The 142,836-nt window shown below is 50.9% G+C and overlaps 1 protein-coding gene and 1 long non-coding RNA gene across 7 annotated transcripts; one reads left to right on the forward strand and one right to left on the reverse strand.

The window, feature by feature from the left end:
- Window positions 1-57,655: 57,655 nt before the first annotated feature.
- Window positions 57,656-117,795, reverse strand: BCOR (BCL6 corepressor). Of its 6 annotated transcripts, none has more exons than XM_077781668.1 (15): window positions 117,091-117,792; window positions 98,324-98,453; window positions 96,751-96,829; window positions 93,015-95,843; window positions 92,265-92,318; window positions 91,608-91,791; window positions 81,750-82,031; window positions 80,997-81,248; window positions 74,945-75,273; window positions 74,374-74,619; window positions 68,407-68,573; window positions 61,538-61,683; window positions 60,312-60,389; window positions 59,949-60,099; window positions 57,656-58,785 (listed from the first exon to the last, which is right to left on the reverse strand). In XM_077781668.1, exons 2-15 carry the CDS (start codon window positions 98,407-98,409, stop codon window positions 58,491-58,493), a joined length of 5,178 nt encoding a protein of 1,725 aa, XP_077637794.1. In that variant the 5' UTR covers window positions 98,410-98,453; window positions 117,091-117,792; the 3' UTR covers window positions 57,656-58,490. The 6 variants fall into 6 exon arrangements, with proteins under 6 accessions (XP_077637794.1, XP_021408724.2, XP_077637792.1 ...); XM_021553049.3 differs by having other exon boundaries at window positions 80,997-81,350; XM_077781666.1 differs by having other exon boundaries at window positions 80,997-81,350; window positions 117,692-117,748.
- A 12,062-nt stretch (window positions 117,796-129,857) lies between these two features.
- Window positions 129,858-132,125, forward strand: LOC116184811 (uncharacterized). Its single transcript, XR_004149491.2, has 2 exons — window positions 129,858-129,932; window positions 131,689-132,125. It is a non-coding gene; the product is annotated as an uncharacterized LOC116184811 (long non-coding RNA).
- Window positions 132,126-142,836: the final 10,711 nt, after the last annotated feature.

Below are 142,836 nucleotides of genomic sequence, written 5' to 3' on the forward strand. Positions count from 1 at the left end.
AACAGTTCAGCGAAGCTTCTCACGTCAACTCAGGTTAGAGCCTCCAACATGGTCTGGAAGGCAAATTAGAGAGCCATGAATGGTGATGCTGTTGCTGACCTTCAGAATGGCCTCAGTTGTCCCACTGCATCTTCACTGGGATAGAAGGAAAGAGAAATGAACCCCAGTGCAGTGTCATGAAGATGCATGTCAAGTGTTATAACTGCAAGTCCTCTTAGCTGCCTGGAAAAATTATTTCAAAACTTTATCTGAGAGAAGAGCTGGTTTTACTGGCAAATGAGCAGAGAAAATGAGTGTAGAAACTGCCCTTCTAGCAGGAAAGACAGCAGATCTTCAGACTGTGAAGTCTGTGGGTGTTTGTGTGTGTATGTGTGCAGCAGGGGAAGAAGCAATAATTTACTGCTTTCCAAAAAGCAGCAGATGGATCTAACTCCCTTGATATTGGAAGCATTTGGTCCTGGAGCTGTTGATTTGACTCAGCTGTCTCCTTTCAGGACTCTGTGAGATGCTACAGCCAGAACTCCCCCTGGGTGTAGCTCTGGAGAAGAAGTGAGGCTCAGTGTCTGAGGATCTGGGGCTCTCCACTAGCCAAGGCTTCAGTGCCTCTTCCCTAGGAAGGCTCAAAGAGAAGCTACCAAACCGCCTTAAGAAGTCAGCCCATTAAAAAAAAAAAAAAGGATCTGGATTCTCACAAGCCTTTTAAAACCAGACACATCCTGAACCATGACAGGCTCCAGAAAGCAGATATATGACGTTCACTCAGGTACGGAAATTTGTCTAATGAAACTCCTGTTGTTGCCTTCATGTTACAACACCTTTAATTTCTCTTTTCCTCTGTGGTTTTATCTTCTCCTGGGCACAAGGTGCTGCCAAGTCCCAGGTGCTCTGCCATTAGGATTGCATCATTTTGATGGCAACACCCTTGCTCTGATAAACCAGACACTGAAGGCCCTCCTGTGCCCTTCAGAAAAACATGTAGTAGACCTCTGTTAGCTGGAAACTGAAATGGGAGAGTCTGAAAAGAAAGGATGTGTGGCCCTAGCTAAGATAACAGACAGACTGTCCAGGGCAGTTTGGTGACCTCATTAGCTTTGAAGAGCTGAGCAGGTGGGAAATAGCACAGAGTTTTGAGTTCATCTTTGTGACCATCTCCTTCCTCACTCAATCCTCATGTTGCCTTGCCTGGCTCTCACAGGCAGAGCAGAGCAGGCAGCTGTATTTCTTTGGCAGCACTGAAATTTTCATCCAGAGTGGCCTGTTGGGTCAACAGTAATTCCACCTTTGCCAGTGCCCTCTCCTGCTGTGTGCAGCCTGGGATGGAGGTGGGGAAACCCAGACCCAGCTCTGCCATGATCTGTGCAGCTGCAGCCAGCCACAGACTGCTGCTGCTGCTTGGGAGGAAGGAAAAATGGCACAGCCACTCTTCCTCAGCATCTTTGTGTGTAGCCTGTAATCCTCCACACATGTTCCACCAGGCAAATTGTCAAAGCAGAGCCATGAGTGTCAGCAAAGACTCCAGCATCCTTGGGTGATAATGTTCTGTTGTTTTCACAGTCTCTACTCCAGCCAAGTTAACAAAAGAAGGCAGAAAGCAGTCCAAAAGTGAGCACAAGAGAAACACATAAATCAGAGGGTACATATGGATTCTCTCTTGCCCAGATCTGCTGCAGCCAACAGACTGTAGTGAATACAGTGCCCCTTCACTACTGCCATTCCCCAAGAAGTCTCTTTACTTAAAATCCTCCCAACACCATTTCCCCCCACCCCGGCAACAGCAGGACCCTCCTTCTTCTCTGTCACAGTCTCTTGATGCCAACTATGACCAGTGACAAAAAGGCTGGGACATAACCCCACCACTGAGACCTGCTTCAGCCAGGGTGAGGCATCCACATGCCAACCCTGCAAGTTCAGCTGGGGCAGTTGGAGGGGTTGTATTAAAGCAGGCAGCTGCACATGGTCCATGGGACCTCTCCTCTGATGGTCCCTGACTCTGCCACGTTGATGGCAGGAGTGGCTGATGTGCCTGGTCTCTGCTGCAGCATCTCACAGCCAAGGTGCTAAACTGTGCTGGAGTGAAAGAAACAGCTACAACTGTTTCTCACAGGTGCTCACCTGCAGAGGTGATCCCTTCCAGCAACACATCCAGGTATGAACTCTTAGAAATCATCCCAGTGTGAACTGGCAGGGCTTTGGGAGTTAGAGCCCTTGAAGTGAGCCTGACCAGCCCTACACAGGCTGGCTAGTTGTGAGATGGCCTCCAGCAGAGCTGCCACAGCCTTCCTGCCATGGAAGTGTCCTGGGAAGAGAGGTTGTCACCATGTGATTGGGAGCTCCTCATGGCATGTCACATCTTTCATCCCTCTGAAAAACCTGAGCATGACGGGGGAAAGCACAGGGACAGTGCCTAGCTGACCCCTTCTGGCACTCCCCAAACATAAATATTTATTGATACCATAATAAAGAGAGCCAAAAAGGAGCAGATCCTGAGAAACAGTGCGAGGCTACCTGCCAACCAAACCTTAGCAGCAGCAACAATAACCATGGTACAAGTAGAAATTATCAAAGACAACTTGGGAGGAAACCACAAGAAATGGCAGTTGAGCCTTATTAGTGCCATAAATCATAGAACTGGTTTCAGTTCCTGCAGCTCCTCACACGCCGTGTGACGCTGTCTCTTGCACAGCAAGCAATAGGGGTCTGCACAGCCTGGAGGCACAAAACAAAGCAGGCGGGGAAAGCACTGCTTTTTACCAAAGTAATTCTTAATTTAATTGTAAATCAAAGGCAGGGGGGTTCTGTCGCTGTCTGTGAGGGGATCAAGCGCAGGGAGAGATGTGTGAGGAGGGAGAAACGTGGACTTTCTAGGATTTGGAAACTTCCCTAAGTGCATGTTGCAGGCAGGCATCCTTGGAAGGCTATCTGGTTGCTTGTTTATTTATTTATCTGAAGATTTGCCAACTCTGTGCTCTTTGTGTGTCTGGCTGTCTTTAAGCCCATTGTACATCCTGAGCTTTTTTCCTCCAGGGGTGATTTTGGCAATGTAAGCCATGATATTTCATTCCTCCTCTGACTCTCGTCTGAAGTGAAGGGAGCAGAGGGAAAGGTTAGCCCACCTCATCTCTAACTTCAACAATCTTTGAAGCTTCTTCAGGCACATGAACATTTTTTTTTACTTGGGACCCTCCATCCCCACCCACTGATGTGTATCACTGATTATCCTTCTTTTCCTGCCTAGAAAATTCATTCTATACTGAATTCTCTGAGCAGAATTTTAGACTCACTAATAAGCATTGTTATCATACAGTAATCTACCTTGCTCAGGGAAGCAATGAACCTAGGAATTAATAATAATGCTTATTTATTTTAGTATAATTTACAAGCCAGCAATGGCTCAGCATGGTAAGGGACCAAACATGGAGACAAATATGGTCTCTAGACAAATGCTTTTGCCCTAGAAATACCCACCACTAGGGAAAATTCAGGCTCCCAGGAGTAGCTCCAGAGCCTTCAAAGGAAGTCCCCAACCCAGAGTGAAATCCCAAGCATTAGATTTTGGTTTTGAAGCACACCTAAACCACAGCACCCTGATCATTATGTGATTTCTCATGCACTACAGCATCAGAAACAAGACTAGTAAAGACATAAGCCTGGCAGATAGCACAGTGTGGAGCAGCAAAACAAATTACAGACTCAGATGCTCTGAGAAGTTTAAAGGAGGAATAAGTGAAGTTCTATGTCTTAGTGGGTGTGCTTTAAGTTTGAAGTATTGATTATGTTCTCCTGGTCAGCAAATAGGTAAAGAATCACACAAGTCCAATTGCTTTTGTTCTCCAAAACCAGTCCTTAACCATCTCACATGAAACACAGTAAAAGTTTTCACACTCTCAGAGCTCAGACTACATTAAGGAATTGTGTCCACTCATTAGGACAGGAAGCCAAACAGGAAGGTGAAGTCTGATTACAAGGCACCCATGCAGGCATTGCAATATACTCTAGCTTGCTTGTGTCCTCTACAAGTCTGAAATGCCTAATATAAGTAAGAAACTACTGCTAGAAAAATGGTAACTATGAGACAGTACTTTTTTCTTGCCTTGTGTTACTTCTCTGCATCAGCATTGAGCCTTTGGGACAGATTCTCCCAACAAAAGTGAGCTGTGCTTTGCAATAGCAAAGAGGAAAATGCTGTCAAGCCACCACGCAAGCCCTGTTTGGCCCTTGATGTAACCACCACAGCTACAGACATCTCCAAAAGGCTAAAGCAACCCACTCTTCCAGTCAGACAGGGAAAATGTAGATTCTGCCCTGCCAGCAGAGGGAAAGGCAGGGCCCAGATGGACACTTTGCAGACCCCAGGTGCCGCGGTGGGGCAGGAGCAGAGGCAGGTTGTTCACACTCCTGAGTGTGAAGCACCCAGCAGCAACTGGCTCATCTAGAAACACTTCTCTGCATTCACCCAGCTGCAGGAGGTGGCTGGGGCTGTAGCCTTGTGCTGTACTCTTGTGTGAGGCCAGGGAGAGACAGGTTTGCAACCTGGCCCTGGTAGGGAACCACAACTGACATTAAGGCTTGGTGGTCACAGGCTATGCCAACCCCTGCCAGAGGAAGCTGTCCTGGCCTCCCTTGCCTCCTGCCACTAGTTCTCACCCTGAGATCATCTTTCTCTTTGGCTTCAGGAGAACTGATCCCTCACAAACATTTTTATTGGTGAATTTTAATGCAGGCTAATTCCTTCACTCAGGTCACTGTGTCACTCATGTGCTTTCGCATCCAGCAAGAGATCACTGGGAAGCAAGATCAGCAGGAGTGTTTTCTTTTGCTTCCTATAGCAACTTCTTATTGCCACCAAAACTCTGGGGGGTTGTTTGGGTTTTTAAAGGGGATCTCTCAATTATAGGACACACCATTCAAGCTCTGTCTCTCTGCTTATGGCCCAAACACATACAGAGTGACCTTGTCTTCTTAAGTAAGAAAAACTCAAGTGAGCTTTTGTCACAGACATGGACCAACTACATGTTTCTGTGTTGTGGACAACCTAACAAAACTTTTAGAGCATATTTTATGAGTTCCACAGTCATCTTGGGAACACACCTCATGTTGACTCTGGTGGCCTGACAAATTTCTAGGTGTAAAGCTAATCTCTCCCATTGTCAGAGATCCAAGACAGCCTGAACTTCTTGCACTTATATTTTAGGACAGCCTACTGAAGGCACTGAAGCATTTTGTGTGCAGCTGCTCTGCTGGTGACTGGCAAAGCAAAGAGCAATAGGACACTTGGCTTTGTTCTGACTCAGTCTGGTTGATATTTTTCTGTGTGCAGCTACTGCTTTCAGTAGCAGTAGCTATATATGCTTTAAATGAGTGTGAAGCTCAGGCTGATGAATCACTATCTTGGTCAGGGAACAGGTGCTTGTGCAGCTTCTGAAATAAACACATCACACCAAGGAGTTACCTGAAAGCACATCACTTCCATCTCATTAACAAGATCATGAGGCCCCAAAAATTATCTGTTTCTTTCAACATCATCTTCTGATCCCTCCATTACTGAGCCAGAAGCCTGGAGGCAGCACTGTGCCAAGCCAGCTGCCAAGCAGCAAGGACATTCCAGCAGACTGAGCATCCAGGAGTTGTACATGGCTTTGCAGAGATCAGGGAATCAGAGCAGAGAGCCACTGCAAGAAGCTGCTTCTTCTGACCTGCCATGCTGCACAGCACGGGAAGTCTCCCTCCAGGATGGAGGAAGCTGTTCCTTTTCCTCCCACACAACACTGCCACGTGCCATGCCTCTGGGGGGTTGGTATGTCACTCATCACACAACCTTTTCAGTCTGCCAAAGCTTGCATCACATCTATGAGGATGAGTCAGAGCACAGGAAGTGAGGACAGACACATACATGTGCAAGAAGAGGGGTTTGACCCTCTTAGATAGCATGGCTGCTGTAAAGGAAGGGTTCAGGTGTAATATCCAGTAGCTCTAGACCAAGCAGATATTTGATTCATAATCCCAGCATATCTTCCATTCTCCAGGCAGTACAAGGAAAATATTCACTGCACTAAGGATTTTTTTAAACAATTCAATTGTAGGAGTCTTCAGGAATAACAAACTTTGGGGCCTTCCTCCTCAGTCTCGTCAGTACAAATAGAAAGGACAGAATGCTTTATTTAACAGAGCACTAAGGGTCTGGGATCCTGGGTTTGTAGCAGTGATGCTGGCTAGGAGAATGGCATATCACTGACACATTCAGGACTCCTATTTCCCATCTCATAATATGCACTGTTTGACTAGGGATGTGAAATGCCTGAGATGGAGCCTATTTATGTGTGATGTCAGTCATCCTGCCAGATCCCAACAAAACTGATATCAACATCAGGCTGAGATACTGAAATCGGAAATGGCCTTAACACGTGATGGTGAGCATGGTCTGCCTTGTCTTGATAATGCTTCTGTCTCTGCTAGCTGCCTTCACTGCCCACAGCCTTTGCCTTCTGCTGGAACTCTCATCCACTCAGGCTGTCCCTGACTCCTCTGTGCCATTCTGACCCAACTTCCTACTTTAACCCAACTGCCAGACCCCATTCCTGCTGTCCTGGCCCCTTCCATCACTGCATTCCCTTCTGAAGTGTAACCAGACTCCAGATTTTGACACAGCTCTGTTACAAGGACCCAGCATCTGACTAGACCCTCCAAACAGCTTTAGCTTCCCACCCTCTCATTACTTGGAGCTGTTATGAATACAACAGATGATCAGATGTGCCCAGGGAAACAGCTGGGGTAAGCACAGGGATAGAAAAGCTAACTTAGGAGAAAAGGCACCGAGAAAGAAAAACAGTGAACCACACTTTCAAGTTTTGCCAGCATAGCAAAGAGTGTGGGAACAAATTACAACATCAGTGAGATACCTCTGGCAATGAAAGCCCCAGTTTCTTTAGGAAACTGGTGTAAGTTATACCAGCAAAAGCTGCATCTCCAGTAGGAGCTTGTCAGAAAATCCTTCCCAGGGTAGGCAGATCCAGCAATATTAAAAGGCAATAATATAGCCCAGCTGTAGGAAGCCTGTTTTCATGGGGAGAAATATTTTCCTGTGACAAGACTCAAGCAGTTAAGCTCCAGAGAGCTTCACAGTACAGGCAGAAGCTTTGTACATTTCTATATGAATATGTATTTAATTATGACTCCAGTGCAGAACACATTTACATAAATAAAGAGGAGAAATAAAAAGCAGGAGAGGAGGGAGGGGAAAGGTCTATTTTTCACCTGTCTCCACTGGTAGCAGCCCTGACTCCTCACCATTCTAGGGAAGACACGGAGCTGTGCTTGGACATTACAGCCTGCCCATCTGCTCCCAGCAGGAAGAATCAGCCTCCTCAGCCCCATGGGTCTTGCTTAGGGATTATTAGACATGGAACTATGGTCAGATAAGCACAAACCAGTATGACAAAGAGACATAATATGTTGAAGAGCAGCAGAAGAAGAGACTGGTTGCTGGGGGATTTTGTGAAGCCATCTGCAGAACCCCAGGCCTTGAGAAGGAGAAAAGTGAGCCACAGGAAACCCTCTGTCCCCACATTTTCCAAACATTTACATTGGAGGAATCAGCTTTCAGGCCATCAGAGCTTTCTGACTGTAAGTATCTGCCACAGGCTGTCTGAGGGGAAAGCAGGGCTCTCTCCCTGATCCCAGCCCTCCAACACTGATGCCAGTGCAGCCCCAACTCAACACCCTTCTACACCTGCTGCCCTTCAGGGACCTGCCCTTCCACAGTAGTTTCCCTCTGGTAAATTAACCCTCCACCTTTTTAGCTATCCATGGGCAAGGGAGACAGCACACATCTCTGTCTCAGGTCTCCTTCCCCCTCACTGGGACACACAATGAGAGTCCTTCCCACAACAAGAGTGCTTCATGCTGCCAAATGATGCTGAGTAAAAGAACAGATGAACAAGAATGGTGATGCAGGAGAAGGAAAGCTTTGCCTGAAGACAAACAGAAAGCTGCCCCTTCCTCTGCCCCTCAGCTCTGCAGGACTGACTTGTCACATACACACTGATGGCTTGTAGTCCATCAGCTTTCTGAAATAAATAAATCATGTCCTTTGCAGACGACAGCACAGGGCTCCTTCTGCTGAAACTGTCCTGACTGCTCTGGACCAAAAATAAAAACTTCCCTTTTATTATTATTCCTTGAAGCAAGGCCTTTAACAAGAGGTCAATTATTCTCCTGTTTCTGTACCAACACTCTCACATGCCCATCCTCAGCTGAGTTCAGAGTGACATCCCCAAGGATATGATGAACTTGCAAAAAGTGTGATACTGTTTGATCTTTCATTACTGTGCTTAAGAAATGCACTCTGGGGGAAATATAAATGTGACTCGCTGACAGAAATCCCTCCCCTTTGTTTGCACTGAAGGTGTTTTGCAGTGCAGCAAGAGCAGCAGCTGAATTCCACCTCAGCACCAAAAGGCTGAGCTGAACCAGCTGTGCCTGGTTTGTTTCTAGGAAGAACCTCCACTTGAAACTCAGCTCAGAGCAGGCACAACCCAGATATCTCTTTCAATGCATGTCTCCTCAGCACCCCATCTACTGTGAAGGGGAGCTCTTACCAGTGAACTTGTCAGGGTTAATATTGCAAGAACTTTTTTTTTTTTTTTTTTAAATCCATACTGTAGACGGGGTAGAAAGTTTTAGGCTCTTGTGGTCAAGGCTGGCTGATCCTGGTAGCTATATTCAGGGCTGCCTCAACAAGTGCAGAACTGTTTAATTATTGACAAAGTAAAAAGTCCTCTAACCGAGCTACGCTTCATTTTAGTAAGAAAAAACAACTCTATCCAGCCTGGCTGTGCTTGAAAGTTTTTCTTCTTTTTATTTTTAACATCAGCACACATGAAGAAAATATAAGGCCCAGCCCAAACGGTAGCAATGAGTGCTTAATATTCTTTTTGCATAACCCTAACAAATCAGTGCATAATTTAAAAATGTCACTGCACATCTGTGTTTGGTGTGTGGTGCTGCAAAGTGAGGCAGGAGAAGGGTGAATGTGAAGAGTAGAGACCCTGTAAGCTATTTACCTCTCTGCTGAATAATTTCCCTGGCACTTGCTGCAGAGCAGGGACAAACCCTGAACTCCTGCACGGGCAGGACAGTGGCACTGCTCTGGAGGAAGGCTCCAGACCCTGCTGCAGCACTTGGCCTCTGAGGAAGCACTGCCACCAGGAGCTGGTGAAGCTGCCCATAACCTTTCTGCTTCTGCTGCAGATAAAATCTGAGGGCTCTTGTCTTTCTGCGGGTTTGCAACAGTAAGAGCTAAGCTCTGCAGTGAAGTGTTCTCAGAATTAATCTTCTAATCCTTCTTTTGGTGGCAAAAGAGAAGCTCCAGGTTTTTTTTCCAGAAAATCTACCGCATTTATTGCTTTAATGAGGAAGCATGGGGTCTCCTCCCTCCATACATGGCCAGATGACAATTCACAGCCCTTCAAGCAGCACTTCCAAAGACCACAACTGACTTTGGATGAGACCTGGCTGGCCTGAGAAGACAGGAGCAGAGCCTCTGAGAAGGCAGTTGTTTTTGTGCTGAGTCCCTCGGGGCTTCCCCAGCTGCTCCCATGAGCAACCTGACTGCTGCTGTTCCAGGCACTGAAAAAAACCACTCCATGGTTGAACAGAAAGTACCATCCTCTCACAGTGACAGGCCACCATGTTCCTTTCAAAATGTGAGCAGTGAGACATTCTGGAGGAACATGTACTGCTTGTGCTGTCCAGCTCTAGAGATAAATAGAGGACAAGTCTCCATGGCTGCCAGTCTGGCACCTTTTGTGGGTAATAAAATATGCTTAACGCTTTTCAAGCTTTTCTACAAATAATCAGAACTGTTTGTCACTATGCTGAAGGAATTAGGGGTTTTAGACACTGCTGGAATGATCAAATAGAGGCCTTTCTTTCAGAAAGGCATGAAATTTAGCCGAAGAGCAGGGTTTGTGAGTGTTCTGCTGGGCAGACAAAGTACCAGGACAAACTAGCAGGGACAAAGGCAGGCTCTCCAAAAGGGTGGATTTCCCTAGGGCGTGTAGGACCACAAAACACGGTGAGCTTGAGCAGGGTGACTGCTCCTAATGCTGTCCATGTCTCTGAGTGGGATGAAGGGGACAGAGAAGACACATTCTTGTGAGCCAGTCACCCTCTGGGACATGTAGGAGGGTTGTTACCACTCCCACGGCGACATGCAAGAAAGGAGAGGACTGAGGGCCAGCCTGGAAAGAGACAATAATTCTTGGGGGAAGGAGGCAAAGAGACATAAAGGAGAAGGTGCTGCAGGAGCTGTTGTAGAATGGACTGAGCAATGCTGAGGAAATAGATCTGTGAGTTGTCAGCACAAAAACAATCACTGAAGTGGGCAGCAGGATAGAGCTATCCTGAGGACAAAGTGAGGAGTGGGGAGAGGGATTAAGGCAATGTCCTAAGGAAGTCTGAGAGTAGGGAGGAGAAAAGCATGTGAAGAAGACAATGCAAGGACACCTGGAGAGGTAGGATGAAAACCAGGAGCACGAAAGGCTCCGGAGCACCTCAGGAAGGGAGCTTTTCAATAAAGGAGAAATGATTCACATCAAAGGCAGGCAACAGACTGGGAAGGAGGTTTCAGAGTGTGCCAGGAATAACAACTGTGCCTCAGCTCGTGTTGTGTTCCCTCTCCGCCTGCAGCACCGTACTCTTCACATTTCATCTGCAAACTCTTCAGGGCAGGGACCTGGTCTTCCTCCCTGTCTAGTAGTTCAAGAAATCATTTCCATTTGTACCAAGAATATTAACTGGACAATGTGCACATGTGCTTTAGCATGCAAGAGGTGATATACCCCGATATAGCTGCTGTTGATTTGCTCACTGTACTTTGCTCAAATCCCTGCATCAGATCCCTGTGCTCCTTCACCTCTGTTGAAATTAGGAGGCTGTATCAGGGAAGAAAAGCACACATCATGGGAGGGAAAAGGCCATTGTTTTGGCTTCTGTTTTTTTCATTTCCCTGCATCACCCCCATATAAACATTCAGCCTTAAACACACATACAATGCACTTGTAATTTTGCAGACCCTGAATACCTCTCTTGGCTCACCTTTGCTCTCCTGCTGCCCCAGAAAGCCCCATTTACATGATGACTGCTTGCCTCCAACACCTGCCATTCACCTCAACTTGCAATGGCAACTTGCAACTCCCAATTCTTCCAGCCCCATTTATGTAGGAAGAGCTGTGTTCAACCCAGAGAGTTTTTAAATTTATTCTTAAATGTTTATGCTGTAGTTAGCAGTGATCCAGGAAGGAATTTAAGTGTCTCTTTGTGTCTCTCTAGCTCCAGTGGCACTCAAAGCATGTACATAAGGGCTTTGCTAAATGGGAGTAAGCCTTAATGCACACTTAATCACCTTGCAGTCTGGCCCCAAATGTTTGCCTATATTGCAGTGATCAAACTCTTGTCTCTTGATTTCCTGTCTGCACTACAGGGATGAGGTGTGATGGAGACTCCACTGGTCTGACCTTGGGTATGCTGAATAACTCATGACTGGCAAAACTGTGCATTGATTTCAGTTGGATTTTATGAGGCATGGAGCTGGAAAGACTTGATTTTTTTTCTCCCTCCTCATTATATGGCAATGACTAGCCTAGCTATGGCTCCTCATCTTGCATTCAATATTTTCCATGATGGATGCCAAGTACTTTCTTTTGTTCCTAGTGTCCTGGTTTTTAACTTCTTTTATTTGTTGACCCTGTGTATCTTCTAAAGTAGAAGTAACCCCCTCTGGAAGTTCAGTGGCTATGAGACTACCTTACAGATCCATGGACTGTCAAGCCTGGCTCCTGCAAAGGCTTTGTCTGCTTCCAGTTTGAAGTGACACTAATGACAACCAGTATGTGAAAAGCAATGTTTGGATGTACACTGGACAAAGTCCCTGTAAACCAAAACTCCTTATCATTTTTTCTTTTCTTTTCAAGTGGATCTATTCTCTGCTCTCAATAAATTCAAATTTTATTGGTACTGTCGGAATCTGTGGTATTGATGATTCCGAGATTGTAGAAAGTCTCTTTCTGCCCCGCTGCCAAAGCAGAAGCCATAATTGGTCTGTGCTGGTTTCCAGGTTGTTTATTCTGTTTATCTCTAACATGTTCTGCTGCCCTGCCCAGCTCTGTCCTGCAGGGCAGTGTGTGGGGCTCTGCCCTCAGTGGGATGTTACAAACATTAAATACCAGAAACTCCCTGGGCTGGATTTACAATAACGTGCCAATATCTGTCACCTATGTTGGACAGTGTGTCCCCAGCCTAAACCAATAGAAAAATGCCAACACCACAGTGAGACATGGAGGGCATGAAGAAGGAGAAAAAGGACAAGACACACCCAATTTCCTCCATCTTGTCCCCTTTGAACCCCTAATCTAGAATCCTAAAATTTTATTTTTGCACCCATGCCACACTTGATTATTACTTATATCAAGCACTCAGGGCTTATCATTCATCCTGTATGATTGAAAACTCTTTTCCATGGACAGAGATCACAGACAGTGTCTCTGGGGGCTCTGTACAGGGGGGTTCCTGACCCCCTGCCAGGGTCCCAGACCTTCCAGGGCAGCCAGAGGGAAGCCCTGGATTCCCACATAGTACAGATTTTCTGCAATGGAGCACTGCCTTGATAACCATTTAGTATGTAGACTAGGAAGCCATTTATAGCAAGCAACAAAGAGGAAAAAGATTACTACCTTTTAATCTTTCATTTATTCTGCGGGTAGCTAATAATTACTTAGACATTATGGCCAGTTACTATTAATTGCTAAGTTTCACAAAGCACTCTTTCTATAGCCTTTAAAAACAGTAAAGGAAATGACGTATCTAATAGAAAAAAGTAATTTCTGAGGGTAAAGTCACAGAAATCCTACACCAGATGGTAAAGGTTTCTAGGTACCTGCTGCTTACTAAAACCAGTGAAAAGTAGACGATTCTTGCCCTTCCTAATCTAGATCCTCATGACTACACCACTTACTGTTGAGTGGTATAATGGTAGGAACCTGAGATGAAATTAAAGCCTCCATCAAGGGGGCATAAAATATTTCTCTTTAGTTGTTTTTAAACCAGAATTTCAGGACAGGCCTTCTCTTCCCATTGCTGCGGTGTTAATCAAAGCTGTATTTTCAGCTCTGATAACAGTAGGAAAAAAAAAAAAAAAAGAAGGGGAAAAAAAAGTGTGGCAAACCAGCTGTGATTTACTTGCTAGGTATCAAAAGCCATGGAATAAACCGCAGAACATCTGTATCTTCAGCTGTCATTTCAGGGAGCAACCCTCTCCTTCTGCCAGCCAGCAAGAGGGGCCACAACAGCAAACTGGTGTGTACTGGAGCTGGACTGGAACAAGAGATGGTGCCCAAGCCACCCAGGCTGTTCCTGGCTCTGCTACAGGCTGGGTGAGCACGAGTGAGCTGCTCACAGCAGCAGCAGGGCCCGAAGGCTCTGCAGGCACAAATCACCTGTGTTACACCCTGTCAGGGGTTGGTTGGCTGTGGGTTTTCATTGCAGGTGGTGCCCGGTCTCCTGTGTGCTCTGCAGGTTTAGCTTGAGCAGGCTGGGCATGCAGGTCAGTCCAGAAAAACTCAGACCTGCTGGTCTTCCAGGTAAGCTGCAAAATCTGCCCCTTATCCTTGGCTTTCAGCGAGGGAGGGGAAATGCAAAAGTAGTGCATTGCAGGAGGAAAAGGGCTGCTGGGTGAGAGCTTTATGTCATTGTCTCTTTTAATTTCACCATCACTAGCTATGTCAGACAGTTTAAATATGAGCAATGGTGTTGCTCGGTGTTGTCAAGGGCATGCAGAGCCCCAGCCCAGTATCTAAATGAAATCCTCTGAAAAATGACTAAACGGGATTAGCACGGCCTGAGTGCAGATCCAACACACCTGCATGCCCATGAATCATCCACAGCCACGGGCAGAGGCCCCCACCAAAAACAGCAGAAAAAACTGGTGTTGGCAGAGCAGGACCCAGCCCTTTCTCCACACAGAGCACTGACTGTAGCTCCTTGAGAGGGCGGACACAGCCCAGGAAAGGTGTTCCCACCTCTTCCAGACAGCTGAGCAAGCTGGGGAGCGTGGCAGGGATGGTGTGGGCAGGGGCTGACCCTGCATCTCTCCCTGCTGCTGCAGCCCTGGCTGGGGCTGGCTGCAGGGGCTCTGGGGGCTCCTCGGTGAGCCTCAAAGCAATCCCGTGGTGTGGATGAAATCCCTCTCTGCGTGGATGAAATCCCTCTCTGTGACAGCACCTGGAGGCCAAAGAGGAAGGAGAGGGATTCTCTCAAGCTCATGGTCCTGCTGCAGCAGAGATCTGGTGTCACAGGCAGAGCTGCTCATGAGGAGAGAGGTCTCCTCAGGGGAGGGCCCCGAATTCTGCCATTTGTTTCCCTTTTCAACCTGACAGGGCAGAGACGGATTCTATTGAGCTGCTGAGCAACTCCTGAGGCCTGTCTACTCACCAAGGCTTTTCTGAGCACGTGGGTTGAGAGGTTTATTGGATCGGGGGTTAATTTAGTATCCATTTTTCACAGCATGTCCATTCGTATTAGCCTGCCCTTGCAGTCTGCTTCCCTCCCTGCCACCCCTGGGCAGTGGAGGGACAGAGGGGACAGAGTGCCCTGTTCTCTGGCTGGTCACCTCTGGTGGGTTCCCAGGATCACAGCACTCCTGGGACATGGGCAGGAGTGTGGGGCTGGGTCACCTTATGGCACCACAGCTGCCTTTTTTCAGGGTGGGAGGAAAAAGACCCCAACAAAATCTGTCAGCCCACACCCCAAATGCCCCTCTGCTGCCTTGCACAGATCCTCCCAGCAGAGACAATGTGAGAGAACCCACACCTTGCAGCCAGGAGGCACGGGAACATGCCTCTCCTGCTAGCTTCTGAGGACAACACACAAGCAGGAGACAGGAAGGTCCCTGACAGAGCTACTCCAAGCTTTGGGTACACCAGGTTTTCCTGCAGGAAAGCTTTCATGGCTGCACACCTCCTTCTTTAGACAATGGTCCCTTGAAGCAGCACCCTGTTGCACCTGCCCACCTCAGACTGGGACTAGAAGCCCAGCCCTTGGAATGTGGTGAGGATTCCCCACAGCTACCTGTGATCCATAGCTCATCTAGAGATGTCACTTGGAGGGAACATCAAGGATGACAAGGAGAGCTTCTGCCACTATACAGCAGCAAAAAAGGCTAAGCAGAAAAATGCAGGCCCATTGCTGAAGAGGGAAAGTGATTTAATTGCATGGACACAGAGAAGGCTGAGGTAATCAATGCTTTCTCTAGATCAGTCTCCATCAACGAGGGCTTTCAGGGCTCTGGGCATGGAGGAAAACTACCAGCAAGAAGAGTGGTAATGACTCAGGGATTGCCTGAGACATCTCTTCAAGTCCATGAGACTCAACAGTTGCGTCCAAGAGTTCCACAAGAGTTGGCCCATGTCCTTGCACCATCACTCTCCAACATTTTCCAAAGACTCTGGAGGTCCAAAGATTTCCCTGGCAACTAAAGGCAAACATGACAGCCCTTCCATACCTACAGAAAGGGAACTGGGAACCTCACTGGTCTGTATGGCAGGCAATAACACTCCAAACTTGACACACCATGAAACAAGAGAGATCAGATTAGATGCAAAGGTGGGAAAATATTGCCATGAGGACAGTCCAGCAGTGGAGCAGGCACTCCAGGAGGCTCTGCAGGCTCCATCCTGGGAGGTTTCAATCCCCAGCCTGACACAGCCCTGAGCAGCCTGATCTGGTCTGGAGGTGACCTTGCTCTGAGCCTCTCAGGGTCATGCCCAGCCTAAATTATGCTATGTTCCCATGCTGAGTTGAATTGGATAGAAATGGTAGAAAATTAAACATACAGAAATATAATCCTACTGTTGGCACAAATAACCCAAATTCTCCAGACTGCTATCATCCTCTGTTCTGACTTATGCAGGAATACAAACTAGCTCTGATCTATCCTAAATGCCCTTTTGCCAGTCTGAAGGCTTGGGGCTGCTACTACGAAGAAGAGAGTCAGATGTGTACAAAGCAAGTGCAAAGGCTGGGGAAACAGTCACCATTATCTCCACTCCTTTTCCAGCTCTCTTTCTCTCCTCTCCCTCTCTCATTGCTCCTACAGTAAATACCCAAACATGAAAACAAGCCCCCAGGACTCAGAGGCTCTCTGTCCCACATCTCCCTGTCCCCTCCACTCCCTAAACCTAGAGTGACTTATGCCAGAGTCTCCTGGGGGTAACATCAGTGCCCTCCAACAACTGCAAGTTGAACAGCCTAATGATATTAAAGCTCCTTTCACCCTCCCTCCTAGCTGAGGGTAACTCAGTGAGCCATCAGGAACAGCAACCTCATCATGGGCAGAGAGATGGCCAGAGAAATGATTTTGAGGGAAGGCTACAGTAACCTCAAGCTTAGAAAAGATGCTTGAACTCCCCTTTTAAGTGGTCATGGAAGCTATTTTCATCTTCAGCTGCTGCAGATTTGTTCCTGGGATGGTGGCTGCACCGAGTGGCTGACACAGACCTGAGAATCAATCAAAAGTAATTGAAACAGAAGAGGCTCAGCAATCAACCTATTAGGTTGCTGGAGCCAGAAAAATGCTGCTATGAGGAGCCAGAGAAAGGGGAACCAACTTTCCTTCTGAAAACTTAATGTGAGGAAGAAGCTTCGGATGCGCCGTCTTTTCTTACAAGAAGAATGAAAATCTGTGGAATTCTCTTTCTATGTAGTTTTATCCCATTTCATAGGAAGGGGGGAAAGGAAAGAAACTATTAAATCTTTATCTGTAAAAAAAATGCCATCTCATTCTCTTTTCTTTTCCTCATTCCCCCCCTCCATATGCAATAAAATGATTCTTTGCTCTCAGTTGTTGTCTGCTGTGGCAGCAGTTGGAATGAGCTTTGTTTTTCTTCACTTCACTGCTCCTCACTGGAGGACTTCTCTGGCTGCAGCAACCTATTAAACTGGTTGCTGGCTGTCATGGTCTCTTCTGTCAGAGTGGGAGCTGCTGCCAGAGTCCAGTTATTTCCAAATGCCTGCATGAATCGGCTCCTGAAAGGCCAGACCTTGGAGACGCCGACAAGAGCATGAGCTGAAGTGTTAGGGGGTTGCCAACCTCCAGTAATTAACAGCATACACCCTTCCACTATCCCTCACCCAGATTTCACAACCTTCTGGCAGGTGCCCCAGGGGGATTTGCAGCAGTGAGCTTAAATATTTCATCTAAATCATTAGAGCAAAAAAGAAAAATTAAACGTGATCTTTAAAAAGGATGAGGAAATCTTAACCGCTTGCTTTCTTGATAAGACACAAGCGAAGAGAAAATGTAGTAGCTAGAGTTCAAATTTGGAAAGGACTGCTGTGTATGCTGGTGAGCAATTCCTCACCTGGCTTCTCAGAGATGAAGTCTGAGCGGCCACCCAGTCCTCTCTCCCCCACAGGTATCGCTCTGAGGTGCATTACTTTGCTTACAGAGGATGTACTGACTTGACCCTGATACCAGAGACTCTTGTTGACTCTGAATTCTGCACAACACATCTCTGGTCAGATGCAGTTATGAAAGACAATAACCCCTGCTACTGTCTGGATGAGCCCTCCCCCCACTCCAATCTCTAATTACTCAAGGACAAAACAAAGTTTCTCCGTTCTGCCTCACCTAGAAAATACAGCAGGGCAGGGAACAGGGCAAAGGTTTAATATTATGATTGAGGCTGGAATGGGAGCAAACCAGTTGACCAAGGGGATTTGGCTTCGGTTCTGGGGTGACTGGAGTGCTTGTTCTCACAAAGGAAAGGCTGAGTGCACCGTGTCCTACGTGATCCTGGCAGTCCCCTACTCCAGGGACTTTTTCTGTGGAGGGGACACTCACAACAGTGAGGTTTGATCAGGGCAGCTCTACCTGACATAGGTTTTATAGAATCAGAGGGAAATAGGTCCTGGGCTCTACAGAGCAGCACTCCAAGTTTTACCCGTACTTACTGTTCTCTGAGGGTACCACTAAAAATGTCTGGGCAAAGTGCATGTTTGGAGACCTTAGCAATTCACACCTGCACCCAGACAGTGCCTGAGCTACAGTATAAATACTGACCAGATTCACCATCCAGCACAATTTATGTGAGGGATGTGCTCTCCCTGCGGGCTTAAGCAATAACACTCCAAACACACCTTCAGAAAGACTATTGCTTTCATGAAAGGTTTTCATGAAATACAGGGGTGAGGGAAGTGGGTATGAGAAATTAGAGGCTGAAATTGTGTCCTAACACTGCTAAGAGGGAAAAAAATCAATTTTTTTCCCACTAACCCCCTATAGCAGTACTTGATCCAGTATTACCCTCCTCCCAGGGATCAAAGATGATGGTGCCATGCAGGAGTAATGCTGGAGTAATACAGGAGCTTATAACTGCAGAAGAGCTGTGACCTAAAGCAAACCTCCCCTGCAGATGCTGAGTCATCAGAAATGTGATGCCCTCCCGCCATTCTCTAAGAACAGCATCTGAAAAGAGAGAGGGGTGATTAGACCAGGGTTTGGAGCTGGAACAATCCAAATTCTGATGCTGGCTCTGATATGTCCCTCACATGAACCTGGGGAGTGGTTAATAGGACTCAGATGTTCAGAGGTTCTTAACATCTGTCACTCAAAACCCCTCAAATGCACCATGGGTACTTGAATCCTCCAAAAAAACATTATGTTTGACCTTCTGAACACAGGCAGAAGAGGAATTAAGGTTAGCATTTGTAATGTGCTTCTCAGAAGAAAACAGACTGAGTACTACTTTTAATTCTCCATTACTTTATGCAGTAGAAAGCAAGAAGATATAAAAAATGAACAGCAGGATTGGACTGGTTATTAGTATTGGGAGTGTTGTTGGGTCACTTCTGGGTTTTTATGGGTACTTCTATCAAATAAATGGGTGGATTATATGCACCGTGAAGAAATAATTCTGGACAGGTGATGTTTGTTCCATAAAAGGGACACTCTCAAAGGACATGCAAAGCCCTCTAAACTTCCCAGGATTAGCACTGAGTGACCTAATATCTCCTCCCACCACTGGTGCCTAACACTTTAGAGAAATTTATGCACAGAATGTGACAACTTGTCATGAAATGCTCAACTTCATCTATCCCATTTTCCTGTAGAGTTCTCTGCATAATATATAAACAGAGGGGGGTGGGGGAAATCTCTCTGAAAGCTCCTGCCAACTCACATCTATTTCATTCTTTTCTTTTGAAAAGAAACCTATTCCAGATGGTTTATCATTAGAACTTTTTTTTAATCTCTGACGTTATGAAAAAACAGGAAAGACAAGAAATCTGTGTGGTCAGTTCTAGCACAGCCTGGAAGGCCTCCTGAAAATCTGTCACACTGAACCTGGGGCTGGGGATACGTGGTCACTGCAGGGACCAGTGGGCTGCCCCAGGTCAATAGAACTGGGTATTGCTGACAGGGCAGCATTTGGGCCAGCCTGTGATTGGGCAATGTGTTTCCCTGTCCTCAAATATCTCCCTCTTCCCAGGGCTTGGGTACCCACTGTACCACAGTACATGCTCAGATTGATGCCAGAAATGTCATTCCTGCTGTGACCTGGGCAAGATGTTCTGCGTTCATGTGGAGGCTCCCGTGGCACCCTGCAATCAGTGCAGGGCACAGGAGCTGCAGCATCTCCCCCTGAGCTGCACGCCCTCCTGGGTGTCAGGACTGCAGCTGGGCAGGCAGCCAGCTCGCTGAGGGATGTTTGAAGCAAGGCCTCTGAGACAAACCTCTGCTTTCAATAAAGTGCCACAGGATTTTTAATGCCCATGCAGAGCAGGCAGCTGTTACCCAAAGGACATTCTCCACCCTAAAATTACATGGAAATTATTTGCCTCTGAAGCTATGTTTAGCCTACAGAGATTCAAACATATAATTCTAGGATATCTAGTTATTTGATTAAAATGCTAATATAGCCACCTCACAGCTAATGCTGCCAACCAACCGGCCTCCCTAGGGCAGCGCTGTGTGTTTGCTTTTCGTGTCTCTCTCTAAGCCAGAGTCTCACCCTAAATCAGGCTGCTCTAAGCCCAGGGGTTCAGCCTCCCCAGCACAGTGACTCAGAAATACAGCCAGCTCAAAGCTGGAGAGGATGCACAGAGATTTGTCCACTGCCTCATTCCAAGCAGTTTCCCTCTCCTGCCAGGAGCTGCCAGGCAGCAGCAGTGGTGGAAGGTTCCTGGGGAAGGTGTGCATGCTGAGGAGTTGCACCCCTTCTACTGAGAAACCAATTTTTTTTTTTTTAAGAGGAGCAGCTAAATAAGTGAATGGGAACCACAAACTTTTCTTAATTGCCTTTTGCTCACTGTCACTACAAGGACTGGGAATTGTGCCGTCAACATTTTCCCTGTGAATAAAAGCTCCCATTTTATCCAAAATTACCTCTGTCCAACTTGATTTAAAATTTCTAGTTTGTCAAGGTTAATTATTTCCACTGAAAATCCAGGTGCCAAGATGCTCAAAACCAATATCATGTACAAAGGAGCTCACTGCACATCATTTTAAGCCCCTGCTATGAACAAACATCCCTTCATCCTACATCCTTTTCCCACCTCAGGGTCTCAGTAAAGCACTATGCCACAGCAGTACTACCTGATTTTTTGATAAATAGACCTAGGTCCTTCTCCTAACGATTTCTGGGGTTTGTAAAAGCTGCTATTCATTTTGCTGAGAGGGCACAGAAAGGATGACCATCCTGACAGTGCCAGTCCTAATGATCCAGCCTGAGTGCTGGGACTAAGCACAAGGCCAGGGATGCTCTGCATTTCACTGTCCATGTCAGTATAAGCTGCCTCATTGCTGGCTCCACAGGAATCAGGAGAGAGTCTGAGGGGGCACTTCTTTCAGAGGAACAAGGAGGGGAAGGATGAGTGTACATGCCTGATTAGTTACAGGCAATTAAACATGTCTAGCTTCCCCTTGCCTCTCATCCCTAACCTCCAGCCACTGGAACAGAAATCCAGAACGGCCATCTCCTGATGCATGATCCCTGTATCCCTTTGCCTTTATAACATGGTGCCTGCACTCTTTCAGCCCCTGGGCATCAAAACATTTGCACACAGGCAAGCGAAATGGCTCGGGCTGTCAGAGTGAGACCACCCTTCCCTGCAGGGGATCATAGGGCAACACCCTCTAACACAGCTCCTGGGGCTGCCATTGCTCACCTTGAACCAGAGCAGAGGCAGCTTTCAGGGAAACTGGATTGCAAGAAACTTATGTCACCCTCTGGTTTGCAGGCCCTTGGGTTTCCCTGGCTTCACACAGGTTTGACCCAGGGTGTTCCCTTACAGAAACACTCTGTCTCCATTTAATTCTAAAACTGCTTTTGCTCCAGCACCTGTCCTCCCTGCCAATCTTCATGACCAAGAGCAGCATAGTCTAAGGGTTTTCTCAGAAAATCACTGCTCTCCTAGGTAGGGAAGGATCAGACTATTTGTCCTCTTCCTCCTGTCCTCCCCCTGGGACTGCCACGAGCCCCCTAGGACCCCATCAGCCCTTCTGTCACAGGGTTTCTACTACTGTGGCTGATTTCTCCAACAGAAGTCCCAGCAGGGCTGGGTATCATCCTCACCCACGCTCCCCATCCTGCTTCTTCTGCCACTTCTGCCTCCAGGGAACAGGCTCTAGACTGCTCCTGCCAGCAAGGAACACAGCCTCTTGCTGTTTAAGGAAAGAGGTGGGTGGGGAGAGAATCCCTCGAGCTAAGTGGGGAGGCACAATCTGCAGTCAGAACTCCAAAAGCTCTTCCTCCCCAGTATGCTCATCCCTGTCAGGCCACAGCCAAGGCCTTCTTTTGAGAGAGAGCTGGGGAGGCCAGTGCTTATTTCATGACAGCCTGTACCTCTTCCAAGTAGGGTACAGACACATGGATGGAAAATACAGAAAAAAGAAGTGCATAGGATGAGTCTCACTACAGCATGTAACTGTGTTTAAACATGATCACCACCAAAACACCAGTATGACTGAACAAATCTTGGTTTTAGGTGCAGGCAAGAGCAAATTGGGATCAATTTTCACCTCTGTGCTGCTAAGTCTCATAATTTTACTGAGGACCTTGTGATACCCAATACTCTTTTAAGCCTGTGTTCCAAGAAATGGGTATACAAGAATGACACCTTAAGCTCTTTTCCAGATACACTTCTTTGTGTCTTCTTGTCTCTCTCATCAATTCCTGATTTTGTGAACCTTAATGTTCCAAAGACTAGAGGGACACCCTCTTCCTCACCAGGGTTTTTTATCTCATGACCCAGGGAGCAGCTGGACTTCAGATTTTATATTGGTTGGACTCAGCAATACTATAAGCACAGTAATTCAAATACAGACCACAGGTAAATTACCAAAAGGTCTTTTGCTTTCTGACTGACCCAAAATCCATGTCTGATGTTCTGTCAAAAAACACAGCAAACACAGTTGTGTTCAGATGTCAGAAAATACCAAACTTAAGGCAGACCTTAACACACAGAAGAGTTAAGAAGATGAAAGCATCCTTACCTTTTTCTAAGGTCTGTCTTCATTGCCAGCACCTCACAGCATAGCCCAGGTGTACCTCATGCAGCCCAAACCTTCTGTCCTGCTCTCCCTACATGAATTTTTAGTAATAAAAGTTACTTTTACTCAGAATCAAACTGAGTTTTATACCCAGTTATACCCTGTCAATCCAAAGAATCAGCTCACTCTCTAACTATGAGCATGGGGAACATTAGGAATTATTTCCATAAAAGGGTACTGGGCTGGTATTTGATACAGGGATCAGAGTAGAGGACGTGGTCTAGATTTGACCAAGACAGAATTTAAAAGTGGTCTGGATAAATGGACTTTCACCATAGAGTAGACAGGGTTAGAGGTCAGCCTTTGCAGAGAAAGAACAAAAGAGTACTGATCCAACTAGGTAATTTCTGCAAAAAGCAGACTTATTTATCAAAAACTGAATTGATCTAGCTTGCACAACATTAAAGCCAAAGAATAAATAATAAACAGAACCTCCATTTGTCACATAGTAAAAAGAACAAAAGTGCACAACTGGGAAAATGTAATTTGGAGAAAAGTCCAATACGGAAAAAAATAAGGCAGAGTTGTAGTAGCAAAATAAAACCAACCTGTGATTTATTAGCAACTATTGTGTGCTCTGTGCCATATTTCTTTATTCAAATAAAACCCTGTTCAGATTCCTCTGAGGTGACTTTTCAGCAACATTTAGCACATTGCAGGGCAGGGCCTGAGGGTCACGAGTTCAAGAAAGGACTTGTGCTCCTCTATCCTCCAGCCACCTGATCTGAGCTATAGACATGACTTTCCTCAGCTGTGGTGATGCTGCTGGTGGGAAGGAATCATCTGCCCTGTGCATTAATGTCTCCTGTAAATTATCTTAGGAACAAGACTGATATAGCTACAGACTGAAGCAGCATTTCAGTTGTCCTAGGCTGGGGAGAAGCTACAGCTGACAAGAAGAAATGGAAAGGAGGAAGGAAGAGAGAAAAATGTAATTTCGGAGAGCTCAGTATGAAAATTTTGACTGCATTATTTGAGGCCAGACAGCAATAAAGCACAAACTTGTTGGAATAGCTTACTCCCCTCTGGCTTCAAGCAATGCAGGAAGGATCTGCTGTTAGGTCTCCCAGTGCCACTTTTCCCCTCCCCTGTTTTATTATTAACCTCCTGCATTTTCTCTGCCTTTAACAGTAAATTGCCTTCCAATCAGCGTGGCGTGACAAGGCTGAGCAGAGGCAGCCAGAGCCCGTGCAGTGCCAGGCCAGGCGGGCAGTGACCACTCCTGTTCACAGCACTGACACCTCCGTGTTATTTCTCCTACCTCTCCTGACCCCTCGAGATCAGGGGGCCCTGACCATAATGCTCAAGCAGTGAAAAAACACAAATCCTGCTGGACTTGCAGCTGGGGGAGAAACAACCTCAGGAGCTGGGAAAGGAGCTGTCAGCCTTCATTATTAATATCCAGCTGTTAATATTTAATGTCATAAAACCGCATCTCCCTCCGCAGCCTAGTCATCAGACATGCAGGGGTCACAGCAGCCAAAATCCTTTAGACAGACAATTCAATGTCCCTGTGCTTTAGCTGCATGCCAGGACTGCTAAAGGTGTTCTAGATGTATTTGAGATGAAATGCTAGAAGCTTTAATAAAGCCAGAGATTAAAAAAAAAAAAAATAAAAAAAAAATAAAAAAAAAAAAAATAGGAAATGGAAAAAACAGTGGTCACATTCCTCCTGCCTTCCCAGCCAGCCCTGCTCACAACATTGACCCCATCCACGAAGCCAAAGGGCACCTGCAGCTGGAAAAAAATAAACAGGGCTGGCCAAAGCATTAGCACAGCACGGACATCGCCCACCGCCGCAGCTGCAGGGCCAACCCGCTGCTCTGGGCTTGGTGTCCACACACAGAGAGAAGGTTTGAACATGAGGTAGAGAGAGGGCCAAGATTTAAATCCTTCAGACTACTAAAGCCAGACAATACTGCATTAGGAAAAAGGCCGTGTAGTCCACCCCAGCCCATGTTCCCAGGCTCTGTGGCACACACCGAGGAACACCAGGCAAAGCACACCAGGAAATGCTGTTGAGTGTTTGATCTCACAGCAGATGAGACAGAGAGGGCTTCTATCGTGGTGGGCAGCAAGGGACATTTCAGTGGTTATTTTCAGAGCCTTCACCCTCACAGCTTCGCAGAAGGGTCAAACACCAGCCCTGCTTGCAGGCAGTTTTCCCCAGGGCGGGTGTGAGAGCGTGTCCCCTCTGCTGGCACAGAGCCACGGGTCCTGCTCCCTGCTGCAGAGCCCGGGCTCTCCCTGCTAGCGATTCTGCTTGCGCTGCCAACGTTGCCACTAAAGCTGCCTCGCAGTATTAATTTTTAAAGACTCCTTCCTCCTCCCGGGCATAGATTCCGAGACAGCTCCAGAAGCCCACACAAATATACCAGCGCAGCGTAGCAGCCAAATGCGTCAAACGAGATTTTAAGGGAGAATGGGGGAATAGAAAAGCACAGCCAGAATGTTTTGGCATGCAGGCGAAGAAAAGCGTGGCACCACATGCAACATCTGCTACCCTTTGGCCTTCCCTGCCTCTCCTGTTTCCACCTGTAAGCTCAAGATTGATTTCTTTCTCTTCTTTACAGAGCAGTGTAGTCAGAGGGGCTGGAGCACCCCAGGCAATGAAGAAATATAAGTAATGAGAATCCTTCGAATATGTTAGTCTGCATGACATGAAGACAGCTCACACGGTCCTCAAAGAATTGGTCAGATCCAGCAGAGCTCATTAGCTCTGGCTTGGGGCTACTTCTGGGTTAGCACGAGCTCCCAGGTGTCTGCAAGCTGCACTCTGGGCTCCAGGCCAGCACATCAGCCCAGCACTGGCCTTTGCTGGCACCTCAGTGAGGTGAAGTGCTGCAGAGCATGATGCAGAGGTATCCAGGTGACTCTTCAGAAAACAACCTGGGCACAGCTGTGCCCCTACTGAGATGAAGCTGTTTAACCTGCCTGAGTCTGAGCTGTGCCTCTGTCCTCCAGCCCCAGTCTGTGGGTTTAAGGACACAATGCAGAGACACACCAATAGCCCTGCCTACAAAACCATCTTGGGCTGGCAGGGATCAGTACTACAGACTGAGCACTCTGGGGACACAGGGGACAGTGTCCCTTTTGGTCTGGAAGCAGGCAGCTGTGTCCTCACAGCACAGGGACAGAGTCCAGCTCAGGCTGTTATGCACAAGGCAGTTCCTACTTCTTATGGATAATCCACAAACCAATTAGACTGCCTACGGTGAGGTACTGACAGCAAATGAATACTAAAAGAAGGTGATTATGACTGTGGTCAAGTATGACAAGCAGGACAAGTCACATCTCCCCTTCTGCCACACTCTGATATGGTAAGGTAAAAGTGACTATTTACAGGGAGCATCTCCCTGCCTATGGGTAACAGCAACTTCAGACAACTCTTGCAAACTAGGAACTAGTGAACTCCAGCAGTTAATTATAGTAAATATTTACATAACAGCTGGGCCCTTCAAATTTAGAAGGAATAGTCAATGCAAGGACATGCCCTTTAACCATCCCATTTTATTACACAAATCACCAGGGAGCCCAGCACAGTAAGATTTGCAAATGAAGTGTTTGATATTGGCTGAGACATTAAACTACTTACCTCGTGCTATAAAATGCATAGGTACAGTACATCATTCTTTTTGCAGAAATTTCAACCCCATTTACTTTAGTTAACTCTTCCTCGGTGCTTAATATTTTGTGTGCTACAAAGAAACAGTACATAACCCTGAATAGACCTGGTGCCACTGCTCTAGCGGAGTCTGACTTAAAATAAAAATGTTTTCCCCTTTGCTCTTACTAAATTTGGCATCACTTATGTAGATTCTATTGATGTGTCTAATCTACTTAACATCCTCAATGTTCTCCTATTAGCTGGTTGCTTGGGAATTTGCCTTAAATGAAGGATTCTGCTTCTGTCCCATCCCATGCTTTCTATACACACACACTGGGTAATTAAACCAGGTTCTGTAAGAGGAGTAATGAGTTGTCATCCAAAATTACTTGGTACTGAGGAGCATTGTAGCAAATCCTGTAACAGTCAAAAGCTGTGGGTGCTGGGAGCTGTGGGTGCATGGTTTCCAGACAGAGCACAGTTTTAAAAGGATCATGGTCTGAGTTTGGAAATCTGAGTCAGCCCCAAGCACCCTCGACTGGCAGGATTCAGATGTGCCTTGGGTAGGGTGTAATCTATACCAGGAGCAAGATGAGACACTGACAACTCTCAGGAGCCCCCCAGCTGTGGCCAGTGGCTGGAGTAACTCCAGAAATACCTGGAGACAAAGGTGATGAGCTGATCATCTTTAGGAGCTCAGTGTGGAGGACAGGGAAAAGCAATGAAACACAAAAATCCCAGAAGATATTTCCTTCTCACCTCTACAAAAAATTGCATTCCCAGATGCACAAATCAAATATGGGAAGAGGTTGACCATGGTCGCATTAGGCATAGTTTTAGGTGGTCCATAAAAGAGTTTTTCTTACCAAAATGTTATCCCAGGTAGTATTTACTGCTCTATGACTTCCTTTCTAGAGGATTTTTGTGTTACCTTAGGGAGGAAAATGCTGAAAGGTATCATAAGTCAAGGTGCAAAAGTGTGCAGTGTAAAATTAGCTGAGAATAGAGGATGAAGCAGCCCAAGAAATGGTCAGGTTTAGCCACGGGACAGCTGCTGCAAAATCAGGAACCCAGAGGACTTAGTGGATGGGGGGTTTGCATGCATCAGAAACCTTCTGCCAGGCTGGCTGATTTATGTGGCTGAGAAGGCTCAGATGAACCCTCCCTCCTCAGCTTGCTCATAACATTATAGGGTAGGCTAAGAGGGTTACTCAGTGTTATTACTGCTGTTGCTGTTGTTTATTTATTAATGCATCTGTATCGGAGACCGTGGCTGATCCTGGGAGTCTCGCTGTGCTACGTGCACAGGATGCAGAGCAAGGAGGAGCAGCCCCTGCCCAAGAGAACTCCAAGTGTTCCCTTCCCCCAGAACCAGAGCAAGCTCCCAAAGCTATCCCAGAGAGACAAATCCCCCTCTTTGCTGCCATGTTAGCCACTTATTATTTCCCAGCATAAATATGCTTTATAGAGGAATAAAGTCTGCAGTTCTGAAAAGGGAGTGCTTTCACACACCCGCTTCTCATCTATAAAGCCCCATGATTTGGCATCTCAGGTTAAAATATGAAATTATGACACCAGAATTGACTTTAGAGTTTCTGATGCTTCCTTGGATGATTGCTTCTATAACTTATAGAGACAGGCGAGCGTTTGTATACCACTGAACATAGAAATTAATATCCATACATGAAAACGATGTGTAGACAGCAGGACCAGGGCAGGGATGAGTTTGCTACAGTGAAGAACACCAAAAAAAGGGCTTGTCAGCAGAAGTTTCTGTTGTATTTGGAATGTTGTGGTGAGAATCTGCAAGAGTAATGAAGTAAAATAAAAGGGGTTTGTACTTGTTAAAGCAGCTGAGAAATTAATGGTATTTTCCATCATCATATCATTTGGGGGAGAGTCCTACTGAAAATAAATATACATTTTTATTTTTGCTGGTGGATATAAACCAGAATTTCTTATTTTGATGTGCTCTGTATGTTTTATGCCATGAGCAGGGCAGATTCTTTTGTGGCCTAGAGAACACATGTAAAGGTATTGGAATCTGGTCTTATAATGCATAAGAGATAAGGTTGTCTTGCTCATGCTTGCTAAAAGCTTTATTTTAGTCTGTCATGGCAGAGACAACATTATTTGATTTTGCTTCTTCCCTATGTTTCTAGCGGTAGCAATATTATATATGTTGAAAAGAAATAGGAGCAAAATAAGAAACAAAATACCCCAACCCCTCCACATCCTATGGATTTCAAAGCCTCTTAAATTCACAGCAAAGTTTTAAAAGCAAAGGGGATGAAAATCATAGCCCCACTGAAGTCAGTGGAAAGCTCTCCGTGAGGGACAGGAAGAAGAAGGAGCTGGATTTCACCACATCCCCTGACACTGTCTTACATTAGAAACAGCAACCAGGATGTGTCTGTTTCTCTCACCTCTGACCCAAACCTTTTTAAAAATTAAAATAAAATGTTAGAGATGCAGCATCAAAGGGCTGGAGGCACAAAGGAAACGTGGGGCTGCTCCTAGCCCTACCCACTGGCAAAGCTGTGATGCTGTGAGCCGAGGAGCAGGTGAGACATTCCCATGGGCACGGCACGGTCCTGCTGGGTGCCCGTGCCATCAGGAGCAGCAGAGGGGCTGTGGGATACACCCCAGTGGCTGGACCAGATGGAGGCTTTGGACTGCACTGCAGTGCTCAAGTTGTCCCCAGATCCGATGGCAAAGTTGTGTGCCAGTTTGTTAGTCTGGAGAGCTCGAAGCGATCCTGGGAGAAACCCTTATCCCACATAAATCGTCTGGAGCTGATGGATGGCAGGAGCCTCAACTATAAAAATCTCAGCCAGAAACATGATAAATAGTTGCATCCTGTTAAAAATAGGCAGCAGAGCAGCAGGCACATGCATTGGCTGAGGAGGATTGCCAGTCAATGACTGAACTGCCAAGGCATTTTGGCGCTCAGCTTCAGAACAGGCTTTCAGGCTATTCTTGCAAGTGAACAACCTCTGTAGTAACCTGCTTTTCAGTACACATCGAATTTCCTCTGGGTACTTCAAGAGCTGGCAGAAGAAAGCCCAGAAGAATGTTTTGGTTGACTCTGGTTTTTGTATGTAGCAGGTACTGAAGCCAGCTTCCTTTGGCCAAAATTAGGTTTTTCCCTGTGGGCATCATTTAAATGTGTTTGTTTTACCACCAAATCCTTGTTTTGTATAAAGTACTCAAGGGAAAAAGTTGCCTCCTCCAGCAGAGTTCCTGCATTTACTGTAACAGTAGCATATTTGCATGGCGCCTGCTGCATTGGAGGCTCAGACTCCCATAGTGCAGGTAATAAACAAATATTACCGTGAGCTTTCTGGAGCAACTCCCTCTCCCTCATAAGAACTTCTATAAAACAGTTGCTAGATTACAGATGGGAAAGCAAACCTTTCAAAAAAATTCTTTCAACACTTAAAACTTCAGGCTAAGTACGTCAGTCGCATGTGGTTTGCTCTTATGCCGAACCAATAAAACCAAGCAAATTTCAGTTGTAGACCTCAAAACATCCTGTCTATGACACTTGAAACTTTCTCTCACCAAGAAATTTCCACAGTAACGTCCCAAATCCTTCCCTAGCCCATAGTCTCCAGGCTGTTTTAGCTTCAGATCTCTTTCATTTAAAGAAGAGACCTTAAACACCCAAACCCAGTCTTCTTTTCATCTCTGCAGTGCCCTCCCTCTGCCCTGTGTGGCTTCTACCACGCTTCCATGTGTCCTCACTTTTCCAGCTTTTCAACTTGGCATAAGACAGCACCTGCTGTGACTCAACCAAAAGTATGTGGATTTGGACTGGGGGAGCTGTCAGATGCCAGTCAACATAGGCAGCATCTTCTCTCCAGCTTTTCTTTGGTGGAAGTGGTGTCTTTCTTCCCCAAGTACTGCCATTGCCCCAGCCCTCTGCCAGATTTGATTCCATGCTGAGCAGTGGAGCTCAAAAGCTCATAGCTGGGGACTAGCAGATAAAGAGTGTGTTTGTGTAACTTCTGTGTCCCTAGGAAACAAGGCTGAAAACAGAAATATGAACTATGTCCATGTTTACAGATAACTTTCTTGCTAATATTTCTGTTGAACTTGCCCCTGGGACTCTGAGCAACTCTATGATAAACACTAAGTAAACAGATAGGGATGGTCTCTACTCCAGTTAAAGAAGACAAAGTATGAAAATCTATACCATTCAGCTACTAAAAAAATTGTAACAATTACTCTTGTAAATAAGCAGTGAGGAATAAATTACACACAAACATTACACACAAACACAGGGATAGTTTCAGGCTGGGGTCATCCATATGTGATCAGCTGAAAACAAAGAAAAATACAAGCTTGTCCTATCTGAATCCAACTTTAAAAACACAGTATTGTGCATACACAGTAGCTCAAATGTTAAATATAAAGCCTAATTTATCTCAAGAGGAAATGCTAATGAAAGGGGTAAGACTTAAACTACATATCTTGTAGAGCATCAACTTCCCAACTGCAGACTTGCAGCAGAAGCTTATCCTCTCTAGAGAAGCACTACCTCACTGGCTTGCCATTAACCATCTGTCATATTTTCCAAGATATCCATGGGTTCAGGACACTCATTGGTAAGGGGGGTCCTTGTCTTAAAAATCCCCTTAGCCCAGGCTTGAATCTCTGTGGGTGCAGCATCTCCTGATGCTGCTGTTTCACTTCACTTTTCCCTGGAGCAGTGACTGACACCTTGCTCAGCCATAGCTCAGGGAGATGCCACAAAATTAGCAATCATCTTAGCTCCAGTGTCAGTCTATACAGCCCTGAGCTTGATGGTCAGGTCACTTTGCTAGGAGAAACACAGAAGATCTGCCCAAATTAGGCAGGGTGAGGCTTTGAAAACAGGTTTTCCATCTGTTGAAAGATTGCTCTAACCAATGGATGGTGGGTGGAACTTGCCCACAAGCTCAGGAAGTAGCTAAGTGGGGAACATGGGCCTCTCAGCTTACCTAACTAGAAGCCTGAGTTGTCTCAGCTGATTTGGGCCTTACCATAAAAATTTGGTACATACGTGAGCTAAATGAGACCAGACTTGTTCTCCATCAAGGCTATGCAGAAAACTCTATCAATTTTCTTTTTCTTCACTGCATCAGGAAGGAGTTAAGCAATTTAAAACAATCTGTACAAAACAGACTGAGCTTTTCCCACCAAGACTCCTTTTGACATCCCAGGAAGCTCTAAGGTGCATTATTGGCTCAGTGTCAAGCTCCTAAAAGAGCCCCTTGTTGGTTACCAACACTGGCAGGGAATGACTTGAGAACTGGGAATCCTGGTTTGCAAAATACTCCCATGCAAGTAGCTATAAATTAACTACACACATTGCAATGAAAATGGACATGTAGAGGTCCCACTCCTTGTTTAGTATGGGTTCAGTATTTGAAGATTTCTTCTTTTTTTAAAAGAAAGAGGTTTTGTGTGGGTGTAGAAGACTTGGCAGTGAAGCATCAGGACAGCCAACCAAATAGACAAGCAGGATTTCCATTTTTACCTCTCTTGTCTTTAATCCCAGGTTTCCTGCAGTTAAATCTATGGGTAGGGATGTAGGGAGGGAAATCTACACTTATTTATTTCTGGAAATTAGGATGAAGTCATTATGGCCTGCACAGTATGTTTGCTATTATGAAGTTGCAAACTGAGCTGCAGAAAGGGCATTTAGTGGGAAATATTGTCAGCTGGCAGTCTCGGGCACTTGAGTACCCTCCATAACATGCGTAACGGAATCAATTTAAACCTAGTGAAAGGGACATTGTCTGATAAAGTAATTCCTCTTTGAACACAAGATGGCAGCCTTAAATAAATGCAACCCCGCACAGCTTTTAATCTTACACATCATTAAATTCCTAATTTACACATTATGTTTTCATGGGCCAACCCATAACTCATTAGTGTTGAACTCTTGAGTTGTAAAGACCAACACACTAGACAAATGTGGGCTTCTTTATCCGCTTTTCTTTGGGTGGCAGTTCTCTTTTAATTTACCACAGAGGCAGACTTCAAATTCAACATTAAGAAAGCTTTCTGATCTTGCGTGCTTTGTGCATGCTCTGCCCCAAAGAAAAACCTCTCTGATTACTGTTCTGTAGCCACAGGTTTTACTGATAAAGTGTGGAATATGGAATGGGAATACCATCATTTTTCAGCTTGTTCAAGATACCTTGAAAGATACGTCTTTCTGCAGGAGGATTTCAAACAGGCCTTGAAGTGAAAACTAAAACAAGCTGCAAACAACATAGGGTTTAGAGCTGGTCTTCCCAATTTTCCACAAAACTTAACACACCAAATCATGTTTTGACCTCTTGTCTTTCCGTTCTCATCTGGCTGTTGTCTGAAAGAAGTCACAAACCCCATCTGAGCAGGAGAGTCTCCGTAGGGCTCCAGTACCATGACACTAGAAATAATTCTACCAGAATGGATGGAAATGGCAAGACAAAGGCTATAATCACTTTCCCTGCCTTGGGAACTACAAGTCAAAAATGTCAGACGTAGAAGGAGCCTTTACAAACCTGGCACCACTGCTTTAGCATTGCCTGCAAGAACATAAATGGCTCTCGGAGCAAGACCAAGGGCCCTTCCAAGCCAGCCACTGGTCTCAGATTCCCCAGGCAGGCAGAGGCAGTGGGAAATGTGACTCCTTATGTGGGGTCAAGGAGAGCAGAGCAGCCAGGCAAGGCTTTGAGCTAAGTTGGTTCTTCCTGACTGGGCTGCAGTTTATCATGGCCACAGGGCCACTGCTCTGCAAGAGCTGCTGCTTTGAGAAAGCCAAACTCCAGCAGCACAAGGCCCTGCATGCTCTGATGGAAACTGGAATGAGATTCACAGATGGCTGGAAAGGCAGCTTATGCAAAGGAGAAGATCAGGATCATCCTTTTCCACCAGAGCTGAACAAGCTTCTAGGGGAAGCCAGTGCTCCTCAGAGGAATGCTCTCCTATGCTACTTTTCAAAAAAGCCATAGACCTAAGGAAAGAGGAGGAATATTCATACCTCAAGTGTAAACAATTACAAGATCTCCTCCCTATCCTCCACTAAGCCAAATGGAGGCCATCCACAACACCAGCAGAAGAAATCTTTATGAAAGTCCCCATCTATTCTGTTCCTGCTCATGTCTCCAGCAGCTCACAAAGATTGCTCCACTGGGCACCTTACAGACCCTTCAGCTATTTTAGAGAATGGCAGTGATGATCCAAGTCATCTGCCTGGCACCCCCATGGAGCTAACTTCTTATAGGATGGGTGTCTTCACCCCCACCCAGTCTCTTTTTCTATTTGTTTTGTTATATAGGCATTCATTTTTCTCTAGTTTTCTTCATCCCTCCTTTCTCTCCCTTTTGGTAGACAAGAACATACAATTTTGTTCATGGTGAGTTAGTATCCACCTAAAGAGGAAAGATCAGCAGAGAAAGAGGTAACAACCAGTCAAATTGTCTTTCTACTAACACCACTTTCCAAGTGGAACCTTACAGAGAGCTTGTGGATGGTGAGGGACTGTAGCAGCAGGGCATGTTTTGTGGCAAATAAAGGGACTCTGACTCTTTTCTGAGACTAAACCTTCTGGGAAAGGAGGTGGGCTTGTGATATCAACCGAACATCAGCCTCAGTAGGTTTTGCTTCAATTTCTGGCACATATTTACAGATATTATTTAAAGCCAAATTGTGTTTCCCTATGCCTTTGTTTACTCCTAGGGGAAATGAGTCTAGCATTTGGAGTATTTACAGGATTCCACTCCATGTTCCTGCAAACACATTGAGATTTGGAGACCCAAGTTGCATTCTGTCCTTTCTCCACATCTTGAGGTCTAATGCAACCCCCAGCAACATCTGTACAACCTCGTAAGGACATAATTTTAAAACAATGCATTGCACAAACATACCAGGAAAGGATGGATTCCTTTTGTGGTTAAAGCACAGCAGGAGGCCCTCGAAGATTTAGGTTCCATTCTCACTTCTGCCCATAGTTTGAACAGATCATTCAATCTTTTTGAGCTCCCAGTTCCCCTTTATGAGAGGGGAACAGCTCTTGATGGGAATGCCTACGAGGATTAATGCACACAACACGAAAGAGGTGAGGGCTGTATTGCTAAGCTGCATGACAGCAGCACTCTCCTTGGCTTGCCAAGTCTCCTACACTCCTGCCAGAGATGGGGCACAGCCTCCAGAGGTGGCAATTAGAGCACTGCCAAGTATTACAGTGATGCGTGGCACACGGCACGGCCACCCCTCCTTGGCAGGGCGCCTCTCCAAACAGGGCTGAGCCACACAGCAGCTCCCGGGCAGGGCAGAGTCCCTGCAGGCAGCCCGGCCCAGCCCACGCAGCTCCGGGTGGCTGCAGGGCCAGGGCGGGCGGCAGGCTCGGTGCCCGATGTCCTGCTGCCACCTCTGCCGCCTGGGCACGGCGGTGGGACCTGCCTGCAGCCTGCCTCTGATGCCCACACCCTGCCCACCCTGCCCCACTGCCCACCCTGCCCACCCTGCCCACACTGCCCCACTGCCCACCCTGCCCAGGTGCCCACACTGCCCCACATTTCCCTGCCCGCACTGCCCTGCCTGTGGCACTTCTCAGCCCAGCAGTGCTGTTCCCCTGAGGCTCACAGAGTCCCCCACACCCTTCTATTCCCCACAGCCCCTAGTTCTGCACACCCCTGTCCAGCCAGCCCCACCATCACTCCAGAGTCAGCACTTCGCCAGTGCCTGCCCTGCTGCTGACACCCACACACAGAGCCAGGCACAACCCACCTGGCCATATGGCCCAGCAGCCAAACACTATTTTCCCCTCATCCACAGCCCCTCTGCAGTCTCCCATCTGCCCTCTTTGCTTTCACACAGCGCTCAGACAACTCTTTACATGAGGGCCAGCCTCTGCAAGCCTCACCAGAATACAGACAAGACATACCCTTCAGCTACACACTGCCAGAGACAGCCCCTCATCACCACGCACTGGGCTCCCTCTGCTCCCTCTCTTTTGGCCTCCTGTGCATACCAGACTTACTCCACACCCTGCACAGACAGACCCCTTCCCTCCCAAATGCAGCCACAGACACCTGGAGCGTGCTCACACCTGTAGATCCAGAGTTACAGAGGCACAAATCATTGATCTTGTACAGGCAGGAGACTGAGTGGAAAGGCAGCGAGGAGCTGTGATCAGACCTTTAGTGGAGGGAGACCTTAAGGGTCGGTCACAAGGCAGTGTGCTGCCTTTTAGGAAATGCTGTTGCCACATTGGCAACTGCATCCACCTCAGTCAGAAGCCAGCTCCACTACCCACAATGTCACAAGGTCTTCATCTGTACTCACCACTTGCCCGTGCCCCACTGACATTTATCTTCCAGGCACTTCTCCAACACTTCTATAATGGACAAATGTTCTGAATCACAAATATCTGTCCACCAGTCTGGCTCTGCACGTGTGCACACACAAGTCCTGGCTCCAGGGCTGTGCTGCATCTCCCTCAAGCACTCCCCACCTCGTTCAATACCTGTACACTTTACAGACAGAGCATTCTTCTACAAGCGTCCCAAATACATCCCCTATGCTTCCACAGAAGCAGCTTCCCAAATTCTCCATGCAACTCGAGCAACACAAATACATCTACACATTCCATATGGATTTTCATGTTATCCAAGTCAACAGTGGTCTGCTGGCAAGTTACATTGTGGTTGCCAAACCAAGAAACAGATCCCTCAGTTCATCATTAGAGGCTGATGAAGTCTGCTGGGAATGGAGACTGGGACTGCTCAGGGCTTTATCCAGCTTATTCATCTGTCCATTTGTATTTAACAAATAATTTTTTTTAATGTAATATTTATTTCTATTTGTGTGGCATTGCATCTGATGCTGTATGAAAATAGATCACAGGCTGACCCTTGTACCAAACAGAATATATCCTGAGTAAAAAGACACAACAACCTGTAAATAATAGAGACAATGGCAACATGCAGAGTTGTTCTGTTGTCTCCTCTTGCTATATATCCCCATGATCTTACTTTCAGAATCTCTTCTTGTGTTTTAATGCTGCAGTGGGCTGCTTTATGCCTTTCTGCACTTTGGACACTAGAAAAAAAAACCCAAACAGTTTCATTCTGTCATACTGGTGGCATAATCAGTTCTGCCTTGGCTTTCCCTGGCTTCTAGGACCAGTTTCTGGCCATAGGCAGTGCCTTTGGTGAGATTTCACCCCATTTTCTGCCCTTTCCGTTGTCACAAGGTCGGGTCACTTCCTTAAAAGTAACCTGCTGTGGTCAAGGTTGTTTTTCTTGACCTGGTTTATTGCCTTTTAAATGTTTTAGTGTTTTGTCTGTTTCTCAGGTTGAGCGCAGGATGTTTGTTGCACTGCTAAGAGGTTAGTACTGCGAAGCCTAGGGAGTGATATATGGATGGTTCATGCTTTCTTTTGGATTTAATTTTTCATCCTCTAGTGCTCTGTGGTGAAAGGAATGTTTGCTGCTTGCCTAGGGAGACACCTGACATTTAGACTTTATCTTCTGTAAAGGCTTGGGCCAAAATTCTCTTCTCTGACTTTGGGAATGGCAGTAAAGGGCACAGAGTTGAAGTGAAGGGGGGGACAAAGAGAGATATGTGTCTTGTGATACCAGGCCACAGTAAGGAACTGTGCAGCTCTCTGATAAAAGTCAGTTCCTCCAATATAAATGGGGTTTTCATCCCCAGACACCATGCAGAAATTCCTCAGTCCTAGAGGACTTGTGGGCCTGGGGGTGGAGGAGAAGAAAAGAAGAGCAACTTGGGCTACAGCATCCTGCTATAATGTTCTAAGCAGGGGAGTGCTCAAATTCTGGGTTAGGAGCTTTCACAGCCCCTGCACATGCAGGTAGAATACAAAGGCTGAAGAAAAGGTAAAGAATCCTCCCCTGGGATACTTTGTGCTCAAGCTCAAAGCAATGAGGGCTTTTTTTTTTTTTTTTTTTTTTTTTTTCTTTTAATGAGTCCTAATTTTGCATTGTCCTAACCTGATTTGGCTGCCCTGCCTCTCTGCCTCTGGCTTCATCTCATGTCCTGAGTCAATAATGTTGATTTAACAGAGATAGATCTGACAGGAGCAGAAAGAATAAGGAAAGGACACCTTTCTGGAGATAACCCTCCAGTGTAAGACAGGTGTGTCAATCTTCCCATCTCCAGGGCATCAGGAGCCTTGTTCTCTCCCTCCAGATCATTCACTTTCCCAGAGCTAAAAAACTCTGGCTTTCAAAAACTCTCCTCTTAGGTGCTTACATCTGGTTTGCTGCCTGGGAAGGAAGCACCAAGAGATGCTGTGCTGGTCTTCATTCCCGGCTTTCCCTACCCCAACCAGTCACCAGAGGAGAGTTTTGAAGAGGAGATCAGTTCTGTGAGAATATGAATGGTTGGTCATAGGTCAAAGATGCCAGAAGAAGTTTCTTCTATGAGTGAAACTTTGGAAGTTTGTGTTCCCCACCTGTGTGTGCCCACACCTGCCCCTCCCAGTCATTCAGATATCTGAGCTGCAGTGACTGATGGTCCATTCATAGCTAAAAAGCCCCCTTGGCACAATTGATAAAAGAGGTATGAACTTTCTGTAAATGGCACTGGTTTATAGCTGTTGGAATAAATGCTACTTAGATGGTTTCCCATTTTTAAATAAGAATTTTCTGTCTTCCTTCATGTGCTCAGTGTGAGGAAGAATTGATATAGTTGCAAGTTGCATTTTTGTTTGCCTTCTTGTGAATAAGCAGAATCTGCTTGGCAGAACTACAGGTGAAGGTCTTCTGCATGATTCTTTTATTTCATCAAGTGTAAGGTAGACCTGCAGCAAGAAGGGCTCAGTTATGCTCTGCCCAGCTCCTTTTTTACCAGAAATTCCACTTGCAGGTTGTGTCTGTCAGGTGGATTCTCCATAGCACAGAAAGGCTGGGGAGCTTTCCCTGGCACGCTTTGAAAGGCAGCCTGAACGTCCTGGGTCTGGCAGAATTGAGAGTGTGTTTGATTTCCACGTCACTGAAATAGGACAGTATTTGCTTTAGAGCTTTTGTGCAATACTGTTGTTGTTTTCCCGGCTGACCTTTGGCGGCTCTGTATCGCCCTGGCAGCAGGTTGCTATGGGGATCTCCTCACATGGGGGGAGCAGGAACCAGGACACACGGACACACTGGGTGCTCCTTGCTGCACCTGTACCACTGGCACTTGCTCACAGCAATCTGCTAGGCTGATTCACTAACACACAATTCAATATCCAACTTATATCCTTTTTTTCCCTGTATTTTCCTGTATTGTTTGACAAAAGTAACTTTTTTTTCTAAGTTAGTTACTTATTTTCAATGGTGCCACAGGTTTTGTTTTCTATTAGCAAATATAACTTGCAGCAAACTGAGGATCTGTCCTGAAGAGCTCAGGTTAAGCCAAGGGTTTAAGCTATACATATTTATGATATAATTACTCTCTTCTCTTTTTTCTCTTGTTTTTTGAGGTTTTGTATCACCTGTAAGGTAAAAGTATGTCAGTGGTTAATTCCTCCTGGAGAAATCCAATACAAATTCAGCAATACTTTGCTGTTGGACAGATGGCTGAAAGGAAATGATTAATCTACTAACCTTGGATTTAGGAGATATGGATTTGAGTATCTGCTTGCTGCAGATTTTCCATGTGACACTGATGAGTGAATACCCTCGAATATAGCCACTAGCCTCTGTGCTCAATGCAAAATAGCATCACCCTGTCTCTCAGGGCAAGGTGAGAAGAAAGAAGCACATGGCCTCAGCCAGGTAATCCCAGCTTCTTTACAAGGGCATCTGCTGGCCCACAGCAGCAGGGTAAGAAGAAGGTAACTGGGAATGAGTGTGGAAGAGAAAGTGATGGCAAAATATTTTGTTACAGTTTTGGGGTGTTGCAGACATACACTACAAACTGAGGCTGTTGTGGGTCTGGGCTCCACACAAGTGCCTGGCAAAGGAAAGGTTATTTTCAGGAAACTAGACCATAATTTGCAACTGCTCATGCTGACACAGATTTTTCTATAGTTTCATGTCTCAAGCACACTTCTGTTTTGTAGGGGCATAATTAGTGCCAGTGGCTGTCTCTCAAGGGAGTGTCTGAACTGAAACTCAGCCATGCTGAAGACACTGTATCAGGAGAAGGTTATCTAAGAAAACAGGTACACCCTCCTAATCCCCATCCTCTTTCCTCATATCCCATATGCAACCTCTTTTACACAGTCCCGAGGATTTATTATTTCCTCAGCTATTCCAAAGGACAGATCCAATATTTGCCACCCTACCTGCAGCATGAGACACACCACAGGTTGGCTATAAGCACAACATCCAATCTTCCAACACTTGTTTACATGCACTGTCTCCCCTCCCCTTCCAAAACAGATCTTCTCTGCCTTTTTGGTGAAAAATCCATCATCAAAAGTATGTGTTTGTTTTAAGTGAATCCAGAAACCAAGTCTTGGAACTGCTGTCTTTTGCAATTTCCTGAGCCAGCCCCACTTCTCTGCACAATTCATCACTGCTTTCTTTGTGCTCTGCCTGCTCTACCCCCGAGAAACATTCAAAGGCATTGAGTACAGGCCTTGAAAACACACATGCCTGCGCATGGCTCTACACATCCTGAGGCTGTATGGGCTGAATTCTCCAGGATTTGGAGCTTGGGGGAGGAATGTATCCAGCAGACACGTCACAGGCAGGGGCCATGAGAAGTATTGCCAGAGTTAAGTGTACAAGTTGATATCTTGGAGAGAAAAATCACAAACATTCCCCAGCAACTGTCAGCATGGTCCATCTCCAAGAAGGGCTTCACATCTGGGAAGAAACTGCCTGCGGGTAATTGGGTTTGCTAGAGTTGCCTCTCTAATTAATAAGTGATTTGACTTGGAGATTGGAAATAATAGTTGAAATGATGGCATAAGCACAGGGGCATTGGGGCTGCTCTTGCTGTACTGTTCAGAAAGGACTTTCCTGCACAATCTAATGACACTGTATGGCAGTTTGAGGAATGTGAAGTTGTTTGCCCAGGAGACCAACAATGTGATAATATTGGCATATAACCTTCTAGTATTTGAGTAATTAGTTGCTTAGCTACTTTGGATAGGTCATTATTTTGCAAACTGGAAGCATTTGCAAGTGGTGATATTTTCCTCGGTATGGTGAAAGAGCTAAACCTATTCTGGCAGTGTACAACTCCTAGAAATATATATGCATAAATTGTTTCTAATGAGACCATCTGCCTTTTATAGCCCCTTTGGAACTAAATAGTACCCAAAGACCACTCTGTCTTTTAGATATCCGTGGTCAGGAAGGCTGCTCCTAGCAATAACAGCATGTAGTTTTTTGCAGCTAGAGAAGCTTTTTGATTCCTGCATTTCAAGGCGTGTTTGTGTGTGCGTGCGTGCATGATACTGCTTATATTTGTTAAAGTTATTAGAAATCACTGTCCCAAATCTCTTAAGAGATAGCATCTGGTAACTCATCTGTTAAGTTAATATTTTCAAAGATAACAAAAGTTCAATCTTTCGCTTACAGGGCTGGGGGCAGCTTGGCAAGGATTCTTCGTCATGTCAGGATCTTCCTGTATTTGCAAGGAAACAGCAGTGTTTTAAAGGAATACCCTCACTTTAGAAATCACATCTGAGTTGCTCAGACTCAGCATCTCACTTTGAGATGCTCACATTTTGACACTGGTGTAAAAACTGTGCAGCTTCCTGGGTGTTGTGTGCACAGCTCCCACTGAGCTCTGTGTGTTGAGGACACAGTGGCTCAGCACCCCTCAGCCTCCAAGCAGCTGCTGTCTTGGTGCCCAAATCAGGCCTAGGCAACAAGTTTCTTCTTTTACTCATGTTTATAACCTCACATCAAATACTAAAAAAATAACAGGATAACCTGTAATTCAGCACTTGCCTGCTGCTTTCCTTCATTGGAGGCCGACTGACTGAGAATAGTGGAGTCAGGTGCTTCTCTTCACATGAAGCTTTCAGTCATATCCCCTCTCAAGTCCTCCTATAGCAACACAGACCTTTAAAAAGCCTCCACTGCTTGTTTGTTTGTTTGTTGCTTTACTCTGCAACCACGTGGATGCATTAGCTTTAGTCTGAGGATTTGTAAAGTCATGCTCCATGTGGTTTCTCTTTAAATACTCCCTGCAGTTTCTGTTGGAGGAGACCTCAGGCATGTGCTGGGGGACAGCCTGTCTGGGAGGGAGATCTGCATGGGCAGGGCAGTGGCTGGGGTCACGTCCCCTGGCAGCTGCTGAGGCCAGCTGGAGGCCTGACCTCTGGCTCCTGGCTGGCTGTGGCTGGGCACACTGGGTGTGCTGGGTGGCACACTGGGTGTACGGGGTGTACTGGGTGTGTTGGGTGGCACATTGGGTGTACTGGGCACACTGGGTGTACTGGGTGGCACATTGTGTTTCTGGGCACACTGGGTGTACTGGGTGCCACACTGGGTGTACTGGGCATGCTGGGTGTGCTGGGTGTTATGAACAAAAAAAAAAATTAAACATTTGGGGAATGTAGTTTGCAATGTATATATAAGATTAAATGTTGGTACAAGTAACAAATTATGATTAGAAATGTAGTTAACAATGCATGTATAAGGTTGGATGTTGTTGGTACAAGTAACAAGTTGTGATTGGAAATGTAGTTTACAGTGTATGTACAGGGTTAGGTGTTGTGGGTGCAAATAACAAATGGTCATTACTTATATTAAAACTCAGTAGTGTTGTGCATGCATAAAAGGGGAGTGGAACCAGGGAGGAGATGCCAATCTTTGTGCAGGGCGAAGAGAAGCTTCCAGAAGTATTGCATTGTGGAGCACAGCCACAGCTTGAATCAAGATTGGGAGACCAACCAATGGGAGGCGAGAATTCCAAAATTATTGGCCAAGACTGCACCAATTTATGGGCCAGCCAGCAACAGAGAAATAAATCTATCACAGCATGGATCCTGAGCACCCCAATAAGGAGAGGAGAGAGAGACTTTAAAAGCCTGGGGTGTGTGACACCCAGGTCTTTCCTCTGAGCTGCTTTCCTTGGAAACACCCCTAGGTTACCCATTATGAGTTGTTGAAACAGTCTCTCTTTTGTTTCCAGTTGTTCCTTTGTAATAAACAGGATTACTTGTTTTTAATTAACTTTCCTCCTTTTGTTAAAGTTTTCTTTGTAAGGCTGTCCACGACACTGGGCACTCTGGGTGTACTGGGTGGGCACATTGGGTGTACTGGGCACTCTGGGTGTACTGGGCACTCTGGGTGTACTGGGTGGCACTCTGGGTGTACTGGGTGGCACACTGGGTGTACTGGGTGGGCACTCTGGGTGTACTGAGCACACTGGGTGTACTGGGTGGGCACTCTGGGTGTACTGGGCACTCTGGGTGTACTGGGTGGCACTCTGGGTGTACTGGGTGGCACACTGGGTGTACTGGGTGGGCACTCTGGGTGTACTGAGCACACTGGGTGTACTGGGTGGGCACTCTGGGTGTACTGAGCACACTGGGTGTACTGGGTGGGCACACTGGGTGTACTGGGTGGCACTCTGGGCAGTGACCAGGTGAAGAAAAGGAGAGCTGTGCTTGCACAGAGGGAGAGGAGGCCAGGCACACAGGTCATGGAGCAGGGACACAGCATTCCCACTGCTAAATGGAAAGGTCACCCAGGGATGGATTATCTTGAGACAGTTTCATAAACTTCTCCTTCCTGAGGTACCTCTTCCTCTCAGCGTGTGTTTCCAGCCCCCCCAGAGCCCTCAGAAAGCTGGTGGCAGCACAGCCTTGCACCTTTTTTGGGATTAGCTCAGCTGAAAGCCATGGGAGCCCATGGGACAGTGCACAGGAGGGTTTTCCAGGGCGTACCTGGTAGGTGACCAGCCCTGAGGCAGTCAGATGTTTCCATGATACTCTGTCTTGAATTAAATATTCTATGCCAGGTCACGTTAATTAACATTCCATCTGTCATAACACAGCAGGGTAGTGAGCTGAGGTGGGGGGAGGATAAACACTTTCCTATTCACTACCTGCTGTTAATTAGAAGAGAAATTAAATTTTTTTTTTTTTTTAAGGCTGCACTTTTTTTAAGGGTTGGTGAATCAGTGCTTTGTGATAATTTTGCTGCTTTGGGTGAATCTAAGGTCTCAACTACAGCCAAGATAATTCCAGAACTTTAGTCAATGAGCTTAGTGCATATTCTCATCTTAATTACAGCCTGACAGTAGCCATGCTACATGCAGCTCAGGACAAATGCACATTCAGGAGGCTCAGGGCTGGAGGTTTTTTCAGTCATCATCTCAGATGTCTCCCTTTGAAATCTCACTTGCCCTATTTCGTCTCAGAGAAAAGTTTTGCTGGGAAGTTTGATAAAACTCCTTTGGTGTTTTTAGAGCTGCAGTACTTTCAAATGTATCTGAACTTTCTTTTTGAGAACTTTTTCTCTTTTTTTTTCCCCTTTTTCTTTCTCAGCTCAAACACACCCTACAATTGCTTGGCCTTGTTGTGTACCTGTTTGAGGTAGGTTAACTAGCATAATAAAAATATTGATGAGTTGGCATCTCCTTCTATTTTTCTATAATGCAGCAAAATCCAATTTTCTCTCCTCACATCATGGGTGCAGGAGTCACCACAGAGTTTGTTATTTTATCTTACTTTATAGATGAGCATTTTGTGCACACCATGGCAAGGCACAACGTAACAGGTGAGAGCTCTGGTAACGGAGGTGGCTGTGCACCAGGGGTGTGTGCCAGCACAGCCATGTGAGTGTCACTGTGCTCCTGCCTCCCTCCTGCAGGCACGCTCACATCCAGCATCCTGGGGCTGCTGGAGCTACCTGCTCTCCTCTTTGGCAGGGCTGCTTTTGTCCTTTGATCCAGCCAGCTTTGCTGCTACATCTGCACTCTGTAGAAGCCTTGGCAGTGCAGAGCAGGGGTATTCCCCCACCTACAAACCCCCTGGTGCAGACACGTGTGACAGCTCCGAGAGGACAGCTCTGACACAGAGCCTGGGCCCCGATAGTCTTTGTTGCTGAGATAATGGGATTTCCAAGATAAGGGGCTTGGGGGGAGAGTTTGTTTCTCTTTTGAATATAATGGCTAGACTTGAGTTTGGTATTGTTTCAGTGAAATGCACTTTAGAGCAGAACTTTGTTTTTATCTTGATAAGTTTGTTTGAGAATAAGGAGCCTCTATCATCAGGCCAGGTCTTCTGCAAATAAATGCCTTATTGTGGTTTAAAAAGGCCATATATACATAAAAGTTACCGTCTGGTTTGTAAACCACAGCCCCGGGATCAGAGGGGGACTTCCCTTGCACTTTTGTCAGAGCTCCAAGATGCTTTCCTCTGGACTGGGCCACAGCTCTGAACTGCAGCACTCTTTGTGTTTCACTAGAAATCACTGCACAGGAGATCACATCCCAGTCAGCAAACGTAAGGAGCTCTAAAAAGCAAATCAACATGAGCAAATTGCTTCTGTTGCATAGAGAACACTGGTGTGGCCAACGTCACTGCTACGTACACATATTAAATGTTAAGTGCGTGAAAGGATGTGCAACCACAGGCAGGAAAAATAAAAGTTCAAAAGGAAATCCATGAGGTAGGCAGAGCAAGGCCCACAGAAGTGGACGGCCGGAGATGGAGAGGAGGTGCAGAGCAGGGATGGACCTGTGGGAAGTCCAAGAGCATGCTGGGTTTAGTCCCTTTCCTTGTAATTGTAATTTGCTCGTGTGACAGAACCCCTGGAGAAGAAGGGAAGTGACAAGACAAATGGCTACATTCGTTTTCATAGGTTTGGGCACTGGGGGATGGAATCCAAATTGGCAATGCAGTTGCTGTCAAGTAGTATTTCAGTGGGTAGGAGTGCCAGGAGGAATTTTTACTCCTTACCAACTCCAGCATGAGGTGGACTCACCAGAACATACTTACCAGGGTGACACTAAAATCAGGGTCTTCCTTTAGCTGTTCTGCCTCAAGTGCCACCCTTTGGACATAAAGAACACAATTGGAAGCTGAAGTCACTACAGAAAGTGTCTTCACCCTCGCCTGCCAGTGCAGACAACACTGACAGATGGCTCGAAATAGCAAGGCCACCAATAAGCCCTGATGCTAAAAAAAAAAAAAAAATCTTGATTTTTGCATTACAATGTTACAAAATGCAACAATTTTGCTAAAATTTGACCACAAGGGTTGACAGGAACCTCTGCCTTTTCTTCCTTGTCTTCAGTTTCAGCTCTATCTCTGTGGTGCTGCTCAAACCCTTTCTGATTTTATTTTATCCTCTTTGCACAAAGACTATTTTCTTTCAGGACTTGTCCCTGTTCCCTGAACTATTTTTACCAGTTTCACCTCAGTCTCTTTCCCCTCTGACTCACTGCTGGGAATCCTCCCCTGGATCATTCCTCCTTTTCTCATCCCCACAGTGTCACTCCTCCTCTGCTAGAGGTCAGAGCAGGAATCAGTTCTCAATTCCTAGCTATATAAAAAAATAATATCTTGGAAATCCAGTGTCTGAGGGCAGACTGGTGCCTGCTCCTTCCAAAAGCAGAGCAAACAGGTTTCTGTGGCTCTTGCAGAGTTTAGCCAAGGTGCCACCACTCATGAGGTGTGTACACTGAAAGGGAAGGTGTCCTCACTATTTCTGTTTGTTCCCCCTGCACTGTCCTTTGGATGTTCAACATCTGCCAGAAAGGACTGGGCACTGGGTGGGAGCTGGGGTGCTTTTGACTTCTTTCTGAGCCCCTGGTCAGAGACCAGCCACCAGTTCCCCCCTGGAGATGGCCACCTTCAAAGGCAAAACTCCATTTCTTCCTGCTGCCTCCCAGCATTGCTCCTGCAGAAAGTTGTTCTCCTCGTGCTGTTAATAAATTTTTAAAGGCAATAAATCTCCTCTTCTTTTAATAATTCATTTTCATCTGACCAGGTTCCAGGTGGGTGTTTAGGCTCTCACTTTCTCCTGGGCCTTTGTAGCTGGCAAGGAGCCTGTGAACCCCATAGTTTGGGCATTCAGAGCCCTGCCCTGAGCCTCCCCAGCTGCCTGGGCTGCTCCTTGGGCTGCCTCTCTCAGGTTGCTCTCAGCAGGGGCATGCAGGGAAGCTGTGTCTTTAAGAGCAGCATCCCCTGCCAGTGCCATGCCTTTGGGGTTGTGCTCTCCCTCCCCCAGACCGTAGGTTTGCTCTCCACAGGATGTCGACTGTCCTCCTTGTCTCCTCCCTTCAGTGGCATGGCTTCCTCTGCTCTTGCTGTGATAAGAGTTTGTTTTCTTCTCCATCATACCCTGGGCTAATACCACTCTCTGCATTTTTCTGCTTTGATACCTGCATTTATGTTCTGATTTCTTTCTCTCTCCTGAGGCCATACTGCTTTTCTTTTCTCACCCAAAGCAGCTCTTCAGCACAGACAGGTATAACTAATAGCACTGGGCTTCATCAATGAAGCAGAGTTCAATTTACCCCTTGCACAGATCGTACAGGCAAGAAACATCAGGCTAAGATTTATGTGGAACTGTTTGTCTAAATGGGCTTCCTACTTCCTTATTTCCATGGAGCAAGGAAGCAGCCAACATCTGCTCTGTGCCTGATACCACTTCCGATTCCACAAGCAGAAACTTCTCCCAAGAGACAAGGAGCAAGTAGCTTCCCAAGCTGTGGGCATTTTGGATCAGGGGCTGTGTCTCCAGCAGGCAGATGGATAGGTGCAGGCTGTGGGTGTGCTCTGCACCTCCTGGCTGCCCACAGCCTGCATGAAATCCTTGGCTTCAGGCAGCTCCAACTCCACTTGCTCTCCAAAGGGAAGGGAGACACCCAGCTTGAAGTTCTCAGAGGGCATGAGGGCAGAGGAGCTCTTCTTTTGCTCAGGCATCGTGCATTTCCCATTGTCTCCAGAGAGAAACCTCCTGTTGCCTCTGCTATTGCTGGTGTGAGAGGTGATGCTTCCCTTGCCCAAACTGTGGCACTCTTGTCTCCTGAGGGACAAAGTGCAGTACTGGAGAACAAGCAGCATGTCCAGAGCAAGCTCTCTGCTACTGGGCACTCCAGGGGTTTGGTGCTGAAGACTCCAGTGAGCCTCAGAGCCACAGAGACTCTTTTACAACCAGGCTTCAAATAGAGAGAAATCCAGTTTTCTGCCTGAAAGTTTTGTGGTTGATGCCTTTTGGAATGTCTTCTAAAGCTCTTATGTGTCACATGTGGCCCCCTGCATGGCTGTTCAAGATTCTCAGTATTTACTGTGCAGATACTCCTACCTTCAGATGGAAGGAGATGTTGAAACTAATGAAAAATAGTCCGATTTTACACTAGACCTGTAACAGTATAATTTGAGGGGAATGTGTTAACTTTTGTTTTATTTAGCTTTGCCAACTTTCAAATCAGCTCTCAAGCAACCCAGAAGGTTTTAGAAAATGTTTAATCTAACTCAGACAATTTCCTGAACTCCCTAACTGGACCACCCCATTTTCTGAAACACTGCCAAAAGGCCTCAGTTACTCACAGGCTCTGGCGTGCTGCTCTTTCACAACTCCTTGCTGTCCTCTCACCCCACTCTCCAGCCGTTGTGTTTGCCTTAATATAGCCCAGAAAGAGGAACCTCCCAAACCTCACTGTCAGTGCCTGATAGAGCAAACATTGCCAGCAGGGCTGGGGTGCCTGAGCAACCCCTGCCTCAGTCACTTCCAGGCTGTGCATGGTGTGAGCATGGACACCCAGCCTGTCTGTGTTCATCTGCTGCTCCAGATGTGCCCTGCCCACCCTCCCAGCCCCCCTGCCTGTGCCACAAGCCTCTGTCCCTAGAGAACCAAGGGACACTCCCTGCTGGCCCCACAGGGCAGTGGTGCAGCCTCTCCTCACCCTGTTTCACACTCTGGCTTTGCTGTCCTGATGCCTCCGACCCTCCCTGCCTGTGCTTGCCAAAAAAGCAGCAGGGGCAGTTCCTTGTGGTCACAGGGGAACATCACCTCTCCTCTCACCTCCCTCACTGCTGCAGGCTGAGTCTGTGTAGCTGTGCTCATGGGGGCACCTACAGCACACAAGGATGCCAGAGCCCTCAGAGATCCATCCTTCAGAGCTTAAGAATTATCTGTTTTTCCAGCAGAGACGGAGCATAGCACAGTTTTAACAAAGCTGCAGCAAATGGGGGTTTGGTCACTCCCTCTCCAAGAGATGTTTGCTGTTTGAGGACTTGTTATCATGTGATAAAAGTGTCCTCCTCAAACTTAGTTTCCTGCTCTTCTCTTGTGCTTCCCTCTGTTGTCCACCCACACTGCTGGCTCCAAATAAGGGCACTGAGCTCCCCAGAGCTCTCCACCACCTACTCATCACCCTGCTTTCCTTCCTGCCCTGCCTACTTGCCCTGTCCCCTCCCGGTCACAGGGGAAGTGGGATGACAAGAAAAACTGGGTCAACATTTCCAGGGATTTCTGGAGGAATTTGCTACCTGGACCTGGACCTGGTCCTGGACCTGGACCTGGACCTGGACCTGACTGACTCATCTTTAGGATTTTTATTGCAAAAGGAGTTAGGCACTCACAAATTCAAATGAAATAAAAACCTGGGGGGAAGAGGATAAAGACAGCAGTAAGAAAAGTGATTAATGCAGCTTCTAGGGTCTGCAGCTTCTTGCTGGTTGAAATTCCAACAGACCTCAGCAGAAGCCATCCGAAGCACTGGGGCCAGAGCTTGCCTCGCAGCACAGTCCTGCCATGGGATGATCAATCCCAGCATGTGCAGGAAGCTGGTGGTGTTCCCAGCTCCCCAGGCAGGGCTGGAAGAAGTGATGAAAACTCCAGAGTGCAAGGCTTCCGTCCCCTCTCTCACAGGAACCAACTTTACTGCAGGGGGGACGCTGCCAGGAGGGAAGAGTGATTTTGTGGAGGTAAAATATTGCCAAGGGCAGGGGCTTTCCTGGAGGCAGAGCCATCTGGGAATGGCAGAGTTGGGTTCCACAGAACCAGGATGGATGGCTTTCCTTAGGTCTTGTAAGTGAGATGCATCTCTTAGGAAGTCAAACCCCCTGCTTGCACTCACTGGAAGTCTCTGCTCTGATCAGGATGGCACACAGCATTCCACAGCTTCAGAGTCAAGGAGTTATTGCTCAGATATCATTTCCCTACCCTTCACAGAATTATTGCAGCAGGGAGAGGATTAACAGGTATGCAAATCACAGTGGAGGTGGGGGGAGAGCTATGCTAAAAAATTAATAAATGCCATGGTGGTATTGCTGTTCAAGCTCTCCGGTGCCTTTTTAGGAAAACTAATGTGTTTGCAGAGTGACTGCAAGCCTGATGGGAAGAGGGAGCAAAGAGCCAACCTTCCCCCTCCTGGATCCTGCTCTGGGTCAGGTAATAGGATCTCCTGCACAGCTGGGGCTGGGAACAAGCAGCCAGCACCCCTGCACACACACACACACACACAAACACACACACACACACACACACACACACACACACACACACACTGTGCCCAACTGCAGCCTGCCCCTCCTCAGATGCTCAGGAGGCTCATGCTGCCGAGGGGAGGTGGCAAATGATGGCAGGAGCACGGCCAAAGCTGTCTGCTAAGCCAAGGGAGCCAGGGGAGGCACTTGCCAGTGTCTGTCTCTGCTGGGCTCGACTGTGGTCCCTGACACGCTGGGCTGTGCTGGGACCTCCTGTCATCCTGCACAGCCTGCTCCTGCCGTCTGGCTGTCATCTGTCCAGCAGGGCCAGGCAGCAGCCAGGCTGAGCAGGCAGCTGAGTCCCTCCTCCACCCCGGGTACCTCCCCAGCCACCCCATCCCAGCTCCCTGCCCGCGGGAGGCAGCACATCTGCACCCCCACCTCCCCTACCCCAAGAGAGCACAGAGAGTTGCAGGGGGTGGCTAATGGCAAGCCAGAGTGATTTCAATAAGTCCCTTAGTGCCCGATCTCAATTTCTAAATAAGTCTGCTTTAAATTACATTGATTTATGATTCACATATTTTTATTTGATCAGTTGCTGGTGCTGCAAACCTTCAGGCGCTTTAGGTGTTTCTAATCTCTCCATCCCGTTGGATGGAGGCACCACTTGCAAAAGGCTTCTTTTTAACCCCTGAATCCACCAGGCACTCAGCCAGGACAGGCCAGAAGTCCTCTCACTGGGGCTCTTTTCCTGGTGTGATCATAGCATCGATTATCCAGCATCTTTGGGGTCTCCTGCCGTCACACCAGACACTTAACGAGAAACCAGGCTGAGGGTGTTTTGGACACTGGTTGTGACAGTCCACATCTCTGTGAGTTTACATTTTAACATTTGTACCAGGAAATCAGGTCTCAGTGTCACGGGGTTAGACAAATACCTGATAAAGAAATAAACCTGTCAAATAAATTCACTTCATAAAGGACCAAGCCCCGCAGAAGTCTCTGTTGCGTGTTTTAAAAACTGCCTCACGCCTTCACAGACTGCCTGGGACTGTGCATTCCTGTGCACTTGGGAGCCGCTGGCAGCAGAAGAGGGACTGTTCTTGGGGCTGTCTTGCTGTGATTCAGCACCAGCTGCTGAACAGACCTGCTCTGCTAATCCCCCACATCCTCATCCTCCGGCGCTGGCTGGGTGAGGGATGGGGCTGACTCACCTTGTTCTGCCTCCAAAGCAAAGCGGAGGGACCATGCGGCACCAAGAGTTACCACAGGTGCCGTGAAAGCAAACACTGAGCAGGAAAGGCTTTCACGTTGTCGGAAACTTTTTGGGGTGTTTGAAGCCCTGGCGAGTCAAAGGTGGGCAGAGCGTGAGGCTGTGTTTTCGAGGTGACCTGCAGCTGTAGAAAGAAGCCTGGGCAAGGGTTTTTTCTGCATCCCCCCAGCCTGCACTGCCTGTGCCACATCTGCTGCGCTCACAAGACAGCCTGGGAGTGTCTGGGCGGCCGTGGGCTCCTTCCCTCCCGGCAGCTCTTGTTTACTGTTAAATAACCTTGAAGGCAGAGACGCTGCTTTGTGCCCACGGAGCCGTGTGCTGGTCCGAGCCGCTGCTTTCTCGGGGATAACACACCCGCCTCCCTCCTGCAGTGCCTCCCAGCGCACCGGGCTGCAGCTTCCCCCGCCCAGGCCCGGCTCCACACTTCCAAAGCGCCTTTTTTGCTGCGGAATTTGCATCTCTTTGTTGATTTTGCTAATCAAGCTCGCTCCCGAGCCTTTGAAAACAGCAGCACTCAAAGGCACTCCATCTCTTTGGGCATGGCAACCATTTCAGGAGGGGTAACTCCTCGGGGACCAGGCAGGTTTGGTCACTAGGCTGTTAAGGCTGCGTTGGGAGCACCAGCTGGTGGATGGGCACAGCAGCCCGGTTCCAGAGGAACTGACCCAGCTTCCTGAGCCAAGGTAATGCCACACTGCCACCAAAAGGGCAACACTTCCCTGGCTCTCCCTGACCCCTTGCCCTGCTCCCAGACCCAGGCAGCACTGCCTCCTTCCCTTGCAGGGGGATGGCTGGTGTCCCACCCTGTCCCCACCCACCCTGAGTGGCTTCTGGGTCTGTCTCCTGGTTTGGTGAGCACATCCAGCCCCTGTGGGGACATTCCCCAAGCAGTGCCATGTGCTGAGCTGGCCCTGCAGGGAGGTGACTGAAATCCCCAGATGCTCACAGCACCCAGTGGGTAGCACAGACAGGGTCCCTGGGCTGGGGAAGCTGAGTTGTGCAGGGCAGCCAGGCAGACACAAAGCCACCCTCATGACATGGAGCTAGGGGACAGAAGGATGAGTTCACTCTGGAAACCCAACTCCATCCCCTGCTTAATTGCCCATGGGCTGGCCCAATTCAGAAAGATGAGCTACATTTGTGTAGACTGGCAGGTCACAAAGATGCTTAAAAGTGATATTTACCCAAAGTTGTCATGAAGTGGGGACACAAGGTACCCATCTTCAAACTACTTGTTTCCCTCAGTGCTCTATGCCATCAGTTCCAGCAGCTCAGCAAGGGAGCCCAAGCCCAGCCCCACTGAGTGGTCAGACACTAAATTCCTGTGGTGGTGGAGGAGCTTCTCCTCAACAAGCACCCGCAGACCACGGACAGGACACGTGGCAGTGGCAGCCCAGGTGTCCCCACTCCAGTGCTGGGCTCTGTGGTTACCAGCAGCAGTCTGAGAGCAGCCAGACCAGGCTGTCACAGGAGAGTCCCTTTGGCACATGTTGGCTCCAGCTCTGAATTTGCATACTGTATTTGCCAAGGGTTATTAGTGTTGATCAGCTGTTAAATAATCTGCCCTTTTCATTTCAGGAGGCCTGTCAGGACTTGCCTTCACATAGGCTTTACTTAAACAGGAGTTTCATGGCATATTTGAAAAGGGTTTTCATTAGGTAGTCTTTTCCTTGAAATTTTGACAGCTACAAATACTAAACACTGTCTTTGACATCATGAGCATCTGCCACATGTGTTGCCTAACCCTCTACATCCTCAGTGTGTGGAAAAGCCTGCAGCCACAGAGCAGTGGAAATCAGGCTGCAGTCCCACTGGCACTCCTCATTGTGCCAAGGAAAGACCAGAGCCAGGAGATGAAGATGAAAGCAGATCCCACATCAGAAAATGAAATTATCCCCTGTTGGAGAAGGGCGCTCTGAGCTTGCTGCACACAGGTTGTAAAAACAGCCTCACCCTGCTCTGCACCTGCAGGGATAGAGTCTTTGGGGTGAATTATGGCTGCATTTCAGCATCCCTGGTTTTATCTGTGTCTCTTCAGGGCCCTTTGCAATTGGCCAGAAACAGGAGCTCCAGAGCCTGGGGAGGCTGGGAGCACAGGCCAGTGGTTCAAAGGGGGTGGCTTGTGACTCACAAGGAAACAGCAGGATGGGGTAAGAACCACATTTTGTGGTTCAGCAACACCGTCAAAGGACTCTGGAAAGTCAGGTCAGGGAAAAACCTCACTTCAGGACTGAGGGGAACTGCAATAACCAGCTGGTTTCCTCACATGTAATTATGCCCACTACCCTACAAATTTTTAAAGAGCCCGAAAAGAATGAAAACTATGGATGCAGCAGTAGGGATCCAAAGAGGGGGTTGCTGTACATACTGGATAGTCTTGAAGAGCTCAGTAGAAAAATGTTGTGCTACCTCGAGGGCAAAGTACCTTTGCTGTTACCAGCAAGTGAATTAGAACACCTGCCTGCAGGACAGCCCCACATTCCACATCTCCCACTCCTCTCACCTGCAGGTTTTGAGTGCCTGTTGAATTCTAAGGGCTTTTCACCACGGTTCCTTCAGCACAGGGGAAGAAACCCACGGTGCCAGGGGAGTTTGCTGCCCACTGCCATGCTGGGAGCACAGGTCTACCCTCCTCCTCACCAGGGCTGAGCCAAAGCTGGTGTCCAGCTGGTAGGTCCAGGTGGTGGCTGCCTGCTGGCAGGGAGAAGGGGGAGCAGGGAGGTCCCTGCAGAGCTGGCATGGCCACGTTTTCCTCAGCCATGCCCAACAGGACAGGAGGGTGGCAGTGGGCACCACAGTGAGCTCAGTCCTCACTTTCTCTCCCACCACTCCTCTGGGGAGAAGAAACAAAAGCGACTGTGAGAACCAACCAATTTAACTGTAATGAGCCATAAAACACGAGATCAGCTCTCCACCTCTGGGTCACCTCGCCAGCAGAGTGCTTGGCTGTGCCTTGCTGGTACTGCCTCTGTTACGGTCATCAGGCAACAAAGCCAGCATTTAGAATTGATTAATTGATTTGTGCATTAAATAGGTATTTGTGTTCAATTATTGGCAGGTTTGTTAGGAGATTACTATTTAAACAATTGTGATATTTTAAATTACACGTTATTTTATAGATGCACATTTACTTTAAAAAAGAGCGCCCCTTGCATCTATTAACATATTAAAAAGAAAATAAAACATTCAGGCTGTTATAATGCACAATGTGGCATTACTCTGGTACTTTCCTTAAGCTAGGGAAATCTTATTTGTTTAATAATAAGTTAACCATGAATATGCAAATCTGCATCCATGCAGTACCTCACTGCTGTCACTATTAATGAGTTGCAAATTAATGTGACAACAAAAGGAAAATCTATTTAGTGACAGATTTGTGGTTCCTACCTGGCTCAAGAGAGCAACCATCTACAGTCAGTCAGTCTGCTGGAGGAAAATGTGCACATGGCATGGACGGGGCTTTCTTCAGGACTGGCAAACCTGGAACAAGCAGTGGCTCTCTTCACCCCAAGGGCAGGAGGCAGTGCTGCTCCTAAGGATCCATCACCCTGCATTTGCAGGAAAACAGTCTCTGCACCACGCCATGGGGGAGCCCATGCAAACCACACTAATGGAGCAAAGGCAGAACTAGCAAGACTGATGCAGGTAGACATCATGGTGGGATACTTAAAACTTCGTCTTCTTCAGATCTCTTTGGAGATTTTTGCCCCTGACCACCACTCCAAGTGAAACCTGGGTTCCTGTCACCTTCTTCTGCTCCTCCTTCTAACAGAAATGCACACTGAGAAAAGATCTGTATCTTTACAATTATGGCATTCAACTCTCCTGCCTCGTGTGGTGGTGCCAAAGCCCTCTCCTACCACCACTGGCATCATAATGAAATGAAAATATGTTCTGCAAAACAATTTTAACAGATAAAATGCTATTTTTCCAGTTGCCTTGCATCTGTGCAAGTTTAAAACAATAATGTGTGCCTTCTCCCTGTGCAAAACTGATGATGCTGAATGCTTACCAGCAGCCCACAGAGCCTGGGAATGGCAGCTGCCTGCACTTACCACTCCCTGATACATTAATGCTCAAATGATGGGTCTCATCTATAGTTTCATTATTTAGCACAGAAATTAAGGGAGGAGCCAGCTTCAAACTCTTTTGATTCATGGAGTGAGCTTGGCTCCTGGGAGTAGTTTTTAAAATCATTTCCATTCTGCTCCTGCTAACTAAAACCATAGAAACATTAAGGTTGGGAAAGACCTCCAAGATTCATCAAGACCAAATGTTACCCCAGCACTGATAAGTCCACTACTGAGCCATGTGCCTAAGCACCACATCCACCCTTCCTCTGACCCTTGCTTGCCACTCTGCATCACTGTGTCTGGCACAAGGCTCCAGCTCAGCCACCACAGCAAAGCAGAAGAAATAAGAAGAGTGGCTGAAGGGAGAAATTACCCAAACAGGAAACTCCCAGGGCTGACCCCCCTCTGCAGAGCTCTTGGGTAAGGCAGGAAGGCAAAGGAGGAGTTCAATATTTTGGTCCTCAGCAGCACTGCTTATCTCAGGGGAACCCTCCCAGCCCTGCCTGTGCTGTGGTTCCCCTCAACCTCCCTGCCAGGCAGCCAGCCTGGAAATGGGTATTCCCTGGGATTTCCCAGCCAGCAACAAGTCAAAGTTTGACAAAGGAACCTCTTTGAAGAAGCTCATCTGCCTGCTCTAGCTGGAAATAGGGTTTTTCCCTATTGCACCATTGGTTGTCCAGCACCTCCACAGGGCAGCACAGACTCCCAGCCAGGCAAATCCAAGTGGTAAGCAGGGGAAATTCAAGGAAGCACCTTGGCTTTGTCCCCAACAGCATCAACACTGCGCTTTCACCTTGCAGAAGGCAAGTAACAGGATCAGCAGGGTTTTACCATCCCCAAAGGCTGCATTTCCATTTCCTTATGTTTTTATTAACCTGGAGCAAAGCCAGCAGTGTGAAGCAAGCATGTTTGGCCCAAGCAGGATGCACAGGAAAGCACTTTGAAGGAGAACGGTGTGAGATCAGAAACTGAACTGCTGAACACAGCCCCCAAGCTCCGTGCCCTGCAGGCTCCAGTGTCCCAGTGCTTCACTCCCTTGTCCACACTGGCACACTGCCATCTCTCCCAAGGAGAGATGGACTTGCCTCCCACAAAATCCCACCTGCATCCAGCCTCTCCTGTGACAATCTCTCCCAAACCACCCAGCACAGGGGCAGCCAAGCCAAGTTCCTGCCTCCTCCTGCTTCTCTGTGCTCCCTCAAGCACCCTCACACAGCGAAGCCCCTTTAAAAAAGCACATCCCAGAGTATAAAAGGGTTGTGTTATGTCAAGGGACAGCGCTGGGATCAGGTGTCCCCTGCCATGACCCTATTTTTGGATCACAGGCACACACACTCGCATTACAGAGGCATGAGGCTGCTGCTGTATTGGAGCACCAGGCAGGAGCCACATGGAGAAGACCCAACTGTACCTGGTGGAGGCAGGGAAAGCTGACTGAGCAGAGATGCTCAGGAGCAGGGGCTCAGGGATTCTCAAGAGGAAGCCGTGACAATCCTTTGTTTGCCCGGGGGGCTCGGGGAGACTTGAGGCGTCACACACCCCAGGAAGCAGCACAGAACTGATTTATACCCAGCTCAAGCCATCCAAGCTTTACACAACTGCTTTTAGTGTTCCTTGCCTTTCATTTTCTGCCCCCCTTCTTTCTGGGAAAATCAGGGGGTGCAAGCAGATGGCACTGGAGAGTAGGGGTGTCTGTGTTTCAGTTCCTTGCAATGCAGGAGACTGTTTGAAATGGAAATCCAGCATGCACATAAAAGCTGTGCAGGAGAGACCATCATCCTCCTTATCCCAAGTCTGGAAAAAGGAGGTTGGCAGACGTGTTAGGATTAAAAATTCCCCGTCCTGTGTGGAAATAAGACTTCAGCATCCAGCAGCAGCCAGCTTTTGGACCCTTCTCTCACCTCTTGGCTCAGCTACAAAACCACCTAACCCACAGGAACAGCCCCACTGTAAAGCCACACCGTAGAAATGTTTGGCAAAAGACTCACGGGCAGCACACCACGAGGCAGCAGCTCTGAGTCTTCCCCTCCAGGGCACCTTCAGAAGTGAAGCACAGCTCTCCCTTACCTTCAGCCTCCAGGACAGTGCAGAAACTTCTTCCCAGATGCTTTTCACGACCCTTTGGGTGGGGTGCTGGCCCCCACCACAAGAGCAGAGCAGTTTAAATACCTCAGTGGCAATTGGCTATCCTAAGACATACTACTCCTAATAACAGCCCTAATTAAACCTCATGAGTTTGAGATCACAGCTAGAATTTCCTTCCAGAAAGGGAAGGCAGAGAAAGTTTGCCCAAGCCCAGAGAGATCAGCCTCTTAGACAGAAATTCCAGAGCTGCACAGAAGTGACATTCTGGCTCTTGTCCCTTTAAATCCTCCCAAAATGTGCTCATAGGTTTAATGCTCCACATTAAAACCAAAGCATCTCCCCTGGTGCTATTAACTCCCACTCTGCAGACCCCATTGAAAAGATAATTCAGCCAATTGAAATTAAAAGGATGTCAAAGGAGGGAAAATGATGGAACCTATTCACAGTTAGGTATTGTGAACACCACTTTTAAACCCTTGTCCCACTAAAAGCACAAACCTGATGTTTTCTTGCAACATGGAATTTAGAAAGCCAACACAGAGTGTACCCCAGATTTCATCAGCTGCTTGCCTGCACCTCTACCAGTCCTGCCCCACTTTGGAAACTACACCCTCTTTTAATGAAAATTAATAAAATGAAGGTCATGTCACAACCAGGCAAAGGAGTTAATGGGAGTCACTTTAGCCTCTTCATTTCTCAAGTTTTATTGCCTTTAAGAAAATTTTTGTAAAATATAAATACAAAGGCAGAAGATTTACTTACAAAGTTAAAACACAGATCTCAAACATAAACACACAATTCAGAAAATTTAGTTTATGTACAGTTTCAAGCAACTTCAACATATGTTAGTTTTTCAATATTTTACAAGGTACAGAAAAAATAGTTCAAAGTCTTCTTTAAATAAAGAGCATAAAATGTTTAAACATATATAAACAATCCGGTTTGATGTGTGAAAACTAAATTTCACAGCTTTTAAATTAGGATATAAAAGTTCTTACAATTAGTTGTTGCGTATGGATATGGTTTAATTTATATTACAAACTATTGAATTATATTCAATAGTGCTTACCTGGCCAAAGCAGGTAATTCTGTAAACAAAAAAACCGAAAAATAATATCACCAAGTGCCTTACCGAATTCTATCTCCCAAACAAGCCACACGACTTTGATCACATCACCTAGAAAAAGTATGTTCTGTGTAATCAGTGCTTTGCATGAAACAAAGTCAATGTGTGTGGGTGTGTTCTTTAAAAAAAAAAGTGTTCCGAGTAATAACAAACTTATCCCAAAGCCTGTGTGCATTTAAAGAAACATTATATAACAATTTCTGTAAAAACCGATTGAAGTTAAAAAAAAATTCTTCCAAAATCCATCCAACTGGAATTCAGATCTCTTATATAAAGGAAAGATATTTTCATATTTAATAGTGTCCTTTCTTTACAGAAACAATTCATTTGAACACATATACATAAAGAAGTAGCTGTATAGAGCACTGTACATTAAAGGGCTGAAGGTTCACCAGAGGATGTCGAAGGGAGGGTCCTCGTGCGGGTGCAGCCAGTGAAGCTCGGAGCCCAGCAGAGTCTTGAGCTCGCTTGTGAACTCCACCAAGTCCAAGAGCTCTTTGCTCTCTGGGTTAAAAGCTTCAAGGTCCGTAGCACAAGAGAACAACTGGCTGAGGGAAGTCTGTTTATAAAACTCTGCCTCCGTGATGGTGACGACTTCCAGGTTGGGGAAGTTGCAGCGAAAGATGCGCGATGACATTTTTAGCCTCTTCACCACGTCCGAGAGCAGAAGCCAGTTCCGTGGTCTGTGGAGGCAAAGGAGAAAGAGGCTCCAGTGACTGACATTGAGTCACAGGATTCCTGACTCTTCCCCACAGCACTGTGTGACAACCCCTCCCCGATCCCACCCCAAAACAATCCCTCCGAAATCAAGGCTGTTGCCCAAGGGTCGAAAATAACAGATGAGCAGGTGTGTATGTATTTATTCAGAGTACTGCTGCCTGCAGCTTTGGGAAGATCCAGGATGCAGGGGACCTATGAAACCTGGGCTTCACAGTGCCCATGTGGGCCAACAGCCACCCCAACTCCAACACCTAAAGCTTAAGCCCACCTAAACCCAACTTTCATTTCATAAATAAGGATATGGCTTATAGTTACAACTACAAAATTCAGCACTCCTGACTACCAGAGAGGCCAATATTAAATAGAAGTCAACAGTAAGTTGGTTTTTTGTCAGATAAACGAAACTGTTTTAAAATTCAATCTTTATAGTTGTCCACTTCAGGGAATTAAGTTAGATCCATCGCCCATGTAAAAAAAACTTATTAAACCCACACTCCTACATGATCAATACTTAAAACTAGCTGCCATCACATCAAAATTGGTGCAAATGGTAAACAACAGTTGCTAACAAATCTAATTTATATCTTGAATATAATAGATAATTCGACTTTCCAGGTCTTTGCTTATTATTATCACAGGATCTTCCCTAAGATACTTGTTTGCTCCAATTCAGAGCTTTAAATCACTTTTGCTACAAAGTCTAGAAAAGCAGTAATGGTGTCATTCTGTCATCCAGAAAAGCATGTCCACTCAGCAGCAGAACAGAAAAGCTCATGAAATAGAATTAATACCGTACAAACATCATACCCAAATTTAAGTGCTAGAAGCACTTCTATTTTGAGAAGTTATAAACAAGATGCCTGTCTGGGATGAGGAAAGGATTTTGTGTTCAAACATCACTTGTCCTGCTCTGGAATACGGCAGTAAAAACTCAGTCCTGACAAACCAGCCTTTTCCCCTCTCACCTTCTATTAGTTTATTTCCATAAAAAACAGCAGCAGTTACAGTATTGATCTCTCATTTATGTTATATAAATACAAACACTTTTCCCTGCCGACACAAATTGCTACCAGCCCAAGCAGATCATCATAGCGCTTTTTGCCCCAAAATCTGTATTTGTTCTTACCCCTGAGAGAGACACACTTGAATGTTGTAACACGGTAAGGGAGGCTCATCCAAAAATTCAAATTCAAACACATCACTGAAGCCATCTTCATCTTCATCACCTGGGCCAGGAGGATTTGCCAAGACATCAAATCCAGATTCATCTTTTGGATCTAAATAAAATTGAATAAAGGTGCTAAGTCAGCAATAAAAAGATTGTTGCAGGTCTTGCTTTTTTTCCCCCCAATAACGTGATCTGCAAACAAAATCAGTTTGCTTCCTTCCTAGCTTCCTCCACCACAAGAACAAAACAGCCCCCACCCCCACGTGCCCCATGTTTTTAAAGTCTCTGCATACAAAGAAATAAAGGGCAACATTTGCTCACCGCACACAGAGCTGCCATAGAAATCCCAGTACAAACCAGGGTCATCAACACTTCGACCTTGCAGGTCAGTTAAATACTCTGGAGAGGAAAAAACAACAACAAAAACATACTGATGAGAACAAAAAGCTGGCAAGTCAGGAGACGGCGGCGCGTCACAGAGACTCAACACCTTCCATCAAAAAATCCCACACCGTACTCCTGGCACACGTGCTACAAACAACAGCTACATACACCATTCCCCCACATCAAATAATGACCCACCACATCAAATAACCACTTAAGGTCTAACAGGGACAGGCCCAACATGAAGCTTCAGATACTGAGGGCAGTATTTTATTTTTGTGAAGACAGGGTGTACCGCATTTTTTGGCCTTCACAATTATTCTGGACACTAACTTGAGGGTGAAACTGTGGCCCCAAACAAAGAGATTAAAAAGATTTTTTCACACAGGTATGTTCAGAAGATGTAGTTATTTTCTGCAGATATAATCTGGGAGATTTACAAGTTGAATTGGTGAAAAATTACTGGGATCCAGGATGCTAGAATTCAAAGATACTGGACTTTACTGGAGTTCTAAAATGTCTGTGTGCCTTCTATACTGCACCATTTAAACAGGTAAACAGGTGAGTACTTAAACTCATGGACTATGAGCACTGCAAACATGCTCAGAGGTAAGTCATTAGGGAATGCAAGTGTCTTAATCCAAAATTAAAGAGGAAAAAGAACCCTAAAACCATGTTACAACATGGATATGTTTAAAGACAAGGGCCTTTAATGTGTTTTTACAGTATTTCAGATGTAAAACAAGGCAGAACTGGCAAAACCAAAAATAGTCTAAGATAAAAAGCAAGACCATGGGAAAACATGAGTATGCTTAACAAACAGCTATTTGAATTGGCAAGTTTCTTATTTTCATTTCAAGCAGAAAACTGAAGGCACCGAAACAGCCCGCTGACCTCCTACCCACCCATCAAATCTGACAGTGGAATAATCCTTATGACTTATTAAGAGTTTCAATTAGAAGGAGCCCCCAAGCATGGCTGTGCTTCCCACCTGCAACCTCTGGGTTTTTGCAGGCAAAGAGGGAGCTACAGCAGCCCAGCCCATCCCACCCCACAGCTCCTTGGCATGAAGTCACCCCTGCCAGGCAGGAGGGGCTTTGGGGGACAGGGAACAAGCCCCCATCTGCCAGGACCAGAAAGACCCAGGCGGTGTGGGCACAGACCTGTGAGGAAGGTCTCCATGAGCTCACTGTGGGTCATTTTCACAATGGTCCTCCCAGAGTAGGTTGCAAGTGTTGGATCAGCACCATAGGACAGTAACAGGCGGACAATTTCCAAGTGGTCGTTTTCGACCGCGTCGTGGATTGGTCTGGTGTGAAATAAAACAAAAAACACGGCCTTACATTTTGACTCAACAGTATTATGCAAATATTTTTGACAAGAAACTTCTGACTGTAGATCAAAGCTATTTATAGAAAGTTAACACTATTAATACAGCTGCCAATCATTTTATTATCGGTTTTACTTGCACATCATCCCCCTCCCCTCTTGTCTTCAGTCAGACTGCTCAGGGCACATATGTCTGTTAGGTCTACTCCTTGCTGTACACATTTTTGAGGGACAGTAAAATAATTACACTGCTGTAACAGAAAGCAGGAGTTTGTGTGAAGCCTCACAAACATCATTTTGCTGCAAGTCACTCTACCGTTCCAAATCTCTGCCATATAACAGCGTGCTGTGGAGCAAGGCTCATTCAGCCTGCCTCTGGGCAAGCAAGGAAATCAGTTACCCAAAGCTCCTAAATTATGTACACAGAAATAAGTTATGAAAATTTGCTTGGAATTAAACTTCCGTGCAGAACATCCTCTTTAAACAGTACTTGTAAATATATTTGCAGCACAATTCAACCCTTCTAATCAGAGAATAGAAAAAACATGTTATTTTAAGTGTAGTCCACCCAGAAATTAAAGCATTTCATGCGGCGTGAGCAATCTATACAAGCTCCACATAGATTTTGTGAGCCTTCAGAAGGATTATTCATTAATACACAGGCCTGCAATTCCAGGTTTAGAATTCCTTATCGCTAATTATAAATCGCATTAACTTCTGCCTTTAAAATTGATTATACGTAACGGGAAGTTGTCTGGAAGTAGAACATATTACCCTTCAGACTAATGAAGATGTGCTAAAATCCTATCTTTTCCCTAGACAGCAAGAGCCAGGAACTAAAAGCAGAGTCCAATGCGTGGACACTGATCATGGCAGTCCAGCTCAGCACAGTGCCCCTCCTTTGGGCTGTCAACACTGCTGCCCCCCAACAAGGCTGTCAAAGCCCTCAGGGAGCTTGTATGAAAAGGCAAGGAAGGACTTTAAGCAGGATCACACACTGCCTTCCTGGAAAGCTTTCACAAAGAAGTTACCAGGGAAGTCATTTGGAAGCACAGCCAAGTGAACCTCTCTGCTCTGTCTCCCCATCTGCCAAGTAGTGCTCAGCTGACAACCAGGGCTTCAGCTCCCTCCTGTCACATCCCAGCACTCCTGCCTCTCAGGGCCATGTCCCCTCCGAGTCACCACTGCTTTGGCATGACCTGGTACACACAAAAGCTCAGGACAAAGGAGGGGAGGATCAAATCAGTCAGCAGAGGATGGCACACCATGGTTTTCCCATCTATCACACAGCATTGCTGGTAGGAGGGGGAGGAGGGTGACTGGTAAGTCTCAGAAAGATGTTCCCACACATCTGGATTTGCTCCAAGTACTTTCCAAAAGACCACGATTTACGGTGACTAACAGCTACATGTGAAGGGTTCTTGCTTGTGTCCATCTTGCTGGAAAGCTGCATGTCTTATCGGTTTTGAGTACAATATACTGACTTGAGGAGGTGCACTTGGGGACTTGCTGGTTTGTTCCCTACGGAAAGAGGGCTTATCCCATGCTGCCTGCCTCCCAAACACCCCATGCCACCAACAGAGTGAAGAAACAGGTCCTCGAGCTGCTGAGCACAGTCCTCAGTGCAGCTTGTGCCAATCCTCAGACCATCCAGCACATCATGTGGATGCCTTCAAATCCCACCATACCACTCACTGGAAAGCCACCTTCACATTTTAAGACTAGAGAGGTCCATGAGGATCACAGGCAAAGGGTCAGGATATCCCTTCTCAGTTTCTGATGGAACGCCTCTACAATAACACTGAAACTGATGCCTTTGAGACAGAGAGTGTTGGAGGAGCCAACATTCCCCCGGATTCCCCTGCAAGTCTCACCCTCCCACCTCCACCTACCGACTCAGTGCTTCCCCCAGGGAAGTGTGACATCCAGGATCTGATCAGTGTTACATCGCAGCGTCACATCCCAGTGACACCAAGCAGGAGGCAACAAATAACAGAGGTGCCGACACGGAGGCTGCAGAAGTATCTGGTGTTTCTTGCTGTCAGCAAGCATCTGAGGCCTGAGCTGCTGGGTCATGGCAGTCTGAGCATCTACAGCAGGAAAGGTCAGCCTTGCTGCAAACCCTCCTGTCCCCCACTGGGCATGAAGCATCCCTGGCTGAAAGTCTGGCAACAGGCAGCAGGAGCAGATCAGAGCTGTCGCCGAGTGCTGGCAATGCTCCTTCCCCCCCACCCCTTCGCTTTACTGGAGTCTTTAATTTGGAACTCTTTTGAAATCTTATTTCAGAATTACGATTTTCTGGTTTTGGGAGGGGGTTGAGGAGTGTTGTGGGATTATTGGTTTGTGGGTTTTCTTGTTTGTGCTTGGGGTTTTTTTAAAACTGACTTACCTAAGTGGCTTTTGAAGCAGTAATGAATTCAAGATGATCCCTTAACTTATTAAAAACAGCATCTAAATCACCGCCCAGTGTTTCAATTGATTTAACGACACTCAGACGAGTTTATTAAAGGGTGCCTGGGCATTCCCCAGGAAGGAAAAATTGCAGCACATGGGCTGTAATCCTGTGATGGAACCTCCTTCTGCCTCTTTACAGGTCAAGCCCAACGTGGTGCTGCAGACAGAGGCAGCAGGGCAGGTAGCGAGGCAGGCAGAACCAGATTCATCATCTGAGAGTACACAGGGAGGCTGCCTGGGCATGAGAGGGGAATTTACAGAGGCATGGGGAAGGAAAGGCGTAGTAAGGCAGTGCGGAAGAAGGAAGAACAATAAATAGAAGGAAGCAAAGAAAACACTGCCGGGGATGGGGGGGTGGGCGGGGAAGGAGATTCCCCATAGATAAGTTAAGGGAGGAAAGGCCAAAACAGAGCACTGACAGACTCTTTTACTGGCTAGAACAGCTTCTTGGCAAGCTCACGAGCGAGACCGTGCAAAGGCACAGCTATTTGTTTGCTTCTCCCAGCAGGGCCAGCAAAGGAGGGAGTATTCTTCAGTCTTGGCAGAGTTTAACCATCCTCTTTGTAGGATGCAAAAGCAACTACTGGAATAGGCAACTTTTTCAGATGTGAAAATAAAAGAAGATCCCTGGGAGTCCTCTCCTGGGCTGCTCTGCCATACAATCTCTTCCACCCTGAGCACCGTGGAAATAAACACTCTCCATCCCTAATGGTACAGTTAACCTAGCACAGCTCGTTTCTAAAACAAACCCTTCAAAAGGCCCCAGAAGGAGCTGGAGATATTCGAGAGCTGCAATATCCTACAAAAGACACGCATCTCAACCCTCTCTTGTGTACTGCTGAATCCTTCCTACTATTTTTACTGCCGCTAGAGTTAGGAAAACATTTCACTGGGGGTTTATCATTCCACCACCAAAATGATAAACTATTTAGACCAGTCTGGGATTGCTCTCAGGCTTTCAGGCACCACCAGAACTCTCCTCACTGCAGTAAGAGGTGTTGCAAGTCGCCGGGCAATGCCATTATTTTTGGCGTTTTGTTTTTATTTCCACCCGCTCTGCTCCACAAGGCTGCCCCACGGAAGAGGCAAGGCAGGAGCTGCAGGAGGGCAGCTCCGCAGGCTGCCTCTTCTGTAACGCAATCAGCTGCTGGAAGGTATGGCTCTGCCAAGACCAGCTGAAAGGACACAGGAAGAGAGCCATCTTGGCATGGTCCTCGCAGGGAAAAAAAAAAATAAATAAAAAAAAGGCTGAGCTCATCAGCTGCCAGCGGGGAGGATACAGCAAAAGTGGCTGCAGAGAGAGAATCCAGCGAGCGAACTCTGAAGCAACGAACAGGCAGGGGATGTCTGTATTTTTGGCATGTGGTTTTGTTTCGATAATGGCAAGGGTTCAGCTAGGGCATTTTGCAGAGGTAAGAGGAGAAGAACAGCGAGATAAAGCCAAATACACGCGGCAAACAGCCTTGCTAATGTCAGTTCCAACACCCCTAGTGGAGCAACTGCACTTACTGGGGTCCTGTCGGGGAAGGGAAGCTCTCACCTCTTAAGCACGGTCTATTATTATTTATAGGTAAGACGATTAAGAGCCCTTAGTGACTGCAGCACCTCGGAGACAGGTCTTAAAGATCTCCGGGTTCTACAATAATCTTTGATTAGGCACTAATTGAGCAGCAGAGTGCTTGTGTATTCAGGGTTTGCAGGCACTGCATGTGGTCTATCAGCCTCGAGTTTAAGGGGAAAAACATCCAAGACCTACCACATTTAGCCTGGCCAGATGTGCTGTGAATAGGGCAGAGGGGCACATCCTGCGCAGAGCTGGGGTGAAGGGAAGGGCTGCACCATTCCTACCCCCCAAACTTTGTCTCCTCACTGGCCCTGCACCAGTCTGGCGCTTTGTTTGTTTCTGGCTTCACCGAGATTTCTGCTACCTTCAGGAACCAGAGGCTGAACGCCTGCCTCATCCCAAAACACGCACAGCAGCGCCAGCACGATGATCAGCCAGGACCGAGAGATGCACAGACTTCACAGAACTTTCCTGCATCCTTCGCACTCCCACGGACATCCTGCACAGACCAAACCCATGTCCTCACAACTTTTCAGAGTGTCCCCCAAAAAGCTGGTGGCAGAAGCAGCAAGGAACAGAGCCCAGAGCTGCAGGTGACCCCCCAAGCTGCCTCACCAGCACAGCTGTGCTGGCACAGCACACGCAGCTGCATCACAGTTACATCACTCCTCTGTGCTGCTTCACATTAACAGCCTGAACAGAACCACACACATCCACCGCCACGGTCTGCGGGCTCCAGAGCTTCCACTGCACCACCAAAAGTACCTTTGGATAAGTGAGGTGGCAGAGGGGAAAATAAAAAGCAAATTCAGAGTCGCCAGAAAAGTAGGGGAGAAGGACAAGTCTCTGATGGTGTGCTTTTTGAGTTTTGTTTTGGAGGTTTTTTGTTGTTAATTTTAAGGCTTCGGTGTATTTCTAAGGGTTGAACATGTTTTGGATTTTAATTTTAAAAGCCACACAGCTGAGGAAGACTGACACATCTTTCCTTCTAAGTTAAAGGAGGAAAACCTTCAAGAGAGAAATGGGACCTGTCTTATGAATGTCCCGAGTTACTCTGCAGAGACAGAGCAGTCTGATCCTGCCAAAAGGCAGTGTGCATTACACAGATCCAAAGCTCCTCACAGAAGCTTCTGCTCTCTGTCCTGCCCAACTCAGACCATCTTTCCTCTGTGTAGTGGCTGTGTTCTGGACTCTTGCTGTCTGTTGGCAGCTTTCCAAACAAAAAGTAAGTCTGCCCTCAGAAAAGAGAGGCAACAGCACGCTGAATTCTGACATTACCATCTATGATCAGATCATCATTATGTTCATTTCTTAAATCCATTTTCCCAAAAACAACTTTTCAGGGTACACTGGCCAAGTTTTTTCTTGAAAATCTGCTCCATCTGTGACTAGAGATCAAAGGTGGACTCTGAACTGGCGGGTGATTAAGACTGCTCAGACACTTCCCAGGGATAATTTTTCTATATAGGTTATTCCAGCGAGTGAGACAAAAATAATTTAGGATTCTTTTTGCGGTAACTCACCGCTGTTTCACAGGTCACATACAAAAGCTGAAGGCAGCAGAAAATGCGAGGCTGTTTGTCAGCCTGGAGAGCTCAGAACTCTTACAAAGACGTGGGCGACAGAGGAGGAATCTGACAATCCAGTCGGGGTTTTAATGTTTCTCCAAAAAGCTTTCCTTTGGGCTGTGATGGGCTGGTGATGGGCCGGGAACAATGGACCATCATGAACTTTTAATGGACCATCCTAACCAGACCCCTTTTTGTTTTCCAGACTCCTCCCTTCCCAAGTTAATAAATAAAGAGCTTAAAAACAAAAGAAGCAGGCTCTTAGTTACGCTAATTTTACCTCCCTGGCTATTTGGATGGTGATAGGGAAGGCGATAAACCATTTAAGATAACAAGCTGCAGGAGATTCGAAGAATACAAAGGGACCTGTCCCCAAAATGCACAGACTGAATAACAGCTCTGCATATGCTCAGGACAAGTTACCCCAAGGTCAGCCTCGCAGAGGTGGTCAAAGAGGCGCTTTAGGAGATACACAAGAAGCTTAAAAACAAGGTTCAGAGCAGCATTTTTTTTCTCCACAAAGCTAAAAACAAAAGCTCACTATCTATTCTGCCAGCACAGGAACTAAGCACCCCTCTATTCTGTGAAGGAAACGAACAAAAAGGCTAATTCGGGATTAGAAAAAGAAAAAAAACGTAAACCCAAAATATCAAATAGGTAGATAGTTTAACAGTTCAGCAAACAACATTTTTATACAGCATATACAGGACTCACACACCCGATCGCCACAAAAGCCTGAAGTGCTCTCAAAAGTAACCCTGCTAACAAGGCTAACTCCACTCTTTTGGCACAGCTCAAAGGAGCTGGAGGGCACATGAGCAGGGCTGCAGCTCAAGTATCACTCCTTCCTGCCCTGCAGCTGGCAATTCCGCTAACAAAAACCAACCAAAGCACAACTTATTAAAATTCCCAGAAGAGAAAAAAAAAAAAAGAAGAAATTACCCTGAACTCTAGTGCCAACAGAAGCGTGTCCCCACTGCTTTATTAACCAGGGAGCAGAGGAGGACACTGAGCCCTGCACGCCCCTGCCCAAGGACCAGCAGCAAGGCAGCCCTACCTGCTTCCAGTGTTTTGGGGTGGGATAAAGGGGGGGCAGAGAGCAGAGGGTGCTGCTCACCTGGTCCCATCCTGAGCGCTGCAGTTCACGTCCGCGCCGTACTCCAGGAGATGCCGCACGATGCTCAGCCAGCCCCTGGCACAGGCCTCGTGCAGGGCGCAGTAACCCGCGTTGTCTCGATGATTCACGTCGCACGCCTTGTTTTCCAAACAGTACAGAACCACTTCCTGGAAGCGGGAAGGAAAACAGATGAGCATCGAGTTATTTATTGTCGTGTCAACGTGCAAACCGCTCTGCTTGAAGGAAAAAAGCGGGGGAAAGTGCATTGAAGACAAAATCCCTAAGATAGGTTAAGTTACCCTTTATGAGATTGGTCAGTCAAAAGGAAAATAAAAGGGGGTCTGTTGACAGTCCTGTATGCCCAGGAGACACAGCAGAGACTTCCCTGAGCAGGCTAATTTGGGCAAGTGACACCAAGAGCTCCATGCCTTGCAGGACCCTGTAACCCCCAACATCAGAACTGTCACAGAGGGAGAACATAAAAATTTCACAGACAAAACTCAGTGTTCCACTTCTGAGAACTTCTACACGTAAAGCTAGTGGGAAGGTTGTTACTCTTACATCTGCATTTTTTTAACAGAAAATTCTGCGAGAGCAACAGCAGCACAGCCAACGTCAGTTTGATTTTAAAAGAAAAAGTGCATGACCTGAAACAAAACACATTTAAGACACACAAAGGATGGTTTGCTATCAGCAAACAAAACCCAGCCTGGCTCTATCGAGACTGGGGAAATCCCATTTTCACCCACCCCAGTTTTCTGCATGCAGAAGTAAAGGCAGGCGCCAGGTTCCAATAACGAGCCCGGCGCCGCAGGAAGCCATGTGAATTTAACACAATTCATCTTGCAGTCAAATACACCACGCTCCAGAGCCTGGGCCAGACCCAGCTCTGCGCTGCCGTGCAGCCTTGGAACAATGACTGCTCCATCACTCAACCAAAAATTTAGGATGGTGCAAGTCTTCCTCGACTCGTGCCAGATGCAAAAGAAGGTAAAACAAAACAAAACACATTTCTAAGAAAAGCTCCATGCATAAAACAGCCCCCACGTTCCCAGATTAGTGGTAAACCGTTAATTTTGCATTTGAGTGACATCCTTGCAAAGCCAGATACGGCACGGAGGGGGGCGAGTGCTTGTTTTGCCAAACCAAGAGAATAAAACCACGTCGGGCACACTGCATTTATTCCTCCCGTTTCAAAATAAACCAGAAAGCCCGCAATAATCTGTGCTCTGGGTACACCTGACTCAAGAGCTGGTATCCAGGATACAGCATGAAGCTGCTCTTTTAGCAGGCCCTCACCAACCAGCCTAGAGCTGAGAGCTAATGAGCTGCCTGTCCCAGGCTCCAGAGCATCCCCTCCAATGCCATGGGGGATGCACCCACTGGTTTCACACAGGACCCCCACAGTCCCATCCCTCACCAAACAGGGGCTCTGGATGCTCCTGCTAATCAGCCCAAGGGCCAAAAATTGGCCCAGAACGGATGCTCTTTACCCTGCACATGCTCAAGCCCGTAAGAAAAGGGCCGTGCAAAATTATACTCCGGAGCTATGAATTTTCCTTCAAAGCAGACCACCCTGCCAGGCAAATTAGCAGATGGAAAAAGGTAGCAGAAGCAGCTGCCGTATTCAGCGCCACTTTTAGCATGCAGTTACCATTTAAAATAGACTTTGCAACTCAAAATAAAAGATGTTTCATCTATTTCTGTAAAAAGGAAATACTCATCCTAGGGTGGAATACCTACTACTGGACAAAAAAGCTCATTTTGTCAGGCAATTCTGTGTTAAGAGGCTATAAGAAGAATGTCATTAACCACAAAATGTAACCATAAAGACCATAAAACTCTACATTGTTAATTAATTAAATGCCTCATTAACTTTTTTTTTAACATGATTTATTCAATTTACAAAAAAATTAGCCACCATTGCCAAATACAGGAACATGTGGTGCCACAAACACACTTTTGGTTTCACAAGCATTTCTCGCTAAGGTTTGGGGAAGGCTGTGAGAGTGCCACAGGGCAATTTAATGTCTGTTCAGGTGCTCTATTTAAACCAGCATTCTGAAAATCACTCACAGTTAATCCAAAGAGTCAAACTAGAATATAACCAGACACCTCCGCCTCTGCTTCTTGCAGTTTCTTATCCAAACTGCAAACAGTAATGTCAAAGTATGCACATATGCATGGTCCATCCTCATATGCAAGGAGCTGCCCTTCCTATATACTCCTCCTCCAGGGGAAGAGCTCAGCATCCCCCAGGCTCCAAGAAGCACTATTCCTCCACATCCAACCTCGAGACACAGCCCTTGGATCAGGCATTATATGCTGAGCCTTAACACTTCCCCCCAGCATCATACCAAAGCCCTGGAGTGGTGTCCACTCCTGAGCAGGATGCAGGAGCCCTGCAGGAGCTGTGCAGGGGCAGGATGGTGCTCTGGAGCTCCTGCTCCTGTGGCAGTGACACTGGGAACTCCCCGTGCCTGGATAAACCCTGCCTTCACGTGTGTTTAAACGCCCTACCACACACCACACACTTCACTGATTTCACTGCCTTCCCAGGAAGGATTTAGTAACAAACTGATGGAGTTTTCCCAGTCCACTGTCATGGTTTCACCCCAGCCCGCAGCCAAGCCCCAGGCAGCCAACTCACTTCCCCCACCAGCAGGACCAGGGTGAGAATCAAAGAAGCACAAAGGTCAGAGGTGGAAAACTCATGGATTGGGATAAAGACAGCTTAATAGGAAAGCAAAAGCCATGCACACAAGCAAAGCAAAACAAGGAATCCATTCACTGCTTCCCAAGGTTGGGCAGGTGTTCAGCCATCTCCAGGAGAGCAGGGCCCCATCCCACTCATTGGTCACTTGGGGAGACAAACATCACTCCAAACATCCCCCTCCTCCTCCCCCAACTTTACACTCTGATCCATGATGCCACATGGTCTGGAATGTCCCTCTGGTCAGTCTGGGTCACCTGTCCTGGCTGTGTCTCCTCCCAGCCTCCCATGCACACCACTGTCCTCACCAGCGTGGCAGCAGGAAAAGCAGAAAAGGCCTTGGTTCTGTGTAAGCCCTGCTCAGCAGTAACAAAAACATCCCTATATTATCATCACTGCGTTCAGCACAAATCCAAAACACTGCTCCATACCAGCCACTGGGAAGAAAGTTAACCCTACCCCAGCCAAACCCAGCAAATCCAGACACACACCAAAAAAGCAATGTGAGGCAGAAAGACAGCCAGTGTTTCCTCTCACATCAAATTCATTACACAAGCCTTTTGTAATTTTTTTTCCAAAAAGACTCTACGCTCCCTGTAATTCCCTCTTCACAAAAAGTAAATTACAGTTTTAAGACTACCATTATCTCAAGTCATTTGTTTCAAATGGGGAAAACAGAATGGATTCGAGAGTGGCCATACATTGGGATGAGCTGGTAACATCCTGCTGAAGCAGAAGCCTAGGAAGGGAAAGACAAAGCTTCCCACCAGCTTCATCAGGGATTTCTAGGGCCGAGGACCATTTGCTGCACTGTCTTTAAGTAGCCTTGCTGGCTGCAGCCCTGCAATTTATCTGACCAGACACAAGCCACACTTCTCCTTCGATATTTCACACTCGGGCCAGCTTTGCACACAAAACCGTATCCCGCTCGTGTCCTGCTGCCTGCGGCACTGGGAGCAGCACAGGGGCTCATGGCCTCCAGCACTGGGCTCCCCTTGGGTCCAGGAGTGACACACACACACAGCCTGCCAGCACCTCTGCGTGCTGAAGGGTTTGGAGTGGGATCTCTGCACAGCCTCAGGGCATCCCTGCTGCACAGGCAGGCAGGCTGCCAAGGGCAGGCACGAGCTCATCCGGTCTCAGGGCAATACAGCATTCCTGCCAGGGCTCGGTGGTGCCCTGCGGTGCCAGCTGCTTCCAGCTCCGAGTCCTGAATCAGCACTCGGCTCCCTCTGCAAGCTGTGGCCCTGATGATGCAAACCCCTGCCTCCCCTGCCACTGAGCTGGCAAAGGGCTGCCATGGCAGCAGCCAGGGAAACCCCCGCGCCCACCAGAGGTTGTTGCCCTGCTAACAGGGATGGCAGAAAACTGACCTGTGTACTTGCCACAGGTCACACACCAGCATATTACCCTGACTCATCCAGATTTTTTTTTTTTTTTTTTTTTTTTTACATAGAGGAATTTTTAAATTCTTCACCAATCTCATTCTTTGTGCAGACAAAGGAAGTTCAATTCAACTTTCTATTATCAAGAAAAATCCCTCAGCTATGGAGCGTCCATGGATGATAAAAGTATCACAGCTCACCATGGGCCAAACATAGGTCCAACAGGGTGGCACAAAAAACACAGACAACATCAGATTCTGGCAGCAGTCTGGGTGCATGGACCGGGCTCTTTCCCTGCCCTGCATTCCACCAGCAACAGAACCAGCTGCTGCATGGTCAACACCACCTGAATAATCAAATCAAATGAGCTGAATATTTAAGCCTCTTAAAAACACGTTGTTCAAGTTGAACTTTTGAGGGAATTCCAGTCAGAAAATGAAAATCCCCAACCAGCTGATAATGGGAAGGCATGGTGGCACACAATGTTACCCACACCTTGGCAAGCCTGGGTATCCCCAGCTTTCTGCAGGCAGGCAATTTGATAGCAGAGAGCTCCTGCTGCCAAAGCAAATGCAGAGCCCTGGGCCCCTGCTGGAGCAGGATGTCAGCCCATCACTAAGCTTGGGGGCTGCTCCCATTGAGCTGTGCTCAGTAGAGGTGCTGGGCACAGAAAGCCAAGTGCTCAAGCATACTCACCCTGACAAACCCCAAGCAGGAAGAAAAGACACACCGATAGCTTGGAGCACGTGCTACAGAACATTTTTATTTTGGACCCACAGAAAATTAAACCATTTAAATTATGGAGAATTCCATTAAAGTGCTGTAACAACCACCTCTCCCAGCTACAGCTGAAGTGCCCTGGGTTAGAAGAAGTCTTTGTCTAAGGTAAACAAAACCTTTCCAATAAACGCTGCCTTCCAGAGCTGGACAAGGTCTTGCTCCACACAAAGCTCTCTCCAGCTATACAAAGGCCATTTCAAGGTTTCAGCAAATCCCCAAGGCTGGGCAGGCCTCACCCAGACCCGGGCTGATGCCACCTTCCCACGTGGGGCTCAGCCCCAAGGTCCAAGCAGCCCTCCCAGCAGCACAGCAAGCCCTGCAACCATGCCGAGGGCAGCAGGCACTCTCTGCAATGAAACACCTCTGCAGCAGATCTGAAACTGAGCAGCAACGACGCTCATACCTACATGCCCATATTTCCCCAATAAAAGCGTGCTTCAAAACGGCCGAGCCAAGGGATTCATCGGTTTCTGATTTTTGTAGCAACAGGGGGCCCCTTTCATTAGACAACATTGTTCCAGCTACACCAAGCAGCTCCAGACGCCGAGTATAAAGCATGCAGAGTGCTCCTATGATGTGTCTGATCATGCAGGAGGACACTCTAAGCGCTACATCCTGTGTCACATACCAGATACTCCTTGGAGAGAAGAACAAAACTAAAACCCTGCTCCTAAACTACACCCTCTTCACAAACAACAAAAGCAGAAAACATACAGCTTATTAAAGATCACCATAAAGATTACTTGGGAGGAAAAAAGAAAAAAAAAAGACATTCATTCTGTTTGCAGATGGTTTATATCTAAAGGGAAGTGAGGGTTACCAATAAAACTTTACCCTTTGCTCATTCCCGTGGGATGCTGCTCACCCTGCATCCCTGCAGTGCGGGGAGTCATTCCCACAGCAACCTGCCTCCAAACCCCACACACCAGGAAAGGGAGCGCAGCAGGGGAATGGGAGCTACAACTTTCAGCGACCCAACCGAACGCTGCTGTACTTCGCAGAATTCCCACCTGGAGATCGGGGAAGAGGACTTCAACTTTTGAAACGAAAAGGAAACCACCATCCCGCGGGGCGCCGGGGGAGCCTCACCTCGTATCCCAGGCGCGCCGCCCGCTGCAGCAGCGTCTCCCCCGCGTTCTTGTTGACGATCAGGCGCCGCGCCTCGGGCGGCATGGGCCGGCCGGGGGTGCTGTCGGGCGGGGGGCTGGCCAGGGCCAGCGGCGGCGGCGCGGGCGGCAGCGGCAGGCGCTCGTACGGCTTCTGCTCCAGCGCCTTGGCCGGCGAGGAGTCGCAGTCTGAAGCCGGCTCCGGTCGCTTCCTGACTTTCCTCGTTACCTGTCAAAACCGTGACGGTGGGGGGGTTTTTATCTTTGCACAGTGAAGTGACGGGACTGTATTTTGTCAGCAAGGAATTACACTTTTCCTCTCATATTTAATTTTTAAAGGAAGTCCCGCTACAGCTTGTAAACACAAGATGCTTCACCCCGAAACAGTGCCTTCAACTAAGGTTAAGAAAAGCAAACACAAAATGTGCAAAGCACCCACAGACAAATCTGAACGCAATCCCCGCTACCCTGCATGCACGACAGTGCGTTAGTTTTAAGCAAGCCGGCTCTGCCTTCTCAGAGGCTGGTGGACAATTAAGTCTAAATAAAGATACCTTATCTTCAGCATTTTCGATATCTGTGGTGTCATCCCCTGTCAGAGATGACCTCCTTCTCCTCTCCTGCAGTGCCAAGTGTTTTGTTTTACACTGACGTTTCCCTGATGGCTTCTCACACTCGCTGTATTTCGGCATCAGAGATGCATGTTGGAAATCCTCCTCTTCGTCTGCGTACAGCCCATCTGTCTTCCGGCTTTCTTTAATTTTCTGCTGTTTGGCAGCCAACCTCGAGGCTGGAGTACAGCTTGGCTGAGCCTGCCTTTTGCTGTTTGCATTGGTGGATGAAAGGCTCTTCATGTGCGGAGACACCGGGAATACGGGCAAGCCTAAATGGGAAGGAAAGGCATTACACATCGCACGGTGCACTAAAAGGAAAATGCATTGCTAGCACTTAACACAAGCTCCTCACTGCTTAAGAGATCTACAATTACATTTTCAAATGGTTAATATTTTAAGCGTTCCACATCCAAACTGTAAATAGCATCTCGCCCGTTGACGCCACGCTAGCGGTTATCGGGCTCTAATAAAAATCCCTGAATGAAAAGCCCCACGCAGGTGCCGGGCAGTGCCAGGGCCGTGGGGATGCGTGCCAGGCCAGCTTGGCAGTGCCACAGCCCAGGAACCACGGGCAGAGTGGAACAGCTGCAGGGAAAAACTCGCCTCCTTACCTAGGACTGCCTGATCTGAAGGGGAACCAACTCCTCCAGCAGCCTGGGCCCAGCCCAGCTTGTCTCAGTGGGGTGTAAGTGCAGACACAGGGATGGAGAGGGAAGATGGGACAGGAACAAAGGTGGGAGCATGGATCAGATTTTAATGGGATGGTTTTGCGTCATGGAAGTGATGTTTTGGGAGAGGTGGGAATGTTGAGCTTAGTCCCAAGATGGCCCTAAGACAAGGAACACCTCCTTGGCAGCATTTTAACTTCCAAAACAAGCCAAGAGAAGAAAGACTACTCAAGGAGCCATCCCTACAGAAGCTCTGTGCAAGCTCTCCATCAGAAAGCATAGGGATTTTGCAGGAAAAGAAATCAGATGTTTTTTTCCCCCAAGAACAGCATTCAGAAGTGAGTCTTTCTGGGACACTGGGACAGTAAGGCCAGTACTCTGCTCCCTGTGGCAGGATACTGGCAGGGCTGGGTTTTCTCTGGGGGTTAGCTCCAACAAGCTGGATCCCACAATCTGGGCCACATGCAAAAAGCATGGTTAGTTTTGGGTTTCTTTTTTTTTTTTTTTGAGTGCAAGCAAGCTTACAACAAAACAAGGACAGGAAAGTTGACTTTTTATAGTCTGAATTTCCCTTGGGAAAAGAATTGTGGTGACCTCAGAACCAACTTCTTTGCAGAAAAATTAAAGGTTGCTAGAAAGGAAGGGACACTTCAGCCAAACAATACCACACTGCCAAGGGAAGGTGTGGAAAAAACTTTGAGAACTTGAAAGAAGCTCCCTTGCTCTGAGAAGTCTCTGAAGTGATGCTACTTTCAGAATAGAAGAGATGGCAGGAGCAAATAAGCAGATGCTCAGAGGAGAGACACTCTTATTTTAAAGAGATTCGGTCTGGAAGCAGTTGGTAAAAAAGAAAATAAAATCCAGAATCCTCTTGGTGGGCAGTTTCACACTTTAGTCTTCCTTTAAATAGATCTGTGAAAGCAACTCACAGAAGGCTTTCTAGATTAAGGATGAAAACAGAAATCCCTCAGTTCTTTTGAGCCACTTTCTAGAAAAAGGCACATACCACGGTTTGCCAAGCAGATGTCAGGGAATTTATGGGACACATGATGTGCAGATTATTCAGCAAAAATCATGCAAGTTTTTCAGGCTTTGCAATACTGAAAGATGGCACCTAGTCATAGGCTGAGCCTATGGATGGCAAGGCTGTCTTTCCAACCCTGTAGATAGCACAAAGTAAGGAAAATGTTTAATTCTCATGTTCCCAACTAACTTAATTGAGTAGCGTGTGAAAAGCCCAATTCCAATACAGAAGTACCATCATTACCTACTTAATCACTTCTAAAGAAAAAAAAAAGATGGAAAAGATGGAAAGCAACAGCAAGGAGCTCTGGTGAGTGCAAATGGAACAAACAGCTGCATGCAGAAAAACTGCAATAGAATTAAAAACTCACAGGTCTGGAGAAGGACAGAAATACTGAAAGGATGAAGGAAAAAAAAAAAACACAGGAAGCTTATCTCAAAGAACTGCAGGCTTTCCCATGCAGAGATGCCAAGGCATTGAAAGCAGAAGTTTAATCACCACAGAAAATGCATACTCCTGTGTGCAAACTCCACATCAAATCTGTGTTTCCCTTTGACCCTCCACAGTGGTGACAGCAGGCACCAGGCTAAATGTGCACCGGAGCTGAGAGATGGAGAGCAGCTATGCTGTGAGCCCAGGAGCTTCAGGATCAATAACATTGCAATATGCCAGCACTACACAGAAAAAGCCAAGCATCAGCCTGGGAAATGCAAGACAAGGGGCCAGAAAAGCAGCAAGCGATTGATTCTGGAATCCCACCCCATCTTCCTGACCACGTGAAGAGAGAAATATAACAAGAGTGAGCAGGAATATACCTAAATATTCACGGTGGGGGGAAAAAAAGAAAACCCAAACCAAAAACCCCAAAAAGCTCAGGCCTCTGACTGATGTGGGTTGTGGCAAGTCTGACTCAGAGCAGGACCTGTCTCCTTTCCCGCAGGAGCGGCTGCTGCGAGGTCCGTGCGGAAAAGCAGCTGCTGCCGCGGCACCTGAATGCTCGCTTGTTCAGCTCCCCGCCGGCAGCTGCCTCCTCCTGCCTGCCAAGCCCATGGCTGCCACGCTGCCTGCAGCCCCAGGCAGCTCCCAGGGGCTGGCACATGCTTCCCGGTGGGTGAAATCCTCCAGCTCCCCTCCTCAGGGCTTTTGTTTCCGCGCTGCTCCAGCTTTCTCCTGGCAGCGGGTGAGCGGCTGCGGCTCCCCGGGGCAGCAGCAGAGAGCTGGCGCTGCACGGCCAGCAGTACAGCAGCATTGCTCAGCTGGGACTCCAGCACAGCCCGTGGCTTCTGCCTTGTCATGGGCTGGGCAAGCAGTGGGATGCCCTAAAGCAGCAGTATCCCCACGCTCATGGACCTGCTGCACCCCAGAGACCCAGCACGGACACGTCGCTTTGCAACAGCATCACAGAGTGGTTTGGGGTTGGAAGGGAGATCATCCCTTAAAGATCATCCAGCTCCAGCCCCATGCCATTGGCAGGGACACATTCCACTAGACCAGGCTGCTAAGAGCCCCATCCAGCCTGGCCCTGAACACGTCCATAGATGTGGCAGCCACAATTTCTCTGTGAAGCCTATTTCAGTGCCTCACCACTCTCACAGTCAAGAATTCCTTCCAAATAACCTTATCTAAGCCTACACCCTCTTAAATCTGTTACCACTTGTCCTATCTCTTTATGTCCTTGTCAAAAGTCCCTCGCCACCTCTCTTAGAGCCCTCTTTTAGGTATTGAAGGTGCTATAATGCCTCTCCAGAGCCTTCTCTTCTCTGGGCTGAACAACCCCAACCTCCTCAGCCTGTCTTCACAGCAGAGCTGATCCAACCCACTGATTATCTTTGCAGCCTCCTCCGGACTTGCTCCAGCAGGCCCATGTTTCCCATGCTGGGGGCCCAACAACTGGACACAGCACTGCAGGCAAGGTCTCACAGGAGCAGAGCAGAGACAAAATCACCTCCCCCAACCTGCTGCCCACACTGCTCTGCATAAATCACAGCTGGAGTAACAAGCCCAGAAGTCAGAAACCTCCACATTGCCAGAGAGTTGAAGGCAGGAGTGGCAAATCATCCTGCTAATGTTAGACTGAGGCTTCAGAAGCACAGAGGCAATGCTCCTGTCCTGTTACAGCCTGCTCCTTGGGATACAAGCAGCTGCCCAGCAGCAGAGACTGCCACAACTGCAGGCAGTGCTTGAGCACAGAGAACAGCTGCTCCCAGCCCCAAACTAAAAAAAATGCTGCAAGTGACAGTGTATATTCTCATATGGACAGTCTTTGCCTGTTTAAGAAAACTTTGAGGACCGGTCCTGAGCAAGACAGACAAGCTGCAAGTCTCTGTCTCCATGAGACTGTCATGCAGAGGATGCTCTGTCACACAATGGGGGAAAATGTCCTCATCCCAGTCAACTAAGAATGAGGAGATTCATAAGTTTACACTTCAACAGGGCTGGAGAAGCACCAGCAAAATTATCTGAATGATATCCACTGTCTTTGTACAATGAACAGCAAGGCACAATTTAGTCAAGTTAATGGTTTTACAGCAGCTTCCAAACCCAAGAGGTTTTTCATAGTCATAGGGCAACTGAATCTGAATGCCTTTGGGAATGGTGCATAAACTGGGACACTCCTCTTTTTCTTTCCCAAGGCCATAAGTTCGTCACTGCCACAGGAGGCATTCCAGGGGAAAGTGAGAGCATCCTTACACAATACAGCTTCTTGTTAGTGACCCTCGTTTGATCTCTACAAGGTATCTCTCTCTGAAAGGACTAAGGTGAGGGGCAGAGGTGTTTGAGCTGACACCATCCTCACCAAGGCAGCACATAAAGCAAGGAAGTAAGAGTAAAAGCTCCTTTTTGTCCTTGGTTTGTTAAGTCAAGTTTTGCTCTCCTACTGCACAAATCCTTTTGGATAGATCCTTCCCCATCAGTAAGCATCAAAGTTTGAGGTTTTCTGCCCTCAGACAATCCTACCAAGGAGAAGGACAGATGAGAAGCTTTAGGACCGAAGGGAAGCTGATACTTTTGCCTGTGACTGTTTCAGAGACACTACCAAGGAAAATCTTCACTGGCACAGGATGATCTGGACACAGTCCTTTCCATGGCATGACACAAGAGGATCCATTCTCCTCATGCTTCTCTCTTTCAAGGGGATCTCAGCTAACCTATAAGTTAGGCCAGCTGGAATGTGAACGTCTTCCAGTCAATGAAGATCCCAGGTTTGTGAAGGAGGAAGGAGCCCAAATGCCATTTCAGGCAAGTCCCGCTCCCAGAAACAGTCTTTCCTCAAAAACAAGCAGAGGACTTGAAGAGGTAAGAGCAGGAAAAGAGAAAGAAGAGAAAAGGGGATTTGCCCTGTGCACTGTGTGATTCCATTCCCCATCAGCTCTTCAGCCAAGCTACAGCAGCACAGTGCTGCAGTGAAGGAGAAAAACATCAGAGCAGAAAATGTGCCCAGGGGCTGAGGACAGTGAGGACAGGAGAGTGACCTGCCCATCCCAATGAAAATTTGGCATATTGTATCCACAGGCTTTCCCCCAGGATAGGGTATGGACAGAAATGGGAGGGAGGATAGGGAAAGGAGGAAGTTGAGTGAGAGGTAAAGAAAAAGCCAAAAACAAGTCAAGGAAAGCTGATATGCTTTTAGGAAGCAACCCCTTAGCAGAGACATGCTGGAAGACCTCTTCCAAGGGGCTGGGAAGTGGGGTGCAAGGGGTTTACAGGACATGCACAGGATGAACCAGCAAAGCATCTTTGTCAGGAGGAGGATGAGCTTTGCTCTGGAGCACATGGCCTGGGAAAGGCAGGGGAAACCAGCAGTGCTGAGGGTGCTGGAGGTGTTGGGTTCCCGAGATCCAGAGCTGCTATAGCGGTGCTGATGCTGTTTTAGAAGCTCACCACCCCTCAAACCCTACGTGTGGTTAAACACCCTTACGCAAACTAGCAGTCCATTTGCTCCCCCTCTCACCCAAAAAGCATGCCCGCATTTTATGCCCTCCCCATCTCTCCTCTAGAGATAAACTTCATCTTCGCATCATCTACGAAAATATTTAGAGCCAAAACACACACGCGCACGCACACACACACACAAACACATAGTTACACACACATACACAAACACGTTTTCTTGTCTGACAGTGCAATTCTTAAAGAGGAGGTGTCAGTCCTTATAAAAATGGACATCTACAGAAATAGATATAGTTAAAAAAAAAAAACAAAGAAGAAAAAAAACTCTCGACAATTCCTTAACATCGGTGGCAGCATGCGTCACTGTACATGCTAAAGCCAGCTGGTTTCCCTAGTAGTCTCTGCATACCTTGTTCATTGTCACTTGTTTTGAGGGACTCTTCAGACCAACTTCTATTGCTTTTGGCCTCTGACCTTTTCTTGGTGTGCCTTTCTTCTGTGAAGTCTTTGACCTTTGCAGTGGCCTCTGGCTGAACAGCCTCAGCTAAATCTTTCCTGCTTTGCCGGCCCAACTTGCCGGACGGGGATCTCTCTGGTGACACCTGCTGCTCCCATAGTTCCCTAAGATGCTGCAGGTGACGCTGCTTTTTGGGATGGAGCCCTGTTAATTCAATGCACACCTTCAGGTTGGTCACCTCATTACAATTGGGCTCTTCTAAGTGGTTAGAGGAATTGTTTGTCATTTCCCTCTCAGGCCAGTCATCTAATGGAAAAATAACTAAAAATTAATCAAAAAGCCCCCTCAACTTAAAACAAAAGCTACATTTTCACTTTCGGGGCATATAGTCTCAGCTTTACCACCACACTATGCATTTTATAGCTTCGCTCATTACGGGTTACATGCACTACAGTAACTTGCACTGCTGTGGCTACAGTGGCCAATGACTAGTGCTTTATCCTTACATACCAAGTTTTTTTTATATATACATATATATATACACATATATATACATACATATATATACATATATATAATTTAAAGTGAAATGACAGTGCTCACATTAGTAACTAGCAAGTTCAAAAATGGAAACACATTAAGCCAAAGGGACGTTCCTTTCACAAGACATTCCTTAAGAGAGACCAAAGCAAAATGCTGTCTTACCTTTGGAGTTCTTCTTCTTTTTTGCTTTTGATATAACTTCGTCCTGCAGTTCATCCACAAAGCTTTCATTTTGGCTGCCATCATTTTGCACTCTCTCACCAGAGTGTTTACGTTTCCTGTCCAGACGTGGACATGAATGTTGGCCAAAATCTTCTGTTGGCTGGTCTTCTGCCTTTTCATATACCGAATGTCTCTCTAAATAACATTTCTCATTTGAGAGATCTTTTTCCTCTGGAGTTTCAAGAAAGTGACCTCGGTTGTTTTCTGTACTAGCAAAGTTACCTAAAAATAAAAAACAAACAAACACCACAAGACCTAATAAATACGACACAATTCATTGTGAGAAGGCTTTGCTCTCTGATCTCTTCAATGTCATCTCCATCATGAATTTTGGCTCATGAGGCATGCAAATAAACACAAAATTGTACTTGGGAACAAGTCTCCTCTGCCCAGCCTAAGGCAGCAGTTTTCTCAACAGTTATGCACAAAACTCCCAAATGTACACTACTTTGTGTTGTTTTTACATTAATTTAAGAAGCACAATATTCACTATACTTGTATCCATAGAAACATCACAATATGCTTTTTTGAATAAAGAAACATCTTTAGGTACTGAAAGCACAAACCCTTTTCAGAAAGCAACCTCACCCCCCTAAACTGTGGCAAGTCACAATCCAGTTCAAAAACACCCTCTGATGAAAACCAAGTATTAGTCCTCCCTTAATTCCTAATCTTTCACTAACTTCTCCCATCAAATTGCAGGAGTCTGACTTAAGAGCATTCATCCCTTCTTCTGGAGATATAAATGGGATACAGAACACGCACACACGGACACAGAAATACCGCTAAGAATAGCTGTGATATTTTGCAAAAAAGCACTACTTGAATCCAAGGTTATAAAAAGGCTTTCTCACTTCAAGCAACCAACCAGTCACTGTACCTCACATGATCTCTGTCACCTCCTTTTAAAACAGACCTCACTTTTTTCAAGGAGTATTTCCAGCAACAGCAAGAGGGTGAGCCCTGAAAAGCTTACTAGAAACTAGTCTGACAAATTAGCCACAAAAACACCCATGCTGCCTCGCCCGCACTAACTTCAGCTTCCCTCCAATACTGTTTGCCCAAATTCAGACACAGCCTATGCAATTTTAAATGGATGCTTGATTTAAAATTACACTTAATCACCATTTTGCATAACGTTATTTTCTTGGGTTTAACCAAACTAGCAAAGGCAAGGTTAGGCAGAGATGCAATACAGACTTCAACACAGATAATCAGCTCCTATTTACAATTCCCACAAACAAGTTGCAGTTCCCATGTGTTTTAGCCCTCCTGGCCAACTAATACTCCACACCTCTACCACTGTTTGGCAAACTGTAAGTTCTATCCCACTTCCCCATGGCTCACCATCCCTTTTCGTCTTCCTCCTTCTCACCCTTCCTCCTTCTCCCACTTCCCTTCCTGTAAACACATTTGCTAGTTTCATACCTGGACTCCTGACACTCTGTTGTCCTTCCCTCCCGTGGATCCTCTCTCCCTTTTACTCAGTTTTTTACAGGTTGCCCTGTCCAGCCTGGCTTTCAACTTCTCTCTCTTCTCCCTTATCAGGGCTGACACTGCTCCCCTGCAACCCCTTCTCCCCTCCTGTACCCTCCAGGACCCACCACTGGCAGCATCTGGATGCAGCCCAACTCCATCCCATCTGATCTCCACAACACCTTCCTACAGCTCTGCCAACCCCTCCTGGTTTCACAACCATCCTCGAAATACCTGTTATAAGTAATGGAAGGCTGGGGGATGGCAAGGGGAAACTTCCCTAATGAGTTTTCTCTTCACCCTAATCTGGAAATGGCTCCAAGTAGCACCAAAGGCTCTGGAAATGTTTGTCGGCACCAGAAGACACCCTAGCATAATTTTTACACTGCTTGGGAAGCTGCCTGCAGGGCTGCTTGTAAAACAGCACAAGATATCGGCCAAGAAAAATCAAAACAAAAGCTGATTTTCTGCAGGCGAGCGGGAGGCTCGGGCTGTTCCGCTGTTCAGCGATGCTCCTCTCCACAAGGCCGTCTGGCCAACACATGCTCCTTCCAAGACTTTAAAATGCACTTTGTCATACTTCTTCCAGCCAACAGCGCTGAGATGTTCCAGAGAACAGGTATCTCAGCTCACTGTGACCGTGCCCCTGAATTGCAGGGCCCCCCCAGATCAGAATGAGTCTGGCAGCACTCTGTGCTCACACATGTGGCATGGGGACGCCGCCCCACAGCTGTACCCTATAACCACACCAAAAGCCCCAGCAGCCCTGTTTCGCACAGCACAAAAGCAGCTGGCCCAGCCACGTTTTAAGTATCACAATAGAAATAAATGCGTCTATCAGATTTCATTTTACATTTTTAATGCAATCTGCTATTTTCTTCCTTTCATAAGGAAACATTATCCTTTTGTGGTCAGTTTCCCTGAAGAGATCAGGTAAGGGCACTCTCAGCCACACCCCTGCTGTCTTAGAGCCTTCTCATCTCCAGCAGCACCAACAGCTACACACCATGGTTCATGCTGTGCGTCGCTGCACTGGGATAGCTTTCCTGCTCCTAACACTGTCTGGCCTGAGAAAAGGCAGGCACATCCTGACCAATTCCCAGAGAAGCTCTCACAGGGTCAAAGGAAGTAGCAGGCTGTAGGAGGGAGATGGGGGTGGGGGGTGATGGTCTTAATCTTTACGGCTTGCAGGAAACAGCAAGCTAATTCCAGCCTGCCACCACCGAAAGCAACCTGCTGCAGATTAATTCCTTCTCTATCTGCAAGAGGACTTGGCACGGGGATGTCGAGCGCTCATTCAGACTGTGCTGGAAAATAAAGAGGGGAGAGACCTCGCTAACAGCTTGTCACTGCCAGCCTTCCTCCGGGGCTCCGCATGCTGGGAGGAACAGCACACACCTATTGCGGTTCACCCAGAAAGCCCTCACTGCCAGCAGCTCCGTGACACCTTGGCCTCTGCTGCCCGGTGACATCCCAGAGGGACCCTCGGGGCACCGGAGCTACATCTCCGCAGCTGCCGAGGCAGAAATCCAGAAATCCCTCTCAAGGACCGCCCGCCGCACACGCGGCTGTGAAATCCGTCCCGCTCGCTGCAGCTAAGACCATTAGGGAAGCGTTAGGGCATCTCCGCAAACTAATCCCGGTTGTGTAATCACCCTGCACCGAGGCGGGAGCCAGCCAGGGATCCGCGGGACGTGCCCTTGCCCTGTGCTGTGGGACGAGATGTGCCCTTGCCCTATGCTGCGGGACGTGTCCTTGCCCTGTGCCACAGGACGTGTCCTTGCCCTGTGCTGGGGGACATTCCCTTGCCCTGTGCTGCGGGATGTGCCCTGTGCTGCGGGATGTGTCCTTGCCCTGTGCTGCAGGACATTCCCTTGCCCTGTGCTGTGGGATGTGCCCTGTGCTGCGGGACAGGACATGTCCTTGCCCTGTGCTGCGGGATGTGCCCTGTGCTGCGGGATGTGTCCTTGCCCTGTGCTGGGGGACAGGACATTCCCTTGCCCTGTGCTGTGGGATGTGCCCTGTGCTGCGGGATGTGTCCTTGCCCTGTGCTGCGGGACATTCCCTTGCCCTGTGCTGCGGGATGTGCCCTGTGCTGTGGGATGTGCCCTGTGCTGCGGGACAGGACATGTCCTTGCCCTGTGCTGTGGGATGTGCCCTGTGCTGCGGGATGTGTCCTTGCCCTGTGCTGCAGGACATTCCCTTGCCCTGTGCTGCGGGATGTGCCCTGTGCTGTGGGATGTGCCCTGTGCTGCGGGATGTGTCCTTGCCCTGTGCTGCGGGATGTGCCCTGTGCTGTGGGATGTGCCCTGTGCTGCAGGATGTGCCCTTGCCCTGTGCTGTGGGATGTGCCCTGTGCTGCGGGATGTGTCCTTGCCCTGTGCTGCAGGACATTCCCTTGCCCTGTGCTGTGGGATGTGCCCTGTGCTGCGGGATGTGTCCTTGCCCTGTGCTGCAGGACAGGACATTCCCTTGCCCTGTGCTGTGGGATGTGCCCTGTGCTGCGGGATGTGTCCTTGCCCTGTGCTGCGGGACATTCCCTTGCCCTGTGCTGCGGGATGTGCCCTGTGCTGTGGGATGTGCCCTGTGCTGCGGGACAGGACATGTCCTTGCCCTGTGCTGTGGGATGTGCCCTGTGCTGCGGGATGTGTCCTTGCCCTGTGCTGCAGGACATTCCCTTGCCCTGTGCTGCGGGATGTGCCCTGTGCTGTGGGATGTGCCCTGTGCTGCGGGATGTGTCCTTGCCCTGTGCTGCGGGATGTGCCCTGTGCTGTGGGATGTGCCCTGTGCTGCAGGATGTGCCCTTGCCCTGTGCTGTGGGATGTGCCCTGTGCTGCGGGATGTGTCCTTGCCCTGTGCTGCAGGACATTCCCTTGCCCTGTGCTGTGGGATGTGCCCTGTGCTGCGGGATGTGTCCTTGCCCTGTGCTGCAGGACAGGACATTCCCTTGCCCTGTGCTGTGGGATGTGCCCTGTGCTGCGGGATGTGTCCTTGCCCTGTGCTGCAGGACAGGACATTCCCTTGCCCTGTGCTGTGGGATGTGCCCTGTGCTGCGGGATGTGTCCTTGCCCTGTGCTGCAGGACAGGACATTCCCTTGCCCTGTGCTGTGGGATGTGCCCTGTGCTGCGGGATGTGTCCTTGCCCTGTGCTGTGGGATGTGCCCTGTGCTGCGGGATGTGTCCTTGCCCTGTGCTGCGGGATGTGCCCTGTGCTGCGGGATGTGTCCTTGCCCTGTGCTGCGGGATGTGTCCTTGCCCTGTGCTGCGGGATGTGTCCTTGCCCTGTGCTGCGGGATGTGCCCTGTGCTGCGGGATGTGTCCTTGCCCTGTGCTGCAGGACATTCCCTTGCCCTGTGCTGCGGGACAGGACGTGTCCCTGCCCTGTGCTGCGCGCTCCCGCAGCCGGATTTCAGTGCCAAGAACAAAGGTCACTGCCTGCTGGGGACACGGCGCAGCCCGTGGGCTGTCAGGCTCTCCTCGCATCCTGCACGGACACGTCACAAGCCCAGAGGCTTTTTCCCCTGGCACAGCGGTGGCTGCCTCATGGAGAGCAGGCTCTATTAATATTTTACCACCGGATTCCACTCTGTCCTCAAACTGTTTTGCAAGCAACCGGGATCAGACGCAATGTCTCCCCAAATTAAGATACAAATGTCAACAAGAAGTACAGCAACATAAGCATAATGTGCGTGCCCAACAAGGATGAGAATTTATCTGCTTTTGTTCCCACCACCCCCCTCCCATGCCATGTATCTACAACATCCTTTTCTCTGCCTGAGGAAGAAAACAACAAAATACTTGGGAGTTCTCATATCATCATTATTCTAACAGTGGTGAGGTAGCCAGAAACACAGGATAAATGCTGAGTTCTTATAGCAACACACCTCTATGAGTAAGGAGATTAAACTCTTAAATGTGCTCCTTCCTCAAGCCTTCAGTATTTGCTAGTCTCACACCAGCTGTGACAACCAGCACCAACAATTCAAACCACTTCTCACTGTCCTACCAATCTTGAAACAAGGAAGAATTAAGAAAATGCTTCTTCACAGCTGTTTCTGTCTGAAGCAGTATCTTCTTAGTGCACGGGTTACAGTCTCAAAAGCAGTTACAGACACGCACAAACACGCTACCCAAAAAACTTTCTTTCGTTCTTCCATCTTCCTGTTGCTGTCAACTGCTGTCAACAAGACCAGACGCTCCCATTCGATGCAAACAAGGAAATACATCTTAGTGTTTAAGCTGCAGATTCTTTTGTTCAAAAAACATGGCAGCTAAAAACAGCATTTCCTCTTCCCTGGAGCAACCTCTCATTGCACTCACTTACATGCAAGGCACCATTTATTCATTCAAGAACAGTAATGACTATCCAAATGCTAAAACCCAGTATTCAGCAGGGAGATCACAACAACAGTAAGAAATTCCCTAAGATATCCTCAGAATTCATCTCTGAGTATCCCATGGGGCTGAGGGAACCCAACTGATTTCACTTTTCCTTCCAAGAACCTCTGCTTGGGAGCTTTCCACGTTTGTTTCATTCTACCCAAGCCTACCACACTGCACAAACAAGCAACCACCACTCTCAGTGCACAGACTTTTTTTTTTTCCTTCCACTATGTCCTGTGGCAGGAAGGTAATAACTGACCAGGGCAAAGGACATGTTTGCTGCCTCCATCTTTCATTTGTTCCAGTGTACACACAGGCCAGCAAGAAAAAAGAATAGCAGGGCATCACCATGCAAAGGGACACTGGCACTTCACTACAATGCTAAGAACAATTGTGCAATGCGTTTTGGCACATTGCACCGTTTACCTTCACACATACCAACTGCTTTAACGTCTTCCTTATGACTTCACACGTTAAGATCAGGCTTCTAATATATTTGGGTAATTTTGCCCAGCTAAGGCTTAAATAGGCAGGGTCTCCCATGCTAAAAAATTAAATAAAGAGGTGAAGTTATGCTCCCTAGTCAAGAAATTCACAGTTTGGAGAATTCACTAAATCTTTCATACTCGGGTATGATTTTCAGAACCTCTGGAAGAGCTTTGTTATGAACCGACATGCGATCATCACATGCCAGTATTGATGTGTGTGTCCATGCCAATAGCTTAAATCACTTGATCTCTGAACAATCCTATGACTCATGACATATGCATCCCATAATTTATCATGTTTGTGCTACAAAAATGCACTGGAGCAGCATTGCCTCAGCAACATTTACAAGTCACCTTGGCAACAAAGCAGCTTTGCGGCTGCTCTCAGATGCCCGGTCTCAGATGCCCAGCAAAGCCTAGATGAGATGGGAGAGAACTGAAGCACTTCTAATTTAATTATTGGCTTTAATTGCTCATTAATTAGCTAATATGGCTACCTGCCTTAAATTGGACCTTAAAAAAAAAAAAAGGGGGGTGGGGGCAAAACAAAAAGCTAAGCAAAACAAAAGCCCATCTCTTTTACTCTTCTCCAGGAGGCTTGATGCTCAAACTTAAAGAGACTCCCAGTACAGAAAATCACTCACTGCCAAGTCAAAGTTTAAGGAACCGGATACTGTGCCTTCGTGTGCTTCCAAAAAAGTCTATACATGTGCAGTGCAGCTAGGAAAAACAGCAAGTCCTAGGACAAGCTAAAAAAAAAGCAGTTTCCATCCCATCAAATGCCTCTGTAAGCATCACCTGCCCGTGTTATTTAGCCCTTTGTTGCACCGGCAGGTTTAGAGGAGCCAAGGGGGCAGGCAGCTGCCAGGGCCCCGATTGCGCTGGCGCTCCGTGCCAAGCACGGCCGAGGCGGCGGCAGGGAGCCCTGGGAGCTGGCTCCATGCCACCACCACAGCTTCGGATGCTTTGGATGCAGTTCCCTTCTTCCCTGCCGACACCAGGCAGGTGAAGCGCTGGCAGCGCGGGCAGAACAGCCCGCTGGTTTCACTCCTGAATTCCCTCCTTTACACAGGTAAAGGCACGGCTGTTTCACTTTCAAGCTAGAGCCAGACAAACATGAAACACAGGGGAACAACTTTTCAAGCAGCAAGATCGCTCACAGGAGGCAGAAAGGAAACACAGGAGGCTGCAAACCATCAGCTCATTCTTGTTCAGGAGCTTTAAAGCCAAACAGAAGTTGAAGGTGGTCAGAAGCTGAAGGCAAAGGGAAGGCAAAAGATAAGCAGCCCTGGCTCTCAGCGAAGGGGAAGAGAAGGCAGAGCTCATCACCCCTATGCCAGTCGCTCAGTGAGAGATGCATTAAGGCTGCTGGTGGCTCAAGCCCCAACAGAGAGCCCAAGCCACCACAGTAGAGGCATTCAAGAGGTGTGAAGCTCGGCTTCCTGATTTATCAGCTGCTATCCCGAGGGGCAGGAGGTGAACCACCACGATAAAAAACTTTTACTGAGACCTGAATCTGTACTGGTAAGTATTTGCTGCTGCCCAGGCGGGTGTACAAAAAAAGGAGCTCCCTCAGCAGAACAGATCCGTGCTTTTAGGAGTTTAGACGTTTGGCCAAAGTCTGAAATAGCCTGTTAAGTCAGAGCTAATTAGCAGAGGAGAGGAATGAACTAACATAAGACTGAACATACTTTCCCTGCTTCCAACAGTTATTTAACAGTCTCAAACAAATTTTAGCCAGCAGATTTAAGTGCCAGAGATCTCACTAAATGGTGAATTTACAGACAAACCAGATCATCAGCCTTTTGCAAGGACGGGGGAGGGGTTTCAGCATACAATTATGCTCTAACAGTCATCCTCTCCACAGCCCTGCTGCCCCTCCACAGGCAGCCCCATGTCCCTGAGCAAGCCTGCCTTCCCTCCCTCTGTTAATCCCTCTGCCCCCCTCTCCACAGCCCATCATCCCCCCTCTGCTGAACCCTCTTTGCAGCCAGAACCAGCCAGCAGGACTGCTCTTCTAGCTCTCCTGCACACCCAGGGTAGAATTTAACAGAGAACACCACCAGGGCATCCCAAGCCCTCTGAGGAGCAAGGAAGGCTGCAAAGGGGACAGCCAGGGCAGCAGCCTGCCCAGCCCTCAGCTTTAGTACAGGGACTGCAAAGGCAGCTGTGCCTCCCTCCCAGCAGCTACCTCGATATAACTTGGAGAAGGAAAAGGCTGCCCAGCTTCCAGAGGCTCAGCCTGCCTCTCCCCACCCTGCTTCCCTCGCCACTTCCACAATTAAAACTTTCCCTTGCTATTCTGCCATGCCAATTTTTGTTGAGGCTGTCATTTCAGTGATAGCAATGCCACACTAACTTGAACTTAGGTGAGTAACTGAGCAAGCACAATTGACCAGCATGCTCTCTGGCAAAAGCATTAACCAAAGACCAGAACAATAATTCAACGTTATTAAATTGCCTGAATGAAATTTTCTACTAGCCCTAGCCACGACTCTCCACCTACCAAAGAGCACACTTAACCACCAAGTTACACAGAGGCACACACACACACACAGAGTGCAGTCATTGTTTCACAATGCTTTCAGCACAGATCTTTTTTTCTAAGTTTTTCAAAACAAAGTAGCAACAGAAGGAACTGATCCGTTCCTTAAATACCTAGGTAAAACAACAACAAAAAAACAAAAAGTGGAAACTGATAGAAGCCATATGCTTACCAAGAGTGCAAACAAAAAATAAGTGCATATAGTAAAAAATAATTCCATTTATTTATTTTCAAGTTTATCTTACTTTTAGGACATTCCATAGTCCTCTGACACCCTGTAACAGCCTAGAGGGAACATACAGACCTACACGGAATTTCACAGACTCTGCCTGCAAGAACGTGTGACACACAAACTTCCCAGCCACTGCAACAGAAGTCACCAGGAAAAGTAGGTTCTTATCATTTGCAGTTGTTACTGCCAGCTTTTATGGATAAGCCTGGCAGATCACATCCTTCCCCACTTCCCTTCACTCTTCTGTCCTCCATCCTTGCTTTGAAGACTGCAATATTGGCATATCTCAGTGCTACTGCAACTTCAGGAAGCTGAACTCCTTCTTGCTTTCCTGTCTTCCCCCATAACCTTTCTGTATTTAAAATATAACCTTGGACCTTTGCGTTCACTGACGTAGTACCCCATGAATTAAAAGGAGGACCTCTCTGAGGCAGTAACTCAGTGACAGGATGTTAACTATCTCCTGAAAAGCAGGTGCAATGGCAACCAGAAACTTGCAAGCCCCAAAACAAGCACAGAGGGTACCAGCCATGGCAACTCAGCACCTGCAGAGGATGAGGTCAGTGACTTTCACCAGCAACACAGCGAGAACACAAAGGTTTGCCTGCTTTGCTGCAAGCTGCAAGGGCAAAGAGACACATACACGCTTCAGAAAGCCATCTAAATTCGCTTACATCTGTCATTGTCATTTTGGTCAGCAATGGCATCTTCCAGAGCAACAGACTTTGGCTTCTTTTCACTGTTTCCTTTCAAGTTTTCCCAATCTGCCTGGCTGAATCTGCAGACCTCTGAGTCTTTGGTAGCTGTTTGGCCTTCTCTCTCTTTCATCTCCAACTCTGAGAAGCGCATCATTGCACGCTAGAAAGAGAATTGATATAAAAAAAAAAAGTCTTGCAATAAAAACTACTTCATTTACCTTACCTTATATGAAAACATTTCCAAAGAAACAATGACTCAAAACCAAGGTTTCAGATAAACAGCTATGGGTAGGATTTTAACACATCTGACTTGTAAAACAGTGTTCTAGCATCATATAAGCAAATAGCCACACAATTCTTTCATATATAAGTATATATATATATATAAAAGATTATATATAAATGTATATTATATATAGAACAAAAACATTCCATTTTGGAGGTAAAAAGAGACAAAAACAAAAAAAAAGAAATAAAATAAAATTAAAAAGAAAAGAAAAAAAACAACAACACAAAACCGTACAATGAATAAAAGACGACCATGGCCCACAAACTTCCCTTTGTGTATTTGGAAATGAAATTTAACTCAAAGGTTTATGTAAGAGTCTAGTAATAAAAATTTGAAGAACTGACCTCACAGTAAGCAGCAGGTAGACATAAAATACTGTCCTCTTGTAATCCTTCCATCTATGTAATTAAAATGGGCACTCAATGGATCATTTAGATAATTTCATCCATTTTTATAAGCACAAACCAATTCTTTTCTTAACAATGCAAAACAATTTGGCTTAACTCATCCCTTCATTAAAAGTAAAACACCCTAAGAATATTCCTACACAATATCTGTCTATCATCCCTTAGCATCAACCTCAATACCACTCCTACACTTCCCTAGGCGCTCACTTGGAACCAGCGTTGCCTGAGACCCACTAATGCATGACTGCAACTCCTCACCATCCAATGGCACGTTTAGCATACTAATCAAAACTTCTGGGTACGCTGTGCTAGCTGGCACTACAGGCCAGCTCAGAAATTACAGCCAGCGCCAAGGTAACATGCATGCCTGTCCAACTCCCCTCGAAACTGCACAAACATCGCATTAACGTGCATTAACATTTGTACCAGATCTTAGTAAAAGCCCTTTAAAGCTGGCTAGCCCATACATACCTATAAGCCACACATACTATTCTTTACATCGCCTCACTCTCCATTAATAAACTTACTTTGCTATTTAAAACCATTTATGGCGAGTACGCCCCAACAAAAAAATTTCCTGGTCTCCCCACCTGTGTTCGCTTCTCTCAACTTTAAAAACTCAACTGTGACTTGCAACAGAGAAATAACGACAAAAAGCGCGGCGGTTGTTGGACCGCGTGGACTCACCTGCAACGCCCGCTGCTCCCGGCTGAGCTGGCTGGAGTCGGCGTAGAGCTCAGTCGTCACACACTTGAATCGGTCACCTACATAACCGGCAGAGTTTGCGATCCTCTTGGCCAATTTAGACGGCTTGGGTTTCAGTATTTTGCCATCAGCAGACTCCGCGTCGTCGGCTCCGTCTTTGGTATAGGTCTGGCTGGCATCAATGCTTGGCGGCACGGTCCCCATGCAGAATGGCTTCGGGTCCTCCTGCACCTTGCCAAAAGCCAGAGCTGGAGCATCGCTCTCGTGCGCGCTTTCCAAGAAAACGGGAGAAGGCTGGACCGCCACTCTCTCCTTAGGCTGGCTCACAGCTAAATCTTCTTTCCTTAAGCCGAACACTGATGAACTCTGGGCTTGCTTGAAATTATAGGTTTCGTGAACATCATTATTTCTTCCAAACTCCTCTCTCATTACAATAAAATCTCTGTGCTGAGACGCCTGCTCTACCTTGTGCTTTGTAGGGTCATTAGTCTGATTACTGCTTTCTGTAGCAAAGCTGGCTTTCGTTACATTTGCTTCACTCTTAGCTTCTTGCTCGTCTCGCAGAAGATCGGGGAAGAGGTGTTTGTCGCTTTTTGCAGAGTTTTTACTATGGCCAGAGTTCTGGTGCAATTTCACGCTCTTGTCACTGGGCATTTCGAAATGCATCTTCCCACCACTCTCCAGGAGCTCTGGCAACCGGCCCCGCAGAGCCGGGTCCTCATAGCGGACCCTCTCGTGAGACCGTGACCTCCGTTCCGTCTTCTCCTCCTTATTCATCTCCATAGCTGAATGCTGCAACAGCATGGGGTGCACCATCCCCACTCCCAGCGCATCCTGGTAGGTCATGAACTCCCCCCTCCCGGCTGGCAGGCTGTAAGGGAGGCCGGGTTTGGGAGCCAGGTGGGTGGGGTAGAGGCTGCCGTTGGGCAGCAAGACAGGGTGAGGGTAGACATGTCCTTTCCCATGGAGGGTGAGAGGGCTGATGGCGATCCCCTCCGGCACTGGATATGGGAGGTAGCTCCTCGGGTAGGGCAGATGTGGGGAGCGAAACGCCTCGTTGGGCGGCAGGAAGATGGGGCTGGAGGCCAGGGCAGTCTCGGTCGCCTTGAAGTTGGCTTCCTGACCACAGGACTTGGCCACCTTACTGCTGTGTTTCGCAGGGGCGGCGACGGGCTGCCCGACGTGCTGTATAACTGAGGGGGTGCTCTCTGCAGAGCTCCGGGCCGTCTTGGCGCAATCCACGTTGGCATTGGGAGCTGGTGACGCCGACGCTGGCCGCCCTCCCGCCGACACCGTCCCCGAAACGCTGCCAACCACTGCTTCCGTGCCACCCATCCTGGGGCAGGAGGAACTCCGCGGCTGTGGCATAACCCAGTCCAGTGCCTTGTTTTTTAGCTGGACATTCTTCCCAGCCTCCTCACTGGGGCTAGGACCCGGAACGATCCAGGAGGATGGCGCCGTGCTGATAATTTCAGGCCTGTAGATGGGGCAGCTGTTCCCGGGAGAAATGGTTTCTTTCTGAACCATGTCACTGCCTGGCAAGTGTGTCCCCCCTCCTGCCCTCCCATGCACCAGCACCGTTGGCATAATTTTCTTACTGTGGTCTGACTTGCCAGCGGTTTCCGCATCAACCACTTTCGCCGACAAGTCCAGCGGTTTGTCAGTCACGTCTTTGGTCGGGGCTTGCTTTTCCAGGAGTGGGGGAGACCTGCTGTCCTTCCGGTCAGGGCCAGCTTTCCGTGCATGGGGGGCAGATGGCAGGGGTGCCTCCCCAGCATCACTGCCTTTGGGAAGCTTCCCATTGGAGAGGCGAGCAGGTGGAAATTCACTGCCGATGTTCACATAGGGCTTTGGGAGCGTAACAGCAGAGGAGGGAGAGGTGGTGATCCTGGGGAAATGCTTGTGGAAATCAGCATAGGCATCCCCGACCTGGGGAGGCAGGGGGAGGCGGGGAGATGGCCGAGGCGAGTGCGGCAGCAGCAGCGCGGGATCTGCTGGCAAGTTGGCAGGGGCTGGCTTGGCGGTGGGGACCCGGGGCTGCTTGCTGCTCTGGATGTGGGGGTAGGCGTGCGTGTCGACAGGGGTGCCTGGGCTCACACCCATCTTCCATGACAAGCTCTTATCTGGACAGTGCACCAAAGGCGGGATTGCTGGTGAAGCTGAAGCGGTCGAGAGCCTCATGGGCGACGCCAGCGACGAAGGGATGTGAGGGGCAACGTAGTGGGAGGGAGGCAGGTATAAAAAACGTTCACCGTTCGTACACACGGGCGAGTAAGCCAGGTGCTGTGGTAAGCTGTAGGTGGACTGGTGAGGTAGCAATGCCTTGTACATGTTCAATGAATACTTATTTGGTGAGTCAAGGAAAGGGTATATGGTGGGCGTTGCACCCTCCATGTATGGGTGTACCCAGGGGAGCCTTAGGTAATTAGCACCATTGACACCGAGGGGACTCTGCCTGTCACCCGCAGCTCGGTCCAAACCCAGTGTCTCCCCTGTTGGGACAGAGTTTTTTTGTATTCCAGGTGGTGTTTTGTATATGGCGCTGAAGCCGTTCGGGGCTTTTCCAGAGACAGCTGCGCTTTCCACCGCTTCGGGGGGATTAGACTTAAACTGTATCTCTGGATTTCTTTCAGGAGTAAATCCCAGGCTGGCTATCGAACCCGCAGCATCCCGCGATTTTTCCGAGCCAAGTCCACACAAGCTGGAATAAACAATGCTACTGGGGACTCTGAGTCCTTCTCGCATGAGCCCAGACCTGTCCATACTCAGAGCTGCAAGACTGTCGATGCGATGTGCTGTAGTTGCATCCACCTTTACAGAACAAGAAGCATGTTACTTTCACATCTCACTAACACAACTACCATTCAAGCTAAAGACAGATCAGCATTTTGGACAAGAAACAGTAACAATGCAAACATGCTGTTTGTTGTGAAAACATACAGAGGCTGATTACACTGGAAAATGGGAGAAACCTACAGAGCAATATGTCTAACACCACAAACACCAACACCAATCTCTCCAAATCCAAAATTCAAACAGCCAGGAGCAAAGGTGTGAGGACTCAAGCAGCCAAGAGTGGCCCAGAGACAATGCTCAGAGGTACTGGTCCTGTCCAACCGCTGGCTCTTCAGTCCCAGCCCTCCCAGAGCAAGAGGATGTGGGCTGTGGCATGGAGACTAGAAAGAGAAGGATGGAGTGCCTCTCCTCCTCATCCTCCAGGACCTCTCCCTCCACTGCAGCTCTGCTCTGGGGCTCACACTGCCACATGATTCACGGGGCAAGGCATCTGAGGATGCAGCATGAACAAGGTCTGCTGTCAAATTTCTTTCCCACCTGGCTGCTCCCCATGTAGACTCAAAGAAAGGAAAACCTCATCAACTTTGCTGGAACATTGATGTTCTTAATGTCTACATGAACTATTTTTGTCACACATGCTGGTATTCCACATGGCATTATTCAGAACAGCAAAATAAGAGTGTGAAGCCATACAACAACACATATCACAAAGCATCAAGAGACTAACAAGATAAATAAACAAAACCCCAACTTCACTGTTTCACAGAAACAACCTGAATGTGCCCAAGCCCACTAGGGCTGCTACAGGAAAGTGTTTTAATCATTTCTCCAAATGGACCGCGTAATAACAGCCAGGGGTAGGAGTCGTGGTGGGGAGGACAGGCACAGATTCATCTGCAGCACGAAGCTTGTAACTTCTTACCACACTGTGATTCAGGTGATTTTCCTCCCTCAACTCCAGTCTGCTTTTCGGTGCATCACCATCATTAACGGGGATTTTCCTATTGAAAAACAGAAGCTTACTATCTGAAAGCATCCTGTGCATCTCTGATCAGTGCAATATCATATCACCTCCATATTTTGAATCCCCTAGAGAAGTCCCATGAGATAACATATTTATCCTCTGTACCCATACATGCTGACTACTTTGAAAAGCAAGGACCATTTGAAAATAAGCATAAAGGGTTTTGACAACAAGAACACACCAAGTACATCTCAGAGCAGCCTCTTCCAAAGCAAGCAGTTTTTGTCAAGGTCTTCTCTTTTGCTCCTTGCCCTTTCCTTTTTCCAGGGGGAGAATATCCCATTTTAAGCATACTCTGCTCATATACCATCCATAAACACTGCTGAGGATAAAATTAAAACACACACGCTAATATCATATGAACATCAGCTCTTCCATGCTTAAGAGGGAGCTGCACATCTGTGCCATTCCAGTGTTGCAGCTCTGGGACTTGTTATCACAGATATCACCAATAAAGAATATACCTTAGTGCCAAATTTCAAATCCCAAGGATAAAAATCACTGACATGCAGCAGAAGGAAAGTTTCAGTATTACCCAAAAGAACTCCTTTCAATCGAAGTGCTTAAAGGCACATCATCACCATAAAGCAGAAATGTGATTTTAATCCATTTGTTTTTAAAAGATTCACCTTCCCTGCAAGTAGCACATACAGTTATTATCCCTGAACAACTGGGAGGAAAGTGGGAATGGAGGGTGAGAAAGCAAAGTGAGATGCTTGGCTGTTTTCCTTCAGCTTATGTTTGCAAATAGTATTCCCTGCAAAGACCAAAAACTTCCACCAGCTTTTTGGAGGCTTTTCACACAACAGTGAGAACAGAGAACGAGAAGAGAGAAAAGCACTAAAACCACACAAAACTGGCACAGAGAACTGGAGGCGCATCTGCAGCTTCTGTCCAGTATAATTTTGTTTTTTAAAAAGCTGGGATTTAAGGGAAGGGGACACCTGCTAGTGCCTGTGTCATCCCATCAAACACTGTAATTTTGATCATCAATTGAATTATATTCAGCAGGAAAAAAGATGGGGAGGAAGAGAAATTCACTTGTGGGAGACAGACACTACTGATCCTATTTCACATGACAAGCTGTTGGTCCAAAGACAAGGAACACCAAATTGCAGGCACAAGCCCCCCCTCTGCCACAGAGAATAACCACAAGAAAACATGCACTATTTGGTTTAATTCCCCTTTACAAATGCAAAGTAATAAATTAATTGTTAAAGCACATTCAAAGGCTGCTTTGGGTGCGTCCCCACTTCACTGACCCACGTTGCCTGTTACGTAGTAAATCAGCATCTGCTCTGCTGCTCTCAGGCACGTCTTGACTCTCTCCCTTTGCCCTCCCTCCAAGCTGGGCTGATCTCGATTCAGGGTGGCAGCTTTCTGCTCCAGTATTAGGGAAGCGAGCAAACTCCGAGACCTCGCTCTGCAGAATTACAGTGTGCTTTAACTTGCCAGAAGCTTAAATATTTACCTGTCTTCATTAATTCCACACATGCGGACCCTTTCATTGCTCATCCAGCTATGAACGTTGCCATACAGGGGAGTTGCAGAAAGCATGACGTCTTCTTAAAAATCAACGCTTTTCTTCACGGTTTTATATTCTATTAAAAAAAAAGAAAAGAAGAAGAAAAAAGAAAAAAAAAAAGTTGAGCAGATTTGTCTAGGAGGAAGTGCAAACATCACAGCGGAGCAGCCAGCCTCCCTCCGGGTAATTAATAATGAATGCAGGATTGGTGTGGGGAGTGAGCTGCCTACGTTAACCGCTCAGGGAGATACCCAGCAATAAAGGAGCAAATTGAGGGCATTTATAGGTCAGAGGAGATGGATCTTTTCCCCAGTGCACATCTAGAAAATTAAGAATCATTCCAGACTATCGACAAATAAAAGTTTCTCCACAGCATTTCATTTCCACAAGAAATGACTCAGCCGGCCAAGTACACACCAGTCCCCAAATCTTCACCTCACATAGACTGAACCAAGGAGGGAGACCCCGTGAGCCTGGGGGAACATTCAAACAACCCACAAAAGCCCTGCATTATGAAGACACAGGAGCAGGAGAGCATGGTAAGAACAACCACATGCTGCGTGTATTAGCCACGCTGATTGCTGATAAGGCTTTTACACGAGGACTTAAAACTGAAGAGACACTGCTACAGAAGGCATCTAAATAAAACCCTCCCTTTTAGCGTCTGCACATGACTAACTTGGAGAAAGGGGTTAAAAATAGTAAGTGGGTTGGCGAGCTCCCCACCCCTTGATTTGATTAAGCGAGGAGCCCTGGTGGCTTCTGCATTGGAGCTGCTGTGCTGCTGCTGCTGCTGCTGCTGCTGCTGCTGCTGCAAGTGCTTTCAGTAATTCAATGATGCCTGCTCACTCCAGGGAAAGAAATCATTAGCGGGCTCACTGGAGAAGTATTAGCAGTCCAAGAGGATCGGCGCCGTGTGCAGCCAGGGAGGCAGGTGAAAGGTAACCACGTTTTCACGTCCAGTGGCAGAGAGGGAAAGAAAGGCTTTTCCTCCCCTCTACCTTGCCTAATGCCACCTCCGCTCGCATTAAATTCTAGTTTGCTGCATGAGCGAAGTGTCAGGACAAGCTGCATTTTATTAACAGGATTATCGCGGCGCATGATTTATTCCAGTGCAAGATTTTAATTGCTCTTCGGAGGTTGAGTCGTTTCTTTTGACTGAGCTTCAGCCTGCATCCTGCTGCTAAATGCTGGGTTAATAAGTAGGGGGAGCCTTTAATGCACAGGATATCCCTCAGCTCTTCCTCTCTCACAAAAATAGAAGCCTTTAAGCAGGAGGCATGATACTCCTTTTACACACACACAAGCCAGTAACGGGCGATTGACCACTGGGAGTTTAATGCCTAACGTCTCCCAAAGCATCCATGCTTCCCCAGCAAACTCATTTCCTTTGTCAGGCTACAAAATATGCAAATGATCACTTTGGCATTTAATAGGGAAGAAGCCCAGATTGGGCCTTTAACACAATACTTCACACACGTTCAGAGAGGTTTAAGAACTGAAACGGCAGGAAAGCCTTGTTCCCCAACACTTTTTTCTCCCCTCAGAGAGGCCTTTTGTGCAAAACTCCACGTCTGGAACAAATGTATATTAATGAAACGGCGCGTTGACCCTCCTTTCTCCACAACGGTTAGCTTTTCCTAATGAAGTCCGCACAAATCGCCGCGAGGAAACAAAAATCCACGGAGGTTAGTTACCGCGCTATCATTCAAAAGGAGTTATTTCACTGGAAAGACGTTTTCTGGACAGATTTACTGGTTTCCAGATGCGCCGCTCGTAATGTTTTCAATAGAGGCAGCAGCAGCATGGAGAGAGTGATTTAGGATTCCACGTAAGGTTAGTAGCCACCCCGTGCACTGCCTCATCTCCAAGGGACAGACACCGGCTCAGGGAAGGGCCTCCACGGCACTCTGCGCCCCGCTTCCCTCCGAGGGGCTGCCTGCCTTCCTCGGTGGAAATGCATCATTAAGATAAGGCGAGGTGCCTGAACTAGAGCCCATCAATCCCCTGACACGTGCAGATAGCGAAACGCTGAAGTTGCATGGGGGGAGTGAGAGCGTCCCCAGCCAAAAGAGGGGAATCTGGAGGCCCCATGTCCCACCACCACCACCACCCGAGCAAGGGCAAAACCCGCCCGGTGGCAGGGACCTGGTGGGATTGTCCCAGGGCCACCGGGCAGGTCAGAGCCCGCGTCCTCGACGGCTGCCAGCCCCTTCCCCAAAGCCACCCCCTCTCGCTGTGTGCCCCGGGTGCGCGCGTGTGTGCAGTTATAATCATCGCCGCCCTGATGAACTTCTTGTGAACTGTTTAAAAGTGGAGGTCTGCTGAACGAGCAGCGGCGCCACTGCCAGCCATAATTTCATTGCAACAAGCAGCAGACTTTTAACTCTTCGCACACCCTGTCCCTTCCCCTCCTCTCCCTCCCCACAAGCAGCTGCCTCTGGGGGATACCGGCTCACAGAGGCTCGGCCAAACACGCCGGCAGCGCCACAAGCGCTCTGCGCTGCGGGGACGGGGGGGACAGTGGAGGGGCGTGGGGGGCACCGCACCTATTTATACACCCAGCTTCCGCGGGGGTGGGCGCAGCCGGTCCCGTTATGCAACCCCGACGGCGGGCTGAGCGCCCCAGCGCACGGAGGAAACCGAGGACACGTCTCTGTCTCCCTTCCCTCCTCCTGTCACCCACCGGGCCACCGCCAGCGCGCCCCAGGGCGCCGCGCCCCCCCGGCCGCCCCCGCTGCGCTGCGCGGCGGGGCGCGGAGCGGGGCTCGGCAGCCGGAGCGCGCACGGCATTTCCTCCGGGAGGTGTCTGGCCGATAAAGCCATTTGCGGCTAAATATAGACGGTGATGCACGGAGGAGGGAGGGAGGGAGGGAGGGAGGAAGAGAGGGAGGGAGGCGCGGGGTGGGGGGGGTGGAAGAGAGTGAGACGCGCAACGCACACGCGGTTCGGCAGCGATGCCGCCGTGTGAAACCAGTTGTGAAAAGCGCCTGCAAGCACTAACCTGCCTCCCGGCGTGCCGAGCCGAGCCGTGCCGTGCCGTGCCGAGCCGCGCCGGGAACACCCACCCACCTCCCGCGCCCCGCCGGCCCCGCGCCGCAGAGGCAGGCACAGGCACACACCGCACTGCTCGGGCAGCTGATTAAAAAGGGAAACGTTTGGGTCTCCCTCGCAACGTCAACAGACTTTTGGCAGCCATTGACGCCAGCAGCAGCAAAGTTTTGTTAACACGCTGCTGGCGTGGAAACGAGAAAAACCCGATGCCCGCGGGGAGGGGGAGAAGGAGGAAGAGGAAGACTCCACTTCTCCGTGCCTCCGGGGGAAAGAGGCGGTGGCAGCGCCACCCGGGACAGGGCAGCCCGCTCTTCCCCCTCCCTCTCCACCCCCATGACCCCGGGGTGCCTGCCGGCGACTCGGCGAGGTGAAAGTCTCAGCGAGGGGCGTGGAGGGCCGGAGGGGGTCGGGAGGGGCACCTGGAGGAAGCCCGGCGGGGCCGGCGGCTGCAGCGAGCCAGGAAGCGGGTCGGGAGGAGAATTGCAGCGGCGCACGAGTTCCCTTTTGGCGCCTTTACTCTTTTCCACCTCCGAGCTCCGCCTGGCAGCCTGCCAGTTTCCACTGCACAAGCCACGGAGCCGGCAGCGGCAGCGCAGCGGCAGCCGGCGGGGAGGGCTGCGCGGGGTTTAAAAAAAAAAACCTCTGCGAGAGCCCATGGCACCGACGGAGCGCCGGGAGCTTCGGCAAACAACCCAGCCTTTCGGATATTAAAAGCAATGCAATAAATTACCGGCCTCTGATCCCTCCCCCACATCACCCCCCAGCCCCCCCCTTCCCCCCGGCTCTGTTGCTGCCCGGTTCCAGGCCACTGGCAGGATCATTTCTAAATTTGTGAAAATCCCTGAGAAAGAAGTGAAAAGCAATCGGGGACTCGTAGCGATCTACTTCGATTAGCCCTCAGCCCCGTTCATCTGGAGCTTGATTTAAAGGGCAGCGGTCGCACGGTATTTATAAGCTTAAATACGGGCTGATGCTTATGAATGTGTTTAGGTACCTCGTTTATCTTGTACCTCCGACTTACATATTTACGACTTATAGGAACAACGACCTGTGCCACGGCTAGAAAGGAGACTTCAGAGACACCGTATTGCTGCACCGTTTACAATGCGCCGTATAAAGCTCTGGCAGCAGTCAGCGATCTAATATTAGACAAGTGTTAAAAGAATAGGCTTGGCTGTGCTTTTTTTATATATATGTATAAAAAAATAAAATATACTGTGGGGGTTTTTTATGCAATCTCCACACGACATCACCACTAGTGACACGTTTTGTAAACCAGAGGAGGAAGCTGCAGACTAAGTAGCCGCCGCACGGATCCGCGGATTAGAGAAGAAGTTTGACCTTTACCCGGGACGTGTGGCATTTCATTTAACCATAAAGCTAAGCACAATGCGCCAGCGAGATCGCTAAACCGATTTAAAATACATATAGAGTCATGCACGACACTAGTGCATCTCGGTTTAGGCAGCATGCAGGCAGCACGAGGGGGTCGGCGACTATTTTAAGGCTCTTGCCGCAGCCACCCCCCCATCGTTCCCGTGTCCCCCGTGTTCCCCCTCCCGCGGCTCCCACACCGTCACGTGTCGAGCGGCGACCGGGACTTTCTGCCGCGTAAACGCGGCGCGGCGGAGCCGACCGGGGCCACCCGGGGCTGCCGAGCCAAGACAACGGAGCGGGGCATCCTCCCCGCCCCGCGCACTGCCGCCCGCCGCGCTGCGCCCCACGGAGACACCCCCAGGGCGGCGGGGCTCCACCGGGGGCGGCCCCCCGGCACAGGCGGCCCCGCGCCGCCGGTCACGCCTCGGACCCTGCACAGACGGGCGCTGCGCCGGAGCGGCAGCGGCGCGTTCCCCTTTCCCATATGCTGCGAGAATCATTGCATCGCTCTCAGCTGCCGGCGGCAGCCAAAAGGGGGGAGGAAAAAAAGTTTTCAATTAATGATAAGCCTAGGATCTGGGGAAGGGGGCGGGGGTGGAGGCCAATGAGGGAAAGTTAAAATGGCTGGCGATCCTTCAAATAACCCTGGCTGCCTTTTCCTGGAGCCCACACGGCACTGCCTGTCGCGGAGCCCCGGGGGAAGACCCAGGCACAAGATCCTCGAGGCCAAAGCTGCCTCGGGCGGCCAAGGCTGCCTTCGCACACAGCGAAGCCCGTACCTGAAGGTTACGGAACATTGGTATGGCGGGGGCACTCACGCCGTCCCCCCACTCCCCCCGGTTAAACCACATCATGGGGGTGCGATAGAAAGGCTGCAAAGGCTCTCTCACACACACACACACACACACAGAGGGGAGACGTGAAGCGGCTGGTACCCAACTTTGAGGCATCGCTGCACGAAGGATTTCCCAGAGATTCGCGGGAAACACCGAGCCCATTCGCCGCGCTGGCAGCCCCGCACCGCCGCTCCGGCGCCCGCCCCCGGGGTCCCCCGTCCCTCCCCCGGCGCGGGCGATGCCTCTGTCCCCGGGCAGGACGTGCGCTCCGGGGTGGCCGGGGGATTCCTGCCGCCGCTCCGGCCGTGCCGGGAAACAAGGCTACTAGAGGAGGCGGTGGCGGAGGAGGGAGTCACAGACCGGCTCAGCCGCAGGAACCCCCGGGCCCCCGCACAGACGGGGGCCTACGGAGAGAGCCCGGGCTCCCTTCTGAAGCCCACCCGCCGCGGCATCTCCCTACCCAGGCCGGCCGCGCCATTTTAGACACACACATACACACATACAGACATACATACACACACACACACACACAGGCATACAGACACACACACATACAGACACAGAGACACACACAGATATACACACATACACACACGTACAGACACACAGATACACACACACATACAGACACACAGACACACATACAGACACACAGACACACACACAGAGAAGCGCGCGCACGGGAGCGAGGTTTCCGCTGCCGCTGCCAGAGACAACAGGCAGCAGCCGAGCCCGGGCTGCGCAGGCGGAGCAGCGGCAGCAGTGGGAGAGAGGGACACACACACACACACACACAAGCACACACACCCACGCACCGCGGGCCAGGCAGAAATGTGCATTTCAGGTAATTTAAGGCCGCGTTCCCGGCGCAGGAAAGGAAAAGCGCAGGCCTGCGCCCCACCAGCCCATTAACCCGCCGCGCACTCGGCATCCCGGGAACCCTTCATTGTTGCCTTTATTCCGTATGGCTTTTGCTTTCCAGGAGGGGGATAGAAGGGGGGAAAAAAAAAGGGGGGGGGGAGGAAGAAAAATACCACCGAGACAGCCCCTTCCCCCCGCTCGTCCCCCATTGTTCGTCCGCGGGAAGCTGGGAGAGCGCAGCGCCACGGGCTCGCTATTAGCCGGGCTCGGCGAGCACTCCCCTGCCCCCAGGAGCTCGGGAAACTTAGGAGGCAGGGTGGGGGGGAAGCCCCCCCAGACTGAATACAAAAGTCCCAGCGCTCCTGCGAGAGTTGGCGAAGGCCTGCGCTCACTTCCGCAACGTTATCCTTGCAGAAATACCGGAGCACGGCCCCCGTTTCCTTCCCCCAGCCCCCGCCGCACCCCCGGGGGGTGGAGTGATTAATGGGCCGCACGCCCTTGGTTTCCCTCCGGCCACTCCGGCACACCGCTCCCCGGCGCGGAGCCGCCGCGGCACGCAGGGCGGGGGCGGCCCCCGCACGCATCCGTCGGGGACGTTGGGAGATATTGATCACGGACGACTTCATTTTGCATAACTGCGGCTGACAGGGCCTGTGGTTCCCTCATTTACGGAGCAACAGCTTCGCGGGGCTGATGGATGGGGAGCGGCTCCCTCCGCTCCCCCAGCCCCCCACTCGGTTCCCCAGCGCCAGCCCCGCAGCCCCGCCGGGGGAGGCTCCGCTCCTCATGCAGCAAATGGCCGCGCACAACAGGCAAATATTAAACTTAGGTGCCTCCGTCTCTCGTTTTACCTAGCGTGGCCAGCATGGAAGCCTCTCGCTTCCCGCAGGGCTTTGTCTGCACAGCCACGCCAGGGCCGGGGCACGGGGACTTTCGGCGACTGCATGCAAGGAAAAAGTGCTCGGGAAGTCGTGGGGGGGGTTCCTTTTTTTTTTTTTTTTTTTTTTTTTTTTTTCTCTTTTTTTTAATTCCCTCCTCCTCCTCCCAACAACAAGCAGATAAACAGCCTGGCTTCTGCTGAACAATGCATAAAAATTAGCCTCGCCCCAAAGTTTATGTCGGGTTTATGGCGCTAACGTTTCTCCTTAATGGCAAACGCTTTCCCGAGCACTTCTGGAAAGCGCTGGCGAGCCCTCAGCTACGAAAGCTGCATTACGAGCACCTCGACTAAACGTCTCCGCAACGCGTCCCGACATCACATCCACCACCTTCTCCACACCTTCAGAGGAAACCTTTAGCCAGTCCAGGGTGGGCTCAGCCAGTGCCAAACACCGCCCCACTCAGCGTGCAGAAGACAGCGGGGGCAAAAAAGGGAAAGCAAACCACGTGAAAAAATACAAAAAATACAAAGGGAAAAAAAAAAAAAAAAGGAGAAAAAGGAAATAAAAAGGATATAAAGTTGCCGGCAGCAGCGGTGCCCCGGCGTAGAGGCAGGGTGGAGGCCGCCTGGCCCTGCCTGCCCATCCCGGCGCTCCGCACCGAAACAAAGCAGCGAATCAAGTGCGATGCAGATGGGCGGCTATGAATTTTTTGCTGCTGCTTAGAGCTTTAATTACTCGTTCTTGATCCGTGGGACTACGACACGACACCGCCAAGGTTAAAATGCCCTGAACAGCTCTGAGCAGATGTGAACGAGTTGGCAGACGCGCAAATGAGGTCTGCCTCTAAGCATGATAACAAGTGACTAATACATTGCATATCGCTGAAAGAAAATTATTTTTCTCTAATTTGCATTAGCTTCTTTTTTTTTTTTAACGCCACCGACATTCCCTCCTCAGAGGCAGCAGCATAATCCTTAAAATATTGCTCCGTGACTTTAAAAGATTTGGAAGGAGGCAGCAATTGCCAGTGTTTTGGCTATGCAAGTGTTTTGGCTATGCAGGCTTGTTTATCTTTCCGCCTTTGCTCCAAGGCGAAACTAGTTTCGCAAGCAGTATTCTTGCAGAAAAATGGCACATGTCATATAAAACACCAGTTTATAGGAATTGATGCTAAAATTGTTGAATGACTACTGGTGTACTTTTGCCACTAATAGCACAGTGTAATCCATAAAGGACCAAGGGGACAGTCAAGGCCAAAAGAGAAAAAAAAACATAATAGATTGACTGGAGAGAAATAGATAAAGACAACCCATCGACCAAAACGACTAAAAGGGGGGTGAGGGAGGAAATACGCATCTCCCCTTCTTACCTGCTTTCCACCCCAGAGACGCCTCGTCAAAAAAACAATAGTACGTGGAGGTCACTTACTATATAAAACACAGCGGTTCTCGTAGGTAGTGAAATTATGTCAGGTACAAATATAGGCTGGAACCCAGTTCTCCAAGTTTCCTCGACTTTCCAGAGGCTCTTCTGAAAGGGCCAGGAGATCACTCTGGGTACCGGAGCAAACTTCAAGAACACACAGCATTTTACATCCTACGCTCAGAAGACAAACCGAGGCCCTTAGATGCCGAGGCTTTGAGCAGAAAATAGCCACTCGGGAAATTTATGCACGAGGAGCTTTTCACTGAAGACCTACTCCAGGGATCCCTGCACATCCAGGTTATCAAGGGACGTACGCTGCCATCTCAAGCGGCAACTTCTTTGCCAACACGTGTTTGTGAGGGAAGCGTGCTGCCACAGCCACAGCACGGCGCCGTGCCGTGCCGTGCCGTGCCGTGCCGGCCGAGGCTCGCAGCCGGGCTGCCGGGACACCGCGCCCGCCGCTCCCGCAAAGTCACCGGGGCCGGCGCGAACCTGCCGCCAGGAGGGATTTCCCAGCGCCGGGCACGGAGCCGGCCGCTCCTCCAGCTGCCTCCCTGCGCTTGTAAATCAAGCGGAGGCGGAAAGAGGGGCCGGGGGGAGGGGGCGGAACGCTTCTCCCCGGCCAGCGGCGTTTGCTTAAGCGTCGCGGCGGGCGGCAGGGGAGCGCGGCTGGGTGCCCCGCCGCCGCCGCCCGGGATGCCGCCGGGCCCCGGGGAGCCCCGCCGGGCCCCGCAGCGCCGGGCGGTGCCTCCGGGAGCGGCGGGGCGGCCCCGGGGCCGCTCCGGCCGCAGCGAGAGCTTTTGTGTGCGAGTGCCAGCGAGGCGCGGGCTTTTCGCGCTCCAACAGCTGTCACATTATTTGCACTGGCTGTAAACAGCCTTCGCCTTCCCCCCCACCCCAACCAAACCCCCGCCCCCCCTTGCCACAGAGTTAAATCCAGACTAACAATCCCCAGTTAGAGATCAAACCAACAACAGCAGCATTGTGTCTGCCTTCATTGCTTTACCATCAACTACTGCAGCTGGTTTACTCGAAACAAGGAACACCCTTCTACCCACCTCCCCCGCCCCGGGGCCAGAAACGTGCTCGTTCCCGGAGGCTGGCCGGGCGGAGCCGCGGTGCTCGGGGGGTTCTGCGGGCCGGGCCGGAGCTGCGGGGCGCTGCTCCGCCAACCCGATGCCGGTGGGTGCCAAGCGCCTCGGGGCTCTCCCCCGCAGCACGGAGGGGTTTCCAGTCAGCACTCCCGCCCGACGGAACGCCTGCACAATCACAGGTTGAGCTCCGCTCTCGGTCTGGCTTTTGGGAAAGGCGAGGGGGAACCCCGCTGCAGCGGGGAAAGCCGCGCCTGCAGCTGCGCAGCGCCCCGCGGCACACGGCGAGCTCGCCCCCGCGGCGCGGCGCGCTCCGAGCAGCCCTTCCCCGGGAAAGCCGGGCTTCCCCGAGCCCTGCCCGGCCGCCTCGCACCGGGCCGCCTCCGACCTGCCGTCACAGCCAACCTCCCGCCGAGGGGCCCCTCCGCCACCCCGGCCCGGGGCGGTGACCCCGCAACCCGCGGCGGCCCCGGCCCCTCCGCTCAGCCGGGCGGCACAGACACGCTTCCACCACCTTCTCCTTTCCACCGTAAGGAGGAAAAACAAAAAAAATCACAATGAAACAAAAATGCCAATAACCTAAAGCACGACTCCAGCTTCGTTCATGATACAACCGGCCTGGAAGCAAAGAAGCGCGCTGGATGTTCTCAGAGGGCCTTTTGCTGGGCACAGCTGGAATTTGAGTGTAAATACTCATAGCTCCTTCCCTGCCCTTACTTATTTTTACAACAGCAGCAAAGTTGGAGGAGACATGGAATTTACTTTACAGAAGCGTGGGGAAAATAAATCTGTTTGAGGAAACCTTTCCTTGCCATTCTGAGTCCTGGCATTAACCAAACTGCGCATCTCTTAAGGGAAAACTGAGACACGGCAACTTTCTCTGAAATTTGCGTCCCACACAAACTCTTTACGAGGCCACAGGAGCTGAAGTAACACTTTCTATGTACCTATATGCAGCTTGGGAGACGGCACCAGTAAGGAAAAATAGCTGACTTTATTGGAAGCATGTCTCCATCTTGGCCTAACTCCTGCCAAAGGGCAGTAGTACCCCGGCAGGTATGATGCTTCACACTAATGTGGCAAGTCTCCAATCGACTTCCGAATCAGATTCACCACCCAAAGACACCACTACATATTCACAGGTCAGTATCATCGACTATTCATTGCCTATACGTAGCTAGAAATCTGCTGGCCTGGTAAAAACCACTGCTAACAGAACAATGTCAGCAAAGGCTGCAACACAGTCTTGTGAGAGACAGGCGATTCGTGCCTACTGAGGCTCTTTCAGCACAAAGGCTTTTAGAGGAAGAAGAGAGAGAAGGGGGGAAAAAAAGGAGGGAGGGCTCTCGTGTTTCAGGGCTGCTGTCCCCTGGGAACCAAGAACCAAGTGTAGCTTCAATCAAATGCTGACTTCTCCTCTGGGAGCTCAGTAGGAAACCTGATCTCACTAGCTCATGCCTGCCTCCATGCATATAGGCTGGGTTTTCTTTCATACCAGCAATTTGTATAAAGAGGGAAGCCAATATAGTTTATTGCAAACGAGATCCCGCAGTAATGGATCTAGAGAGATACTTCTGTAGCTAAAATAAGACAACCTTCAGCCACCTGCTCAGGGCAGGCCGCGCCACAGCCGCCTCCAGCTCCGCACACACGGCTCTGCTGTGGGCACCCCTGGCACTGCAGGGCACAGCCTCCCACGCATCTCCTCGAGCCCTGCATCCTCCCAGCTGGCAGCAGCCGCCCTGGGTTGGGGTTTTGTGCAATGCCAGGTTACACTTCCATTAAAACGTTTACCCTGGGAGATCACTTCCTGCTTGCAAAAGTACTGTTCCAGCTTCCCCTGCTGCTCCTAACTTTAGCGAAGAGCTACTTCTCTCCTCGCCCAGCAAAGCCTCCACGAAGCATCCACCCGTGCCCACTGGTCCTGGGCTGCCCTGGCACGGCAAAGCACGGCACAGCACAGGAGGTCTGCAGGGGAAGGCAGGCCAGTCCTCAGAGCTCCGCATAACTTCACACCGGGCTGCTTAATTCTGCACGGGGCTTTGCTAATCCACTTTGTGCTTGACTACTGAAACAGGAGGAAAGGAAAACACTGCACGGGGGAGCACGACCAGGCCAGAGCAAGGTGAGCCTGGGGGACTGCAGCCTGTGGGAAGGGCTCTCCTCAACACCCAGCTCAGCCTCCTACTGCTGTGGGCAAGTCGGAGAAGCTTAAAGCACAACCCAGCACACCAGGGCGTGGGAGCAAAGGGGATTGCCCGAGGATCAGAGATCCTTGTAGGATCTCTCCATAGCCAGGAGCTTTCACATGGAGAAAGTTTGGCTCAGGCGGGGAATTTACACTTAGAAAGAGGAGCTCAGCCCATCCCTTCTTGTGCCATTAACAAGTTCTCTGTGAATTTCAAGGAGAGCTGAGAATACGCCCCTCCAGCTTTGATTTCACTTCTCTATCCCTACCTGTCACCATACCCAAATGGCGTACTCAAACCATGACTAAACCAGCCCCACAAAGCTCTCTCAGCCCTCCAGGAGACTCCCAGATGCAACACCACCCCACCCCAGGGGAACACAGAGGAAACACAGCGGTGGGTGAAGGACAGGCAGCCCCAACAGCACCTGTTCACACAGGGACAAGGACACCCACCAGGCTGCCCCAAGCACGGAGTTTGCTCTCTGTGCAACTACAGGTGTACTTCTCTCTGCTATCAGCTGTGCCAAGTGCCAGCTACTCCAATACTCCTGTGAATGTGGAATTCTCACTTTTATAACTGAGAATACAGGCCCGAATGTTTTATAATATGCAAAAACTGAAAGGCATACATGGCCCCCAGGTGAGGTACTGGGGGTAAGACCAAGATCTACTCCAGCTGAAAATGAAAAGCAAACCATGCTCTGAGAAAGAATTAGCCGGCACACTGCAACCCACCGTGGGCTGTCTAGAGGTGCACAGGGAAGGAGCCCACCACAGCACCAAGCCGCTGGAGCTCCTGGCTGTGGGAGATTCCTCCAAGGGCAGCAGGAGCTGCGGAAAGGAGAGCAGCAAGGCTGGGAGCGCTCTCGGCTCTCCTGGCCCAGGAGCAGGCAGAGGAAGCACAATGACAGGCTCTCCTGATGCAGGCTCGGCCACGGAGCACAGCGCCGAGCCTCCCCTTTCCCCTGTGCCCTACTGAACACACTTAGCTCTTTATACGAGCTGTTCCCAGTGTGGCTGGTGGATTCTGTGCTTTCCACTTTAATTGTCTTATCCAAATAAAGCTTTGTTTTCCTTAGCACGACAATCCCAACATTCAGACCGAGATTTTCATTGGACAGAGGAGATATTTTATTCTCTGATTGTTTAGGGAGTCAGGGCTTACACGGAACAGCCCCGGCTTCTGTGCCTCCACTCACAATGGGCGCTTTGCAGCCCCTTGTCCCATCATGTAGACTCATTTTAGAGTTATCAGGATGAGAATCATGCTTCTCTCAATTTCATAGCTTTCCAAGTCTACCCTAGACTTTAACAAGTCTTTTAGTTTGCACCTAGACAATAAATTTAGTTTAATTTAGCTTCCGGTCTTTAATTTTAGCAGGTCTTCTTTTTGCATGCAAATCAATATGGCAATTACCATCTAAAAGCTCACCCAGCCCTAGGTCAATGTAAATTGATCATTGTCCGCCTTCTACAAAATAACACCGGGAGTCTGTGGTGCATAATGAGATTATACTGGAAACTGTCTTTCAGATCACAAATTATATTTCATGCTGTCAGGATCTTCTCCAAGTGGACTTCCTTGCATGTCTAATCACATGGCACTGAATCTATCAGCTCATGAGGTAGTTTTGGGGTGCAAAGGAAGAGTCCCAAATGATTCAGACAACAGTTCTGGAAAACAGGCAGGCAGGTACAGAGGGATGCTCTCACTCGCTAACTTTTCCAGCAGTGGAAGAGAGGAGAGGAAAAAAAATCTCTCCTCAGCCAAGAACTGCTGTCCAACAAACAAGGAAAAATGAATTCCCTTCTGGAAAGCAGCAGAACGTTCCTAAAGCCACATTTGCAAGAAGTTCTTGGCCTCCTCCTTTCCATCCCCACCTCATCTGCTCGGCCATTCAAAGGAGCGCTGGCATCCTGCTCCGGAGAAACCCGAGGAACGAGGCACTCTCCTGGCAGAGACCTCCCTGCCCGCCGCAGCCCAGGGACCTGAGCGGGTCAGGGCGGAGGGAAAGGTCGCTCCGGAGCAGCGAGTGCTGTAAGCCGGTTCCCTGAAAGGCCAGAGGATTAACGGGATCTGCTCACAGCCAGGGGAACTCCCCCTGCCTGCAGCCCGGGCCTCCGCGTTCCCTCCGGCACGCACACGCGATGCAGCCAGGAGCGCTGCTCGGCGCATCGAAAGGGGCGAGCCCGGCTCTCCCTGCCACTATTCACTTACTGCAAGACCAAGAAAGAGGGGCGCAGGCCCGCTCTGCCCATCAATTATTCCTAAAGCAACACCAGCATAAGGAGGAAGTATTAAACTTGGCTTCATGCTGCTTTAAGTCCACACTAAAATGTGATGTATTGCAGAGTTCGGGGGAAAGACAGCGCATTGCACATCACCTGTGCAACCCAACTGTGCTGCAAGGTCCCAGCAAGAGCACAGACCTCTGTCAAGACATGCAGAAATCGGAGATCACTTGTCCTCCACACTAAGCACCGATTTACTCCAAGCCATATTTAGTCTGAGGGCAATGTGGCTGCTTAGCTACGACCTGAACTGCGGCAGGCCTTTTGCCTGTCTTTGCAGGGGCCACTCATCGGTCAAAGTTGAGAGACCTTGTAAACGACAGCCACACATTGCCAAAACTACTTCGGTACGTGCAGCACCCATTATTTTGGGCCATGGTGACCTGGGTCCATTTTCTCCACAAACGGAGACATGAAAACATGTCAACAACTTTGTGCACTCTCGCAGCTGCACAGATCCAGAAAGTTTGCTTGCACGGACTGTATAGGCACCCCTGCAGCTCAGTCACAGTTAGGGGACCTTGGCTTCCTCATCAGTCTTCAAAAAAGTGTATTATCATGGGGTGAAGGAAGAGAAGGGAAGAGGGATGACAGTTTTGAACTGCCTGAGAAGCTGCAGCTCTTGGTGCATTCTGGTAAAGGCAAATACAGTGTGTGACACGGAGCCTGGATTGTCCACCAGCAAAGGAATAAAGCCAAGGCACCAGTATTGTTTCAAGACCCAGTCCATATTTGGGCATTCAGCTCACACATCCCAAGTATTGCTTTAAATATTAGAGACATTCGCCAATGTGGTTCATAATGCGCTCAAATGGGAGAAGTAATTTCTGTTCGTTCTCAGATTACTGGCTTGGTCTTGAGGGTGGGGGCTTTTTTGTGGGGGGGGAAGAGAGGGAAACCCTGCTGAGTCTGTTTGCACTGGTCTCTATTAGATATGCAACAAATCTGCCATTTCCGGCGCTGCTTCTATCTAATTAGAGATGTATTTAGATGTGACGTGTAAATAAGCGCTGAGCTGCCTGCTGCCCTGGCTGCGTGGACTGCTCGGGAGCATTTCCAATAAGGCTGTAGCGCCCGGAACCAGGGCTCAGACAAAGAGGGATGGGAATGGTCTGCGCTGCAGGCGAATCCAACAAAACCAGCTTTTATCTATGGCTCTAAAGCCTTAACTGCTTTTAATCTGTACCGCCCAGGCTTGCACGCCAGGATCGCATCTCATCCACCGAGGACGTCTCAAGCACAAAAGGAAGCACACACGCACGGAGGAGCTGCAAACAACCCCGACCCCCCCGAGCTGCAACACAGACCCCGCTCTCCACCTGCCCTTGCGTTCCACGAGGTGTGTTTGCTCCCGTGGGCTCCCAAACACCCCGAGGCTGGTACGCCCGGCTCCTGCCTGCACAGACACGAGCCGAGGGCTGCCCCACGCTGTGAGCACAGATGTGGCCCCGTGGGGCGAAGGGCGCCCAGCTGCTGGGGGAGAAGTTGAGGGAACCTGAAGGCGGCCACGGAAACTGCTCCCCCCGCGGGGCCGGGAACCTCCATCTCGGGATTTCCTCCTCGGGAAGAGGAGGGGCACGGCAGGGCCGCGAGGGGCGGAGAGCCCCGGGACGCCCCCGAGCCCGAGGGGCTGCGGCGCTGCCCGGGCCCTGTGGCTGCCTGGCTCCAAGCGCTCCTCGGAGTTTCCCGAGAGGAAACTCCTGGGAACGAAATCATCTGGCACTCGCCTCGTGAACTCTTTTCCTGTTGTGGGAAACATCTCGTATAAAGCCATCAGATGGACGGGGCAGCGCCGGAGGCGCGCTACCCTGTCCCCCCGCCCCGGCTCCGACATCATCGCTGCGATCGCTGCTGTGCTGCCGCATCCTTCCAGGCCGGGATAGCCAGCCCCGATCCCCTCTGCCGTGAAGGGTTAACAACCATCACCACCACCAAAAAAAAAAAAAAAAAAAAAAAAAGGAAAAAAATATCGCGGTGACCTTTTCCGTCTCCCCCACTCTCCCTTTCAGGCTCCGGTTCCTGAGCTCGCAGGGAGCCTGAGCGGCTGTCTAGACCGATCTATCACAGACGGACAAACAATACCAGGAGAAGCCCCTGCCCGGTCCCTCAGCCTCCGCCACTCACCTTAGAAATGGCGAAGAACAGAAAAGTGACCGCGATACAATCCTCCCCGGTATATTTATAGCCTTCCACACAGCCCACCTTCATGCCTGACAAATGAGATTTTGTCTGCTCTCTTAACGTACGCTCCAATAAACACACACACTTTTTTTTTTTTTTTCTTTTTTTCTGTGTGTGTGTGTTTGTTTTTGGTAACATTCCGGACTCGTCCCTCCGATCTCGGGGCGGGCCAGGGCCCACCACGCCCGTGCGTGACGGCAGGTTTGACAGCGGGGGCAGGAGGGACTGGGGGGAGCAGAAGGGGTCTCGGTCACTGGTCCGTATGCAACCTCCCGTCCTGGAAGCTTCAATATCCGTATTCATCACGCCCCTTCGCACCCGGCCCCCCTCACCCGAAGTACTCCCTGGGCCCTGCCAGCCCTCCAGGTTGCGTATTAAAGAGGTATACGGGGCGAGGAGCCGGAGGTCCAACGCTGCAAAAGGCTGGGGAATAACTAATGAGCTGTGCAGCCCATTGATCCGGTGCATACTTCCTAATTAACTCTGAGTCACCTATTTGTGACAGCAATTCAAAGAACTGCACCAGGGATAAACTGCAACCCCGGCGTGCGAAGGCAACCCGGCTGGGGGGGGCGGGGAGGGAAGAGGCGGGGGGGGCGCTGGGGGAGGAGGAATTTGCTCCTAATCCTCCTAAAAGCAATTAGGGTGAGCGCTGCGCTGGCTACCTCTCGGGAAGGAGAAAAAAAAAAAAAAAAAAAAAAAGGAAAAGAAAAGAAAAAAAATCCCACCCAGCGGCTCCAACAGCAGAACCGAAAGGAAATGAATCGGTGTGTCGCAAGGGCGACAGCACCGGGCTCCAGACAGACAGGCAAGGCTCAGCACCTCGGGGACGAAAGTCGGCGAGAGCGGCGGGCGGAGGAAGCGGAACGCCGGTCTCGGCGGGCAGCGGCGCGCACCGAGCTGCGGGAGGAGCGCGGGCGGCGGCGACCCGCGAGCGGCGGAGGCACCGGCGGGGCCGCGGGCGCTGCCCGGGGCACCCAGACCCCGCACCGCCCGCCCGCTCTCGCCCCCAGCTTTGTTCCCAAGTGGCTCTGGCGGGGCATTGCTCTTCCCGGCCGCCCCCCGCGGCAGAGCCACGGGGAGGGGGCGGGGAAAAAAAAAAGTTAATAGAAACCTTTGGAAAATCCGGGCTTGGCTACGTGGTGCGGGTTGGGCTCCCCCCGCCCCCCCCCCCCTTTTTTAATGCAAACACGAATACAAAAGCTGCGAGCTCTAAAGAGCAGATGAAAGCAATGAACGGAGTTTCTGGAAAAGATTCATTAGTGGGAATTAATGCTGCGAGGAGCTCCGAGCGATACCATTAAAGTCAGTCCCCATACTTTGTCAGTTTTATACCGCTCGCTATGGTCAGGGCATTTTATTTTTTTTTTCTTGTCGGGGTAAATGGGGGAGGTGCTCTTCGCCTCCCCCTCGCCCCCTCTGCGATCACCATACCCGGGATCCGACAGACATCGCGGAAATGAGAGGGAGGGAGGGAGGAAGAAGGAAGGGGAAAGAAGAAAAAAAAAAAAAAACCAACAAACAAACCACCCAACATACACACATCGAGAAAGAAAGAGGAACGTGAACGCTCCGCAGCCCTCGCCCCCGGACTCGCTCCGCGAACATCAAATGCATGCCTCATATGCTGCGCAGAGCCGCCCCACTTGGCCCTGCCTTCACAAAGCAGCCTCCGCTGCCTCCCCGCCTGGCCGTCCCCCTCCGGCCGCCCCATTGATGGCAAGCCCCGAGCCTCCCCTCTGGCTCGCTCTCCCAACTCCAAACTACATTTTCGGGCTGACTAAACTTCCGTGTCACGCCGGACCTCACGCCAGCACAGCTCCGCGCACGGGAAAGCCCCGGGCCGCCCTGTCCCACGTGCGCCGCGGCGCCCGCCCCGCCGGGGCGGAGGGACAGGGGGAGCGGCGCCTCGGGCTCTCCCGGCGGGGAGAAGGCGGCCGGCAGCGGGCTCTCCCGGAGGGTAGAGGGCAGCCGGCAGCCGGCTCTCCCCGCCGCTCACCTGCCCGCCGCCGCCGGGGAGGTGAGCTCTGGGCGGGGAGCGCGGAGCCCGGCCCGCCCGGCGCGGGAGCTTTCCCCGCTCCCCGAGCCGGCAGCGCCGCTCCTTGCTTGCCCCGTCCCACGGGAGCCCCCGTAACGCCGCTGCTCCGGCGCCTTCCCAGTCACAAAGTGCGAGACGACGGGAACACCGCCACCACTCCCCACACGGGCGCACCGGAGCCGACAACGCGATCGGGTGCTTCCCCCCGCCTCCGCTGCCCCAAACAGGCATCTTCACAAGCAACTGCCTCCAAACTTCTCCTCCGACACCGCAGCCCCGGAGGCGCTCCGCTAGACCCTCCTGCCCCCGCCGCCGCCTGCCCGCCACTCCCGCCCGAGCCCCGCTGGCCCGCGCCGTAACTTTCTGCCACGCCGCCGCTCTGCCTTCCCCGCGGCCGGCCGAGAGCAGCCCCGCAACCGCCCCGTCACCGCGGGACTCGGCGGCGGCGCTTCCGCACGGGAGCTGTTCGCGGAGCGGAACACTGACCTTCCTGCCGCGCCGCGGGGCTCTGGCGTGCGCGGTCCGAGACGCGGGTCCCCACACCGTCGCCTGGCCCTGCTGCTCTCCCTGAAGGGCAGCCCCGTCGGGGGTGGGAGGAAGAGGCGAGAAAAGTTTCACGATCCGAGTCCCCCTCTCCGTGGGTGCGTGTGTCGCGGCTTGCCCCAGCGCGGGCGGGTCGGGGAAAGGGCGCGGAAAGACCAGGGAGCTGCGGGGAGCAGGAGCGTGGCCGCCCTCTGCGCCGACGGGGCAGGTGCCCGCGGGAAGGGCTTTGCTCCTCGGCTCGACTGGGCTCAACAGCGGGAGTGGGAGCGGCAGCCCGCGATGCTCATTCCGGCTGCCGGCTCTGGTTTGGCAGCGCCATGTTGCTGGCTTGCTCCGGGCGAAGTTCCTGCGCTGGCGAGCGCGGCGCTCCCCACATCTCGCCCGCGCCGCCGTCTCCCGTGCCCTGGCCGCCGCGGCTTTGTGTGTGTGTGGCTGGGGATTTAATTCTCCTCCTCCTCCTCTTCTCCTCCTCTCTCTCTCTCTCTTTTTCTTCCTCTCCCCCCCCTCCCCTCTTTAGTCCGCCGGGAAAGCCGCTCTTCCTCACCTTGCCGCTGGGAGACCGGGCTCCGTCTGCTGCACGCTGCGCTCCCCTCGCATCCCCCCTCCCTCTCTCCCTCCTCCTCCTCCTCCTCCTCCTCCTCCAGCCGTCGCCTCCCCTCCCTTCCCCTCCCCCCGGGCAGGCGCTGCACCGAGGGAGCCGCCGCCAGCAGCAGCAGCGGCAGCAGCGCCGCCACCGCTTTTTCCCTCAGCAAGTTTCCCCCTCCCCTGGCTGCGTTTCCCTGCTCAGGCAGGGCTCGCCCGGCCGCTCGCCCGCTCCCCGCCTTGCCCTGACTAATTGATTTGCCCCCCCTCGCCGCTCCGCCAGCCCCTCGCCTCCCTCGCTCCCCCCGGCTGGCACAGGTCGCTGCCAAGCTGCGGCGCCCCGGGGGGAGACTCCGCGCTCCCGCGCTCCCCGGCAGGCAGGAGGGGAAAGCCGCCCCCCCCGCCCCGCCGATACTCCCCTCTCTCGCTACCCAGAAGGCCAGTGGAGAACCGCAATTACCATAAAGCTCCGTTCACTCCGCTCCGCCAAGCTGTCAAAACCCCGGCGGCGGCGGCGCTGCCAGACATCGCTGCGAGCCTCCGCGGCGGGTCGCGCCGCGCTGCCACCCCCCGCCACCCCGCTCGCCCCCGGCCCCTCCGCTGGGCGCCCCCGGCCCCCCCGGCCCGCTTCCCCCGTGATCCCAGCGGCGCCTGGAATAACCCCCGGCGATGCAACCCGCGCCCACAGTCACACCCGCCGGCTCCGGGTTTCCCCCGTCGCGCAAAGGCATCCCCGCTCCCCCAGGACCTGCCGAGGGCTCGCAGCCGTCGCAACCCCCCGCAGGGGTCACACGGCGAGCGGGCCTTTCGGCCGCAGCCTCCCGCACTCGCGGAGGGGGCTGTGTCGCCCCCCGACGCCGGGGCCCCGCTCTGGTCCCACCCGCCAGCCCCAACTTCGCGTGGTCCGCGGCTCGGCCGCGCTGATTTCCGCGCTTCCCCCCCGGTGCGCTTCTCTGAGCTCTGAATCGGGATGGGAAAAAAAGCCACTCGTTTGTCAACGTCTGCATTGCGGGGGGCGGGGGGGCCGAGGGGGACCTTATTAAAGCGCGTTTTCGCCTGATCCGGCTTTGGCAGCCCTTAACGCGCTATTTACCCGGTGCGAGCAGTGTGGCAACCCGGGGTGGGGTCACGACTGAAGCGCCGTCTCCCTCGCTGGCATTTCTAGGGCTGCTTTAAGATTTCTGCCCGGATCGTGGAGCCCTTTAATCTCCGGGTTGGTAGTTATCGGCTGCATCTATTTACTTTGGCAAAGCAAGTTTTGGCTCGGCGAGCTCGACTCGTAAATTTCACGTTCATAACGCCCATCCCCGCTGATACTCCCAGGTTTGGTCCCGGAGAGCCCGCGGCGTGGAAGCTCCCGGGGCGGCCCCGGCCTCAGGGCCAGGCGGGCTCTCGGCCCCACTGCTCCCCCGCACCTCCCGGAGAATCGGGAGTTCTGCCACCTCAGCGCCGCCGGCGCCGCATCGAGCCCTTCTCGCCGCCGCTCCGTGTGGGAGCGACTGCCAGCCAAACGCCAGGCGATTAACGCGGACAGTTTGCCCCAGGAGGGATTTTTAATCGCCTCGTTCAGGACCCTGCGCGAAAAGGCTTGAAGAGACGCTATGAGCTGCAAAAGCTTCCCTCTCCGAGGGCGCCCGAGCAGCAAGAAGGGCGATGGGAATTCAACGCCAGAGCAGGACGGCCGGGACTGCCTGCATGTTCTGCGCCGCTGCTTATCTCTGAAGGTAGAAAAATTAGAGTTCTCCTTAGTTGTCCCTACTAAAGCTCTCCCTGCTCCCAAATCCAGAAGCGGTTAATACAGAAAATACACTAAGTCTGGGAAAAAAAGAAGTGCGGGTCGCCCAATGCACGGAAAAAGGACACAGAGTTCAGAGAAAAGCACACACACACTCCACACATACACACACGCAGCCGGGTCATGGCCAGAGGGTTGGCATTTCATGAAACTGCCATCACGGGCTTTGGAGTGTCACTGTGTCTCTTAAAAAACTCGCCCGTCTCAAAGCAGAAGTGAAATATCCTCCATGTGAAACCCGAAACGGCAGCCGCACCACTCAGCTTCCTCGCAGGGGAGCCCTGGAAGACGCCGAGTATGGGGAACAGGCAGCGGTCCCACCGTGCTGGCCGACGGGGAGCACTGCCCCGAGCAGCAGCCGAGTTTGATCCTGGTGCAGTGGGCCACGCATCTGAAAAGGCTCCCACACGTTTTTTTAATCTCCAGTAACAAGCAGAAGGACACCTGGCCTATTACGCTGTAAAGCTATTTTTTATAAAGATGTTTTAGGGCTAGACATTAAAAGTTATTAGATTGAACACACGTGAGTTACAGGCACACAGCTGGAGGGGAGGCCTCTGTTGAATTTTTTTTTTCCCCCCTTTCCTAGGAAAACCTCATTAAAATTGCTTCTTTCTATATGAAAGCAGAACTAGCGCGTTTCCTGGCGAGGTGGCCGCAGCTTCCCGGCTTCATTGATCTGGGCTTTGTCTCTCCCCACAGGTCTGGATCTGCGCTGCCAGCGGCCCGCACTTGCATCACAAAAGTCGCCCGCTTCCCTTCCCCCTGGCTGCGAAGTCCGGATCACAACTGTGTGCCTACAGCGTGGGGCTGGATGCTTGGGCAGGGGTGGTTGCTTTTCTTGTTTTTCACTAATGACTTAAAAGTTATCTCGGGGTAAACTTGCTCCGCTTTTATTTTTAACCGTAAACTTTCTTTGTGAACGCAGCTTCCTTCATGGCGGGGAGGAACAGACCCGCGCTTGTTCGCCTCTGTGCCTTTTTTGTTCCCCGGGTCCCCGAGCTTTGCAGCGGGAGGCTGGCGGCTCCCGGCGAAGACATTGGGGCTTCAGTTCGCTCCTCCCGCGGCCTGCCCCGGCCGGCTGCGCGCCCCGCCGCCTTCCCCAGCGCGGGTCCGGCGGGCACCGCCGAGCTAACCCCGGAAAATTCAAAGCATGCTCTTGCCTTGCGGATTACCGGGCGGCCTCCCCCCCTCCCACACGCCCCGGAGGGAGCTGACCCCCGGGTCAGGCCGCTGCACACTGCTCTCTCCCCGGGAGGGGAGGGGGGCTCCGCTCTGTCGCTGCTGCTGCGGCCGCCGAGAAGCCGGGCGAGGATGCGCTCGCAAAAACGGCTGCTCCGATAATGCTAAGTACTTAACCTCCTCGTAAAGACAAATCCATTGTTAATGGCAGAATAGGCTTCTCGCAGGAGGCTTCCAAGTGGGATGGCTTTATGCCGGCTCTCATTTACCTCCAGCGCCGCCTCTAATTGGAAGCTTCCCCGCGCACCTCAGAAAGTTGAGGGTTAAACCGCAGGAGTGGCGAGGCCGGGCCCTGGCCCTTCCACGGCCCGCTCCCCTGCTCACCAAAAGACAACCGGAGCACGCGAGTCCTTCGGGCACGGGAAATGAGACAGAGGGGAGATGCGTGCTGCGAAGGTAATATGAATTAATGCGAGCGAGGTGCTCAGACAGCCTGGTGATGAGTGCTAGGAAAAGCCTATAAATAACAGATCACCGTCCTAAGCTCTGAATTGCCCCGCTTGAGTGTGTCTTAAATCAGACCTTTATCATTGGTTATTGTAAGGCTGTGTTTAATGGAAGTGTAGAAATCTAAATAACAAAACAAGACAAGCCTCAATTGGCGTTATACAGGGTCTGCAGCGCTTTCAGACCTGACACGGCGTCAGCATATTGTAACACCGCCATGCAAACTCCTCGTGCAATCAAAAGGGTTTTGCATAGCAGAAGTACTATAATTTTACTTCGTAGTTCAGGGTTACTCCGTTGACAGGAGATCCATAATTTTCTTTCCATCTCCCCAGAAGAGCCCGAAATGCGCTCGGTTCACGGACTAAGCGCCGCTATCTTTCTTACAAAGGCGAATGATAAATCGCTCCGGTTGCGTTTGCTTCGCTCCGCACCCCTTCCCCGCTCCGCGAAACGGCGGAGATGCCCGCGATCCTCCGCTCCCCGCTTGTCCCCCGGAGGGGACAGCCCGGCAGGGCAGGCAGACAAACACTCGCACTCTCGGCCTGCCCCCAGCCGGGGAGCTCGGCCTGCCGCGCCGCGGCCGGGGAAAGCTCCGGGCCCGGGCAGAGCTCAGAGCTCGCAGCGCTGAGCCCACCGGGGCTCGATGCGCGGCCCGGGCCCCGGTCTGCGGAAGGGGGGCGGCAGCCCAGCTGCAAGAGGAGGGCAGGCTGGCTGCGAGCTGCCCCCTGCACCTCTCCCACTTGCATACCACGGCCATTTTGTCTGCTCGCGGCGCGCCCGTGTGTGTGTCCCCCGCCCCGTCCCCTCGGGCTGCTGCGGGCGCTGCCCCGGGCGCAGGGGCCGGGCCGTGCCGGCGGCGGGGCCGGCGGGGCAGGCGGAGGCGAAAGGCGGGCGGCCCCGGCCGCTCCTGGGAGCGGAGAGATGCAGCCGCTAGGCAAGGCCCTGCAGGGGAGGGGGCGTGCGCCGCACAAGTCTGGAGAGGAGTAAAAATAGCGCCGGCGAGGTTGTCGCTCTCCTCGCCTCCCCCCGTCCCAGCGGGGGGCAGCGGTGGGGCTCGGCGGGAGGGCGGCGTGCAGGGCTCGGGGGGCGAACAGGCTCGGGAGCCAGACAAAACCCCGGCCCGGCGGAAAGCGAGGCGGACGAGGTTGAGCCTTCGCCTTTGAAGGCGATGCGCGGGAGCTGGAGGCTACAACCCCTCTTCCCGGTGGGGGTCCCTGAGCCCCGGGAGGCGCGGACTGCGGCCCGTCCCCGACTCTCGGCGGCCTGGGGAGGAGCGGTAGCGAGCGGAGACTTGGCGGAGGAACAGAAGCCACCATGCTCCCGAGTTTAAACATAATACGGCGGCCGGGGGAACCGCCATGGTTTGAAGGTGTGTTTGTGCAGACTACAGCTTGTATGTTAATAATTGGATACAGTCGATGAATCACCTCCGTCCTCCTTCTGGTTTTGTTTTTGCGTTGTGTTTTGTTTCGAAGGGGGTGGGGAGAGAAAGCGAGGAGACGGTGGCTCGGCGCTGAATACCAATTCCGAGCCCGGGTTCATAAACACTGGGGTTATTCACTCCGCCCCAGAGGTGACAGCGGAGGCCTCCGCCGCCCTCCGCGCCCGCGTCCCGCGGCGCGGCCCCCGGGCTCGCCAGCGTGCCGAGCGGGATTTGCGCCCCGGCTGGAAGCCCGGCAGCGGCGGGTAGCTCGTTGGGGTGCATACATATGAAATGAGAGCCTGCAACATCAAAGCAGCAGCAGAGCCAAGGCAGGGAGGGGCTCTCGGTGCGTACATGTGTGTACCTTTCCAGAGAAAAGCCCCTAATTTTTAAAATCGGACATCCCCCCCTTCCGCCCCTTCACTCGCATGGCAGACACGCGGAGAGATTCTTTAGTCCTGTACTTAACACTTCACAGTGTTTTTAGCAATTAAGGCGAGAGGGGGGTGGGTATAAAGATAAGCCACTTTTTCGCCCTGCAAGTGTGAAAGATAAGATAACAGTAAGCTGGGGCAAAACGTCTGCTTACAACCTCCCCCCAGCGATTCTGATCGGTCACCTCTTATCTCAGAAAATGTTCATTTCGAAAACAGCTTCAAAAATCCAAGGGAAAATAAAAGTATTTTCCGTTCAGAAGTGCCATTTAAAACCCCGTCCTCACTTCATCTCTCTACATCATCGTTCCCCCGCGCCCCCCCGCCATCACGGTACCCAAACAAGGGCAGCAGCCGCTTCATAGAGCGCCTCTCGGAAGCCAAATCACGCAGGTAATCAGAGGACCGAAACCTGTCAGGCGCCGAGATTAGTGGCTCCCCGCCGCTCCCCGGCCATGCCCGCTCGCAGGCGGGGGACCCGGCCCCTCGCTGCCCGTGGAGTGGGCAGAGACCTGCGCTAGGGAAAGCCCCGCGCCGGCCCCACGGGCTGCGGCGGGTGAGGCAAAGCCAGAGCCGGGCTGCTTTTGCCGGTTCGTTTCGCTGCAACACCCCCGACGGCGACACTCCCCCAGCCCGGCCTGGCCCCAGCCGAGCTGCAGGATCCGCTGTGGGCGGGCCGTGCTCGGCGTCGAGTCGGTTCTGATTGTGAGCCTCTCGGCCGCCCCCGCGCCCCGCTGCCCGGCAGGCACGGGCGGAGGCAGGGTGCGGGCAGGGTGCCCGGTGCACACGGCGGTGGCTCTGCCCTCCACGGCACCGGGCAAGGCCCCGCCGCTCCCGCCCCAGGCCCGCGGGCAGGATGCGGGCGCTGATCCGCCCCGGCCCGGCGCGCCTGCCACGGCCACGGCCGGGGTTACGCGGTGCTTTCCAGTCCCCGGGGGCCTCCCCCTGGGCCCGGAGTTTCCCCCTCTCGTCCTTGAGCCGTCGCCATGCGCGATAAATCGAGATGTCGAGTAGAAAAGGCTTCCCGACACCTTCCCGAGGGCAAGGAGCGGCAGCGCCGCATCTTCGCTGCCCTGGGAAACCTCCACACGGGCCTCCACGCGAGGCAGCGGAGTGTGTGTGATGGGGGAGCGGGGGTGTGCGTCCCGTTGTCCCCAGGCAAAGACACATCGAGGGCACCGCACGGGAAATGTGATAGCAGCGACCCCGCGCTGCCCCAACGCGCTCAGGACCGGAGCGGAGCAGGAGCGGCTCGGCAGAGAGCCAAGACGATGGGGGGGGGGGGGGGCTTCCTCAGGCTCTGCACACCCCCGATCTCCTCCTGCCGCCGTTCTCAGAAACCCGTCGGTGCCGTGCTCTCGAAGTGAGTGGGTCAGCAGCTGATGACAAGGGGAAAAAAGAAGAGAGCGAGAGAGCGAGCGAACGAAAAAAACTCCCTCCCAAACCCTAGCCTGGCGCGATTACTCATCCCCAGAGTTCCCCTAAGTCAGAGAAACTTGGCGAAGTCCCAAGGCCGAGCCGTTAACACGGTCTGAGGCTCCCCGGGCACCTTCCGCCGCCGGGCCGGTGCCGAGGGGGCCGGGGCTGAGGGGGCCGGAGGCCAAGGCCGTCGGGGAATGCGTGTCCCCATCCTCGGCGCTGTGCGCGCTCGAGTTATTGTGGAGCGTTTTATCTTCACAGTCACATCGGCAGCTAACGAAGCTCGGCGGCTGCAGCCCACACGACTTTGGTTCTCTGCATTTATCCTTCAATAAAAGCCGATTCCTTTATTAGAAACAGGAGACGTGTCTCCTACCGCCCCTATCAAATCCCAACTGGCAAGGCGCAGCCGACACCTCCCCCTCAGCCCCCCCTGCCCGAGCGGGGCAGGCGGCACCACCCCATGGCCCACGTCCCCTTCCCGCCGGACCCCCCACCGCGAGCATCCCGCTCTCCTCCGCTTCAGCCCCCCCTTCCCCCGCCACGAACAGGGGCAGCCCTCGGCCCCTTCCACCGGGGCGGCCAACGCCCCCTCTCCGTGATCCCTCCCGGGCAGGAGCAGCCGAGGCCAGCTGGCCCCTCCCGCCCCAAACAGCCCGCGCCGGCACGGGCAGCCGCCACCCCTCCCCTGCCAAATCAATCGCCCCCACCAGGCGCACCCACACGACTTTCGTTCCCCTGCATTTATCGTTCAATAAAAGTCGTTTCCTTTATTAGAAACAGAGGAGACGCTTCTCCCTCCCACCGCCCTCACCTCATGCCCCCTCCGCGGGCGCAGCCGGCGGCCCCCCTACCACGTCGCCCCCCGCCGAGCGCGGACCGCCCCAGCCCCCCTCGCTCCCACCACCACCGCCCCCTAAAAATAACAATAACAGTAATAACAATAATAACAGCCGCCGTCCCCAGCAGTCGCGGCAGTCAGCACCCCCTCCACCGAGCTCAGCCCCCCTCCCCTTTCCTCTCAAATCCCCCATCGCTAGGCGCAGCCAACCACCCCCCCCCGCCCGCCCGCCTTTCCCCAGGCGCAGCCAACGACCCATCAAATCCCCTGGCCAGGCACGGCTCGGCCCCCGCCCGCCTCGCAGCCCCCCCGGGCACCGAGCAGGTCTGCGCGGCGGATGCTTGTGTGCGACTCCGATTGGAGCTGACGCTCCGCCGCTACCGGGCGGGGAATGTTTCCCCGGGCGCCGCCGGGAGAGCCGGTGCTCGGAGGATGCCAGCCCGCTTGGCCGTGCCGTGCCCCGCCGTGCCGTGCCGTGCCCCTCCTCCGCGGCGCGGAGCGCCCAGCGGAGATCTCCCCGCTGAGGAGGGGCCGGGAGGGAGCGCACTCTGTATCGCATTAAATTAATCGCTCGGCTCCGGAGGAGGCAGGTGATTCTGCCAAACACAATGAGGGGTTTGAGCGCTGCGGAATAAAGCGCTGTTCATGGGGCCGTGGGCGGCGGTGCCCGGCTCCACCGCGGGATCGCCGGCTCCCGGGCGATCTCGGCGCTGCTCCCCGCCGCCGGCCCCAGTGCGGGGAGCTCCGGCTCGGCGCACCCCACCCTCGCCCTCGGGATGGATAAAGGGGGGGGGAGAGAACAAGCAGCCGCCCTGGCAGCGGGGGAGCACCAGCCCCTGGGGACGGAAACGGGGGGTAGAGGGGACTGTAGCCAGCTTTCCCCACCCCCAGCCCCCGCTGTGCGTCCCATCGGGGGCGGCCCTTTGCGATGGGAGGGCGAGAATCAGCCTCCCGAGAGGAAGCCGGGGCCGGGTGACGGGGACCGCGCAGCTCGCTGTGCCGGGCGCCGGGGAGCGCGGGGCCCCTGGGCGGCCTCCGGGCGGACGGTGCAGGGCGGGCGGCGCTGCCAGGGTTCAGGCGGTGGCAGGCGTTGTTTTCCTCGGAGAGCGGAGGAGGAGGAGGAAATCTCCGGGTTTTTAATGAGGGGGTGCAGAAGGGCTGAGCGCTGGGATTACACGGCGCGGAGACAGAGCTGCGGGCTGTGTGTGCGCGCAGGGCTGCTAGTCTCCGCCCGTCTGCCTGCTAATCGCACGTTTTCCGCTGTTAAAAAGAAACCGAGACACTGTGGCCGAGCCCAGCGCTGTCTCTGTGACTGTGACATGAAAAGATGGCGCTCTCTCCCCTCCCCCAGCCTCCCTCTCGGTTTACACTTCCTCCCCAACAGCTTTTGCCTTCCAGTTTTTTAAAGCCCTCTTTGCTCCTTCCTTCCCCCCGTCTCCCCCGGCCGGATACCACCAGCTTCCCAGCCGGTCGGTGGGTCCCTCTGTTGCGACGATGTTTTTGGGTTTTTTTCCCCCTTTTTCTTTACCTCGCTATTTTCGCCTCTCCCTTTTCTCGGAAACCTCGATCTCTTTATGTCTCGCTCTTTTGTGAACTTCAGCGGCAGTTTGCAGGAGGCCGGGGGGAGGCGGGGAAGGAAAAGCGGGGAGGGGGTTATCCCGTCGCTTCTGCCCCCCATCCATGTCCTCCCTCTACCCAGGGGCAGCGGGGGCAGGAAAGTGAGCCGGATCTAGGTGCGTGGGTGTCGGGGCGGGCAGAGGGAGGCTCAGGGAGGTGCCTGCCCGGGCTGGCGACCTGGTCGCGCTGCGGTTGACCTGGCGGCCACGGGAGCGCTCGCCGTGGGGGCGAGCCGCGCTGGAGCGATGCAGCGGGCGGCATCTCCGTCGGAGGAGTTTACCTGTCTAGAAACCTGCACGCACCAAGCTGGTCCCGGCTCCCAGAGGGGGTCCATGGAACTGGCCGCGGCCCCGCTCTGAGGCAGGAGGGCTACTCTGCCGCCTTCCATATCACTTCTTGCGTTCATCACTAGACCGCTCTAAGTGCTAAGTTTTTTTTTTCTTTTTCTTTTTTTTTCCTAAGCCTGCAAATTAAATTCAGCGCCGCTCTCCTATTTTAGTGTCTGTTATGTTAATTGCACTTAGCGCTGGGGCGCAGCTCGCCAGGGATGTATGAAGGCCTCGGAGATTAACCGCAGACTCTTTCTCGGACTTTTCTGAGGCAGCAGCAAGTTCCGAGGGACTTCAAGATCCCATGTGCTTTCGGGGCGTGCCGCTGCTGGCCGGCACCTCTAAACTCGGGGCCAGTGACTCTCGGCTGGCAGGTCAGGCTGCCAGCAGCTCCCTGTGCACCCGCAGATCTATTTGCGTAAGGATTTGCATTGCGGGACGACAGGTATTTTTCCTCCCTGTGGATGGTAAAAATGCAAAATTAGCGTGACTGTTTCTAGGCAGAGAAGCCACGACTACGTGATCTCGCTGAACCTGTCGGTTGTGCTCTCTGGAGCAGCAGGGAAACCGGACACCTTTATCAGTGACCCCCGAAGCCGTTCTCCCGGGCGTTCGCTGCATTTATCGCCATCTAACCCTAGGCAGCCCGCGAGGGCCGTGTCACGGCCCCTTGCCCTGCCCGGGATGTCTGTGCGGCTGGCTGTGCCCCGCGGTGTTGTTACCCGGCCACTCCGGGAAGGAGCAGGCATGTGTTTCCCGGCATGTCCCTTCTCCAGCGTCTACTTCATCTATTCGTTATCAGGGGACGGCGTGTGGAGTGACTGAGCCTAATAAGTTGTCCACTTGTTCATTTCAGGAGCATTGATTTCTGGTTCCAAGGCACTCTGTTCTAGCTCTGGCTACAGCTGCGGGGCATTTCGCAGCTGGTCCTTCGCCTAGACAAATATCAGCGAGAATGTGAGCGTTATTAGCCACATAAATAAATCATTAACGTGCACACAAATGTTATTTTAGCATAACTTCCAGGGAGAAAATATCCCGGCGGAGCAAGGCGGCCAGGCGTGCTACCTTGAGCCGGCCTCGTCGCGGGCTGCCCGGCAGCGGCGGGCGGGGGTCGGCGCCCCCCGGCACGGAGAGGCACGGCTCTGCAGCTCCCGATTGAACATTAACAGGGCCGGCCGGCGTGGCACGGCCGCAGGGCCTTGCTTCGCAGACCTTTGTCTGCTCTCCCGAGGCCGGGCGGGGACGCCGGGCGCTTTACTCCCCAAACGCGACGGCACTAATGAGATTAGCGGCCGGCTGGCCGCGGCTGGGGCCGGGAAGCGCCGAGCCCGCGGGCACAGCCCGGCCCGGCCCGGCCGCTGCGCCTCGTTAGCGCGGACCCAGGCCAGGCACGACGCTCGCCTCCGGCCTCCCGCGAAGCGCCGCCGGCTCCCCCCGTGCCCCGGCGGCGGCTGCCGCTCCCCGCTCGCCGCCGCCGCCCGGGCCGCGCTCGCCCTGCCCCGCGGAATCCCGCGGGTGCCAGTAAAGCCCTGCCTGGGAGCCCTGCCAAGGCGGTCTCGCTTTGATATTCCGCGCCACGGCCGCTCCTCCGCTTGCTCCTAATCACGCAAATGCGAGCTTGCCCCGGCGCTCTCCGTAATAAACACCGAGCGCGTTTCGCTGGGAGCCCAAAGTAAATAGTGTATCGGAGAAGCGGGGCTGCGCTGGGAAGCAGAGATCTTCCACTTTTTCGCACTTAGCAACAGACTGAGGCGTCGTGCGCGCCCTCCCCGAGCCAGGCTCCGTGTGATTTACTTTCTGGTTGCAATGCAGATACACACTTGTCAGTTCAAGGGCAGGACAGAAACTGTGCAAGCGGAGTCTTGTGAACGGAAATCTCCCATTTACGAGGTTCTCCTCCAGCACCAAAAGCCACCCTCCAGCACCTTTGTTCTGCATGCAGCTGCTTTTACACACACACACACACACACACACACACAGCCACATCACCATCCAACCCTTCTTCCCGCGTCTCACTCCTCAGATGGATTCTCAGTTTTTTCCCGACTGACCCTGGGGGAGGCGGTGGGGGGGAGCAAGGGGGAGGGAGCCCGGGAGAGGTTGATGATGAATGACAAGGCAAATGATAAGAGCCGAAGCGACAGCAAAAGCAAACAGAAGTGGTCTCTCGCAGGGCCCAGAACCGTCCGCGGCCACGGGAGTTGTGCCTGTGCCATGAAGGCAGGGTTGGCCTCCGCAAGGCAGCCCGGCTTCTCCGGGGCGAGATAAACACATTTCGGTCACGTGGCGAGTCTATACGGTGCCGTGCTCCTATTTGCCTTCCCCGCTCGCTTTTCGCTTCTCACAATAACATGCCATCCGCCAGCCAGCTCCGAGGCTAACCTCACCTCCCTGGCGCCCGGCCAGCCCGCCCCGGCCCGGCCGCGCAGGGAGAAGCCGCGACTCCCGTGGGGAGGTTGCACCCCGGCCTGGGGCTGGCAGCAGCCCAAGCCAGAGCTGGGGAAGCGCCCGGCTGCATCCCGGTTTGGGGCTGGAACGGGAGTTGGCTGCACGGGGGCGGAAGCAGGGGCCAGGACTGCCAGATCCCCAGGACAGGGTTGAGGAAGAGCGCGGTGTCCGCGCAGGGTGGAGTTTCGCCCGGGGACCGCAGGTGCGGGGCGTATGCGGTGCCGCTGACTTCAGGGCGGGGGAACCCCCGCGTCTCCGTCAGGATCGTCCGGGCGTAGAACGGGCTCCGAAGAGAAGTGGGGGGAACGGGGCACCCGCGGCGAGACGCCAGCTTTGCTGTTTTAAAATGGCTGAAAAGGGTGTCCCCGGGCATCCCCTTCCCGGGAGCAGCCGCGGCGAACCCCGTCGCCCCGAGCACCACGGGCGCCGGCGGCGGCCCCGGTTGGTTACGGGAACAATGAGCACCGCGGGCGCGCCCGGTGCCTCCCCGCTGCCGGGGCCGGCCGGGGGCAGCGCCGCGGGGCCGGGGGCGCAGCGGGCGGGGGAGGCGTTCGGGGGGAGCGGGAGGCCGGAGCCGGCCAAGTGCCCCCCCGGCCGGCGGAACGAGCGTGCCGTTTAATCCCTTTATCCCCGCTCGCTGGTGGCGGTGCGAGCCGCCGGGCCGGGAGCCACCCGCCGGCCGCCGGGGAGGCAGCGTGCTGGCTCGGCTCCGCAGATGTCGCCGGGTGGGAGCAGGGAGCCGATCCCCAGCGGCACCACCTCCACAAGGGCAGCAGCCCCCCGGGACCCGGACACCGCCTGACCGCGCACCGGAGGGCTCGCTCCCTTCGGAGCCCCCGAGGGTTTCCTGCCGTCGGGCACCGCAGCCGTGCCCCGGCACCCCGCTCGGGGCCCGGCCGCCTCCCGGTCTCGTTCCCGGGGCCGGCCTCCCTTCTGTCCCCGCGGGAGCGCGATCTGCAGCCTCCCCTCTGCCCAGGGCTCCCCGGAGCCGCTGGGCGAGCGAGGAGCAGCCCCGGTGAGGTGCCCAGGTTGCAGCCCGTGCTCCGAAATCCGGCAATTATGCAAATGCCCGGGACGCTCTCCTCTCCCCTTTGATCTGAACTTCCTCGGAATGATCCCTTCTCATTACGGGGCATGAAAATGCCTCTCGGACGTGTAAAGTGAGCTACAGAGCTCCTTTCATTCCCTTTTGTTACCCGCACCGGGCTCGTCTCTCCAGCCCCGCATTCCCCAAGCGCCGGGAAAGAGGACGGAAAGGGGCTCCCGGGGGAGGCGGCGGGACGTGGGAGCAGCCCGGGCCGCCGGTTGTCATGGCGAGGCCAAGCGTCTTCCCAAGTTATGTGCGACTAATGGGTTTGTGCCCCGCTCGGCTCCGGGTTCACCTTTCCCCCCGCTGCTCGGCTCCCCGCCGACCTCCCCGCCCGTGCCCCGGGAGGCAGCGGCGGCGGCGGCCCCGGCCGGGCGGCGGAGCCTCGTCCCTCTGACTCACTGCCTGCACATCAAACCCGCCGCGGGGTTCGGAGCGGAGGGAGGCGGCGGAGGACTCCCGTCGACGGCAGTGCAGTCCTCGAGCGACTTCAAACTCCATCTTCTGCTGCGCTCCTTGCCACCTCTTGTTTCAGTTTTGATAACTGAGGCTAAGGAGGCACTGAATGTATAAGAGGTTTAGAATGTCTACGCAAACGTGGATATGATTTTCAAGACTCCCAGGAGCCATGGCTGGGATTTTGTGTTATCTTCTTTTTCTCCCTTCTTTTTCTTTTTTTTTTTTTTTTTTCTTTGAAAGGATATTAAGAAAGTTTATGCTGTCTTGAAAACTACTCCCCTGTAAGAAAAACATTCTGACCATTTGCTGGAGGCCATTTTATGAAACCTCAAGGAGGTTAATAGCTTGCATAATTTCAGGAATGTCAGGTCTCTCCTTAATACCTTCTTCTCATTCTCTGCCATTTACTCAGACAAACCAGGAGCTCTGGAGGCCAAGCACTCCCGTGACAGACAATGGACTCCTACCTGAATCCTCCTATCTGAGGGGCCTGCACCAGAAAACGGATGGACTTCTTCCCTGCTCTGCTCATACACGGTGCTCAGAGAAAACCTGCAACGCGTCTGTGAGACTTAGGGATGCACATGAAAGGGGGCACAGCGTAAGGAGCCCACCCTAAGTATGGAGGTTGTGCTTTTCATTTTGCTGGAATTTGCTGTTTCATCTAGAGAAGCACTGGTAGATGTGGCATTAATGAAATTGTGCTGCTGCAAAACAAAGCTGAACAAACGGGAGGAGAATTATTTGAACTGTTTCTAAAATGTTGTCATGTTTGTTAACAGCTGCTTAACTCTAGTGTCTAACAAGCTCTTGGAAAATAAGTTTATTAATAAAAAAAAGAAAAGGCAATGCCCCTGCTTGCTTACAATTAAATGATGACAGCTTATAATGCATTCCTTTGAGACCTCCAGTAACATCAGGACTCAGGGGACTGGAAATACCTAATTCATAGGTTTTTTAAACCAAGAACGGACTGTTATGATCAGCTGGTCTGACCTGCCACATATCATGGGCCAGTGAATTTCAGCCAGACGTTCTTGTATCAGACCCATAAATTCTGCCTGAGCTTTTAACTTGGCATCCAATCTTGCTCTGAAGATTTTTAAGTAACAGGAAAAAACACCGCTTGCCTCTGTTGTTCCAGTGGTTATGTCCCCTCACTGTTTTTTTTTTTTGTTAAAGTACCTATTTCTGCTCAGAATTCATAGTGCTTCATTTTCCAACATAGGATCTCATTATGCCTTTGTCTGCCACATTAAAGAGATCTTGACTATCAGAAATCTCCCCATAGAGACACTTAGGGCACTTAAAGACTATGATCAAACCAAGTCATAGCCTCCTCTTGGATAAATTAATAGATGGGATTTCTTTAGTCTTTTGCAATAAGATGCGATTCCCAGACCTTGAATCACTCTTCTAGCTCTCTTCTGATCCCGTATTAATTTGCCAATGCACTTTTAACATGCAAACACCACAACAGAGCCGGACACAGTATTGCAGCAACAGCCTCATTCATGTCGGAAGCACTAATGGCGTAATTAAGTTTACTTGTTTAAAACCCTATGCAGAATACTTTTATAGATAGCTTTAGCAATGCTGACTTTATTAAAACCCCATTTAAAAAGTCACCTGTCTTCATGCAGACTAGTGTTGTTCATCAAAATCACAGTGCTGAGCGTAGCTTGAGCAAAGTGCAGAGCTAGCTTAGTTTTACTGGCTGGGGCTTTTTCAGCACTCCATCAGCCCTAGCCTTCAGTAGGGCTTCATACTTTTTTCTTTTGTCTGTAAGAAGCAACTGCTGCATATTCTCACAATGGCACTAACTAGCCCTGGATGTACAGCGACAGAGAAGCGTGGGCAGAGCTTCACTACACCATTCCCTCTTTTCCCCGTTCGTCTCTTGTGGTACCAAAGCCCTCATTAAGTTGCTCCAAGACTCAGGGTAGTTCAGTCCTGTCAGTGCCCCAGTGATGGGGCTCAGTTTTGGGACACTCCTCCCCAGGTAGCTCACAGAGAGATTCCATGAAGGCTTTTTCAGCCATGTCAAAGCGTCTGCTTTCACACCTCAGCCCATTGCCCGTCCACCTTCTCATGAACACTGCTCCAAAAGGTGGACACTGAGCATGGTTAGGCTGTGAGTGACATTGCATTGGGTGCTGCAAGCCCGGACTCTGTTCTGCATGAGAGGTGGCCTGAGATGAAGCCAAAAATGCCCTGGATTATTTGGGCGAGACAGGCTCCCAAAAGCCTCAGCAGTAGTTGGGATTGCATTGTGCTGTGCTTTGTACAGCAAGGATGAAATATCCTGTCCCAACAGTCTCTTTTCATATTATTTGTATGCTCAAAAGCAAAGAATCACATAGGACAGGCAAATTCTAGGAAATGGCTGAGCCTCAGCTTCATACACTATCTCTGTGCTTCCTAGCAGGAGTCACACCTGAGCAACACTCCTTTATTTATTTTCCTCCCAAATTATAGGTCTTTTTTCATGATTCTGATTGGAGATACAGGTTGGTCATGGTCACATATCAGACCAAAGGTGCTTTTCCTACCAAGGGCAATCAGACTGGCATCTTCTAGCTCACTTGGTTTCCCAGGCTGTCCTTACTGAGATCTGTGCCCTAGCAGAGGTTGTGGCACATGCTGGAGACTGGGTGAGCTTAGTGGGCCTGCACCATGGTCACCTCCCAGTGGGAAAGTAGCTATGACCTGCCCAGGAAAGCTGGTCCCCATGTAGGAATGATTCTCCATTTGCACAGAGATGCTTAAGGGACTTGCATGCCACTTATTCTGCCACTACCTCTGGGAATGTGGTGGCAGAGCATAAAGCCAGTGTAACTACACTTTTTATGCTAAGGTGATCTGTGATGAAGTTCACATTACATTAGAGAGCCTGGAGGCTGCTACTGCAATACCTGTCAAGGCCCAGCCTGCATAAACCAACACCAAGACAGGGACAGCTCAGGATCAAGGGTTATGTTTCTTTTATGCTTATGCCCCATCTCACATTTTGCACCATGCAATAGCACCACATCTGCCCCTTTAATCATAAATTATCCATTAGCTTAAATTATTTTTCCCATGACACATAGCACAGCCTTCAAGTCCTACTAGTAGCAGCCCTCCCTTCGTTTATACTTTCCACGTGCCCTCGTTTTACAATGAGTCAGACACACTTGCCCTCTCTTCCTATGACTTACACTTTCCTACCTCAGAGGACACATATATCAGAAGACACATCTGATGGCCCAGTTTATGGATATCCTCTCATACAATGGGCGTTACTCCTTTCCAGAACCACTGCTAGGCAGCCATCGGGTTCAAATCAAACTCTCCATTAGACCCAACTACAAAAAAGCCAGCACAGAGAAGTCACCTTTGTTATAACAAAACACCCTTGAGTTGCACTTAATTCTAGTAAGCAGCACATTATCCTCACTCACTGTACAAAAATGCAATTTATAATTTCAAAAAGCAATAATCATTCAAACCATCAGACCTGCAGCTTTGAGGCACATGCAGGATGGGATTGCTTCTCTTCTGTCTAATTTACCTGCAAGCCACTCATGACAACCTGCACTTGTTTCTTGCCAGGCTGCTGCAGCCAGCAGTATTTGGGTCTGAGTGACTCTTTTGGGGTCTGCTCCCCTCCAGCTCTCTTAGGGGTTTGCCAGTGGTTTTCATGGAGAGCAGAACGAGGCTGTCTGTGTAAAAACCAATGTTGACATTTTCTTGTTTAAATATCATACATCAGAGGGGGGTCACGGGAGCCAAGGCCACCAGAAAGGGTTCCCCCACAAGCTATTATTTCCTTTTAAAAGCACCAGGGAGCCAGCAGTCTCAGCTGGGCCTCACACCCGTTTGTCTGCCCTTCTCTGTGAGCTGGCTGACTGCTGCCAGTGCCACTTAGCAAATACAGATGTTCAGGTCTTTTTCTTTCACCACGGGCCTCACTTATCCCTGTGCAGAGGTCTGCTACTAAATGAATGCATCGTTTAAGCCCTGTTTTCAAGGCCATGTGAAATACACACCCCATCCACGCTCAGCTCACTCTTTGCTTGCAAAAATCTACAGTGCTTTCCTATCAAATTTGAAACAAATGGCATTCAAACTTATTTTAAAAATTAATTGAACCAATACATCAACAACTTTCATGTTTTCAGAGCCTGTACGGCCCTCGCCTGGGAAATTAGAACTGCAGGAGGGTAATTTTGCATTTAAATCAATGGAGCTCTTTTTCCTGACAGGGTTGTCTTCACACTAAGACAAGCAGCTCTACCAGGGTTCCAAAGAAAGGAAACTATTAGGTGTCCTGCACCCACGGCACACCTGATCTCCCTGCCAGGAGAGTTTCCTGGGAAGCTGTGGAAGAGTCACCCTCACATCAGCACCATATGGGGCAATGTTGTTGGGGGATCCTTCTGTGAGAAGATTACGCCTCTGCAACATCCTTCTACACCCTGTACCCTAGCTCCTCTCTTTTCCCATTCATCCAAGCAACACCTCACCTGCTGTGCCTTATTCCATGCATTTTCCCCCGTTCCTGATGTGGGAGTGTCATGCTGAGAGTGAGCAGGCTGTCAGGCTGCTATCAGATGCTGAGCTAGGAAAAAGTGTGTTTGGGGACTGCTCAGGAGAAGGAGCACAGAAAGTGATGGAAGACATGGCCTTTCCCAGGGAGGGAACGGCTGCAGGATTTATCTTTTTATCTAAACCCCTGAACAGATTTGCTGCCAAAAGAAAGATAATCCACATTATGTGGAAACACAATTACATTCACATGAACACACACACACAAACACACACTGTTCCCTTCTAACCACAGGACACAGACTTTGGGAGTGGTGGCCTTGGTGAGACATGGCAAAGGAGCCCATGACTAAGTCCAGGAGCTCACCTGCTTCCCTGTACCACCAGCATAGCACTCGTGGTCATCTGCCTCTCTAGACTTTACAGTTTTTCTTCCATTTCTGGGGCAGGCAGGAGCAATCTGTCTTCTGTGTCTACAGAGTGCCCAGCACTCTAAAGTTCCTGTGTTATGTTCCAGGAAACATAACACAACATTTGTGAACCTGGAAAGATAAAATACTACTCAAATTTAGCATATGTCAATCTCCCTATTTATCTCTGTGTGTCCTGAGCCTTACCCTAGTCCAAAACCTCTCCATACTGTTTTAAATTTTGATAATAAGAACAATGTATTAGATGATGCAAGGCAGAGTCTACCCCAAAGAAACAAAACAGGCAGCATAGACAGTGTTTCTAAGAATAGGAAGGCATCATTTAGGTGGTCATGTAGTGGTCTTTAAGAACTTTTGATGACAAGACTTCTGAAATTGTTTTTCCCCTTCTCAGAAGTGTTCTGAGGGTGGTGAGATGTCGAAACAGTGAAAAAGAGAGACAAGACTTGACAAACTGTAGCTGGGAGAACATCAGAGGTGTAAGCCTGGCTGCAAGAAGGCCTGCAGGCTGGTGGGGATGGGTGCCTGCAGCCTGCTACTTCTTGCAGAATTAAGAGAGGCAGCAAAGGGCTGAGGTTAGATAGAAGAGGGGCCTGGGGTACACCTGTGTTCCAGACTGAAGAAGCTTTCATACCTTTTGGTATACCAGCCAACTTTTCCAAGCCACTGGGGTCTGCCAATTCTGCTTTAGTAATGTTCTCCACTGCTTTGCTTCTGAGGCTCAGCCATCACCATGGAGCAGCACTTCCAAGGAGATTTTTAAATGCTGCAAGGGGACAGCAGTGGAAAGATTATCAGAACCGCCTTGGTCTGAGATGCTGGGACTTAGATCCTTCCAGGCATTAATTCAGTGAAAGCCAGACAGGATCAGGCTGAAAGTGGCACAATGTGCTGTTGGAAGCAAATCCACATAGCTTCAAGTACACACAAACCATTTTCTATGGGACCTTGGAGTGGTTTACAAGAGCGCTCAGGGGACCAGGTGACTTTAAGCATAGTGAATTTCAGCTGCATAACCAAGGCTTAACACTGTGACCACAGCCCTCCCTGAGGTAGCGATGACTGCAGAGGCCAAGCCAACAAGTTGGAAAGGATTGTTTTCCTTTTTCATTGCTACTGTCTGGTTTTCCAGCTTCTTGATTCAAGCATACTGCTTGAAAAGGGATATATGTTACCATCAAAACACAAGCCTGTGTTTTCTCTGTCTTCTAAAATGCTGGATATACCTAGTCAGAGAGCAGCTCCACGCAGGACGTACAGGAAGGTGTGGAGACCCTGGGGCCGTTTTTGCCTACTGCTCTTCAGGTTGCTCAAAAGTTTTTGTCCTGCCTTCAGACAGTGAACAACAAGGCTCAGGGCTAGAAAGAGTGGTGGTATATAATATCTATGCAATATCTCTCCCCTCACAAAGCAGGGACCAATCAACTACAACCAAACCCCATCAGGCCCTGGGAAATGAGTTTTAGTGTTGGTTTGCCACAAGCCTTGTCCCAGATAACGAAGAAGGACCTTGTCTTAAGCCAGTGTGAAAGAATTGTATTGAAACACACATATCTGCTGTTGTCTCATTCTTGCACTCTTCTTTCAGGTGTTTCCTTGCCATGGGAGAGGATATCCCCAAGCCCTCATTCACAAGTACTACAGGACTGCTTCCCAGCCACAGTTTATATTCCGTTTTCCCCAGACAAGAGTTACTCTGACATCTCCACACACACAGAGGGATCTCTCTGAATGCCATATGCATCATCTTTTGCTCTCTTGCTCCCAGGCAGACCAGGGCTCAGCCTGCCCAGGCATGTGCCACACCACACCTCCTCGCCATGGTCTGCCCAGAGTCCATCCCCATTTCCTGCACCTTCCACTGTGCCAACACCAGCCACTTCTGGAGGACCAGAGCAAGTGCTCTGGTGCAGCAAGGGCACATGAATCATTTACCTCCTAGCCAGTCCTCTCTGCTGTGCTCCAGCAGGAGTGGCACAGTGCTCTCGCTCCAGCTCCTTAAGTGGTGCTCAGAGGTACAGGGCAGGTTATAGATTTTTGTCTCTCTCTGAATTTGGGCTCAGCAGCAGCACCTCTGCTTGCGGGGCTGCACAGGCAGCTGGCTTGCTGCTGTGGCCCTTCTCTTCCTCTGCCATCCCTGATGGGTTAAAACTTCCTCCAAAGGCCAGGGGCTGGAGGGGAGCAGAGGGAGAAGGCAGAGGTCCGTGGAACACGGGGTGGAAATCGCTCCAGGGTGCTGGTGACGAGCAGGAAGGCAGCTGGTCAGCTCTGCAAGCACAGGGCAGCCGGGAGCAGGGAGGTGTCACTCGCATCACCTGGGGCTCGGGGGACAAACCGCCCTGGCCGGCTCCCGTCGGGCTCCCGGGGGCAGGGGCACAGCTCAGACACCGCTCCCAGCCCCACGCCGTGCTGCACATCCTCCTCGGGGACCCGGGCACGTCTCACCGGGACATCTCTCGGCTTGCTCAGCCCGGGGGGGACACCCGGAGGAGCCCTGTCCCGCTGCTGCCGTCCCCTGCCCCAGCCCCGACGGCACGGCCCGTTCCTGCCCTGCCCGCCTCGCCTAGGGCTGCGCGGTGGTGCTGGCCCCTGGCAGTGTTTTCTGGCCTGAGGAACGTGGCCCGCATCAGACCGAGCCAAAACCCCGGCCGTGCGAGTCACCCCTGTCCTAGGAAGAGCCTTCGATATCCCGGCTGCCTGGGGGTAGCAGGGAGCTCCAGAAAATACCAAGTGCGTGCTTGGACCGCATCAAAGGTATTTATTTTGATTGTCCCTTGGCTATAACTTTCATCGTTCGCCTTTGTTTTATAGCTGCTCAAGTTTTACTTGCAGAATTAAGACAGATTTAGGGGGGAGGGGGAGGAAGGGGGTAGGAAGCCTTTGTTCTCCGGAGTGTGCTTGTCTTACTTTTGCATCATGTGGCCCGAGCGGCACACACACACACATCCCCCCCGCCCCGACCGTATTTACTCTATCTCGAGTGAGTCCTTTGAAGGAGAGGGCAGAGTCGTCGTTAACCCCCTGCGTGCCTGCTGGGCCCTCCGCCGGCAGAGCCCGCCTGTGGCGGGGCCGCAGCCGGTCCTGAATCCCGGAGCCACGGGTGTCTCTTTGACGGACGGCATCAGTCGTATGTTTGCCCCCCCAAAAAAAGCCCACAGCGGCCATGCCGTGGCGGTCTCCGCTCCAGCAGCATGCACGGGGAGCCAGCGGCGGTGGGCCTCTCGGAGAGAGCCCGGGGATACCCCCTTGATCACTAGCAGACTGGGCTGCTTACACGAGGCTGGAGATGCCTACAAACTCGAAACAGCTGCCGGGCTTTGCTCTGGCCTGACTGCTAAAATACGCCGATCTCCTTTTAATCTGTTTCATATTCACAAATTAAGCACTTAGCCTAGGTAATAAATCATGAGGCAGTTTACGAGGCTAGCAGGAGACAAACAAGTGGAAAGGGAAAACAATCGCCTAAAAGTAGATGCCGTATAACTGAAAGTATAACTCGGAAATGTAACAAATGTAACTCGGAAAACCTAGTCCGCGCTCCCCGGGGCGGCGGCAGCGCCCCGCGGTCCCCGCAGAGCCCCGCCGCTGGCGGGGGCGCCGCACCGGGACCCCGGTCGCACCCCGGGCTCCGGCCTTTGTCTCCCCGGGTACCGGCCGCCCACACCGGCTCCACCTGGGAGAGGAGCCGGCAGTCGGCCTGGAAATAATGACTGGAGCTGGCGATAACCTCGTCTTGCACACACGCACACGGGCTCGTCTCCGGCTGGGGCGGGAGGCAGGAAAGTGATGATGGAAAAAAAAAAATGAAGTGCGGGCTCGCCTCACGCCGAGCCGCTCGCGGGCGCCCGCATATGATGTGGCACTCCCCGGTGTCCCCGGGGAAGGCAGCCCCAGAGGTGCCGGGGCTCCGGAGCGCACGCTCCCGGCCGTCGGGCGCAGGGGAGGGCAGCAGCTGGAAAGTAACTCCTTGGCTAGCGGAGTTATCCCCTGCTCCTCTTTCCGGGATGGCCGGGGGAGGGGGACACCGCGGCTACCGAGGGACACACGCCCCCCAAGCCCCCGCGTGGGGACACGGTCACGGTCACCGGCCGTGGGCGTCGCTGGCGGAGGACGGGGCTCCGGAGGGCAGGTCCCAGCCCCAGCCCGGCTGCTGCGGCGGGAGAAGGGAACCGGGAGGCGGGCGAGCCTGCAGAAGTGCCAGCCGGGCGCTGGCAGCGGGGGGCCGGGGCACTGCTGCCCGCGGTGGCAGCCCGGGACTCCCCGGCGCTTTGCCCAGAGTCACTTGCCGGGAGAGCCGCCAGCCACTCCGGGGCACGACGCCGAAGTCCCCAAGACAAAAGATCCGACGCCAAGACCCCTCCTGGCAAAGTCGCAGCGTGCCGAAAGTATTTCACCGGGGAGTTTCCCCCCTCCCCCGGCGGAGCTCCGCGCCGGGCCGAGCCGTGGCAGCGGGGCCGCCGCCGCTTGCGGAGGGGGAGCGAGCAGGGCAGGGCGGCAGGGCTGCTGTGTGGGGGACATCCCTCGGGAGAGGCGAGGGGGGAGTGGAGCCGTGATTTAAAGGAACTCCCGCGAAAGGGAGCGACACAGACCTGCGGCCGTCCACCGAATCCGATCTGCCGAGCTGTGGGTGCGAAGAGGCGCTGTCAGGGGCTATTTATCTCTCGCCGGAGCGGCGGCTCCGGTCCCCGCATCGCCCGCCGGTAACAATGGCAGCGGCCGGCGGCTCTCCACGCGCCTGGGCGGCGGAATGGATGGCGGAAGATGCCGCCGCGCTCCGCTCACACGGGCTCGTTCATGCATCCCTCTTGGCCAGAACCTCTCGCTACTGCCGCTCCGCCGAGAGCTCTGGCCCGCTCCCCCACCCCCCCCTGCTCCTCCACCCACCCCTCACAGCCCGCCCTTCCCCAATTTTCCATTTTCAGGACTTTGGCACGGAGCCAGACATGTCAGGAGGGGATGAAACTTGACACAGAGATCTCAACCCAGAGCGATTTCCTCCTCCCACCCCCCCCCCCTTCCCACCTCCCCCACCCCCGTCCCCAGCCCCTAAGTTAACTTGAAGATAGTTTGGCCATATTTCAGTTTGAAAAGAAGGGGAAATTGCAGGTCACTGGTGCATGGTCGGGCCGGGTGCATTTTTTTAATTTAAAACGGTAGACATCGAGGCCTGAAAAGCATCTGCAAGCCCGTGCACTTTAACTGCTCCTCCCGGCCGCGGCACGGTTAACCCCTGTGTGCCTCGGCCGCCTGCCCAGCTCCGCCGGCGTGCCCTGCCCGGGGGGACTTCGGACCCGTTCGGGCAGCGAGCCCGGCGCGGAGCTGCGGAGGGCGGCCGGCCCGGCGGAGCAGAGCGCTTCGCCAGCCTTCCCCCCCGCCCCCTTCGCCACCAAACGCCGGGGCTGGGTCGTACCCGCCGGCAGGATGAGGCCCCCGGCGCGGAAGAGCGGCCAAGCGAGAAGGAGCCCGCTGAAGGAATCCCCCCGCCGCTCCCCGCTCCCTCCGCCTGCGTCTCCGCCCTCGGGCGGGCGAGGCAGTGCTCCCCGCGGGGCAGCGCCGGGGCCCCGGGCCACGGGAGCGATGCTCGGCTGCTCCTTTCGCCCTCAGCCGGCCCCCTCGGTCCGGGACACACCGGAGGGCTTCCCTCACCCCTGGCCAGCTGGGCGTGCTGATAAGGGCGAGGGATAAGGGGGGGTTGGAGGGTGGGGAGGGGGACGGACGCGGAATGAGGGAGGGAAAACTCCCGAAACGAGCAGAGCAGGGAGCGGAGCCCGAGCTAACTCCGGAGAGGATGCCTCAGCACTTTCTCTATTATGCATTTCCAGCACAAGGAAAGCTAATTCCTCCGCTGAGGGCCTCAATCAGGCATTTATTTGACACTCATGATGCATGAACGGCTAAACACTAGTCTAAGCGGAGGATCAGCCGCTAGTTTATAGCTCGCGAGGTTTTTTTTGATGCAGGTGAATTATGTTGATCTCTGAATGCCTCTTATTCCTGGTGGCGGCCGGGGAGGGGGTGGGGGGGTGGGGAGAAGGGGAGGAGAGAAAAAGAAAACAAGAAGAGGGGGAGTGTGGGGGAGATGAACTTCTTCAAGCTCCTCTACCGCACACCCGGGAAACATTTTGGCCGGGAGTTTTGGCTGGCACCCCTCCTCACGGCCCTCTCCTGACCCGCAGTCTGCCCCTGCTGTTCCTGCTCGCCCTCCACGCTGTGTCCTGGCCCGGCTGAGCCCCTCAGACACTGAGGCCGGGCCGGGCCGCTCTGCGGGGCCTCTCCACGCTCGGCAGGGAAACGCTCCCCCGGGAAACGGAGAAGTAGCGTGGAGTGGGGAGCGTCACGGAGACAGCATGGAGGGGGGAGAAGAGGAGGAGGAGGAGGAGGAGGGGAGAAACCATATGGAGCAGGAGGGAGGGAGGCGACACGGAACGAGCGAGCCGGGAGAGCAGGGGAAGCAGTGGGAAGCCGGGTGGCCGCTCCGGCCCGGGGCGCTGGGGCGGGCGGGGGCAGCCCCCGAGGGACCTGCGGGGGCTGCGGGGCTCGGCAGAGCGTCAGCCAGGCCCTGCTGCCCTCCCTCTCTCAGGGCTGCACTTTCTCTCCAG

The sequence above is a fragment of the Lonchura striata genome, chromosome 2, assembly GCF_046129695.1.
Source record: "Lonchura striata isolate bLonStr1 chromosome 2, bLonStr1.mat, whole genome shotgun sequence".
In the NCBI taxonomy this organism is placed as follows: domain Eukaryota; kingdom Metazoa; phylum Chordata; class Aves; order Passeriformes; family Estrildidae; genus Lonchura; species Lonchura striata.

Bases quoted from the DNA above. Each gene is read 5' to 3' on its own strand.
- BCOR (XM_021553049.3), bottom strand. From the start codon at position 98,409: ATGCTTTCTGCAACTCCCCTGTATGGCAACGTTCATAGCTGGATGAGC. The intron at 95,844-96,750 runs GTAAGAAGTTAC...TGTTCTGTAAAG, and splicing joins ATCACCTGAATCACAGTGTG to GTGGATGCAACTACAGCACA. The intron at 58,786-59,948 runs GTAAGAACAAAT...TTGCCTCCACAG, and splicing joins CAAGTGTGTCTCTCTCAGGG to ACCACGGAACTGGCTTCTGC.